General features: G+C 45.4%; 1 protein-coding gene across 1 annotated transcript; it reads right to left on the bottom strand.

Moving 5' to 3' along the window:
* Window positions 1–36,852: 36,852 nt before the first annotated feature.
* On the bottom strand, window positions 36,853–95,949 carry KIFC3 (kinesin family member C3). The gene is made up of 17 exons (XM_056855133.1): window positions 95,759–95,949; window positions 90,446–90,511; window positions 69,679–69,819; window positions 69,346–69,585; window positions 68,749–68,922; window positions 66,997–67,144; window positions 66,604–66,734; window positions 66,295–66,406; window positions 65,724–65,905; window positions 65,271–65,375; window positions 62,161–62,291; window positions 51,637–51,760; window positions 50,964–51,093; window positions 50,553–50,782; window positions 47,384–47,518; window positions 43,210–43,306; window positions 36,853–36,890 (listed from the first exon to the last, which is right to left on the bottom strand). Exons 1-17 carry the CDS (start codon window positions 95,885–95,887, stop codon window positions 36,853–36,855), a joined length of 2,313 nt encoding a protein of 770 aa, XP_056711111.1. The 5' UTR covers window positions 95,888–95,949.
* Window positions 95,950–104,513: the final 8,564 nt, after the last annotated feature.

The raw sequence follows: 104,513 nt of genomic DNA, 5'->3' as shown, positions 1-104,513 counted from the left end.
CAACCCATCTGCGAAACAGAGAGGCACATTTAGTCATGCCTGTTTAGCCTTAGGAGGGTGATTGGGGGAAGGTCTGAGCCCCTTGCAGGGTCTGGGTCTACCCACAAATTTCCGATCCTGCTGGTTACTCTGGAAGGAAGGGCAGAATTGGGACTGTTGCTGGAAGGCACCCTGATATCTGTAGGGGCGGGATGCCTCAATTTGCCTACCGAAGTAATGAGGCTTGTAAGCCGGGGCAGTAGGAGCAATACCCAGGGACTTAGCATTGGTCTTATTCTTTTTAAGATGATCCAGGAATGCATGGGTCTGATCGCTGAAAAGCGAGGTGCCCTCAAAGGGCAAGTCTTCGATGAGCGATTGGGTGTCATAAGGGAGAGCGGACTGCCTAAGCCATGCATGCCTCCGGAAGACTATGGAAGAGGCCATAGCCTTACTTGAGGTGTTGGCAACATGACGCGCAGCAGTTAGTTGCTGCCTGGTCAACGTCATGCCTTCCCCTTGAATTGCTTTGACCGAGGGTCGCTGGTCCTCGGACAGGATGCTGATCTGTGGGCTGACTCTATCCCACAGAGCATATTGGTACCTGGCCATGACAGCCATAAAGTTGGAAATTCAGAGGCCCATAGCGCTAGACGTGTAGACCTTCCTAGCTAAGGCGTCCAGCTTACGCCCTTCTCTATCCTGGGGTGAGGAGTGCAAACCAGACCTATATTTGCCCAGAAGGTATTCGACCACCATGGAATTGGGGGGAGGATGCTGTTAAAGAAATGCGCCGCCCTCATGGTGGATCTTATAAAGGTTCTCGACCCTTTTCGAGGACGAGGGGACCAATGCTGGCTTGGTCCAGTTAGAATTGACCACCTTCATAATGCTTTTGATCATGGGGAGGGCTACTGGGCCTGACTCTTGGGAATGGAGGATATCCATAATGGAATCGACTGGACCAGAATCATCAGAGCGGAAATCAATATTTAAGACCTTGGCCATACGTATTAGTTGTTCCGTGTACAGCTTTACATCCCCCCGGGGGGAGACAGCATGAGTATCCCCCACTGTCAGGACCGAGTCCTGAGAATGGAGTACTGTGGTTTGGCCAGGTGCTAATCTAAGGTCGCAACTGTTATGCTGTCTTGCTAATGTTTTGAGAGTTGTATGTGTTGTCTAACTTCTGTGGGAACTGACGGGTCACTCTAGCAACCAGAGGTGGCCTGACTTTGTAGCCTTTCTTCTAGATATATGATCCTCTGTAGACTGCACCCCCATTAGAGTCCTTCTAGTTTTCTGGCTTCTGCAACTTGTTGTATATTTCCAAATAAACCAGCTTTCTTAGGATTTCCTGCCTATGGAGTCAGTTTATGGGTTTGCCAACAAGCACAGAGCTTACATTAGGACTCTAATCTAAATTCACTTGTACTTCAGTGGTACCCTGGCAGGAGCCGGGGAAGGACCATCGGGGAACCTCCAGCGGGAGCTTCTGGAGGAAGCGCGCTGCACACATCAGGAGGCTCATCGGTTGGCGGGACTGGTGGTGGCGCAGTGGCTTGTGTTGTCCAGAGAGGTGTCTGTGGGGTTGTGGCAGGCTGCGCAACGTGCCCAGGAGGAGGCCCGGTGGCTCGTGGCTCTACGGGAGAAGGCCCGGTTAGCGCAGGAAGACGCTACTCTGCTGACCCAGTTGGTCGCCCGGACGGGGGATTTGGAGGTCCTGTTGGGTGGGACTAGTACGTGTGCCCAGCAGTCTGTACCTCAATCCCTGATGGCGGAGGGGGTCACGGTCAGTCCTGAGTCTTATGGATCTACCGCCGGCAACGGCTACGGTGGAGGACGTCCAACAGGTCCTGGAGAAGGAGTTTGGAACGGGACCTCCGGTGGCTGAGCTGATCCTGGCGCTTGTCTCTTGAGAAAGCTCTCAAGAGAATCCAAGATACGCTCAAATTGGAATGATTTATTTTACTCCAACCCAGTACTAATTAGTGGATTGGGATACAGGAATTCCTCTGCAGCATGAAGATAGCAGTTTGATGCCCATACTCTCCGAGGGAGTTTTTTTTAAGCCCTCCGGAGGTGCGGAGACTGTCCTGCTTGGCATTGAGAGAAGCATCACTGTGAGCATTTTCTTTGGCATCTGCCCAGGATCGCCACCACCTATTACCAACTTATCAACTGATTAATGAACAAATACCTCACTATCTGAAGTCTATATGAGTAACAAGAATATTTTCGCTTTTACTAGGAATAGAAGAGCAGCCTGGCTGTTAGAATAATTGGGAACCGCCCTCCCACCCCATCAAAAACTGACTGGCTGAGATAAGACATTGGATAAAGCAGTAAAGAAGTTATAAATTTGGGTAGACTAAACAATTGACTTTTTGATGGACATGACAAATACCAATTAGACTCTGTGACATTTGAGGGAAAGGGAGCACTAAAACCCTCCCTTCCCTTGATCACAATACCTTTCCGGGTTAGGAAGATCAGCCTGCCACTTACTCAAAATTGAAGTGCCTGTCGACTCTGCAGAAGGGAAGTGGAGAACTACGCATAACCAGAAACTCCCCTGATGCATCCAATGAAAGGATTATACTAAAACTACGATAAAGGGGAAGACGGTAGGTCTGTAGCTGCATCATATCTGGCTGACTTTCTGTTTACAGTGATTCTGCTTGATAAAAGTTATTAGTCTACCCATACTCTGGAGAAAATGGAAAAAATCCAAGATGTTTGCCCAGCAGTATGAGGCCTCTGCCAGATGGTATGAACAAATGTTAAAAAAACAGGAGCAGCTGGCAAAGCAGATAGAATGGATGGCTGTTACAATGAATGTTGATATCCAGTCACCTACCCAAAAAATAAATGAGGAAGACCTTCACGATTCTTGATGACAAGAAAGAAGAAATACAGAGGAAACACTCGGATGAAATGGGAAATTTCAATAAGCAAAGTGTGATAATCCTGCTACCAACAATGGATTTGACAGTGAAGGACTTGGATTTGTGTCTCTATAACCTGCCTGAGGAAATCTTTAATATACGCTTGGAGTACCAAATGAGCAAGACAATTGGAACTGACAAGACTCTTATTTGAATGTGGGATGGAACAAACTACAACCTGGATTTACTATGAAGACCATCAGTATGCAGAAGAGACTTCAATAATGACCTCCAAGGATGATTTTCGATGCCTATTGCTATTGGAGGCAAGAAGGAAACTCTGGAAATTCCGAGAGAAGAGACTAATATAAAAGAGGGGTCATTCTTGGTGCCATGATTAAAGGGAATGGGTTAAAGGGACTGGTTTAAATGGAAAGAGAATCATAATTAATATTGATTTATTAGAATATTAATGCTTAAAATAAAGAATGGGAAAATCTTGTTGGAAATTATATACTTCTTTTAATGAATGGAAAGGGGGTAAGGAGGCGTGGAGAACTTATTGTGAAAATTATTTTCTGATGGATCAACTTAAAGGATAAATTTTGATTTAATCCCATGTATGTATTTTGTATAATGGCTAACTAGGATATCATAAGATTTGTATTAGATAAAACAGGAAAAGGATAATTTTTTTATATAGATGGGGATTACGCTGTTGGCAAAAGTACTTACAATTTATTTTCAGATGGAAGAAAGTGAAGGGGGAGTCATTTTTATTTGTATTAGACATTCTATTAGACTTAATTTACATTTATTATTTTTTTAATACTCAGTAGTGATGTATGTATGAGGTATTAAATGAGAAAATAATAAAAATTCTTTAAAAAAGAGAAGGAGTTTGGAACGGAGTCCGCAGACCTGGCGCCTCAGGTCCTATCGCTGATGGCGAATTGTGAGGAGCTACGGTTGTTTTTGCATCAAGCAGCGGAGACACTGCTAATGGACGCGGCGGCGGCTTGAGCAGCCAAAGCGGCTCTAGCCAAAGCCACCCAGGAGGACGCTGCCCGGAAGGCAGAAGCAGCTCAGGTGGCAGCAACTGGAGCAACAGCCAAGGGAACTGTCCCCTTGCAAGGACCAGGGTCGGGGGGGGGACGAGTGGTCGTTTCCTTCGTTTTCCCCCTCGTTTCGTGCCTTCCTGAGAGAGACTGTTGTCAACAGAGGGATACTCTCCGCTACGATATCGCGCCAGACATCCAAGAATACCCACGCAGGGAAGACTCGGACGACAACAAGATCGAAGACTGGAATACCAATATTGGCGTTTCCCATGGGTGGCGGGCCGGTGGTGCGGGAGACGAGGTCTAACGTTTGCGGATTCAGAATCGGGACCTCAAAGAGCGAATAGCTCAACTGCAAGATCAAATGGATGTGTTGTGTCGCGAGTTTGGACAGTGGCAACGGTCTCGGCACCCTGTTATGGTGCCCGCTCAACCGACCCCAGGAGTGCCTGGAACCCCTCCATCAGCGCCACCAGGAGTACCGCCACCTGCGGTGCCACCACCACAGCTGCCAATGGTACCCCCACCACCTGTTCCACCAGTGGTGCCAAGACTCTCAATGTAAATGCAGTACGTCTGCCTCATCCTATCCAATTTGCCCAAATGGACGGCAGTAATATTCGGGGGGGCCCAGTTGATCGGTGCTCCGGCAGGGTGGCCATGGATTCCCCTCGGCGCCGAGCATGACAACGGCACCGAGAGGACAATCGGCTCCGTGACGTGGAGCGACCAAGGTGTTTTGACGGACGACAGGATCTAGTTCGACGATGGGAATTCGATCAACGACGGTGATCGACGATGGTGATCGGAAGACGGATGACAGGATGTATCTTGATGACGGGAACGCGATCTACGACAGGAATGGTCGGACAAGCGGGAGGACCTCAATCGGCGCCGAGAATGGGAATGGCGCCGAAAGTCTGCTCGTCCCCAAGTATGATCGACTCCGGGCAACACGCTTGGAACTGGAATGGGGCTTCGACATCGAGCGACGGGTCGATGCCGAAGGGCTGCGGGATTCCGGATTGTCGTAGTGGGACCCACGATCGACATGGAGATCAGGCTCAGCGCCGACACCTCCGGTGGTAGGTTTGGGAGGATTTGGCATAGCGACGCCGATCTCAGCCCTCGGCACGTCCTTATATAGTTGGTTAAGGAACTATGTGCGGAAATGTTGACCATCCTGGGATTCGCTCTGAACTATAGCAGAGGGATTAACCAGGGAATCTCGCAGAGGTTAGTCGTCAAAAGACAATCGGTGGAGTCGGCTGATGCAGGGAGACATCAACGACCATCGACAAAAGGCGTTGAGGACGATGCCGGTCGGTTCCGAGGGGACTTGGAAGAAGACCGACGCCGGGGTGCTCAGTGCCGAGGAGAGTTCAGCGCCGAGGCGACTTCGACTGATGACGACGTTCCAAAGTAGTCGGGGCAAGGAACTTTGAGGGCTGAATGGTAGACTTGGTCGGCACGGGTGACCGGAGGGAGGCTTTATTATGCTTGGACGTACCTCCAGCGTCCTACCGGGTGTCCTGACGAGAGATTTTCTTCGCGGGCTCCTTGGAAGACGATCCTTCAGGAACAGTTGGCTGCTTGGAGGTGCCTTCTCCGGCATCCGGACGAAGGGACTCCATACAGAGATGAGACTTTAAATGATCCATACAGGCCTTCAATGCTCTGAGAGTGAGTTTAGCACAAGTCTTACAAGTGGCAAAGGAGGCAATCCTTGTGGCACTCAGACTTCGACATCTTAGTGCCACAGGAACGACATTGTTTGAAAAGGGGAGCCTTCTTGGACTCCATAATGAAGAGAAGCTAAAGACACATTTTCTCTTTGTGGCAGCAGAAAGAGAACTGGAGGGGAAAGTGCTCCCTCCCCCTGGGTCATGTGACTGGGCAGGAAGGCTACATGCCCCGAGGGGAGGGGGAGCACTTTCATTCTCGGTTTTGCTAGAAGCTGACAAATCTTATCCGTGGCTGGCCTGCGCCTGCGAAGTCTCAATGTGGGACTGCATAGAAGCCATGCAGATGAACAATAAAGATTTGAAGGAAGTGCCAAGTATGGGAGAAAGCATAAACTTGCGGGTAAGTTCAGAAACAAAAACCTCAGGGCACACAAACCATGGATTCCAATGTCTGTACACTAATGTGCAGAGTATGTGAAACAAGCAGGAAAAACTTGAAGCCCTAATACAAGAAGGGGATTTTGACCTAATAGACATTACTGAAACTTGGTGGGATATCACTCACGATTGGAATATTAAGATTGAGGGGTACAACTTAATTAAAAGGGATAGACAGATAAGGAAGGGGGGGAAGAGTAGCATTATATGCCGAAGATATGTACTCTTGTGAAGAAGTGCATGAATCTGAGCAAGGAAGTTCAGTCGAGAATAAAAATAGAAGAAATAAAATAAAAATAAAAGAATACAATAAAAGATAATAAAAGAAAAGTAAAAATAAATAAAAATAAAATAAAAATAAAAATAAAAGAAGAAATAAAAAATTAAAAGTAAAATAAAAAAAGAAGAAATAAAAATAAAAGAAGAAATAATCGTGATATTATGGTGGGGATCTGCTATCGACCACCAAACCAGGCAAGAGGACTTGGATGAGACACTCCTAAACCAGATCACAAAGTTCTCGAAGAGACGGGACATGGTGATCATGGGAGATTTTAATTACCCGGATATCTGTTGGAAGTCCAACTCTGCTAAGAATGCAAGATCCAATAAATTCCTGACTTGTCTTGCTGTCAGCTCTAGTCCCATGATAATCCCATAAACAGACATCCACAGACAAGCAGTCCAAAGAGAGTTGATTTATTGGAAAATCCACAGGTTAACAGAAGCTAATACTGAAGGCGTAATCACAAACCATTCTATGAGAAGGAAAAATGGGAGGAGCCTAAAGAGGCCAGGGTGGCTCCATAATCAGCTTTTTAAAGAGTTGAGAAATAAAAAAGACTCATTTAGGAAGTGGAAGGAGGGCCTTATAACCAAAGAGGAATATAAACAAATAACTAGTGCTTGTAGGGAGAGTGTTAGGAAAGCTAAAGCTCAGTATGAGCTTAGGCTAGCGAGAGATGCTAAACACAACAAAAAAGGGTTCATTTCCTATGTACAAGATAAGCCCATTGTGGGGACCGGAAAGTGAAATTATAACAGATTAAGAGAGGACAGAACTCCTCAATTCCTAATTTCCCTCAGTCTTTTCTTATGAGGGAAGCAGTGCTCAACATGGCTTGAACAGAACACATGATGAGGGAAGGGATTTGCAGCCTAGGATTGGCATTGGGGTAGTGCACAAACACCTAGATTCCTTAAATGTAACAAAGTCCTCAGGGCCAGATGAATTGCATTCAAGGGTACTCAAAGAACTTGCAGATGTAATTTCTGAGCCTCTGTCCATTATTTTTGAGAAATCTTGGAGAACAGGTCAGGTGCTAGAAGATTGGAGGCGGGCAAATGTTGTCCCCATCTTCAAGAATGGGAAAAAGGAGGATCCGGGTAACTACCGACCCATCAGCTTGACTTGTATACCGGGAAATGTTTTTGAACAAATAATCAAACAGTCAGTCCTTGAGCATTTAGAAAGGACGGATCTGAGTACTAAGAGCCAGCACGGGTTTCTCAAGAACAAGTCATGCCAAACTAATCTTATTTCCTTTTTTGAGAAAGTTACTACCTTGCTGGATCAGGGGAATACTGTAGACATAGCTTATCTTGATTTTGGTAAGACTGTTGATAAGATTCCCCATAATATTCTTGTTGCCAAATTGGGAAAATGTGGTTTAGATCCTATTACTGTTAGGTGGATCTGTAACTGGTTGACAGATCGCACCCAAAGAGTGCTTGTTAATGGTTCCTCTTCCACTTGGAGAGGAGTGACTAGTGGAGTGCCTCAGGGATCTGTCATGAGCCCTGTGTTGTTCAACATCTTTATAAATGATTTGAATGAAGGAACAGAGGGGATCCTTATTAAATTTGCAGATGATACTAAATTGGGAGGGGCAGCAAATATGGTAGAAGACAAAGGCAGGATACAGGATGATCTTGACAAGCTGGAGAATTGGGCTAAAACCAATAAAATGCATTTCAACAGAGATAAATGTAAAGTTCTGCATTTAGGTAGGAAAAATCAAATGCATAATTACTGTCTTAACAGTCTTGGGGTCTTAGTAGACCAAACACTGAACAGAGTCAGCAGTGTGATGCGGTAGCTAAAACGGCAAGTGCAATCTTGGGCTGCATCAACAGAAGTATAGTGTCCTGATCACGCAAAGTGATGGTATCACTTTGCTCTGGTTAAACCTCATGTAGAGTATTGTGTTCATTTTGGGGCACCGCAATTTAAGAAAGATGTAGACAAGCTGGAACATGTCCAGAGGAGGACAACAAAGGTAATAAGGGGTCCGGAGACCAAGTCCTATGAGGACTTCTTTTTCCCTACATTATAATTGTTTGTAATTTGCATAAATATCAAACCTGTTCATAATATAAAAGCATAACTTTTGTTAATCTAATAAATGCTTTAAATACTTTACAATCTTTGACAATATTTATCCAGTCAATATTTTTAAGAACTAGTAAAAATGCCCAAGCCATACCACAACTTATATGAAACTTTCCCTTTCTGAAGTAAAATTTCTCTCCAGACATGTATCAAAGTTATCAGAGTAGGCTTGATGTATTAAAAACTCAAAAAATAAGCACACAAATGTGATTAGTGACCCCTTCTCCACAATAACTAAGGGCAGCTGCTCATCTTCCAAGCAGAAGGATTTTCTTCAAGGTGCCTCTGATTAAGTATGTTAGAAGTCTGAGGTTAGCACACACAAGAGAGAAGGCAAGCAGAATGCACTGGAACTGAAGAGCAGCCTTCACTCAGAATCAGCTGGCAACTCTACTGCAAACAAGAGAACCTGCAAATCTGCAAAATTGCTGTTGCATTATGCTCCAGAGAAATGCTCCAGTTTTATTTATTTAATTCAAGCCAAAATGGCTTACATCATTCTCACACACATGAACACATGAAGCTGCCTTATACTGAACCAGACCCTCCTGGGTCCATCAAAGTCAGTATTGCCTACTCAGACTGGCAGCGGCTCTCCAGGGTCTCAGGCAGAAAAGGGTCTTCCACATCACCTATTTGCCCGGTCCCTTTAAGTGGAGATGCTCCTGGGGATTGAACCTGGGAACTTCTGCATGCCAAGCAGAGGCTCTACCACTGAGCCACAGCCCTTCCCCCCTCCCCCCAGCTTCATGCCCTCACATTCTCCTCGCCTCCATTTTAAAAACCAGCCCTCCCCCGCTCTTCCTTCAAGGGATCCAGAGCAGTATGTTTGCCTTTTCCCGCCTCCATTTTATCCACACAACAACCCTGTGAAGTAGGCTGGCCTGAAAGAGAGTGATTAGTCTAAGGGGCAGGGGCAGACGGGGACTTGAACGTGCCCCCCCCCCCGGAATTTTAGCGGGGAGCTAAATATGGGGCTCTCCTGCTTCTTTTAACATTCCCCCCCACGCACCCCCAAGGTCTACTGTGTGGCGCGGCCAATGGGGGAGAATCAGGCAAGGGGTCCCGTGGCAGCTTAAAGAAGGACGTGTGTGTGGTCCCCAGCCCCCGGGGGGGGCCTTTCCACGGTCTCTCTGACGGGCTCGACTCCGCCGCCGCCGCCCAGGAGCAGGGAGGGAGGGAGGGAGAGAGCCCCCCCCCGCTCCACCGCCCCCCCCCGGGAATTATTACCCAGGGAGGAAACGCGGGACTCGCACGAGGGTTCGAGTCTCGTTTGAGCCGCCAACCCCCCCCCCCCACACACACACACACTGGGGCCCTCGCCCCCCCCCGCTTCACAGAGGCCGGACTATGAGACATCCCTTCCCTCCCCTCCCCCCCCCCCCGTAACGCTCCCCTGTCTGTCCGCCGACCGACCTCCCGAGCGGCGGTTCCGGAGGCCAGAAAGGCGGCTGGGCGGCGAGACCGTCCGGGCGGGGGCGGGGTCGTCGTCGCGGGGGCTCCACCCCCAGCAGGCCGCGAGGGACCCAGGCGGCCGTTACGCTGCCATGGCGACGGCCCCGCGCGCCCCGCCCCCTCCCCCTGGCAACGGCGTCGTCGTCGTCGTCATGTGCGCGCAAGAGGCGCGGCCAACATCCGGGCGCCTTCCCCCCCCCCACTCACCCCTGGGCCTCGGGCCTCCCCCTGGAGCCGGGAGGGGGGTTTGCTCGCCTCGGAGCCCCCCCCCCGCAGCCCGTCCGAACGGGGCCCGGTTCCAGGCAGCCGCCGGCGACATTTTCACCCCGCCTCAGATCAATGGGATTCGAACTCTAATTGAAGTGCCAAAGAAGGGGGGGGGTGTTGGAGCGCGGGAGAGGGGCTGGGGGGGGCGGTGGGCGCCCTAATAAGCGGCTTCGTGCCCTAATCGGAGCAGACTAGGTGGGCGTGAGACCCCTGGTAGGGCCCTGATGGGTGCGAGAGAGTGGGGACCGGGGCCCTTAACGATGCCCCTGCAAAGGGGGCACGAAGCGCCATAACTGTGGAATGAAGGCGAAGCAGAAGCAGAGTTGGGTCTTCATGTTGCCGCCTCTCTCTGCCGCTTCAGGGAGACTCAGACCGGCTCACAATCGCCTTCCCTCCCCCTCCCCACAACAGGCGCCCTGTGAGGTAGGTGGGGCTGAGAGAGCTCTTAGTAGAACTGTGACTTGCCCAAGGTCACCCACCTGGCTTCGTGGGCAGGAGTGGGGGAAACAAATCCAGTTCACCAGATCAGAGTCCACCACTCCAAACCGTGACCCCACGCTGGCACTCATTAAGGCCTGAGGCCACTCTTTTGGCACTTAGTAGGGACCGACCCCCCCCCCCCGATTTGGCACTTCAGCGCTCCTTATTTGGCACTTACGAGGGTCCAAACCCCATCTTTTGTACTTCATATGCCATTTGTGAGAGTCCCCAACCGAACTGTGCTAACTCCATAAAATCACTTGCTCAGACGTAGATGCAGAAACAAGGAGTTTATTGAAGGCTTTAGACAGTACAAGGCATACACGAGTTAAAGTTGCAAGTGAGCTAGCTATCAGAGTTACAGAATATATTTCCTACAGGGCATCAGGGTTCACACCTATGTTATGGGAAGCTACAAGATAGATTGGTACAATACAGACATCAAATGGTCCCAGAGGGATTGTTAGGGCTATCTGATCTCCAAGGCCGAATCTGGCCTGAGGGAGTGAATACAAAGCGCGGTAGGGGAGGCCTCCACAAGGGAGGCGGTATCTAGGTCTAACGGATGTGGCGCCTGAACCCAGGAAACGTCAGAAGGTGTGAACTGCTTTTACGAGTTCAAAGCAAGGAGGAGGGGGAGCGCCGGGACTCGCAGACAGAGAAGAAACAGAGCTACACAGACCCTCACATTCTGCCCCCCTTAAGGCCCCCCTCCCCCGAGGTCGGGTGGACGAGGCTTATCAGGGTAGGTACTGTGGAATTCCTGGACCAGGCGGGGGGCGGCCATGTGGGGAGCCACCACCCATTCATCATGAGCTGGGCCCAGATGTTTCCAATGAACCAGATAGAACACCTTCCCTTTCTTCAATTTGGAGTCTAAGACCTTGGAAACTTCCAAATGCGTCTCCCCGCCCACAACCGTAGGAATCTCAGGCTTAGGGGGAGAGTGGAACTGGGGTGCAGCCACGTATGGTTTGAGTAGGCTGATGTGAAATACGGGGTGTACGCCCCGAAGGGATTTGGGAAGTTCCAACTCCACAGTGACATCATTGATCACTCGAGATATGCGGAAAGGTCCTACATATCGATCGCTCAGTTTCCTGCAGGGTCGAAGTGAGCGCAAGTTTTTCGTGGAGAGATAAACCTTCCCCCCCACTTTGAGTTCCCACCCCGGGGACCGGTGTTTATCGGCCTGGTCCTTATATTTACGCTTGGCTCTTTCAAGGTTTTTCTGTAACCAGGGCCAGGTTGACCGCACCACTTGTACCCAATCCTGAACTCCCTGAACCTCCTCGAGTTCAGGGGTGATGGCGGTCGAACCGAACGGGCCAAAGTCCTTCCCATATACCACATGGAAGGGACTGAAACCTGTGGAGGAATGGGGGGCATTATTGTAGGCATACTTGGCAAAAAGTAACAGGTCCACCCAATCGTCCTGGTGGTAATTAAAATAACATCGGAGGTAACATTCGACCACCGCATTAACTCGTTCTGTCTGACCATCGGTTTGGGGGTGGTAGGCAGAAGAGAGCCCCTGTTCCCCAACCCCCATGAGTTTCAGGAAGGCTCTCCAGAACTTGGCAACGAATTGGACCCCCCTGTCGGAGAGGACCTTCCTGGGGACCGAGTGAAGTCTCAGGACGTGATTAACAATCAGTTTAGCCAATATTTGGGCCGAGGGGAGACCGGTACAGGGTACGAAATGAACCTGTTTGGAGAATAGGTCAGTGATTACCCACAGCACAGTTTTACCCTGACTGGGTGGCAGGTCGGTGATAAAATCCATAGCTATCACTTCCCAGGGCATGGTTGGCGTCTCCAAAGGTTTTAACAGTCCCGGAGGTTTCACCATCCGTTTCTTGGCCGTGGCGCAGACGGGGCAGCTGCGAACGTACAGTTCTACACCGGCTCTCATGCTGGGCCACCAAAATTGCCTTCTTACCAAATGTAAAGTTTTCACAAACCCAAAATGACCCGCAAGTTTGGCTCCATGGACCATCCCTAGTACCTCTTTGCGAAGAGAATCAGGAACGTAGAGTTTACCCCCCTGCACCCACCAAGAGTCCCGTTGTTCCATGCCCGCGGGGAGGGTTTGCTGCTCCGCTTCCCTGAGAGAAGCGTCCCGGAGTCGTTGCTGAAAAGCCTCCGGGACACCTCTGAGAAGGGGATTTTCCGGACGGCGGGCCTGGGACCGGGTGGTCACGGCAAGTCCTGGAACCTCCCCTCTTTGCTCGGGGGTGAACAGGGAGTCTACTGGGCGGTCAAAGTCGTTGCGGTACTGGGGGAGCCGGGACAGGGCATCCGCCAGGGCATTGTCTTTCCTGGGCACATGTTTCAGGACGAATCGGAACTTCGCAAAGAACTGAGCCCAACGAATTTGTTTTGCGTTCAGCTTTCTTGCTCCCTTCAGAGCCTCGAGGTTTTTGTGGTTGGTACATACTTCGAAAGGAGTCTCTGCCCCTTCTAAAAAATGCCTCCAGACGGTGAGGGCATGTTTAACGGCAGCCGCCTCTTTCTCCCAAATGGCCCAGTTTATCTCCGACTGGGAGAACTTTTTGGAGAAATAGGCGCACGGTTTCAAAACCCCATTCTCGTCCCGCTGCAAGAGAGCCCCCACGAACGGTCTGGTGCAGTCTGGGTGAGCGAGCACGGGTTCGGACGAAAAGAGCAGCTTAAGCGTCTCGAAAGCCTGCTGGCAGGCTGGGGACCATTGCAACCGGGCAGAGGGCAGAGTGGCGTTTGCCCCCTTCCCTTTGGTACGCAGAAGGGAAGTGAGGGGAAGAGCCACCTGCGCAAAGTTGGGGATAAAGTTTCGGTAGAAGTTGGCAAAACCCAAAAACTGCTGCAGCTGCCTACGAGTAGCGGGAGGTTCCCAGTCCCTTACGGCCCGCACCTTTTCAGGGTCCATTTCTAAGCCTTGATGGGAAATCACATAGTCCAAGAAGGTGATGGAGGGCTGATGGAATTCACATTTGGAGACCTTGGCAAACAATTTATGCTCTCGTAGCCGCTGGAGGACTTCGCGCACCAACCGCACATGCTCTTCCATGGTCTCCGAATAAATGAGGATATCGTCCAGGAACACCACCACCCCACGAAACAATAAGTCATGTAACACTTCATTGATTAATTGCATGAACACACTCGGAGCCCCCGAAAGTCCGAACGGCATCACCAAATATTCAAACATGCCAAAACAACTAGAAAAGGCAGTCTTGGATTCGTCCCCCTCCTTTATACGGATGCGGTGATATGCCTCCACCAAATCCAATTTGGTGAAGATCCGGCCTTCCTTCAATTGCGCTAGAAGGTCTGGAATGAGAGGGAGGGGGTAAGCGTTAGACTGAGTGACAGTATTCAGTCTACGAAAATCAATACACAGTCTCAAGTCTCCCGTCTTTTTCTTGACAAAGAAGGCGGGGGCCGAGTATGGAGCCTTGGACAGACGGATAAAACCCCTCGCTAGGTTAGTGTCCAGATATTCCCGCAGTACCGCCTTCTCATTGGGACTCATGGGATAGACTTTCCCTTTGGACAATTTACCATCCCCCACAATTTCAATAGCGCAATCAGTCTCTCGGTGGGGGGGCAGTTCATCACATTCCTGCACATCAAACACATCCGCGAACTGGGAATACTCGTTGGGCAACTGGGGCGGTGGGGTGTCGGATACGGGGGCCCCCACCAAGGCGGCTGCCGGGGCGCAGAGTAGTCAGTCTTTATCATGCAATTCACAGGGGTCCCTGGGGAAGGTGAGCGTCCGTTTCACCCAGTCTATGGAGGGATTGTGGCCCTGCAGCCAATTCATCCCTAGTACTACGGGGGCGACTATGGGGGCACTGGTAAAGTAAAGTCGTTCCCAATGCTCCCCCACAGCCATGACCACCGCGGCGGTGCGGTGTGTGACGGGCCCCTTCTTAAAGTCACTACCGTCCATCTGAGAGAAGCGGAGGGGGTCTGGGAGGCGTTTGCGTCTGACCCGCAATTTCTTGGCCGCTTCCTCGCTTATCAGGGTGCGAGCGCAGCCAGAGTCAACTAGAGCAGGGAATTCTAGCACGGGGCCCCCTTTGGGTAGTGAAAGATGGACCCTAATGTAAACATTGTCCTCTTGGGCGCTTACCATCAATGGAGCTCCTTGCACAACTTTCAGAGCGGTCTGCTGAGGAGCCCCCTTTACAGCAGACCGGCGGCGTTTTTTGCCGACATTTCCCAATCTTCTTCTTCGCTGGAGGAAGTAGACGTGGTATTTGTAATCCGTGACTCCGATGAGTCAAAGGCGTCATTTGTAATCCTTGGTCCCGTTGGACCAGTTGAGGACGAGGTCCCGGTTTGGGTGCGTGCGTGCAGGGCGGGAGGTGCACTCCGACGGCTGGTTGCGCCGCTCCGGCGGCGAGGTTGCCCTTCGGTCGGAGCCTTCTCCGGTTCGGCCATGGCCGGACGAGGCGGCACCGGGCGTCCGGAACGAGACGGGCATTGGGAGGCAAAGTGTCCCTTCCCCCCGCAGACGAGGCAGACTCCGCTCTCAAAGCGTTTGCGGCGCTCGGCCATCGAGGGGCCCCCTCCTCCCTGAGGTCGGGAGTCCCTCGTGCCGCTGGGTCTGTCCCCCCTGGGTTTGAGATCCCGCCCGGTGCGTTGTTTGGACAGGGTCAAGAGTTGTTTTCGATTTTCGATGTCAGCAGCGTGACGGACCCAACCTTCGACATCGGGGGGGTTACCTTGCATGAAGGCCCAGTGTTGCAACTCCGGGTTCAGTCCCTCCCTGAAGCACTGCACACGAGTAGCTTCGCTCCAATCCAAAATTCTGCTTGACAGTGACTGAAATTCACTCGCATACTGCGCCACTGATTTAGTCCCTTGGCGCAGCTGCATCAAGGTGGCTTTGGCTCGCTCTCCTAAGTTCGGGTCCTTGAAACGGTTTCTGAGGGCCACCATGAAGTCATCGAGACTTCGCAGGACTGGGGAGCGGAGTTCATATTGTAACACCATCCAAGCGGCCGCTTCACCCTGGAGAAGAGATGCCACATACTGAACCTGGGACTCTTCTGAGGTAAAGGTTCGGCCCTGTTCACGCATAAAAATGTCCACTTGCACCATAAAAAAGGTCAATTGGTCCCCCGACCCATCATACGTGATTTTCAAATCGCGGCGGGCCGGGGTGGCAGGAGGAGTGGGTGGCGCGGCCGGTGCTCCGTCCGGAGGGTCGCCGGTGGGGGTTTGTACCTTCAGTGCATCCAATGCGCTGGCCATCTCGAACATTATGTTTTGCATAGTGTCCATCCGATCAATCAAACCCTGGCGCTCCTCTTGCCACCGCTTTCGTTCCTCATCCATCTGGTGAAGTAGCAGGGCTTCCTTCCGAGCGGGGTCCTCCTCGAATCCCATACTGGGAACCGCCGTTCGCCGCGACCGCGACTCGGTCCGGGAGAGCGACCACCCTCTGGGAGAGTCCAGCCAGGAGTTAAAGGTGGTTTTGGGTTTCGTGCCCAATCCCGGGCCCAAATCGGGTCCGCTAGGAACCTTTCGCTTCGACTCACCCTCCGGGGGTTCGGGGTCGGGCTTTTTAGGTACCACATTATTCTTCGGCTCCTCTGGTGGTGTAGGTGTATCCCCCTCGTCTAGCATTGCTGTCCCGAGACGGTACAGGAGCAGAACGAAGAGGCAAGGACTTGCAACTTAATGTGAGAGTCCCCAACCGAACTGTGCTAACTCCATAAAATCACTTGCTCAGACGTAGATGCAGAAACAAGGAGTTTATTGAAGGCTTCAGACAGTACAAGGCATACACGAGTTAAAGTTGCAAGTGAGCTAGCTATCAGAGTTACAGAATATATTTCCTACAGGGCATCAGGGTTCACACCTATGTTATGGGAAGCTACAAGATAGATTGGTACAATACAGACATCAAACGGTCCCAGAGGGATTGTTAGGGCTATCTGATCTCCAAGGCCGAATCTGGCCTGAGGGAGTGAATACAAAGCGCGGTAGGGGAGGCCTCCACAAGGGAGGCGGTATCTAGGTCTAACGGATGTGGCGCCTGAACCCAGGAAACGTCAGAAGGTGTGAACTGCTTTTACGAGTTCAAAGCAAGGAGGAGGGGGAGCGCCGGGACTTGCAGACAGAGAAGAAACAGAGCTACACAGACCCTCACACCATTATTGCATGCTTACTACAGCCCTAACCCACTTGACACTCATTAGGGTCTGAACCCCCTCATATGGAACTTCAGTGCCCTAATTGAGATCTTATTAGGGTCCAAACCCCATCATTGTACTTTGAACCTCCTCATTTGACACTTATTAGGGTCCAAACCCCAATTTGCCACTAAACCCTTTTTTACACTTATTAGGAATTGAACCCCCTTATTTGTGCTTAAAACCTCTGCATTTGGCACTTATTAGGGTCTGACCTCCCTTATCTGACATTTATGGAGGTCCAAATACCTTTATTTGGCAAAATAGGGCCCAAACTCCCAGATTTGGCACTCCGGACAACCACAGTTGGCACCTACCAGTCTGAAGAGCCATATTTGGCACTTATTAGGGTCTGAACACTCTTATTTGGCACTTCCATCCCCTTATCTTAGGGTCCAAACCCCCTTATTTGGCATTATGACATCATTGCAATTTGGATGTTATGCCTCTGTTGATGCACCCCAAGATCGCATTGGCTTTTTTTGTCATTGCATCATACTGTCTGCTCATATGTAACTTACAATCCACCCGTACCCCAAGATCTTCTTCACACACATACTTCTAGCCAGAAGTGTACCCCCATCCAGTATGCATGTCTCTCATTTTTGTTACCCAGATGTAGAACACTGCATTTATCCTTGTTGAATTGCATCTTGTTCATACCTGCCCACTTTTCCAGAGTGTTCAGATCTCGTTGAATTCTGTGTCTTCTGGTGTGTTTACTGCTCCTCCCAATTTGGTGTCATCTGCAAACTTAATGAGTAGTTCCCATTTCACCCAACAGTGGGCCTATTGCATCTTCTATCTTGTGTTTGCTCCTCACGGATCTGAAGAAGCTTTTCTTGTTGTAGTGAATCTCCCTGGCCAGCCTCAGCTCACTGTGAGTTTTAGCCTCTCTGATGGTTGACCTTCAGTTCCTGTAGATACTCTCCTTTTAGAACACGGGTCGCAAAAGTGCGGCTCCCGAGCCTCATGCGGCTCTTTGAGCCCTTGAGTGCGGCTCTTTCCACGTGCGGGCGCGCAGGCACGGGCGGGGTGTGTCGGTCGGTCGACGGGAGATGTGGCGCAGGCGGGCCGCAGTTGCCAGGGCGACCCAAGGGAGGCATCTCCTCTTTCCACCCCCCTCAACCCCCTCCCCGCCCCATAGCGTGTCCTTAGTTGAAGGTTACCCGGCAATGAGCATGCTTGCCCTGGAGCTGCCGCCGCCCTCCTGAACCGGCCCGTCCAGCACGCTGACGCAGGCCGGCAGGGGGAAGAAGGCCCGGCCTCCCTCCTGCTGCTCATTGTTCCGCGTCGCCGGGCGAGACGCCGAGGCTACAACCCCCAGCTCGGCGGCCTCCTCCTCCGCCTGCACTCTCCACGTGCCCTTTGGTGGCTTTTGCAGGTAGGCTGGCCGGGGAGAGGCGAGGGAGGTCCGGCGTGCCTTGCAAGCTCCCTCCCTGAGCGGTGGCGTGGGCAACGCGCCCCTCTCCCCCTCCGAAGGCAGCTCTTGGCCTGCTTGCCCTCTCACCCGTGAGGAGGGAAACCCCCGGCAGGCTTCAACTTGGAACTGCGCGAGGCTGCCGGCAAGCCACGGAGGGGAACGGGGGGAAGGCCCAGGGCCCAGCGGGAAAGTGTTTTGTCCCCGGCCGGCCGCCTCTTTCAGCTTGCAGGCCCGGGTTTGAATGCGCCCCGCCAAACCCCACCGGAGCCTTCTGTCTGGCATGCAGGGAGCATTCAGGTGTGCAACTGCCCCCCTCGAAGGCCTGGGAGCTGCCTGAGGGGATCGAGGAGAAGGAAGGTGGCGAGGAGGAGCTGCTGCTGGAGCCTGGAGGCCCGGCCTCGTTGCTGCTGGACTCGCCGCCCCCGCTGTCATCCCCCGGGCTGGACTTGGTGCCGCTGCCACTGGCAGGGGCCTTCAAGAGGGCGGCAGGGAAGAGCGCCAACACAACACCTTCCCCCCCCACCGTGTGCACGTCAGCAGGGCTGAAGGCTTCGTGCCTCGCACGCACGCGGCTGGCTTCTTCCTCTTCCCCCCCTCTCGCCCCCCAACAGCTGACAGGTGGCAGGGAGGCCAGCAGCAACAAGGCGGGGCCTCCTCCTCCAGGCTCCAGCAGCAGCTCCTCCTCGCCGCCTTTCTCCCCCTCGTCCTCCTCAGGCGGCTCCCAAAAGTCCAGCTCCAGGCTGCCGCTGCCATCGTCCTCCTCCTCAGGCGCCTCTCCCCCGGCCGTTTTCACCCGCCTCCTCCTCCTCAGGGAGCTTGCGGAGGGCCAGGCGGCCCCTCAACAGCCGCACGTCTGCCAGATAAAGGCCTGCCATCCCCACCGTCCTCCCCCTCTCCTTTCTCCCCCCTCTTTCTTTCTTCCTTCCATCCTTTCTTCCCCAGTTCCTTCCTTCTCTTTCCTTTCCCAGTTCCTTCCTTTCTCTTTCTGTCCCTCCCCCACTCTTCCTTCCTTTCATCCTTCCTCCCTTTTATCCTTTCTTCCCCAGTTCCTTCCTTCTCTTTCCTTTCCAGTTCCTGCCTTCCTCTTTTTCTCTCTCTGTCCCTCCCCCACTCTTCCTTCCTTCCTTGCATCCTTTCTTCCCCAGTTCCTTCCTTCTCTTTCCTTTCTGTTCTTTTTCTTTCCTTTCTTTCTTTACCCCTCCCCCTTTCTTCCTTCCTTCCCCAGTTCCTTCATTCTTTTTCCTTTCCCAGTTCCTTCCTTCCTTTCTCCCTCCCACCTCCCTTCCTCTACTAGGGTTGCCAACCTCCAGGTGGTAGCACGAAGGCTCAATAAATAAACACCAATTGGTAAGTACATAAAATTATAATAAAGGCATTACGTCATGCAACAGACAAAATGTAAATCAAATGCTGAAATCACAAACTCAAAATACCATACAACATGTGGATAAGCAACTCCACGTTGCAATAGCAAGAAACCTCAAGCGGAAAACGTCCGTTCAAATATGAAATATACATGAAAAGTCCAAAAGTCAATGAATAAATCCAACTAAAGAGAACGCGTGGCTAGTCGTTGGTGAACGTTTAAGGCTTTCATCAGCTCTTGTTGAACAATATTTATACTCTTATCTGGCAACCATAGGCTTCCATATAATGAATAACAGCCCAGTTGTCCAAACGACCGTCAGCTGTAAAAAAGCATATATATCAACCAGAGAGCATTTGAATATAAAAACAAAGAAGAAAGAACAGCATGGACATGTCCATATTAAACAAAGAATACTAAGCATACCAAGAGAAAGCGTCTATCGGGAATTCCAAAGCGCGTGTATCCTCACGTAGGCGGTGAAACAATAGAGGGGTTGCGAGATTTTAACTCTAGCTCCCATCAGAACCTCGACTGAGGCTGAGTAGATTTAAAGGGGAAGGAGACGCTATCTTATACAAAACATGAGAGATCAAACTCATTGTTGAGACCATTAGGGGTTAGAGTTCGGAAAGAATAGATTAATCGGGATTCCTGTTGAAGCAAAATTTTCTGAGCATTCTGCACATGAAAAGGTTTAGGTTTAAAATGCCATAACACAAAAAAATAGAATATCCGTGTCAGAATGATGGAAATTGATGTAAGGGGTGCTGCCAATCTCTTTAACTTACATTATTTCGGCACAGTTACTCTTCCTCCGACAGAGATAGGATTTTAAAACTGCTTCCTAAAGCAAAGAATAAACCTCCTCCCAATTCTAAAGTTAAAGATTTTTCCATAGTCATGAACCTCTTCAAAAAAAGCCTACGCTCTGAAGCACATGCACATGCTTTGAATTTATCACAATATTTACAGTTGGATATCATCCCTAGGGGGTTATGTATTCAAAAAGCTCCTGCTTTACATCAAACTGACAAAGAATTTGGAGATAAATAGGTCGCTATCTTGAATAAGTGTTCCATTGACCTAATGACTCTCATACCTGAACATTCTCTTCTTGTTAGAGATGCGACACAGGAACAAGCTCTCAAAGCCCAAGAAGAATTTAAAGCAACAGTCACTGACGATGTGTTTACTGCACAGATAGAAACACTTGAGAAGGAGTTTGCCGCCTATGCTTCTAATATTGATAATTATAAAAATAGGAAAATCATCAGGGATCAAGAGGACTATGCTCAAGACAGGGTTTATTTTTGGTTGGGGCAAGGCACAAGACATCCTCGCAGGCAAGGTAGGGTTCCTCCTAACAATCGGTCTGACTCGTCTGCAGAGCACAATACTTCTAGCGCCTCCAGCCTGTGATCCTACGGCTCCTCCTACTCCTTAAGATCAGGACTCACAGATTTTCGCAAGGAAACCAGACCACGCTGTTGTCAGAAACCAAAAACTTGATTTTCAATTTATCATCCAGGACACTTACCCCTGAGGAGCACCAGGTACTTGAATTGGGTATCAGCTTTGTCCCCACTCCCCGCTATTCTAGATTTCAAAGCCGGGTTGATTTGTTTAAATTTTTTCGAACCTTAAAGTTAAAGGAGTATTTCCGGGACTCTTCATCATTCGTCAAGCCAGCAAATGTCTTCAAACCTAAATCCACCTTTATTCCCAAAAATTGCAGTCATTTTCTTGCCACCTTCCAATCTTTAGTCCTTTGGGACGTTCAGAAATTGGAGGATTGTAGAGCCAATCAGCAGACTCGTTCTAACATAACTCCTTCCCAGATGAACATACTTCGAAATTTGGCACAGGATACCACTCTGGTTTTTCGTCCCGCTGGTAAAGGGGGCAGTCTGGTTATCCAGGATCGAGCTATGATTTAAAAAATTGGAGACAACTCAATAATACTACTTACTACAAAAAATTGGCCATGAATCCTACCAAAAAAATCTATAACATCATTAAAACCACCATTTTTGAAGGGTCTGCATTGAATTATATAGATAAGAATACTGCTGACTTCCTACTGGTCCAATACCCACGTGTCCCTATATTCTATACTCTTCCTAAAATCCACAAATCCTTATCTCAAACTCCTGGAAGACCTATCATCAGCTTGGTTGGCTCTCTCTTGGAACCCATTTCCAGATATTTAGATTCTTTTCTACAAGTCTTTTCCAGGGATACTCCCTCATTCTTGTCAGATACCAGACATTTAATTTGAGACATTGAACAACTATCTATCCCTTCTGAGGCTATTTTGACCACATTTGACGTATCTGCACTATACACTAACATTCCCCTTGATGAGGTTCGTTTAGTTATTGAAGATTTGCTCTCTACACGCCCTGATCAGACCCCTCCCACTCATTTTTTGATTAGTCTTCTGGATATACTTTTTGAGAACAATTTCTTTCGCTATCAGGACACTTTCTTTTTACAAATCCGAGGAGTTTCCATGGGAGCTGCCTGCGCTCCTTCTATCGCTAACATATTCATGATTCACTTTGAGAAGACCTGCCTTTATTCTTCTGCCATGTTTTCTTCACTGACTCTTTGGTACAGACGTTACATTGATGACGTCTGTGCCATACTTGTTAATGCTGACTCGTTTCATAATTTTTCTTCTTGGCTCAATTCTTTGCATCCCTCCTTAACCTTTACAGGCTCTTTCAATACCCAAAAGATTGCATTCTTGGATGTGACTATCTTCCGTGCTTCGGATAACAGGCTGGCAGTCAAACCCTTTACTAAGCCAACCGACTCAGGATCTAATCTGCATTTTACATCATTTCATCCACTGCAGTTAAGGGCTAACTTACCTTTTAGCCAATTTCTTCGGCTTAAAAGAAATTCTACTAACGAACAGGATTTTGTTAAAGCCTCCTCAAGTCTAGCTTCTAATTTCCATAGAAGAGGATATCCAGACTACATTGTTCAACACTCATTCAATAGAACGCATTCCAGATCGAGGACTACTCTGCTTCAAAAGGAAACCTCTTCGTCTGTGGATCCTCATTCCACAAAACAGAGGATTGTAGCTTCCCTACAGTATTCACATTTGGCATACGACATCAGGAAGATTTTGGCTCGACACTGGCATCTTATACAGGACATCCCTGGTTGCAGTCAACTTCCTATTTTGGGCATGAGAAAAACAGTCTATCCGTGATATCCTTATTAAAACGGATCTTTTGCCCTCTACAGGTGATTTACAGGTCACGGGACATTACAAATGTGGGCACTGTTCCATGTGCCCTTACAGCCTTCCTATTAAAGATGTCCATTCTTCCTCTACTAATTTTTCCTACACTTTGAAACAATTTAGCAACTGTAGCACGGCCACGTCTGTTTACACTGTCCTCTGCCCGTGCCGTTTGATGTATATTGGGTGCTCTTCCCGCCCTGTGCGCCTCAGGATCGGGGAACACAGAACGCGCATTCGCACGGAATTTAGAAGCACCCCTTGTACAACATTACATCAATTTCCATCATTCTGACACAGATATTCTATTTTTTGTGTTATGGCATTTTAAACCTAAACCTTTTCATGTGCAGAATGCTCAGAAAATTTTGCTTCAACAGGAATCCCGATTAATCTATGCTTTCCGAACTCTAACCCCTAATGGTCTCAACAATGAGTTTGATCTCTCATGTTTTGTATAAGATAGCGTCTCCTTCCCCTTTAAATCTACTCAGCCTCAGTCGAGGTTCTGATGGGAGCTAGAGTTAAAATCTCGCAACCCCTCTATTGTTTCACCGCCTACGTGAGGATACACGTGCTTTGGAATTCCCAATAGACGCTTTCTCTTGGTATGCTTAGTATTCTTTGTTTAATATGGACATGTCCATGCTGTTCTTTCTTCTTTGTTTTTACATTCAAATGCTCTCTGGTTGATATATGTGCTTTTTTACAGCTGATGGTCGTTTGGACAACTGGGCTGTTATTCATTATATGGAAGCCTATGGTTGCCAGATAAGAGTATAAATATTGTTCAACGGAGCTGATGAAAGCCTTGAAACGTGCACCAACGACTAGCCACACGTTCTCTTTAGTTGGATTTATTCATTGACTTTTGGACTTTTCATGTATATTTCATATTTGAACGGACGTTTTCCGCTTGAGGTTTCTTGCTATTGCAACGTGGAGTTGCTTATCCACATGTTGTATGGTATTTTGAGTTTGTGATTTCAGCATTTGATTTACATTTTGTCTGTTGCATGACGTAATGCCTTTATTATAATTTTATGTACTTACCAATTGGTGTTTATTTATTGAGCCTTCGTGCTGCCAATCTCTTTAACTTACGTTATTTCGGCACAGGTGTTTCTTATTATTGTAACCTCCAGGTGGTGGCTGGAGACCTGGCAACCCTAGCATCTCCTCCCAGTGTACCTATAGTTTAATTAAGACTTAAAACTTTAATTAAAGTTTATTAAGTTAATAAACAGTGTACCTACCTATATAGTTTAAGTTCAAGAAATTTGGCTCTCAAAAGAAATCTCAATCATTGTACTGTTGATATTTAGCTCTTTTGACTAATGAGTTTGCCGACCCGTTTTAGAACAATGCTAATTCTGTGAACAATGCTGATTCTTTAGAGCAATGTTCATTCTGTGCCATTAGGCAGATACTGAGAGGGAGGCAGGAAGGGTTGACAGTGTTTGGTTCTCGTGGCCCTTTCTTACATGCCCAGGGTGATGCCGATGACCACTTTGGGGTCAGGAAGCAATTTTCCTCCAGGCCAGATTGGCCAGGGATTTTGCAGTTTTTGTTGCCATCTTCTGGGCATGCAGGTGTGGGGGGAGGCAGTTGTGAAATTCCTGCATTGTGCAGGGAGGTTGGACTAGATGGCCGCCTCCATTTCTTGAACATTTTTTTCTCCCATAGCTGTTCATCCACATTGGATTCTTGGATCTCCTACCATGTTTCCTTCTTGTTGGAATAGCAAGGGCTTGAGCTTGCAAGAGCTCTTGTTTTAGGAGAGCCCACCCTTCACTTGCTCCTTTCCCTTCCAGAAGTCTTGCCCATGGAATGATTCTCATCATGCCTCTGAGTTTATTAAAGTCTGCCCTACTAAAATCTAACAGACACGTATGGCTATGAAATTCCTTGGTCTTCCACAGCAAAAGGAATTCTAGGACATGGTAACTTTCCCCTCAGGTCCCTACCACCTTCACCCCATCTACCTGTGGTCAATATTAAGTAGAGTATAGCTGAGCCCCTCATAGCTTTCTTTCTCTGCCATTTGATGAAGGAAATTGTCGGCCAGGCAGGTCAGGAACTTGCATTACTGTGGACACTTTGCAGAGTTTGTCTCCCAGCAAACATCAGGCACCCATAACTTTGATTCTTTACAGGCAGTAGGACTCCTAGTGAAGACACAAGATAGAACAAGCTCTAGCATTCTGGGACTCCTGTTTGCATGAGGCTTCCTCTTGCCTATATGAAGGATTCTCCCTACTTTCAGAGGGTCCCTTATGCAGAGGCAACCCAGTGGACCTTAACCCAATGAAAGAAATAAGATCCCTCATGAAGACAGTCATTTCTTCTGCTGGCAAAGGCCCTCATGAAGACTAAGGCTGCCAATATTTCCAGCAGTGTATATATGTGTGTGAGAGAGGGGGTTCCTTGTATGGACATTTTGCTCTCACATTCCTGACGGGAGAGAGAATGTGGGGTTTATTGTTTTACTTTTCTCACCTCTTTTGGCCTCACCACCACCAATAAGAGAGTGGTCTTCTGCATTCTTCTCTATTACCTATTTGCGCTGCCATTTACCCTTAAAAGTAAAATGTCTTTTCCCCCTTGTTCTTGGGTAGCATGAAAAGTAACTCTGCTAGTTTATGCAGGACAGCCAGGCACTGAAACCAATATAGGACTACCAAATATGAAAATGCTCATTAAAAAACTGAATAATTTTTAATGATATGTTTAACTGGACATTTGTTGTGCAGGTACATCTCCTGGTTGTTTCCTTGAGTGTTAGCATAGCAAACAGAAGTGGAAATCCGTCTGCAAGTTCTCCCTTCTAATACCATTCAAATTGCCCATTTTCCTTTCATTGACTTTCTTCCCAAGTTGGCACTCACAGAGCCTTGCTGGTGTCACTTTGAAGTCTTCGTATCAAGCTTGTCCTTGGCTTGCTCTGTACCTTGAAAACACTGCCACACACACACACAGTTTTCTACTGAAGATGCCAGAATTAAGAACTAAGGAGCTGTACTCGGAAGACTTCACTGCTTTCTTCTGCCTCCATCTTCTCTACCCCCCACCAGATCACTGACTTCTCTATTCAGATAAATCTTCCTTGACTGTTCTTCAGTTTTCTCCCCTGCCTAGTAATTAACTTTTAATTGGATTTAATTTGTACCCCCTTTCCCAACAAAGCCAGGCATTATAACAAGATTTTTAAAAATATGTCATCTTGATCCAGGTGTGAACCCAAAGCCATGTTATAAGACACATGGAGTAAAAACAGAGTTTCACTTACCTGTAACTGTTGTTCATCTGATGGAACTTCTATGCAGTAACACATTGGGACTGCGCAGGCCAGCCACGGATAAGATTTGTTAGCTTCTAGCAAATTCTAAAGAGTGCTCCCCCTCCCCTTGGGGCATGCAATCTCCCCACCCCTCAGTTACATGTCCCAAGGGGGAGGGGGCACTCTTCCCTCCAGTTCTCCAACCGGCCGCCACGGAACCATAACTAGGACTAGCCTAACGGTCCCACAGTGGGGAAGGAGGGAGGGAATGTGTTACTGAATAGAAGTTCCATCAGGTGAACAACAGTTACAGGTAAGTGAAACTCTGTTTTTCATCTGAATGGCTTCTATGCAGTCCCACATTGGGAGAGTAGCGAGCTCACTTACCAGGACGGTGGGTGTGGGACAATCACCGGAATAAGGAGTGCAGCATGGCACGTCCCACAGCTGCCTCTCTCGCTGAATCCACATCCACAGCATAGTGTTTCATGAATGTTGAGGGAGTGGACCAGGTGGCAGCTCTGCAGATGTCCCGGAGATCTATCTTCGAGGAGAAGGCTGTGGAAGCCGCATATGCTGTAGTAGAATGCGCTTTAATCATGGGAGGACATTCTTGACAAGCAAGCTCATAAGATAGTTTGATGGTAGAGGTGATCCACCTTGAAAGAGTTTTAGGGGAGGCACGATGACCTACCCTATGTCCTCCAAAGCAAACAAACAGGTTGTCATCTTTGCGAAAAACATGAGATCTTTTGATGTAAAAGAGAAGGGCTCTTCTAACATCTAGGGAATGCAACGCTCTTTCCACCTCCGAGGAGCGATGGGGGAAGAAAACAGGGAGGACAATGTCCTGGGCAAGGTGGAAGGCTGGGACTACCTTGGGCAAAGAGGAAATCTGTGGTCTGAGTACTACTCTATCTGAATGAAACTTAGTGTATGGGGTGATTGAGATAATGCTGATAGGTTACTCACCCTTCTTGCTGGCGTGATTGCCACTAAAAAGGCAGCTTTAAAAGACAGCAATGACAAATGGCACGTAGCCATTGGTTCAAAAGGAGTCTTCATGAGCTGTGACAGAACTAAGGAGAGGCTCCACTGAGGGACAGGAGGAGTAACCGGGGGGTACAAGTTAGTGAGACCTTTCAAAAAAAAATTGGAAAGGGGATGGGAAAAAACTGAGGAGTCGATATTAGGGTGAAAAGCCAAAATTGCGGCTAAATATACTTTAATAGAAGAATTTGATAAACCACCATCCTTGAGAGACAACAACAACTCAAACCACCTTAAGGGGGCAGGAAATTGGTGAAACATCTCTGGCCTCAGCCCAAACTGAGAACCGACTCCATTTCATATCGTAAGAATGTCTAGTGGACTGTTTCAAGGCATGTGATAAAACCTTGGCTACTCTGTCGAACCACTGACCCTGGGTTGTACCCTCCAAGCTGCTAGTTGTAGGTCTGGAGGGGAGTGAGGGATCCTTCGGGAGAAGGATGTGGTTCCCTTGGGCAAGCGACATTAGCACTGCGAACCACGACCTCCTGGGCCAGAATGGAGCAATCACAATAGCAACTGTGTTGTCCACACTCAGTTTGGCTAGAGCTTTGTGAAGAAGAGGGAATGGTGGAAAGAGATAGAAGACAGCTCCTCTCCAAGTCATCTGAAAGGCATCCCCCAGAGAGCCCTGTCTGGTCCCTGCCCTTGAACAAAAATTGCAACACACAGCGTTGAGGTGAGTCGCAAATAGGTCTACTTGCGGATGGCCCCATAGACGAAAATCTGATGGAGGCAACTGTCTGATAAGGTGAGCTCGTGTGTCTGGTTGGGAATACGGCTCAGTGCATCCGCTAGAGTGTTGGTCACCCCTGCAATGTGAATTGTTACCAAGGTAGCCCGGTGAGCTATGGCCCATTCCCAGATCTCGCTGGCTTCCCTGGAGAGCAAAACGGACCCTGTGCCGCCCTGTTTGTTTACATAATACTGGGCAGTGGAGCTGTCTATAGCGATCTGGATGTGATGTCCGTCCAGGTGCCCTGTGAAGGAAGACAGAGCAAGACGGATAGCACGAAGCTCTAAGAGATTTATATGCAACTGGGACTCTGATTGCGACCACGTACCCCTTGATGCAATGTTATCACAATGGGCCCCCCACCCTGAGAGGGAGGCATCTGAGAAGAGGTGTCTGTCAGGGGAAGGACGTAGGAACGGGACTCCTGAAAAGAGATTGGTATCGTTTAACTACCACTGCAGGGAGGCAATGATGTACCTGGGGATAGACAAGTGTTTATACTGGGAGTCTACATTTGCTCTGAATGCCCTTATAAACCAATTCTGAATTGGTCTCATTTGGAGTCTTGCAAATTCAACCACAGCCGTGGTGGAGGCCATAAGGCCTAACAGTTGCTGAACATGATAGGCTGCTTGGAGACGTTTTTTTGTGAACCTGGTAACCATCTTTTGGATGGCACGACCCCTGTCAACTGGAAGGAAGGCCCTAGCCTGGATTACATCCAGGCGCGCCCCTATGAAGTTTTGAACTTGTGCCGGAATCAGTTTGGATTTTTTGAAATTAACCACAAGTAGTAAGGACTGTGAGGGCTAGGTCAACCTGTGTAGCCAGCTGGGACTGAGAAGTACCCACTAGCAGCCAGTCGTCTAGATAAGGGAATATCACACATCCCTTGAGTGCCAGATGAGCTATTACCACGGCAATGCACTTTGTGAAGGTTCTGGGGGCCGTGGACAGTCCGAAGGGCAATACATTGTATTGGTAGTATCTGCCCCCACATTCGAACCTCAAATACTGGCGACACTCTTGGTGAATAGCAATATGGAAGTAGGCATCGCGTAGGCCCAGTACTGCGAACCACATATGCCTATTCAAGAGCGGTAGGACTTCTGAAAGCGATAACATTCGGAATTTCCTAGTCCTAACATACGTGTTAAGGTCCTGAAGGTCTAAGATGGGGCGTTTGCCACCTCCCTTCTTGTCTATGAGAAAGAACCGGGAGTAAAACCCTTTTTTACACTCATCAGGTGGAACTTCTGAAATAGCCCCTTTGGAAAGGCCATCAATTTCTTGTAACAGGAGGGTAGGGGTCGGCGACCTAGAATGACCCAAAGGTCTATATGCAGGCAATTTAATGAACTCAATGAAGTAACCAATGTTTATTATCTTTAGCACCCAGGTGTCGGAAGTAATGGAAAACCACGCATGAAAGAATTGCGATAACCGGTCCTGGAAATCAATAGGCACATCTAGTCATGCCTGTTTGTTTTTTGAAAACTGCCCAAAGGATCCCCTAGGGCCGTATTGGCGAACCTATGGCACGCGTGCCACTTCCGGCACGCGTCGCCCTTTCCGCCGGCACGCCCGGCTCGCCGCGGCTCAGCTGTTCCTCACCCCTCCCTCTCAGCTTCCTCCAAGTCGCTGGCCTTTCCCGCTTTGCCCCGCCCACCTCCCGGGTGCCTCGTGGTTCCCAGCAGTCCGAGGCAGGAGCTGCCTGCCTGCCTGCTGCCCCCAGAGGCCCTCCCACGCCCGGCAGCAGCAGCTCGGCTGAACTTTCAACTGGGCGCTCACCGGCTATCTCTCCAACCCCGGCTTCTACTGCAGCTTCGTGGAGTGCTGCCCCGGCGAGCAGAACCGGCCCAACTGAACCGGTAGTGCTTCGAGGGAGGCCGGGTCCGCGGGGGGGGGGTGAGGGAGCCTCGGTGCCAGTTTGGGGCCAGGCCGGTGGAGGAAGCGGAGGCTGGGTGGCGGAGAACAGGGCGCCAGGACTGAGAAGAAGGAGCGGCGATGGGGCCGGTTCCATGGGCTGGTGCAACGGAACTGGGATTGGGCGGCCGGGGAGGACAGGGAGAATTGGGTAGCGGGGGGGGGGGAATCTGGGACAGCAGAACTGGGGCCATTGCAACGTTTGCGTTTGCTCGGCATGCAGAAGGCCCCAGGTTCAATGCCCAGCCTCTCCAGTTAAAGGGACCATGCTGGCTGCTTGGGGGCAGCGGATGGAGGAGCGGTGGGGGGAAGGAGGATGAAGTTGGCTCCCTACTCGTGAGTCGCCTGCCCCCGTGGAGCGTGCATGCGTCTCCCCGAGCCCTCCCACCAGGGCGTCCGCCCGCCGCGCACGTGAGAGCTGCCGGGTTGGTGGGCGAGTGGAGAGCAGCGGCTCAAGTTTCAGTAGTAAAGCTCAAATGGCTTGTGGGGGGGGGAATCAGCCTCCGTTTGCAGAGTCTGGATTTTTTTTGGGGAGGTGTCGTTTGCCAGTGGAGTTTGCAGGTGGGAGAGGGAAGGGTCTGCTTCAGCGGGAGGGGTTGGGGTGGGGAGCAGGCGTCGCTAGGGTGGGAGCTGCCCCCTGGGGCAGGGGGTCGGGTGAAGTGGTTGGATTTTGGTCCCCCTCCTTGCTATCCTGGAAATAGGGAGCTGATATCAGAGCAAGGGGGAGGGGTGGGTTCAGAAGGTACAGGGAGAATTGTATTGGAAGTAGCAAGAAGTGCAGGAGGTCCTGCGGGGGTTAGCCATGTTCTGGGCGTGGAGCAGGGGTCACTGGGGGTGGGGGGGCCTTACCATTTGTTACATTGGAGCTCCGTATTATAGTTATTGGCAACTTGCCTGGGGAGGGGCCGTGGTAGAGCATCTGCTTGGCATGCAGAAGGTCCCAGGTTCAATCCCAGCATCTCCGGCTAAAGGGACTAGGCAAGGAGATGAAAGACCCCTGCCTGAGACCCTGGAGAGCCGCTGCCAGTCTGAGTAGAGTAGACAATTCTGACTTGGATGGACCAAGGGTCTGGTTCAGTATAAGGCAGCTTCATGTGCTTTAAGCCTCTTATTTATGCAAATTCCCCAAGAAGGGAATATCAATGTTTTTAGTGTTAACTAATAAATGTTTGTTATTTTTAGAGATAGATTTGTATTGGGTGCTTCATTTTTTTTAAATGTGTTTTTTTAAGGCAAAAGATGTTAATAATGTATGTGTTGTTTTTTCTAAACTGAAACCTCAGTATTCAGATTAAATTGCCGCATTGGCACTCGGCGATAAATAAGTGGGTTTTGGGTTGCAGTTTGGGCACTCGGTCTCTAAAAGGTTCGCCATCACTGCCCTAGGGGCTTTTCGAACCCTGGGTCTGCTCTGAAATTTTCTCTTGTTTTGGGGAAAAGAAGGGCGGGGAAAGGAAGGGCGGAAAGAGGGCTGTGAAAATTGGCCCTGAAAGCGGTATGGGCGGGGTGTCTGGCTTGATTGCTTACCGAAGTACCGCCTTTTAAAGTCTGGCGGCTGAGGGGCTATTCCCAGGGACTTAGTGTTGGTCTTATTCTTTTTAAGGCGATCCAGAAACGTGTGCGTCTGGTCGCTAAAAAGGGAAGTCCCTTCAAATGGAAGGTCTTCAATGCACACCTTGGTGTCGTAAGGGAGCGCAGATTGACATAGCTACGCATGTCTACGAAGGAGTATAGAGGAAGCGATTACTTTGCTGGTAGTGTCAGCTACATGGCTTGCTGCCGTCAACTGCTGTTTTGCAAAGGACATACCCTCAATTTGAACAGCTAAGGCCGATGGACATTGACCCTCAGGTATCATGAGGATTGAAGAAGACATATGATCCCAGAGGCAGTATTGGTATCTTGCCATCATGGCAAGGAAGTTGGCGATGCGGATATTCACCCCACTGGAGGAATACATTTTCCTGGCTAGGATGTCTAGCTTACGCCCCTCCCTATCCTGAGGAGAGGAGTGTATACCCGACCTATACTTTCCTGGCAGGGCTTCTACAATAACTTAATTCGGGGAAGGGTGTTGGAAAAGGAATTCCCCTCCTTCCTTACGTATTTTATACATACTCTCCACTTTTTTGGAGGAAGAGGAAACCGAGGCGGGTCTAGCCCAGTTAGCATGAAGCACTTCCATTATACTTTTAACAATGGGAAAGGCTACAGGGCCTAACTCAGGATTGTGAAGGATATCCATTATGTCATCAATGGGACCTGAGTCCTCAGATTTATATTCAATTTTTAGGGCCTTAGCCATGTGGATTAGCTGTTCCGCATATAAACGAGTGTCCCCCATGGGAGAACCCGGTTTGGAGTCTCCCACAGTGTCCTCTGGCGAAAGGGCTGACGCACGAGACTCCTCATCCTCATCCTGAGAGTAGGACTCATCATACTCAGACGGATCAATGTCCCTTGTCACAGAAGAAGACAGTGCTTGCCTTAAGCGACTGGTGCGGACATGAACCTCAGGGTATCTCGATGGCGAGCGACGACGTAGGCGGGGGCTCCGTGACTGCGATTGGGAGTGAGTTCGCCGACGTCGGTGATCTGACGATGGGCCGGCGTGTACAGGAGTGGGGTATCGGCGTCGAGAAGCCTCTCGGCTTCGACGAGGGGGAGATGGGCTCCTGGAGGAGTGGTGGCGCCTCTGCCCCTCCCGGCTGGAATGGAGAGGACGATGGCTATCTCGGCTCCGGCTGCTGTCTCGGCTCTGGCTGCTTCGACTCTGATGGCTCGACCGTCTCCAATGGCTGTCTCGACTCCGACGACTCGATCGACTCCGACGGCTGTCTCAACTCAACGGCTCAACCGGCTCCGACGGCTCGACTGGCTCCGACAGCTGTCTCAACTTCGACGGCTCGATCGGCTTCGACGGCTCGATCGACTCCGATGGCTGAGCCGGCTCCGGCGACTATCTCGACTCCGACGGCTCGACCAGCTCCGGTGGCTCGATCGACTGCGACGGCTCGACCAGCTCTGGCGTCAGCTGTCTCAACTCCGACGTCTGTGTCGTCGAGGAGGTGATAGACTCTGACAAACCGAATTGTGCTGACCTGAAGTCGAGCGGCGCCGACCGTCCCCAGGCAATGATGGGGTTAGAGATCGACGGTGAGAGGACAACCGCGGTCGAGACCTCTGGCCGGGTTCCAAATGTCAAGAGCCTTTTGGAGACTCCACTTGCATCTGCTCTGCAGAACGCTGGGAGTTTTGCTGATTGCCCACTGGAACAACTGGTTGCTCGGTACCGGGCTGAGGGGTTGCAATATCTGCCCAAGGTTCTGACTCAGCAGGCCGTGGGGACTTTTAAAGCACCTGAGGGACGTCTGTGTAGAGATTCAGGAGGTGCTGTTTAAACCCGTCAGGGTCATCCTGACTACTGCTCGGCCGCACCGGCACAGTAACCAGGGAGCGATGAGGAGAGTCCTCTAAGGAAATGGGCTTCTTAGCCACTTTGACGAGTCTCGTCGCTGCGGATCGATGTCTAGAAGAGGTCGATGGTGATCAGTGTCGAGAAGATGCCACTGTGGATGGACGTTGAGGAGAGGCCAATTGTGATCGGTGTCGAGAAGACTTAGGAGATCTCTACGGCGAGTGATGCTGAGGCGACCTTGGGCTGGAATTTTGGCGCGAAGAACCCCGGCCGCGGCCATCTTGGGACGACGGGGCAAGAAGCTTCGCTGGGTGGCCATCTTGGGACGGTGGGGCAATAAACTTAGCAGGGCTAAGTATCGCCGAGGAAGGCTTTTTGGAGGGACCTCCCCGCTTGGATTTCTTCGACGGGGGACCCTGATCAGACTGAGTCTTACCCGCAGAAGTACTCGGTTCGGCTGATTGACCTCTTGGACGAAGAGATTCCTTGTAGAGATGAGACAGCAGACGAGTCGATCTCATCCTCAAGGCATTCTGAGTGAACTTAGAGCAGCTCTTACAGGTTGAGGGAATATGTCCCTCTCCCAAGCAAAGGAGACACTCAGAGTGAGTATCATTCTTTGCCATTTTAGAGCCGCAAGAGGTGCAGTTCTTGAATAATGGAATTTTCTTGGATTCCATGGCTAGAGCACTAGCTAACACGTTCTCTCTCCGTGGCGGCAGAAAGAGAACTGGAGGGAAGAGTGCCCCCTCCCCCTTGGGGCATGTGACCCAGGGGCGGGGAGATTGCATGCCCCAAGGGGAGGGGGAGCACTCTCCTAGATTGTGCTAGAAGCTAACAAATCTTATCCGTGGCTGGCCTGCGCCTGCGCAGTCCCAATGTGGGACTGCATAGAAGCCATTTAGATGAACTATATTTTACACAAAGCCACACAGAATAAAAGGTAAACATGTAAATTCAATATTGTTAAAATTTAAAAAAAATTGTTATATTGTTAATTAAGGTAATATTAATTGGATTTTTACCCCTTCCTTTTTTTCCTTCCAAAAGGCTTTTATATTTATTTTTATCTTGAACAATGTTTGTGTATATGCCGGGATGTGTATTGTAAAACTGTGTACATATGACCACTGAGGAAGGCCTCTAAAAGGCCAAAACGCATCTGGTCAGAGTTTGTTGCTAGCATCAACTGTGTATGTGTTTATAATATTTGTTACCATTCAATATTTGTGCTTTTTGGGAAGCCTGTATTTTAGGCCCTGTGTTTTTAAATACCACTGTGCACATTATATAATACAAGTATATTTATTTGTTGTCTTATACTATAAGCCACCTCATGTAGATGGAGCTGTCCTCAATAGGGGAAGTTGGTTCAAGATGGTGATCAGGTGACCAGAAGCAGCCAAGAACTCATAGGTACACAAAGGAATAGAGACAGGAGGGAGGGGGGAAGGGAGGGAGGCCAGCTGATCTACATAACCATTGCTGACCTCAACCCTGTTAATCAATCAATCTTTATTAAAAACAGTCGTAGACAAGCACTGCTCTTCACAATTTACCACTAAAACCCTTAGTATTAAGCTCTACCCACAAGTTTATACAAATAGTAAAAAATGTTGTTTACACTCTTTGCAAACTATATATACTACTCTTTAAGATTATTGACCTACCCATGTTCTCAGCAGCGTCTGATGGATTCTACAGGCTGCTGCACAAAACTTAGACGAAAACCCACAGGTTACAGTAGGAACGGCTATGAGCAACATTTTAGTGTACTCCTGACCTGTATGGCTGGAATGCTGACTAAGCCAGAGGGAAGAGCTGGGCATCTGGCAAGGGCGAATGCTCTCCTATATCTGAAGATCTCTAATTGGGAGAGGTAGGCGGCAGGAGCAGCTACATATCTGGATTGTTCTGCTGATAGAAAAGTCGGTGCCTTCTCTAGATCTTTTTGGCACTCCGTTTCCAATATCCTTTGTTTTATAGCTTGCCTCGCCTGATCATATCCCATTTCCAGTGCGGACTGAGGGGAAAAGCCCATTTCAGCCAACTTGCCTCTGACTGCCTTCAGCCACGTAGACTGGTAAGAGAATCAAGGGGGTTAGGCCTTGAGGTTTTTGGTTTAATTTGAGCCAGAGATAGACTGAAGCAAGGCATGCCCTGGCTTCCACTTTGATCTTGCCAGTAGCAGGGACAACCGTATGTTTATGTTTCAGCTTATGTTTCAGTCCTTCAATCTCATTTGCTAAGGCCAATGTCAGTGGCTAAATTAGCCACTAACTGACCTTTAGTAAGCCTGACAAATCAGAAGCAGTGCATTTAGAAACTTTCTGCCCCTATTGATGAGAGACCCCAGAGTGCAGCAAAGTGCTCTTTTGGTAACAGACATCAGTTCCACCACTTCACATGCTGCCCAGGAGCTTCAATATCTTATAGCTTTACTTTCCTTATAGACATAAGATCACCTCATACTTATTTCATGACTTTTAAATTTCTTATTTTACACAGGAATATTATTTACACTCTATATTTGACCATTTTCCACACGGGATTTTAGTTGTTTCCTCGCAGGCTCTCCTTTGGCCGGAAGCAAAAGGCGAGGGTGTGTGTGTCCATGAGTCCAGCATCTCCCCACCCCCCGGTCTGCTCCGGTGGGGCTCCTCCTTTCAGCAGCACTTCCTATGGATTCTGACAGGAAATCAACAGTGGGGACAGGACAGCAAGAACACTAGAGAAACCCATCAACACCTCTGTATTGTCCAGATCCCTTCCCCCAGAAGAGATCTACATGGGGATTCCTGACAGAGAAAAAAATCTAGAATCAAGCTGTGTGAAGCAAAGGGAGTCACTATGTGGGTGTAACTATGGGACAAGAGCAGAAAAAGGTACGACTGAAGGAAAGCAGGAACTTTCTAGACAAACGGGTACATCTGTGTACCATCTTGGTATCACGTTTATTCATTTAAAATCAAAGTCAAGCACAAAAAAGACATAGGCAGCATCCCTTTAAAATACATGTAGAAACTCAGGGGGAATCAATGATTTGGACAGCCTCCACCTCCCCCAAACGCCTCACCATCCAAGATTCCAGGAAAAGGCCAATTCCCCCGAGCCTTTCCTCCCCCCCCCCTTTGAACTGACTTGCATTCGCTCTCAGTGCTCTGTGCATCCCAAAATATCAGGATGTTGCACCCCCCCCTACAAACTTACTTTGTATAGCTCAAAAATCCTGGAGTATGTAGAAAGACCAGGTTCTGCAAGGGCTCAGATTTTGCTGCTTTTGTGATTGGCATGAACCACAAGTAGAGTGACCAAATTCAGTCTCATAAGTGCCTGACTATCTGCTCAAGGCCAGTTCTATCCAAGCCCGGGTCATCCACTGCTAGCAAAGATGGGGCATCTCAGAGAGGCATCACATTATTAGCGTGCCATGCCAAAATTTTGTGTTAACCACAGCAGTCGTCACCGTCCATCACAGTGCTACATTGGCCTTTGAAGTGGGTGATGAGCGGGGCGGGCCAGCCTCTCAGAAGGTATGCTTCAACTTTTCTCTGGTCAGTTTGTCTGTCGCACAGGTACCGGCTTCAGTTTCCCTAAAAAAGAGGGGGAAAGTGGGTGGAATGGGACACACACACACACACACACTGAATGCCCAGTGTGTATCCTCAGCACTTACTGAAAACAATGCCAGTTTGAAGTTCACGGCATGCGTCCCAGGCAACTTTCCTGTGTGCAGAATTTCAGACTCATAATCTAACTATACCAAGCAGCGCCAGCTGAGGACCCCTCCGGCTATTATCAGTTTGCCTTTTAAAAAAAGAGGTGAAGCACTTTAGGAGCTGCTGTGCTGAAAGGTGGCATCTGAATATATAAGCCTAGATGATGGTTTTTAAAAATGTGAAAATACTGAATAGCGTTCAGATATGTTATGTTCTGAAGTAAATGCAGACATTTAATATGAAGAAAAGTCCAGTAAGAATAATAATCTCGTTGTTCCAAGGGAGCCTCCTGCAGAGAAACCATTTCAGAACCCTGTGCAGAAGCGAGATGCAGGAGTGGAACAGCCCATCAGACAGCTGCGTGGGGCCTCTCTCGATGGGAATCTCCAGTTGAGAAAATCCTTTGGCAAGGAATTCTGTTTTAATTATGTACTCAAAGTAAATTTCACTGGGCGTTATATGAAAACACACATCTTTTGTGTAAGAATATTTCAGTCTGTTTATTCTCAAGTTAAGTTTCTGATTTTTTTGCAGCCCCCCACTGCAATTTTCCCTGCACATAAAATGGAGCAATGAATTTTAATTCAGCAGCGTCACATTAGAAACACTCTTCTGAAGGTGAACAATAATGTTCGAATCTTCCAGTGATCTCCCAGGACATACAGTGGATGATCGCCTCCAATCCCTAATTCCTTACAAAACACAACTGACTTTCTCAGGAAACTACAGTCTGTTTACAGCCTGCCAGAGGCGAAGCCTTTTAGCAACCATGGATGTTGAATCTCTATATACCCACATTTCCCACAAAGATGGGCCAACAGCCACCAATAATGTTATCCCAGTTAATACCACTGCAAACTCGGCTATCAAACTTTGCTTATTTGTCCTCACTGATAACTACTTTGAATTTGATAACAGTTTATATCTTCAGGCTAGTGGCACAGCTGTGGGCACTCAATTTTCAGAGCAATACCTCCTCAGCTCCTGTCCTCCACCTCAGATTTACTGATGATATTTTCAGCATCTGAACACATGGGAAGGAAGCTCTCAAGATATACTATTGGGACATTTTCACTCAAACGTCAACCATTCCATACAATAAGTACATTTTCTAAACACCACTGGGAACCAAGGCAGTGGACTCATTGGCTGCCAAACATACGCATGTGCTTCCGCCCACCATCTGGAACATATAAAGCAGTCTACAGTCAAGCAGTGGGTTATAATGACGTTTGTTCTGATCCCTAAGGCATGGGGCTCGACTGGTACCCAGAACCAACCTTTTGCAAGACAGACACCAAAGAAGCCACAACAAAATACCACTGTTTGTCACCTACAGCACACAACTTAAACAGCTTCAGCGCAGCCCTCTCTGGACACTTCTCTTTCACAGGCATATGAGTGGTGGGCCATTCCTTGCCTCCCAACTTAAAAGAGATCATCAACAATCATGTTGTGGGCAGCCATGTTTTATTAGCCTTTTTAGGCCTTAATAAATTTCCATTTTGAACAGTGATAGATTAGAAAAGATTCTTAAGTGTAAAGATGTGTCACTGATCAAGATAATACATACCACAGTATGAATAGGGAATACCCCATTACTATGTATGGGTGTGAAAGTTGGATAATGATGAAAGCAGACAGAAAGAAAGTGGATTTGTTTGAAATGTGGTGTTGGAGGAGAGTGTTACGGATACCAGGGACCACCAAAAAGTGGGTTCTAGATCAAATCAAACCTGAACTCTCCCTAGAAGCTAAAATAACCACACTGAGGCTGTCGTACTTTGGTCACATCATGAGAAAAAGACAATAATGCTAGGAAAGTTGAAGGCAGGAGAAAAAGAGGAAGACCCAACATGAGATGGATTGACTAGAAAGGAAGCCACGGCCCTCAGTTTGCAAAACCTGAGCAAGGCTGTTAACAATAGAACTTTTTGGAGGACATTGATTCACAGGGCCACGGTAAGTTGGAAGCGACTTGACAGCACTTACACACACACACACACAGCCTGCTGAACTTTGCCTACATTTCTGAAGAACAGATACCTGCACAGCAACAGTATCCATCTGAAATGTCTCCCCCTCCCCTCCCCTTTCCTCCCCTATTTTCTCCCTCCCTGGTCTCCTGATCACACCTCCCCTTTCCCTCTCCCTGTTGTTCCCATACTGTTCCCTTTCCCTGTCCATCTCCCCCCCCACCCCCACTGCATGACATCCACCAAATTTGATAAAATGACAGCCGCCATGAGACCATCTCTCCATGCAGGGAAATATTAATATGGCACCACTTATAATTACCATATAGTTATTCATAAAGTTATTAAATTCAGTGTTTTTAAGAAATGTTTTAAATTGTTCTGTATTATAATTATGATGTTAGCCACCCTGAGCCCGGCTTTGCTGGGGCAGGTCAGGGCATAAATAAAACTTCTGTTCTATAGTGTTTGAGATTGGGATGTGCACTCAAGAGACTCGACCTTGCTCTGCTGGAATAGTTTACACAAACCTTGCCAGGCGGCAAGCCAAACCACTGATGGGACGTTATGGAAACGTTTACTGACTGTTTTGCTTACAAAAAGGATGGATGAGACAGAGGGCCTGAAAATCATGCCATAGAGACTGCTTTGACTTTAAACCATTATTTAACCATTCTTACCTGCTATAATAAAATTTATAGAAAAGATTGGTTGCTCTGAGCCCATTTTTATTTTTCTGTTGGGAGAACTAGTTCTCCCCCTTTTCAGGTGGATAAAGACTGGCCTGTTTAGGTAACTGGACAACTAGCAGCAGAGACACAAATCCAAGAGCCAAACCCTGCAACAGACTTAGATGCCAACCATGTCCCCATATACCGTATATACTCGGGTATAAGCTGACCCAAGTATAAGCCGAGGTGCCTAATTTCACCCCAAAAATGGGGAAAAATTAGGCACCCGCGTATAAGCCGAGCGTGGGAAAGGAGGCCCTTCCCCCCCACCCGCAGGCTTACCTTACCGGGCCGCCGCCACCTGCCCGCGAGCCTTCCCTGCGGGCCAGGAGCGGCCCGCGGGGCCTCCCAACCTCCCAGCTGGGAGGCGCAGATCTGTTTAAAGACCCCCCCCCCCGCCCGGCTTCACGGGGCTTCCATGAAGCCGGGCAGGGGCGGGGAACAGATCTGCGCCTCCCACCTGCAGAGAAGGCGGGCGGGCGGGCAGGCGGCGGCGGCCCCCTCCCTGCGCCCAGGAGGCCCCGCGGGCCGTTCCTGGCCTGCAGAGAAGGCGCGCGGGCAGGTGGCGGTGGTAAGTTCCCCCCCCCTCCACCTACCAACCCGCGTATAAGCCGAGTTGGGTTTTCTCAGCCCTTTTTTTGGCCTGAAAAACTCGGCCTGAAAAACTCGGCGAGTATATACGGTACGCTCAGGGAACGTTGTTACAAGACCTTTTAATATCAGCTACACCACCTACTTGCACAACATTCAATTTAATTGTACACCATCATGTTCCAAAACTTCCTTTCTGCTGCCTACGTTGGACTGTGTCTGTCTCTGTGAGAAAATCCATGAACTCGAATTGGACATTAAAAAAACTCACAAGTGGAGGAACATTTTAACCCCCTTGGATAAACTATTAAAATCTGTATGTCACTGTTCTACAAAACAAAACAATTTTTTTCAAAAGAAATATAATGTGAAAATGCTGAATTTTACATTTTTTACATTTTAGGATTGTAACTTTGTTCCAATATGTTAATTTTCCTGTAGGTTATCTGCTTACCTATTCGAACCTCCAGCCCCCCCCCCCCCACCATCCAGTATGTGTTAACTGCTCATTCTGTTGATTAGGACTCATACCTTCCCTTTCTACATCAACCCCTCCATTACATTGAGATTTACACCTGAAAGGCTCACACCAAACATCGATTCCTCCCCCCAGTCTGCCCCATAAAATTTCCCTGTATAGTTTTCCACCCCAACTCCAGGACCAAGACAAGACATAATATTGATTTGCCTGTTGTTACTGGTTATACAGGTGGGTTTTGTGTTGTAAAAGCAACAACAAGGAGGCGGGAGGGGTGTGCGAATTTCTGTTCTCTTACGACTAAGAAAGTGGCCTCTTACAATTTTATTTCATGTCAATCAGGTCCCTATATTTCAGCATCTACAAATCAGAAGAGTTTATTTTGCAATCTGCAATAAGATCTATTAAGAGATCTGAAAATTTGAAAGCATATTATTGGACGATGGAAACATAACAATATACCTAACAGTATATCCCTCACAACAATATATCTAATTCTGAGCATGGTTAAACCTGTAGATACTTTAAGAAACAAGCGCTCTCTAATCCCACCTCTCTTTTGGGAGTTCACTGGGTGACTTTGGATGAGCCACACACTGTCAACCTAACTGACCTCACAGGGTTGGTGTGAGGATATAATGAAGGCAAGCAGAATGATGAAAACTGCTTTGGGTCCCCACTGTAGAGAAAGGAAGGATATAGATGAAATAATAAATAAAGCTGAAGATGGGTGGCAGATAAAAGGTAGCTTGGTTGGTGGGTGGGAAAGAGAAAAAGAAGCAAGGAAAGGTGAGGGTGTGGGGGTTGCCAGGAGGAGGGAAAGAAGAAATAGTGTGAGAAAGTGGATACACAGGAAAATGAGGTGTGTGTCCCGTCCCCCCGTCCCCAATTCCCTGCAGTTTCCTCACGGTACAATTGAGCCATAGTTTTCCCTGCTGGAGGCTGCCGGACGGAGGGGGGAAGCTATCTACAGAAGGAGGGAAATAAGGAAGCAGGAAATGGGGAGAGGCTATGGAGGCTGTCCCAGAGAGGAAACAGGAAATACTGGTGGAGGGGGAAATGAGATGCCCCTTGCAAGTCTTTGCAGGCCCCCTGCATGCCTATTATATTTTGCTAGATCTGCTTTATAAGTCAGAGAAGAGTTTCATTAAAAGGTGGCAAAAAGATTTAAATCACGAGACCACATCAAAATTGTGGCATTTCCTGTTTACTAAAAGTTCCATGTTTTCACTAAAATTGATTATTATTGACAACTAGCGTGGTTTAATGGTTAGAGTGGCAGACTAGGATCTGGGAGACCCAGGTTCAAATCTCCGCTCTCCCAAAGAATCTTGGGCCAGTCACATACTCTCAGTCGAATGAGGTAAACCTCTCTGGGTCCCCACTGGGGAGCACAGTGGGGTATAAATTAAGTAAATAAAAAAAAATTCTGAGAGAAAACATCATCATAATGGTTACAAGAGGAAGAGCTGGTTTTTATACCCTGCTTTTCTATACCATAAAGAGTCTCAAAGTGGCTCCCCACCCCCACAACAGACACCTTGTGAAGCAGGTGGGGCTGAGAGAATTCTGAGAGAACTGTGACTATCCCAAGGTCACCTAGCTGGCTTCCATGTGGAGGAGTGGGGAAACCAATCCTTGTTTTAGAGTCCTCCGTTCTTAACCACTACACCCCACCACACTTGTACTTTCCTCCAGTACATTAGCAATTTTTTTCTATAGTTGTGAAGGACTGGCTTTACAAGGCCCCGTTTCTTTGGGTCCCTCGGAGACTGGAAACCCTTGTAGCTGTCTCAAGTCTCCTCACTCTTGGGGGAGTACCAAAACTAAGCTGGGTGGTAGCCAGTGGCGTCCACCTGCCCAAAGAGGCTTCAGAAATGCACAGAACAGTTCAGAGTCTGGGAACTTCATCTGAACTCCAACATAACACACCGCCCCCACCATCTCCCTAATCCAGAAACTACATGCCGCATTTGTGGAGTTAAGCCCCAACAATAGATGAAACCAGGGGGAGGGGGAGGAAGCATTCACTGTTTGTTGCAACCATTTATATCCCACATTTATACCCACAGTGGCCTTCAAGGCATTTCATAACAAACATTGTCTGTGTCTCATTTAAATGTGAGGCACAGAGTTTTCCTGAATAACTTTGGCTCAGGTTCTTGTCTAAACTGTGTTCCAGCCTGGCCACATCTGAGGCCTGTAACTGATGTAGATATTACACTGGTATGCTGTGTGCATGTTGCTTCTTTGCACATGTTGCTACCTAATTTAAACAAGATGCTGAGTATGTGCAAAGCTTTACCAGCAACATGTTTAAACTGGACCTAAGCAACCTCTGCAAAATTTATAGTGCACTTAGGAACTGCAGATCTGGTACCAGCTAAAGAGAAAGATGAGAATTTTTCTACTCTTACCTAAAGTCTGGAGTCTTGACCGGAGTGAACTCGATCGCCCTGTCCACGGAGAAGACTGTGATCGAATGCAGGGTTGTGCTGAGACTGACGAATCTGTCTACGAAAAGAATACCCATAGGAAATAGGGACTAAGAAAAATAATTAGCTGTCATAGAAGAATTTGATGACAGGAAGAGGGCAATCCAAATCAGCACAGTCCAAGAAGCCAGACTCATAGTCACAGAATCATAGAGCTGGAAGGTGCCATAGAGGCCATCTAGTCCAACCCCCTGCTTAATGCAGGATCAGCCTAGACCATCCCTGACAAGTGTTCATCCAGCTGCTGCTTGAACAGTGACAGTGAAGGGGAGCACACCACCTCCCTGGGCAGCCCATTCCACTGTTGAACAACTCTCGCTGTAAAAAAACAAAAAACCCTAATGTCCAGCCAGTACCTTTCTGCCCGTATTTTATACCCATTTGTCATGAGCTGAGTGGCCTCAGAGCAGGGGAGCCTTATGGTTTCACAATTGTTCTTTGACTTTCCTTTAATTAGTGTGCAGCAAGTTTCCCTCCTGTTCTGTGCTCAGTTCCCTCCCTGATGTGGTTCCCTCCCTCCCACCTCTCTGGGTGGTGGAGGGCTCGGCATGTGAGCAGGGCCCTTCCCTTTCACAAGCTGCCTAACTGGCCCCTTGCTTGACTCCAGCCAGCCAGCTGCAGCTTCTGACCTGCCAGGCTCTCCCCTGCAGCCCCCGCGGCCATCTGGCCTCCCCAGCTGCCTGCTGCTCTGCTGGCTCAGCTGGCTGGGGGAGCCACTGGCTGTTTCTTCCTCCAGCTCGTTCCTTCTCTCGGCAGCTTCCCTTGGCATCTGTCTCCCTGCCTCCTGCCCTCCTCCTCCCCTTTCAGCCTCATCCTTAAAGTACCCAGCCGGCTGCCCTGACCTCGCCCACACTGGCGTCGAAGATCCAGACTGCCGGTCACACCATTATGACGAGTACCATTCTCTGCTGCCAACAGGAACAGCTCCTTGAGAACCAGCGTGGTGTAGTGGTTAAGAGCGGTGGTTTGGAGCGGTGGAGTCTGACCTGGAGAACCGGGTTTGATTCCCCACTCCTCCACATGAAGCCAGCTGGGTGACCTTGGGCTAGTCACAGTTCTCTTCGAGCTCTCTCAGCCCCACCTACCTCACAGGGTGTCTGTTGTGGGGAGGGGAAGGGAAGGTGATTGTAAGCCGGTTTGAGTCTCCCTTAAGTGGTAGACAAAGTCGGCATATAAAAACCAACTCTTCTTCTTCTTGCCCTCATCTAAGGGACAGCCTTTCAAATACTTAAAGAGAGCGATCGTGCCCCCCTCTTCAGTCTCCTTTTCTCCAAACATTCCTGGTTCCCTCAATCTTTCCTCAAAGGGCTTGGTTTCCAGGCCCCTGAAGAAGAAACATCCAAAAAGAGGCTGGTTGAAGCCTGTTATTACTGGATTTCTATGTTTTAAGAAAGAAACAGGCCTGTTCTGTTCGAAGTTTGCAGTAAAGCTCAAAAGTCCATTTCCTGGTGCAATAGGACGCAGCACATCACTTTCCCAGATAAGAGTGGGAGATCAGCATATAGATGTGTCACATCGGCCATTTCCCACAGAATCCTGTAAATCAGGGCGGGGATGAGAAGCAATACAGAATTTCCTCAGTGTGCCACAAATGTCCCTTTCATACAGGTTTCTTAAACCTGCTTAATGGATTATTTTTTTAAGTTTCAGACACTTTAAAATGCTAGCCTTCCCACAATTCATGAACACTTAATCCAGGTTTTCCAAAACTTGTTTTGTTCCTGGTTGTGCTTTAAGGTGATGAAACCTTAAAAAACCACTTGTTTTCAGAAGCCAAAGCCAGTTTTATCCTTGTGTGTGTGCGTGTGTGTGAAACTCAGAAGGGGTTAAAGAGCCCATATGAAAGGGACCCTGCTCCAACTGGCCACTGAGAAATTCCCTGGGGGGCAGCTGCCCTAGAGGGCCCATGGCAGAGGAGAAAGCTTCCCCTGTGTACTCACAGGCACCTCCAGAGCCTAAAGCTCTTCTCCTCCTCTCCCTCTCCCTGCACCAGCCCTCCATGGCCTCGGCCGACCAGCTGGCAGATGGGGCCATGCATGCAGAGATGCAGGCCCTGCAACAGGGAACTGAAAGAAGGCTTGGCTCAAATCCCCTGGCCCCTGGGGAGCCCGGAGATTAGGAGTAGCCAGTGTGGCATCATGCCAAAGGGACCCTGGCCTGCAACAGAATCTCAAAGTGAGACTTCACGGTTTATTATTTAATGTTTAAAATTTAAGCTCTTGGCACCAGAAGCCTAGGAAAAACTGGCAAGTCAAGGCCCCAGAGGGAGGGAGAGGGAGAGAGCGAGAGCAGGAGAGGCATGCAGGGAGGAGGAGAAGCTGGGTGGAGTGAAACCTTCTCTCCTCCCTTGCTGAGGCTTCAAGCCTGCTTTGGGCTGTTAAAGCTTCTTGCAGGGGCAGCAAGGTCTGAAGATAACTAACCTCCCAGGACCCATCCTGCCACCACTCTAGGTCGCTGGGGAAATCAAAAGGCCCAGGAAGGCAGTTTCTATACTTCCCCGCCCCCACCCGCAATGAGAAGCAGTGACAGCTTCCTTGCCACAGGGCAGCATCTACAAGACGTGCATCTAGTGATGTGGGGGGGGGAGCTGCTCTCTCAGCGCTGCAGTGGTGAACGGGCAGCTCCTTCGGCATGCACTGGCTCTATGGAAGAGACGTGCATGCTTCCTGCTGCTGTTTGCCCTTTCCTTGTCTCCTTTCTCCTCAGCCCTCTGACACACATTCAGTCAACGCACACAGAGAGGGGGGAGCGGCGAGGAGTGCTCTGGACCCCCCCGCCCACGACTGGGAACTGCAGCCATCACCACCTTCTGCTTCAGATGCTTTTTCCCAAGGGCTATTTTAGCTTCCCAGTCCTTCCTCTTTTTTCCCCCTTCTGTTTTCTGTAGTCCACCTTTTTTAGATTTCCCCCTCTGCTTATTCTGTGTGCACAGAATAAAACCCTTCAAGATGTAGGACTGGGAGAGGCTTTCAAGAGCCAGCCCACACCACCCTCACAGACTGAGGCAAAGGGAGGTGGGGATCTGGGCCTTTTCTCACAGACACAGGCACTGTGAAGGGGGTGAAGCTGCAGACCTGCAACAGCCCGTCTTAGGGGGAAAAAATTCTTCAAGGTGGTGGCAAGCAAACAACTAAGGCGTCTGTCTCTCTAGGGTCCCAGGCCAGCTAGGCGGTGGAACACCCCCCCCAGGGCTCTGAGAAACACAAGGGTCTGTTGAGCATGTCCACGACGCAGCCACCTAGAGGCTCTCAGGGCACCACCGGGGCCCATTCACAGAAGAGGCTGCAAGCAGCCTGCCAGCTGGGATGCAAGATGCGGGATCCGCGACAAATGCAGCTCCTGACTTTTCCAGCAAGGAAACTGCCGCTGATGAAGAAAGCGAGCCCCTGCAAAAGCGAGCACCGCTACACGCGTGGGACTGCCTCTCAGCAACTACCAAAGCCAAGGAATCAAAACACAGAGGCTTTCTTTCGACAAAGGGCACTGAGGAGGGGCAATCAGAAACGTGCCTTCTGTGCTGACCAGCCGGAGAGGGAGGGCGCCAGGCAAGACGCCACCAGAACCGGCTGGTTTTGCTCCATGCTGCTCACAGGGCTGGTGGCACTTATTTTTGTGGACCTTTCTGTTTTTGCATCACCCACTTAATGCATTTCGGTCTAGAGCAATGGTTCCCAACCATTTTTTGACCAGGGACCACTAGGACTTTTTTGTTTGGTGCAGGAACCCCAAGGTTCAAAATAAAAATTCTGACAATTTGAAAATAAACTTTAATCATAACTGTTAGTTAAACATTAAACTTAGAATAATATTTGAATATATATTTTTATAATAGAGAACTTTTAATTGAAAATATTAATTTATTATGGGTTTATAACTTTGTTTCGCAAACCTTAATTTAGTTCTCGCGGACCCCTGGGGGTCCACGGATTCCCTGGTTGGGAATCAGTGGTCTAGAGCGTACACTTTCTGTACAGGAAATAGTTCCAAAAATACTCCGGCATTGCCAAATGCGAAACCAGGGAAAGTCCAGAGGAGACCGACGGCACCGTGATGCAACACTGACCGAGGGGAGGGGCGAGGGCAAGAGGGTGGTTACCTCCAAGTGCTCCTGGCTGGACCAGGAGCCTGATTCTGTCCTCCGGAAACCAGGGCCCAGCTCTACAGAGCGGACACGCTCCGCAAACTTGAGGGAGCAGAGGGTCTCGCTGCTGTTCTTCTCAATAGGAGATACCTGAAAGATTGTGGGGAGGGGGAGACGTGCCAAAGTCATCATTCATTTATTTGAAGCATGCTGATGCCCCTTTCCCACCCAAGTTAGGGTGCCCAAGGTGGCAAATAGTCAAAACATTAAAGGTTTTTAGAATATACACACACCAACTAACAACAACAATTAAAAAATATGTAAAAGACAAGGAGGGTCAGTGAAAAAATGACAAACAAAACAGAAAGTGTTCAACTGCTCAAGGAGACAATGATAGAGATAGACATCTATCCCTGGGGAGAGAACTGCATAACTTTGGTGCCAAGACCAAGAAGGCCCTTTCTTACCTATCTAGACTCAGATGGTGGGAACATTTACAGCAAGGCCCCTGAAGATGACCATATTTGTGGGGGATTTGGGAACTGTAGGTGCTAGTCCTCTTGGCTGAGGAACTAATGGAGAATTTACCCTCTTGGGTTGAGGAATCTCTAATACGAAAATGAAATGAAGAAATGAACCATGCCTTAAAATCTTCATTGCTGTATAACTGCAACAAAGCAGATGAATAATATTTGGGCTGCATCTGATTCCTTTTAAATAGGATATTGTTTCTCTTACGCTAAGGTAAAAGGTATCTTGCAACAAAGTTAACAGGCTGCATGACACCAGTGTTGAGATGTCACAGAGAGAAATCACACCATCAACAATCACAAGGAATCATTTATAAATTACAACCCACAAGAAACTGAAGGGGAGGGGGCATCCCCTTCTCCCGACTTTTGCTTCCTGTTTCCTTCAACCATAGAATCAGAATCACAGAGTTGGAAGGGACCACGAGGGTCCCCCTGCACAATGCAGGAAATTCAAAACTACCTCCCCCACACACCCCCAGTGACCCCTACTCCATGCACAGAAGATGGCCAAGATGCCCTCCCTCTCATCATCTGCCTAAGGTCACAGAATCAGCAATGCTGATAGATGGCCATCTAACCTCTTCTTAAAAACCTCCAGGGAAGGAGAGCTTACCACCTCCCGAGGAAGCCTGTTCCACTGAGGAACCGCTCTAACTGTCAGAAAATTCTTCCTAATGTCTAGATGGAAACTCTTTTGGTTTAATTTCAACCCGTCGGTTCTAGTCCAACCTTCTGCGGCAACAGAAAACAGCTCGGCACCACATCCTCTATATGACAGCCCTTCAAGTACTTGAAGGTGGTTATCATATCACCTCTCAGTCTTCTCCTCTTCAGGCTAAACATACCAAGCTCCTTCAACCTTTCCTCGTAGGACTTGGTCTCCAGACCCCTCACCATCTTTGTTGCCCTTCTCTGGACACGTTCCAGCTTGTCTACATCTTTCTTAAATTGTGGTGCCCAAAACTGAACACTAGTTGAGTCTAACCAGTCTATACCATCACTTCACGTGATCTGGACACTATACTTCTGTTGATGCAGCCCAAGACTGCATTTGCCTTTTTAGCTACCGCATCACACTGCTGACTCATGTTCAGTGTTTGGTCTACTAAGACCCCAAGATCCTTTTTGCACACACAACTCCTCAGACGAGTCTCCCTCATCCTATAATCATGCATTTGATTTTTCCTACCTAAATGCAGAACTTTACATTTATCTCTGTTGAAGTGCATTTTATTGGTTTTAGCCCAATTCTCCAGCCTGTCAAGATCATCCTGTATCCTGGTTCTGTCTTCTACCATATTTTCTCCCCCTCCCAATTTAGTATCATCTGCAAATTTAATAAGGATCCCCTCTATCATACAAGTTATTTAATTTTCTTTTCTCTCTCTCTTCCTCCCTCTTCCCACCCTTTCTTCCAATCACTCTTGTCTTCTCCTCCTCCTCCCCTCACTTGCCCAGGCACCTGCCAGCTCACAGAGCCATTGCTTCCTCTAGCCTGTCTCAGGTAGTGGCGGCCATGGTGGCCGTAGCTCCTACTTCCCCCGGACCCGTCCCTCCCCCCACTGCAGACAGCCACCGCCAAGGCCACCACCACCGGGGCAGCCCTGACAAAGTAACACTCCCCTTTCAGCGAGGCTCTCTTTCAGCACCTGGAGTCGCTAGGCAACAGCCTGGGATTCTATGGGCGGGCACTTTTCAGTCCCCCATTGTACCTGACCATTCTCTTCCCTCCATCAACTTCCTCCCACAGGTGGTGAAGTCAGAGCATCCTTTGTGAGGCTGCCAATGGCCCCTCCAAGCTGAGGGGGAGCAGCAGCCCTCGCTCTCCCTTCTCCTGCTCACCTGCAGTGGTGTCACTGCTGCCTCTGCCTACCTGGCTCAGGTGATGGCCATTCCCATGCATGTGCAGACAGCATGCCTCTGTTTGGGGTGGTTAACACACACACCCATTTTTTTAAAAAAAAGTTTTTAAGATTTTCCTGCAAATCTCAAGAACAGTTCCCCCAAGGTTATTGAAAAAGTTCTTTTAATCTACATGGCCCAAACCCACAGTTTTAGCAGTTGTTGATTACAGTCCTAGACCAGCAGTATAAAACATACAACAAGAAAAATATTTACAGAAAACCATTGCATAAAAATATTTTAAAAAACAGACGTGTTTCCCTGAGTCTGCACTGAAACATAGCAGACTCCGGTGGCTGCCAGAGCATCCACGGATGGAGGCCACCTTCACTATGAGATCTACTGATTCAAATAGTGCAGATGGGGGAAGAGTGACGTCAGCTGCCACAGCTGGTTCCTGTGAGAGGCTCTTGGCGCAGCTGCAACAGGAACAGAAAGACTGAGAAGAGCACGACAACCCTTTGAGTACAAAACACGGAACTTCTGATGGCCCAAAAACGTGGCAAAGCACTTGCACTGCTTTCAGGAAAAGATGTGGCTTTCAGGGATTTCCCACAAGTTATTCAAGAACAGCCTCCAGATCGACCAGAGGGTAGCAGAGGAGTGGAGTGCTTCAGATCAAATACTTATTTGTGTGCACCCTCCCTCCAAAGAATGATGCACACAACAGCACCTCTCCGGGTTTTCGGGCCTATCGTTTGGTCCGGGGTCCCTGGCAAGAGCCCACCTTCCTCCAGCCCAGCACTCACGTGCACCATCATGAGCGTCTTGCTGTCACCGCAGAGAGAGTCCTGCAGGAGGTAGGTCAGTTTGGAGTTGCGAAACGGTACGTGGCCTTGGCGAGAACGCAGGGCGTGGATCACGTCTCCCAATGCCAGGAGCGACTTGTTGATGTACTGAGCCTCACGCAGCCTGCTTCCCGCTGCACCAGATTTCCCCACCCGCTCAGAACCTGCCAGGTCCACCAAATTCAGCTTTCCTAGAAGAGAACAAAAATATTACTGAGCACAGAGCGGCAAAGCCGTCCGTTGGAGCTACAATCCCTACAATTCATCTGAGAAGCTCTGGCGAGATCAAGCTGTCTTCTCATTGCCTTGTGGGTTAGTGGAGCAAAGACTCAAGGAATTTCCACCCATTTCCAGCCTATTTGGGAGACCAACCTGTGGTTTGTATTCCAGTGCTGCAGTTTACTCCTCTCACTGTGACAATCAGAAGGGCATGAGACCGGGAGCTGTGCTCATTCAGGTAGGTGCACTCAGTAGCTCGGTTGATGTGTCCAAATTCAAAGACCTGGGAGAAATCCAGAGAGCTGGTTTCATTCACCCCCTTGCCAAATGGAGCCAATTCTCTCCATGGGTTCCTTCTCAAACCTGTATCCCAAGCACTGGGCAACTGTTGGCAGATCACTTCCTTTGCAACCAGGCTCTCTTGGCACTGAATCATCAATGAAGGTTCTTAAAACCTATAATAAAAAGAAAACAACACCAACAACCGCCTCCCGCCCCCCCCAAGGAACAGGAACAAACAGTAGGTGTGCAATAAAATCTAATCTAAATTGCACAGTACAGAAAAGTCAGCTGTTAATACTATCATATACTGTACCCAATCACACATGGAACTCTTCATTTACCCTTTCTTCTGAGTAACATAAAGATTACTATTAGAAACCAATGCAGGCTAAAGCCATTCTGCCTAGTCTGCAAGGCCCCAAACCAAAATCCAAATAACAAAAATTCTGGCAGGACATGAGCTTTCGTGAGTCACAGCTCCCTTCTTCAGATACCAAATGGTGGGCCTTTCTTTGCAATCAATAGTGAACATCTCCTTTCTAACCTTATGAATATCTTCCAAGCAATGTACAGGGAACTCAGTCATGCCCGGCACATAGAGCTGTCCGCTGCCATCTGGGCATAGTTTGATGTCCAGCTTCTCCTGAGGCACCTTTCTGAGTAAGTCTCTGAAAGACAGAGGCAGGCAGGGCAATGAACGCTCTCCAGGGAAGCCGGCAAGACTTTGCTTTGTAAAAAGGCAGCCTTACCAACATACTTGCATGTATATCCGAGTCAGAGAGAGAGAGAGATGCAAGAAACTCAAACTTGGTCAATATTTTATAGACCAATGTTTCATTTTCTTGCATTGGGATCAAATAAAAAACAGACACATTAGACCCCTTGCTGCCAGAGGGAAGTATTTTCATCCTTCTTGTCTGACAAACCACAAGTGCTCAACTTCTGAGACAACAAACAACATTCAAGCGGCTGGGCAGCAGACAGAGAATGACTAACTGTAAGGGACGAAATAAAAAAGGAGACTCAGAGGGCAATTCTCTTGCCTCCGCCAAAAACTCTGAAAAGCCACAATGGAACCGTATTGCTGAAATCCAGAGGGCCCGCCAGGTTGGTCTACAGCAGCCCAAACAACAGATTAATGGATCCATTGTGGTGGACGCTCTCATGCATAAGCTTATGCCACAATACATTTATGTGTCCTTTATGAGTTACTTTATCTGGTTGAAGGTGCAGCTACCCACAGATGGAGTCAAGTTTGTATGTAAGGGTGGAGCCATGGCTCAATGGCATATCACCAGCTAGGCATGCAGAAGGTCCCAGGTTCAATCCCTGGCATCACCAACTAAAAGGATCAGTGGTAGGTGGTGTGAAAGACCTCTACCTGAAAGCCTGTAGAGCTGCTGACAGTCTGAGTAGACGATACTGACCATGATGGACCAATGATCTAATTCAGTATAAGGCAGCTTCATATGTTCATGGGTAAACAGCAACCATTGTGACCAACTATTGTGAGTGCTTCAGACTGTGTTGTAGCTCAGCTACTGAGGTTGATTTTAAACCTACAGCTTATTTCCAGAACTTCTGAAATGATTATACACTACCTTTTGATCATGCAGTCAGAGAAGGAGAGCTACTAGCACTCCTTGGGTCAGAGACAGATGCTAAAAACTACAAGTTTCTCATAGACTTGTTAAAGATTCGAATTGTTTCTGCTTTTTGTCCTTATGTTTAATATTTAAAATATTTGCCAGGGGTTTGATCAATTCTAGGCACAGAGTTCAGCCTAGGAAATAAAAACCAGAAGAGATGGTCGTCTTACAGATCCAAAGGAATGAAACTCAAAACCACAGCTGTTGAGAAATGAAACAAAGATCCTCTGTCTGACTGACCAAGATCTGGGAGAGAGGACCAGATCCAAGTGGAGCGTGGTGAAAGAGCTGAAGGAAAGGCTTCAGAGCACACTGAAGAAAAATCCTGGCTTCTAAAAATAGGCAAGGTGCTGGCGTGAGAAAGGAACGTCCCGTGCCAATGGAGAAAGTCTCCAAAAAAACAACGTAGACGGGTCACTGCCTCTAAACCATAAACAATCCACTCAAGTCCTCATAGGACAGCAGGGTTACAAGAGAGGTAGCAAAACAGCGGGCGCTGAATAGCTCACAAGTCATGGTGACAGCGCAGTCGGCAGGAGACAAGCCACGGAGCAGCAGAGTGATGAAAGCGGCACCGCCCACAACGGCAGTGGACCTGCGGGAGCAGCAAAGTAACAAAGGCAGCGACCGCAGCACAACAGTGAGACGGGAATCCAGTATTTCCTATTTCACTTCTTTCTTCAGTCGCATTTCACACTGAAAAGTCTTTTTGTGTTGATAATCCACATATATACTTCATACAAGACCATTTTAAGGAGATGTTGATTAACAATTCTCCTACAGCCTGCTGTCCTATGAGGACTTGAGTGGATTGTTTATGGTTTAGAGACAGTGTTTTTTGGAGACTTCCTCCATTAGCACAGGACGTTACTTATTAATTATATAATTCATTAGGGGAGTGTATGCATGCACTAAATCAAGATGGACGCTGTACTCCGAACTCTCCTTTGAACTAAAGAATTTATAGCTCAAAAAGAATGTAAAAAAGGGAGTCCTAGCATATACAGCGAGATAAGAGGAGAGAAAAACTAAGAGAAGCAGAGGAGATAAAGTTTGAAATTTCAACACCGGTAAGACTGCTTTATTTATAGCTCTCCTGGGGGAACGCCTTGTGGCCGAAAAAAGCCTACTCATTAACTCCCCTAATCAGCTTCTAAAGATGGCTAAGAATATTAAGGAATTATCAGAACAAATATCTGCTCTTCAAAACACAGTGATAGCATTTCAAAATAAAATGAGCGAAGAAATTAAGTCTATAAAAGACGAGGTCACTAAAGTGGGAAAAGAGTTGGTAGGGATTAAGCAAATAGCTACTTCCGCAAAAGAACTGGCAACAGAAAACGTGCAGAAGATTGATCATTTAAACCGACAAATTACTGAACTCTCCGACCGCAACAGAAGGGCTAATTTAATTTTGGCAGGGATTTCTGAAGAGGTTTCTGCCAAGAATTTAGAAGGGACTCTTAAGGAATGGCTTGCAGATAATGGAGTCAAGCTTCAACCAGACGAAATAGAACGAGCACACCGCTTGCAAGGAAGAGGGAGGGGTAGAGCCCCCCGTGATGTTATAATCAAATTCACAAGAGAAAAGCTTCAACAAGTATATAAAGAACTGAAAAAGAGGAAGGACCTGAGCTTCAGAGGAAGAAGAGTGTGGGTGAGACAAGACTTTTGCCAAGAAACTCTCAAGAAAAAGAATTTAATGCATCCCTATGCCCAAAAATTGCATGCAAATAATGTAAAATTTACATGGGGTTACCCATCTTCAATAATTATTTTCCAAGATGGAAAGAGGCTTATGGCATGAAATACCTCAGAAGCGATACAACTACTGAAACAGTTGGGAATAGATACAAAAGATATGGGAGTGCAAGAAATGGAAGATGAAGCAGAATCTGAAGAGGACACTGAGGAAGGAGGGTCAGGAAGAGCTGAAAAACGGCCTAGGACAGACCCACAAAGTGAAACTACCTAAAAGGGAAGTATACAAATGTTAATTGAGCTAATATATAATATGTAAGAGAGTTCAGGAGAGGGAGGGGATGCATGCACTCCAAGAACTGGAGAGAGGGGATGCCTTTTTATCCCAGTTGACTTCTCTTCCACAGGGTGGGAAGGGTAAGGGAAGGGGTGGGTTAGCAAACTATATAAAATACCCTCAGCCACGGTGCCTTAAGACTCATAGTAATAAGGAATATGGATAGGTTAATAAGATTACTTACACTGAATGTCAATGGTTTAACTTCGGATCTTAAGAGATATAGGATATCTAAACTCACAAGAGACCAAAAGACCGATGTAATATGCCTCCAAGAAACACATAAGAAAAAAAATGATAAGAAGCCGCTTTTAAAGGATACGGCCTGGGTGACATTAGCAGAAGCTAGAAGTGATTCTAAGGTAAAAGGAGTAGCAGTCTTGATTCACAGGAAATATAAAGTGGAGGAAGTGGAAAAAACAGTAGATAGAGATAGTAGATATTTATTAGTTAAATTTAAACTGGAAGGTAAGCGGTATACAATAGTAAATATTTACGCCCCGAACAAAGGACAAAAGAAGTTTTTATGTAGAATCTTTAAAAAAACCACACAATTTTCAGAAGGAGAAATCATTATAGCAGGAGATCTTAATATCGATATTACAAAAGATAAAACAATAAATTTGGGAAAATGGGGTCTGAAAGAGGCGCATGAATTTATGGGCTCACATCCCAACCCACTCACATATCTAGCAGACATAAAACAGCATCAAACATAAATTACATAATCCTAGGAAAGAGCAGCAATATGAACATAAAAGGAATTATGTACATAAGGAACATAAAAGGAATAACCACCCAATTTTGATATATGACCATGCCCCAATAAGTATTGAAATAGCAATAAACCAAGAACAAAAAAAAAAGTCACTGGAGGTACAATAATCTAATAATGGCTAAGGAAGAAGATAGACAATATATGAAAGAGCAGATAAAGCTGTATTTTGAGGAAAACAGAAGGTCGGTCGCTATGCTGCATAGACGGTGATAAGGGGATATTGCATAAAAAAAGAAAGAATTATAAAAAGAGAGTGGTACTCAAAAAGACAACTCAAAATCCAGGAATTGGAAAGGTTACAGAGTAAACAAACAGATATAACCCTAATGTACTGAGACAAATTATGGAACTTAAAAAACAGATAGAGATTTTAGATTTGGCAACAATATGGAAAAGGGATATTATGGTGAGGAATGAATTCCAAAGAAATAGCATAAACTCAGCAAAAAGACTGGCTAATTACCTGAAAAATAGAAAGGAAAAACAAAGGGTCAAAAGTATAAAAGTTAATAACCAAACATCACAAAACTCTAAAGTAATTAAGGAGGCGTTTGAGTCCTTTTACAAAAATTTATATAAGAGGGACAAGGTAGGTTTTGAAGAAGACATTAACTTAATATTGAAGGAGACCAAGAAAGTTAAATTGGAAGAGGATATCACATTGCAAGAGATAAGAGACGTAATTAAAGAACTAAAAAAAGGAAAATCACCAGGTCTAGATGGGTTTACAGGCGAATTCTACAAGGAAATGACAGAAATCCTAGCTCCAGAACTTCAGGCGGTGTTTAATGAAGTCTTGAAGGGCAAGAAAGCTCCAGACTTGTGGAGACAAACAGAAATAATAGTGATTTTAAAACTACAGAAAGACCCTGAAGAGGAAGGATCATATAGACCTATAAGCCTTCTCAACCAAGACTATAAGATATTCGCAAAAATATTAGCAAATAGACTAAAGAGGGTTATCCCAAATATAATAAAAGGACCAGCATGGATTTGTAAAAGACAGGAATATAGCACACCCTATTAGAAATATAATTAACGTCCTGCAACATGGCCCCCCCCCAAAAAAAAATGGGCCTCCTGAAACTGGATGTATTCAAAGCCTTTGACACTCTTTCCCAAGAATACCTGTGGCAGGTTATGCGCAAATACGGAATAGGAAGTAATTATTTAAATGCAATTCAGGAGATATATAGGGATGGAACAGCAGTAGTGAAGGTTAACAATGATCACTCGCAAGTTTTTCAGATTCAGAGAGGAGTTCGTCAAGGCTGTCCGCTTTCGCCGCTCTTATTTATCATAGCGATAGAACAACTGGCAGAAAGGATAAGAAATAGCGCAAGGATAGAAGGCTATAAGATCAAGGAAGAAGAAATGAAAATTAACTTATTTGCTGATGACATTATGGTTATTATGACAAACCCTAAAGAAGGAATAAAAGAAATAAAGATTATATTAGATGACTTTGAAAGCTGTTCAGGGTTAAGAGTCAATATGGCTAAATCAGAAATTATATATGTCAATGTGAACAGGATGAAAAAAAAGAGATAAATAAAATTACAAATATAGGATTGGGAGCTAAAAAGTTTAAATACTTAGATATAGTATTACAAAAGAATATTAATAAAATATCAGAGGTAAATTATAATAACATATGGAGAAAGATAGAGAAGGATATGAAAAGATGGAGAAATAAAACTTTAGGAATCCCCTCTAGAATTAGAAGTACTAAAATGTTCTGGGTGCCTAAGTTAACGTATTTATTTCAGACGATACCACTAGGAATTAGTACAAAAAAAATAGAACACTGGAATAGAATGATAAGAGGGTGGATATTCGATAGCAAAAACTGTAGAATTCAAAAAAGGTTGGTATATAGCCTTAGATCAGAATTGGGTTGGGGTGTCCCGGATTTGAATAGCTATTACGCCGCCTTTCAATTAAAGTCATTATTAGAAATAGGAGAAGAAAGTGACCAGAAATGGGTTAGATTTGAAAATAAGATTAACAGTGACATAGGAAGATTTGGCATTTTCTCAAAGGTCATAAGTAAAGATTTTAAATTAACCATAGGGCCCAGATGCACAGCACTAGAGGTATGGAATAAATGGCAACCTTTATGGCTAGGAAGGACTTCAAGATGGGCACCGCTAGAGACTATCCACACTGAAATGAGGGAATGTAAATGGTGGGAAACCCTAAGGTCAAAAGGATACTATAGACTGGGTGATATGTACAGAGGAGGAACCCTAAAACCTCTACAGGAGATAGTAGAAGAAAGTACAAAATAAATTACTTAAACAAGAACAGATTGATAAAATAAAAAATTTGCAACAACAATATGAAATTTTATTAACCGTGGATATAGAAAAAAAAATTGTATAACAGGCAAAGATTTTTCAAACATTCAAACAAACCAGGTAAAATGTTAGCATGGCAGCTTAAACGTAAAGAGAGGAGAACACCAATACTGAAGATAAGGAAGAATGGTAAAGTTTTACCAGATAAACAAAAAATTACAGAAACCTTTATAGATTATTATTCCAATCTTTATACACAAGGAGTAGTTTCAGAAAAAGAAATAGAAAGATATTTAACACAATTTGAATGGGACAAAATTTCACAGGAATATAAGGAATTGTTAGATGCTGAAATAACAATAGAGGAATTAAAATCAGTAATAAATAAAAGTAAATTAAATAAAGCACCAGGAGAAGATGGATTTACAGCTTTTTATTATAAAGTTTTTGTAGATCAACTTTCACCATACTTATTGAGAGTGATGAATAATTGTATACAGGGAGGATCTATTCCAAATAGCTGGAAACAAGCAAATATAGTTTTAATTCCTAAATTAAATTCTGATTCAATGGAAGTAAAAAATTACAGACCAATATCATTATTAAATAATGATTATAAACTGTTTGTAACGATCCTAGCAAATAGATTGAAGAAGGTATTAAGTATTCTTATACATGAAGATCAAGCAGGATTCCTACCAGGGAGGTTGATTAGCCAAAATGTTAGTGTTAGATCTTTTAGAATATGCAGAACTTGATACTACACCTTTTGCAATATTTTTAGATGCATAAAAAGCGTTTGACAATGTAAATTGGAAATTTATGAGAAAAGTGTTAGAATATATGGATTTTGGTGAAAAATTTCAAAGGGTTATTGGAAATATCTATACTTGTCAAACAGCTAGATTATTAATTAATGGGGAATTATCTTCACAATTTGAAACACAAAAGGGCACCAGGCAAGGTTGTCCTCTTTCAAGGTTGCCCTCTTTTATTATTATATTAGAAGTTTTGATGAGAAAAATTAGAAACAATGTAGAGATTGTAGGTTATAAAATAGGGAGAAATCATTATAAGGTTAAGGCATACGCGGATGATTTAGTTTGTTTTTTAACGGATCCTATTACTCAGATTGTTGAATGGAGTAAAATGATTGAGGTTTATGGAAAGCTGGCAGGTTTAAAAATAAATAAAAATAAAACCAAAATATTGGTTAAAAATATCACACCCTTGCAGCAGCAAGAATTAGCGGAAATCACGGGTTTTGTTATTGAGCATAAAGTAAAATATTTGGGAATATGGCTAACTTCTAATAATTTTAATTTATTTAAAAATAATTATGATAAAATATGGCAGCAAATAAATACAGATTTGAAAAATTGGGAAAAAATACCCTTATCGTTATGGGGTAGAATATCGGTAATCAAAATGATGGTATTACCCAATATGCTTTTTTTATTCCAAAATTTACCGATTATCAAGGGATTTAAAATTTTTAAAACTTGGAAAAAAGATATTTTAAAATTTTTGTGGGGAAAAGGAAAACACAGAATAGCATATAATAATTTGATTCAATTAAGAGATACAGGAGGATTAGGATTACCAGATTTGCAACAATATTATGAAGCTTCCTGTTTTCTCTGGTTAAAAACTTGGATTAAGTTAGAAAATTCTCGATTATTAGAGTTAGAAGGTTATAATCTTCGTTTTGGTTGGAATGCATACTTATGGTACGAGAAGGAAAAGGTAAATAGGGATTTTAAAATTCATATTATTAGAGATGGGTTATTCCAAATTTGGATAAAATATAAGAAGGTTTTAGAAAATAGGACTCCGGGTTGGATTAACCCAACAGAAGCTTATATGAGAAGGGGAATACAGTTAAATTTAGATATAGAGATGTATAGGAACATTATTGAGTGGAAAGAGAGTAAATGGGTTTTAAAAAGTAGGGAAGAATTAAATATAAAATATTGGTTTGTATATTATAGGTTACAAGATATTTTTAATAAAGATAATCAACTCGGATTTAATAAAAAATAAATCCGAGTTAGAAAAAATATTAGATAAAGGAAATAAGGGAATGATTGGTAGAATGTATAAATTATTGATTACAATTAATTTAGAGCAAGAAAGAATTAAACCAGTCATGATTAAATGAATGCAGGATATAGGATTTAATATAGATCTGGATAAATGGGAAAATTTATGGAAGAGGGAATTTAAATTTACAATAACCAATGAAATTAGAGAAAATTTATACAAAATGTTTTATAGATGGCATATAACCCCAATTATGGTATCTAAGATGAATAGTCAGGATAAAGGAATATGTTGGAAATGTGGGAAAGAAAGAGGAACTTATATGCATGTCTGGTGGACGTGTAAAAAAATTAAAAACTTTTGGAAAAAAATAGTAAAAGAAACAAACAATTTGATTAATGGCAAAGTGAAAAGGAAACCATCATTTTGTTTGCTAGGAATTCCACCAAACAATATCTATGACCGGGATAGGATTATTTGCCAATATAGTTTTGCTGCTGCAAGAACTGTGATAGCCAAAGTATGGAAACAAACAAATAAACCTTCAATTATAGACTGGAGAGAGAAAATATGGTTATATATGAGGATGGCCAGATTAACGGAATTTTTACATGGAAAGGATATGGAAGAATTTAAACAAACATGGTTTAAGGCCACCTCATATTGGGACAAGATGGCAAAAATGGATTTTATGATGTTATTTAGTGAGTTATAGAAAATAATTTTTTGAAATAAAATTAAATTTTAGACAATCGATACATAAAACTACCAGACACTTCTTCGGAAGTCTGGTGATGGGTCACTTTTTTTCTTCGGTGGGTGGGGGGGGGAAAGGGTATTATTGAATACTTAGATTGATGATGATTGTATTGAATATTGAATTGTATTGAATATGTTGTATCAATACCCTTCTTTAATTCTCTTTTTTCTTTTATTATTGTATTTTTATTTCTTTTATATTGTATGTTTTGTTAAAATTCAATAAAAATTATTTTAAAAAAAGGAGATAGTAGAAGAGATAGGCAAGCAACATTGGTTAAAAACAACAGGCCTTTACAGAAGGGTTAAAATGATTAATGAAAAAGGGGAAATATGGTCAGAGGAACCAATGGAAGAAATATATAAAGAAATGCAAAAATCAAAACAAGGATTGGAGGGAGAAATCTACAGGAAAATGATATCAAATAAAGATAAGACAATATCATATTTACAAAAAACTTGGAGTAAGGAAGGTCAGATATCAGAAAACATAGCAGATAAAATTATGAAAGGATTCGAGGAAATTAAAGTGATTAAATTTAATGAATTGGAACACAAATTTTTCACAAAATGGTACAAAACACCAGCGCAATTAGCGAATATGTTTCCAGGACTAAGCCCCATGTGCTGGCACTGTAGACAATCTAAGGGATGGTTCTCCCACATGTGGTGGGAATGCCCAGAGGTTAGGGACTTTTGGACACAAATACTAAAAATTATAAGGAGAATATGTAAAGTATCCTTAACCGTAGATTTTAAGCTAATGTTAATGAGTACAACAGGGAACTCGGGGGTAAACAAGAGGGACCAGGCCACATTCAAGGCTGTTATTAGCAAGCAAAGCAGTAATAGCTCTGGGTTGGAAGGATAAAAGTAAATGGACTATAGAAATCTGGCACAACTATCTGTTTGAATTTATACAGTCGGATATCGTCGAGTTGATGTGTCAGAAGACTTCATGGGAAGATAAGAACAGGGAAATCACAAGAAGATGAAAGACCTATTTAGAGTGGATATCAATGGAAGGAAGAAAAGACATTCGGTGGAAGATTCAGACTTTGTGCCCGTGGCTGGGGTTAAGAGACTAAAAATTATAAGGAGAAGGTGAGGGGTTAGGGAGGGGGATGGGTGGGATGGAAGGGAATGAGAAAAGAATACGTTATACAAACAATGTATGTAGAAAAAGAAATATATATTTGAAACTTGTATAAAAAGAAATAATAATAAAAAAGACATGCAAAAAAAATGTAATTAATTAATGTCACACCGTGACTAAACCTTGGGATATAACATAGGATTTTTAGCGGATTTTGACGTATATGGCGATATGCATTTGAAGTACGCTTGTGTCTTACGTCTAACTTTGGTTACAGTTGCTGTTTTTTGGTTTGAAATTCTCTGTTTTCAGCACAAGATATTCTTTGTTGCTACTGAAAACAAGACAAGCCCCTTCACCACCAAATTTGACAGACTCAACAGTCCATTGGAGTAACTCCATTACCTGAGAGCTTCATTGTATATCTCTGCCACACTGACTGTGATCTTATAGTCCCAGGCTGAAGCTTTCACCTGTACTTCCGAGAAGAGAAGCTGCAGAGCCCGCTGATTGATTCCCGGGTTCTCAGGAGTTCCCTAGTGAGGGAGATGACAAGTAGAGCACAGAGATGAACACATGCCACAAAGCTTAAGGCTCATGGGATGTGCTGATGCTGGGAAGAGGGAATTTCAGACTCATTATGCATTCATCAACACTCAGCTATCCACCAGCTATCCTGGGTCAGACCAAAGATCAGCCAACATTCTGCTTCTGGCAGGGACCAGCAGGACTCCCCCAAGGTGTCTGTAAGCAGGGCCTGAGGACCAGCGCCCTCCACTGCCATCTTTACCCAGCACCTGGTAAAAAGCACAGAGGATCTAAAGCTCCTTCCATTTCCTCATCAACATACAGAAGAGGAGGGTGGTGTCTAATCCTTTTTAAAAGTCATTTAAAAAGCTGGCGGTAGCTAATTCCATAATACAGTATTTCTTAACGTGTGTCTCTTACCCTTCCCCACCCCCAACCAATGAACTAAGGTCTCTCATACCTAGAGTTGCCAAGTGCCCGGTGGTGGCGAATAAACTACCGCCAATCCACCGGGCTGTCCGCCGACCAGCTGAGAGCCGGCGGGAACCCCGTGTATGTGCACACGTGTGACGCGGCTACGTCAATTTAGGGTTTACCCTGAAGCGATGTGGACACTCTAGCAAATTCAGCAGAAACTCTATGGTTTCCATAGAGTTTCAGCCAAGATTGAGAGAGCGTCCCCATCACTTCCAAGTAAACCGGAAGTGATGTAGGCGCGTTGGCGCGTGGCAGCATCGAGCCAGGCACATGCGTGCACCGCGAGCCCCAGAAAATCTCCCGTCGATTGACCGATGGGACCTGGTAAGCCTACTCATACCCAAAGTGAGAAACCTGGGCCCAGGCCAACAAGTTAGCCAATAATTAGCAGAAACAACAATTTTCTGACTTGCTAGAGTTTCTGGCTGCTTCCTGACCAGGGTGAGGAGGAGGAGGATGCCCTCTTTGAGAAGCCTTACAGAATATCCAGGCAACATTACCTTGTAGTTATGAGTGATTTCTATTTTCCTGATGTGTGCTGGGAGACATTATCAGTTGTCCAGTCATGCAACTTCCTGACCTCCATGGCCATTAATTTCCTTTTTCGAAAGCTATGAGGGGTTCGGCCATAGTCAACTTAATATTAACCAACAGGCTAGAATTGGTACATGAGGGTGAAGGTGGTGGGGACCCTAGGGGGAAGGGACCATGTCCTCCTAGAATTTCTTTTGCAGTGGGAGATGAAGGAAGTCCGTGGCTTCACCCCTGACTCTGCCCAGGGGAGTCTATATATGGGCTCTCCTCGCTCCTTGTTTTCTTCTTCCTCAACAAGCCTTCCCCCAGCTGACTATCAGGCTCGCTGCATCCCGGCTCTGTCTGCCACTCAGCTGTTTTGCGATGAGGGATGGAGCGGCAGGGGCCACCTCAGACAGTATTGCGGTGGAGGTTAGGTTTGTGGGGGCAGCCATGCCAGCACAGGCAGCAGCTCTGCCCATGCTAGGCAGTGTGGCATGTGCCCGCTCGCTCACCTCAACTGTGGGTAGATGGCTGTCAGTGGCCTTGGTGACTGGGGGGCCACATTTTCCCAGCGGTGCCTCCCTGTTGGCAGTGAGGATCTAAGAGGGCTGATTGGGGGCTGGCTATGCCAACAGTCCTGGTAAGTGGGTGGGGCGGCATTGGTCCCAGGACGGCACTTTGGCCAAGTGGCGTCCCAGGACACACATGAATAAAAGACCAATCAAAGATAAATGGAAAGTATATTATTCATATTGTCCACAAAAACTGATGAACAGAAAAGGAGCTTATTAATGTGATATGCTATTTAGAGATCTGAAAAATCTCCTTGGTATATGCAGAAAATATGTCAAATATTGGGGGAACTCAATTTTTAATATTGGGAATAATTATCAGAAATATAAAACAACAATTAATTTTAGTAGAAATATATATAATCCAATGATCAATATTATTTTAATTATAGTATAACTCTTTTAAATATATTGATGAATATAAATATAGTGGTTAATTAAAGAATATTATGATTTATGATAAAATATTAAGATAGTAATTAAGACTTTTTATTATCTTATTACATATTGTTTGAAACTGCCATTATATTTAACCTTATCTTTCTTTTTATTCTGTATAACTGTATTAGCTGTGCTAATTGTAAAGGAGATCATGATTTGATTCCTTCTTCCTTTGTAGTAATCTCAGTTTTAATATGTTCTAATATGTTTAATATGCCTGCCACAGATGCTGGCGAAACGTCAGGAAAGAAAATACCAAGACCACGGTTACACAGCCCGGATAACCTACAAGAACCAATTAATATGTTCTGTTCATGTTTTGTTTTTGTTCTTATAAAAATTTTAAAAAGTATTATACAAAGCAAGAAAACAACACTGCAAGAGCAGAATAATACATACAGCAAACAAATGCACACCACACAGTGGTAGATGCCACAGTCCTGTTCCCATTGTAACAAGTGCCTTCCTGAACCATTCCATTACAATATTGCCTTTATATAAAGGCCCTCGTGAACAATTCTGTTTTACATAGTTTGCAGAGTGACAGAAGCACGAGAACAGTAAGACGGTAAAGAATGATTGCCGGGGCATCATTCAATAAGATACTGACACTCTATCTGCACTTTGCCATTTTAGTTCTACATGCTGTATCTATCTTTTATAAAGGAATGGTCACATTTATTAACTTTTTATACCCACTACTTATGAAGACAACACATTGAAACATATTTGTTCTTTTATGATTTACAACAGGAATCTGTTCCACAGATTATAGACACATTACTGTTCACTTATTAAAGGATACTTATTGTATTTAGATGGTATTAGTATCTAGGAATAGACTTGCATTTATCTGTATTTTTGTTCCTCAGTCTTTTCTGGTTTGTCTTGGTCCCGTGATTCCTAACAAAAACATTTCAGTTGTGCTACAGGATCTGAAGACTGTCACAGCATGTAAAAGAAAAGTATTATGCTGCTCACCTCCATCGTGTAGGTCTTCCCTGCACCGGTCTGCCCATAGGCAAAAATACAAACGTTGTAACCGTCAATGCATGATGTAATCAGGGCTTGAACCTCCTGGAAGATCTTTTGAAAACAAAGCCTGTATAAGATACCAGCAAAGTGATTCCCTTCTCAGCCAAACTGGCTCTTCAAACATGTGTTAATGAGACTGTCAGTCCAATCCATCCCTCTCAGGCTTGACAAAGACCAGAATTTGTTTAAACCAATAGGACGAGACAGTAGGGTGACAAGTGGCTCTGGTGATCAGTCCTCTTTGCCTTCAGGTAAAGATGAAGCCTACCCCAGTAGAGATTCCTATCCAGTTTAAAAACACTGCGATTTCCTTCAAGCCACACTCACCCTTCTCAAACATAGCAGGAGATCTTGCAAACTGAACTGTTGCAAGCCCCAGAATACTGTGGAAATACTTACATCTTCCTGTGTTGCTTCTGGAGGGAAAACCTTGTCCAGTTCAAATGATACCAGCTTCCCTTTGTGCATGAGCCGCAAGACAGCATCATCGTCAGGATCAAAAGTCACTGCATTGGCAGCATCCAGACCGTCTCCATCCTCTTTAGTTATTGGCCTGACACGGCCAAACACTCGAATATTTCCTTCAAAAGGGAATTATGGAAGTTTATACATTTGAAAGCAATTGGGTTCCTGGCCCTCAACTCCTCTGCAAATACCATTTCAGCCAATAAGAACCCTCTTCCAGATGGTATGAGTCACTTCAGATCAAGCCCTTCTTTCTGTGAAGTGGCATGTGAACAAATTCAGCCTTTGTTAGAGAGCCAACAGCAAAACTATCTGAGCCAAGCCACATTTCCAGTCCCCCAGCTAGTTGAAGCTGGGTATTCAACTTCCTGACCACCAGGACTCAAAAGCCCTTCACCAAAGTCTTCACAATGCCACCAGTGTCATATGTATATGTTTATGACTTTGCTGTTAATGAGCAGTAAACAAATTCAGAATAATGCCACCTAAAAAAAGGGGCACAGACCTCTCAACCGCACAAGTTCATTGTGACATTTTTTCCGGAGCTGCAATTCCCTGCGGTATTTTCTTAGTAGCTCCTGGTTTGTGCTGTTCACCTCTTCAACGGCCTGCCCAACCTTCAAAAGAGAACAAAAGATTGGGGGGCAACACTGCTAATAGATACCAGGTATTGTACCCACCTTCACATCTGAATGGCTATCTTCCACTGAAGTACTAATTACTTACAAGGAGCCTAGCAATGGAAAGAGCAGGCTCAACCCCACCTAGAACACAATCCTTAAAGTGTGCAGATGGGTCTTGAGGTTTTTCTGACCTCTGCCTTGGCATCCCGGAAGGCTTCCTCAAGCAACACAGGGAATTCTCTGACTTGTTGCTTGAGGTTGTTGTAATCGTTAGTGAGAGTTCGAAGGGCTGGCTGGAGTGTAAGGAGATTTCTCTGTACTCCTACAAAGAAACATAAAGGAGCAATTATTGTTCCATGCTTAGAAAACTCCCTTTTTCATTACCACAGACAATTTCCCTTCTTTGAAAAAAGCCATAGCAGGGCAAACGGAGAAGGGACACTTCAAAGTATCTCTAACATAAAGGAGAGATTCCACAGGTGTAGTGAAATGCAAATGCAGCCAGCTGGGAGCGATGATTCCTCACGAAGGAGTCCCACCCCAGCTTCTACTCTGTCAGGTCCTCAGAGGCAATATTCACTCACCTGCCAGGTTCTCATGCACAGCTTTCATTTCCATTTGTGCTCGTGCAAATGCTGCTTCAACGGCTTTGTTCTTGTCCTCTTCCATGCTCTGCATTTCCTCCAGCATTTGCTCATGAGCTCGTTCAAGCTCAGACTCATTCATCATAACCTAGAAAATGGGCCACAATGAAATTCCTAGACTAAAGGAGCCAAACCTCTGTCTTCCCTTCCTTCCACAGTCTCCTCTACACTAATGGGAAGGGATTCAGTTCCGGGGATAGATTGCAGATGACCTCTAGGTATGCCAGGTCAGACATGCTTGAGGGAAATGCACCTAGCTACAGTGAGGGATGAGCTAGATTCACGTCCAGTGGAGACCAAGAAGATTTTGGGGGTATCAGCTTTTAAGAGTCAAACTCCCTTCCAAGGGAGCTTTGACCTTTGAACGCTTTTGCCCTCTGAAGATCTTGCTGGTCTCGAATGGGCTCCTGGACTCAAAGCTACAGCTCTTCTACTGCAGACCAACACAGCTATCCTCTGAAGTTACCTTCATTGAGTGATGAGTGTCACCTGCCCTGGCTGAGGAGAGAGTCCAGGGAAAATAAAGTAAGTTAAAGGGTAGAAATTGGGCATGACTGGAAACTAGAAGCTAGCACACCGGCTTTAATGGAAGCTTCTTGCAAATAATCAGGAGAAGAAATCCCCAATGCAACATTTTTAAAAAATGTACTTTAAGTCCCCTCTCCACACAACTAAAAATAGCTCTCTGCCCCTCCTCTAGTGCTGCTTTCTTATCCTTCCCTTTAAAGTGACTGCAGCAGCTTCTCCTCTCTCTTAAAAGGAAAGGAGGCACAGATGTGCACCTTTGCTCTGGATAGGGAAATGGCAGCACCGGCTTCTCCTCTTCCTCCTTCATGTGTGCATACCATGTGCGCTCTTGCTCTAGACAGGGAAGGAGCATGCTGCTCACTCTCCCTCCATCAAAGCTGCTGTTTGCCTCTTCCAAGGAAAGCACACAGGTAACTGTACATTTTCCCCCTGCAGCTAAAATGACAATTTGGGGTGGTGGTGGTGATTTGGGAATCCAACGAAAGGTCTCCCCACACATTCCCTGCAAACCTGCTCTGAAATATTGTCATTTTTGTACAGGCAGCCCTTTTGTGACTGGTAGCTCCCAAGGCTCTTGAAAAAATTAAGTGGCTCCCAAAAGCAAACATTTAAATAATTCTGACACATTAGTCACTTCTCCATGAGGCAACCCATTACAAGAAGGCAATCTAAAACAAAAGTGCAAATAATGGGGCAAATCATTTACAAATCGAGAATGGCAGCAACACCGAAACAGCAATTATTAAAAACAAACAGGAAACCAATTACAACCAAGAACACAGGGATGGGGGTGGGGGGGGGTTCAGAGCCTGAAGCATCATGGAGGGCAGTGTGGTGCAGCGGTCGAAGCGTCACAATAGGACCAGGGAGACCCAGGCTCGAATCCCAGCTCTGCCGTGAAAGCTTGCTGGGTGACCTCAGGCCAGTCACACAACCTCAGCCTAGCCTACCTCACAAGATGGCTGTGAGGATAAAATGGAGGAGAGTAGAATGATGTAAGCTGCTCAATTAGGGAGAGAGGTGGGTTACAGATAAATAAATAGGAGAGAGCAAGCATTTTAAAGTATCTGTACCTGCAACATTTATGAACCAAGCTGAGATGAGCTTCTTTACACCTATTCCCACCTCTTCTGCACTACCAGATCATAAGGCTTGGTGACGCACCTGTGCTCTGAGCTGGGCGGCTGACTTCTGAGAGTTCTGTAACTGCTGCTCCATCTCTTTGAGTACCTGCCTCTGCATCCCGACCTGCTCCTGCAAATACTGGTTCCGGGACTGGGCTTCAGAGAGAGCCTGTTTGCTCTCACAAGACTCCACTTGGACGGTCCTGATGATATACTGTGGGGCAAGAGGGACAAGAACACAGTGACAGAACCATGCAAAGAGATGATATTGGGAAATCTCTGTGGTCACAAACATCAAACCAGCTTACAAAAGTATCAGGATCTCTGTTTGAAGCTCTTCTCAAGGCTCTCAGAAGATGACTCAATTTACACCTTCTACGCAGCTTTAAGGGCTGTGCGACACGTGACGTGGGGCCACCAAGGCTGGCAGTCATATTCTTCTAAAAGTTCCCTGTTGAGCCCCCCCAACAGGAAAAATAACACCCCCCTGCAACCATTTTGGCTCAGGAAAATGGCTGGGGGGGGAGGTTGAAGCCCCAATCCCCACCGTTGTCACATGGCAGGTGGCATGTCTAGTTCAGACCTGAGAAAGCATCATCTACAGCTCCTTTGCAAACCATTCCAAGATCCATCTCACCTTGACCTGCTGAGGTTGGGCTCTGAGACTGGCGATTGTGTCCTGACTATTCCGCAGTCTCCGACAGAGCCTTTCCTCCTCATCTGCTTTCTCTGCTAGACAGTCCTTCAACCGCAGCTCAACCTCAGCCAGCCGGTTGGTTTTCTGCTCCACTTCCAGGTCCAGCTCAGACAAACGGCCTTTCAGTTTTTCTGTTTCTTGCTTCAGTTGGGCCAACTTTTCTTGCAATTTCTTGTTCTCCTGAGCAGCAAACATGGAGGGAGAAATGTCATAAACACAACTGCAACTGGGCCGCCTACGAGCAAACTCTGCCAGAAAGGAGGAGCTTCTTACCTGGCTGTGCTTGCAGTCAGCACATTTCACAGGCTGCTTCTTCAACTCCTGCAGCTTCGCCTCACACAACTTCTGCTCTTGTTTTAGGCACAAATTTTCTGCAGCCAGAAGATCCCGATGCTTCTCCAAATCTGTGCTACCCTGTGGAGGGTGCAGAAGGTGGGCAGGGGGTCGAGGGAACATGTGTGTCATGTGCAACTTTACTGTTACCCCATGTACTTTAAAAAATTTTTTTTATTGTTTTCTCATTTAATACATCTCATAAATCATTATTCAATTATGTAAATCTTATAAATGTATAACAAAATTGGAAATTAAAAAAATCTAATATAAGCAGAAGCGACTTCCCCTTCACTCTCTTCCGTCTAAAATTTAAATTGTATATACTTTTGCTAACATATAATCCCCATCTGTATATTTAAATTGTATTTATCTTATTTTATCAAATCCAGTTCATACAATATTTTAAGATAACTATAGTAAAAAATTAAACCAGGGATCAAACCAAAGAGTATCCTTTAAATTGACCTATCGAAAAATAATCTTCACAATAGATTCTCCACGCCTCCCATTCCCCCCAAAAGTGTACATTATCAGTCCCATTTATAAAAGCTGTAAGTTTAGCCATCTCCATCATTTCTAACATTTTACTTATCCATTCTTTTTTTTTTCTGGTATCTCGTCAGTCTTCCATTTAGCTGCATATATCAATCGTGCCGCTGTGGTGGCATATATCAAAAATGTTCTATGAATAAAAATTGAATCCGGCACCATACTAAGTAGCATCATTTCAGGCATTTTAGGTATATTCTGCTGTAAAATCACCCTTATTTAATTATATATCATTTCCCAAAATCTCTTAGCTTTTTCACAAGTCCACCAAGTATGATAAAAAGAACCAATTTCCTTATTACATTTCCAACAATTTGGTGACATTACGGGAGATGACATTGCTAGTTTCTTTGGTGTTAGATACCACTTATACATCATTTTATATATATTTTCTCTTAATAATTGCGATAATAATCTCAAGTCTCTTGTCCACAGTCTTTCCCATTTCTGCAACAGTATATCGTGTCCCAACATTTGTGCCCAACTAATCATAGTAGGTTTTATTCGATCTTGTTCACAATTAAGTTCAAGCAGAAGTTTGTACATCTTAGATATTAGATGATCATTTGTATCCAACAAAAGTTTCTGCAAGGTTGATTTAGTCTTTGAAAAACCTGTTTTTAAGTCTCGCAAATAGACCGAATTAACTTGGTGATACTGGAACCAAGATAGTAAGTCTTTAACTTCTTCATATTCTTTAAGTGAACATTTTGTACCATCCCATTTCAAAAGATGTTGATAAATTACAAATTGAGCAGGCCTTAGTGGACGCAAAGTTAGCATTTCTTGAGATGAAATCCATAGTGGAGTTTTTATTTCTAACAGATGTTTGTATCTAATCCATATTCTATAAAGGGAAGATTTAACCATATGTTGCTGAAATGATGCATGGGTTTTAATTTTATTATACCACAAATAACCATGCCAACCACTTCTATTATCGTAACCCTCAAGATCCAACAATTGTGTATTTTTTAAGTCCATCCAATCTCTCAGCCATACCAAAGCCGCCGCCTCAGCATAAAGTTTAAAATTAGGAAGTGCAAGTCCACCTCTCTCTTTAAGGTCTGTCAAATATTTATATGCAATTCTCGGTTTTTTACCTTGCCAAATATAGTTCAATATATCTTTCCTCCAGGTATCATAATACTTTACTTGGGATATGATAGGTAAATTTTGAAACAAAAATAGTAGCCTTGGGAGTATATTCATTTGTATCGTTGAGATGCGGCCTAGCAAAGATAAGTTCTTAGTATTCCAAACCATCATGTCTCTCTTTATTTCTTCCCACAGTTTAACATAGTTATTTGTAACCAAGTCCGCATTTTTTGTGGAAATCCAAATTCCCAAGTATTTCACTTTCTTCACATTCTGCCAACCTGTCATATCCATAACGTGTTGTTGTTCCAAACCAGTAACATTTTTAAAAATCATCTCTGTTTTCTCTTAATTTTGAATCCTGAAACTTTACTATAAGAGTCCAATATCTCTCAGCTTGTTTGCTGATTGGTTAGGGTCATCCAAAATCAATAACAAATCATCAGCCAATGCTCTCATTTTAAATTCCTGTTTACTTATTTTCAAACCACATACGTCCTCGGATTCACGAATCTTACAGCATAGGGGTTCTAAGACCAAAATAAAAAGCAAAGGGGAGAGAGGACAACCCTGTCTAGTCCCTTTTTGTATGATGCATTCTCCCGACATAGATTCATTCACCAATATTTTTGCTTGCTGTGAAGTATATATAGCATCTATACCTCTTCTAAATTTTTCCCCGAAGTTCATTGCTTCCAAAGTTTTTTTCATATAATCCCAAGAAACCATATCAAAAACCTTTTCTGCATCCAGGAAAACAAAAGCTGCTTTATGTTGAATATTATATTCATAATACTCCAAGGCATCCAAAAGTACCCTCACATTGTCCTTAATTTGTCTTCCTGGAACAAAACCTGCTTGATCCTCATGTATGAGGTCCGTAATAAATTTTTTAATTCTAGATGATAAAACTGAAGCGTACATTTTGTAATCCACATTTAACAGAGAAATAGGTCTATAATTACCGTATTTTTCGCTCCATAAGACGCACTTTTTCCCTCCTCAAAAGTGAGGGGAAATCTCTGTGCGTCTTATGGAGCGAATGTGGGGGAATGCGGCCCCCGGGGAGAAGGGCAAAGCTGCGGAGAGGCCCGGCTGTGGCAGCCCACGCAGAGCTGGCACGCCCAGGAGCCGGCTAGGAAGCCGCCAGCCAGCTGGGGGGGCGGGAGGGCCCCCCCCCAGCCACACAGCGCAGCGGCAACGGGGCCGGGCCACCCCGGGAGCCGGCCAATACTCAGCCAGCCAGCGGGGGGCGGGAGGCCTTTGTGAGCCGCCGAGGGCAGCGGGGCCAGGCTGCCCCGGGAGCCGGCCAAGACTCTCCTTCCGTCCCTCCCTCCCACTGAGAGCAGCGGGGCCGGGCCGCCCCAGGAGCCGGCCAAGAACCTCCCTCTGCGCTGCCAAGCGCAGCGGGGCCGGGCTGCCCCGAGAGATGGCCAAGACCCTCCCTCCCTCCCACTGAGAGCAGCGGGGCCGGGCCGCCCCGGGAGCTGGCTAAGACCCTCCCTCTGCGCTGCCGAGCGCAGCGGGGCCGGGAGGCCCTGGGAGCCGGCTAAGACCCTCCTTCCCTCCCTCCCTCCCTCCCTCCCAGCCACCAAGAGCAGCGGGGCTGGGTTGCCCCGGGAGCCGGCCAAGACCCTCCCTCTGCGCTGCCAAGCGCAGCGGGGCTGGGTTGCCCCGGAGCCATCCAAGACCCTCCCTCCCAGCCACCAAGAGCAATGGGGCTGGGTTGCCCCGGGAGTCGGCCAAGACCCTCCCTCTGCGCTGCCAAGTGCAGCGGGGCTGGGATGCCCTGGGAGCCGGACAAGACCTATTCATGGAAGGTTTTGCATTGGATTTGCCACTCTTTAGATGCACTTTTTCCCCATCCATATTCTCAAAACTCAACAATAAGCAGCCATGCAGAGTTTTGAGAATTCAGATGGGGAAAATGTGCATCTATAGAGTGACAAATCCAATGCAAAACCTTCCATGAATAAATGGCCCCAGCCACCAAGAGCAACGGGGCTGGGTTGCCCCGGGAGCCTGCCAAGACCCTCCCTCCTAGCCATCAAGAGCAGCGGGGCTGGGTTGCCCCGGGAGCCGGCCAAGATCCTCCCTCTGCGCTGCCAAGCGCAGCGGGGCTGGGATGCCCCGGGAGCCGGCCAAGACCCTCCCTCCCAGCCATCGAGAGCAGCGGGGCCGGGTTGCCTCAAGAGCCGGCCAAGATTCCGCCAGCCAGCTGGCAAAACCCAGCTGGGAGGGGGTGGGCGTGACAAGCAGGCGCCTCAGGGAGGCAAGCTGTGGAAAAAGGGCGGTTTGGGAGGAGCAGGAAGGAGGCGGTCGTTTCTCAATGCTCGCGCAGCGAGGGGCACGTGGTGGGGAAAGACGGTCCTGCAAGGAAAGCTTTCGCTGGGGAAGACGGTCGTGCAAGGAAAAGTCGCCTCCTTCCCCCCCCCCTTCGTGCAGGTAGAGCAGGTCGCCAGCGCCAACAACCTGAAACTTTGAAGGTTATATCCCTCCAACACTAGATATATGCTGCTCAAGATCAATTGATCAAGGAGCTTCTAAGGGATAAAAGGAAAGGAAAGGAAAGGAAACTTTGAAGGCATCACTGAAACTCTGGCAAGGATTTCATGGGGCGCTTGCAAAAGAAAAGGGGAAGAGAAATATTGGGGGGGAGGTTTTCCCCAGATTATTATTTCTGAATTTTGCCTGTATTATACACACAAAGGATGGTGGCTGGGGATGTCCCCCCCCCCCCATTTCTATTGCCCACATTTCTCCAGGCATTTCCTCTTGCTGCCCAGCTCAGTGGCAGCGGGCAATAGGAGCTAGGGGTTATTCTGTCCCCAGTGGGAAAATGGTAAGCCTACTACAAGGCCTTAAACAAACCATCTTCTGGGCATGGAGTAGGGGTCACTGGGGGTGTATGGGGGAGGTAGTTGAGAATTTCCTGCATTGTGCAAGGGGTTGGACTAGATGACCCTGGTGATCCCGTCCAACTCTGTGATTCTATGAAATCGCTGTTATCTTAGCCTGGACACCTCTGCCCCCCCCCCACATTCTCACCGCACCTTGCAGGGGTGTTGCACAAATGACAGCGAATGTACAGGAAGCACTTGAAACACTCCAGGTTTGTCAGGTGCTCTGGGGAATCCCTGGGGATTCTTACAAACTTATCTAGCATTCCTCAACGTTAAGGTCAGTTCCAATGGGAGAGACCTCCTGAAAGAGAGTTGGCTCATCCCATATGATCTGCTCCCACAACCTGCCATGGCAGGGAGGCTTTGGGCGCAGTTCTCAGCTAACTTGGAACAACTATGTGAGAATACTTCCCAGAATCTTTCACAATACTCCGTTCCATGGTAGACATGGACCATTTCTTCAGAGGATTCTGTAAGTGCCAAGCACTATGAATATTTTGAGATTTATTAGCCCGATTGCTAGTTTGAAACAGGCAGTAGACGAGGACAACCTCTGAGCTCTGAACCCGCTCTCTCTCTCTCCCTCCCATCAGGTCTTCCAACAGTTAGGATTTTGTCTGTGTTAGAAATTCTGAATTTTGAAATCTGGCATTTCATCTCTGTCAATCTGGAACAGCACCTAGAATTTCCATGCTGCTCATTCCTCAGGGGGGGGATTCTTCCCATGATGAGCAGGGCTGTCTGTTGTTCACGGAGAAAGCACACACTGCCTTTTAGCAAGAGGGGCTTCTTTGTTTTCTTCGTGCCACCAGAGTGTGTTTTCTGATTGAAAACCATGGTCAGCGGTCAGTGGTAAACATTGGAGATACCGGTACATTACTGACAGTTCCTTCATTACTGTATTTTCTTGCAGAAAACCTTCCCCATTCCACATACAAGGATGATAAAGCAGAAGGGATTAGCATATAAGATTCCTTTTAAACTAGAGGTAGTAAAATATGCTAAGGAGCATGGAAACAGAGCAGCAGAGAGACATTTTGGGCCACCTCCAACTGAAAAAATGATAAGAGAGTGGAGGAAACAGGAGGATAAGCTGCAAAAAGCAGATAAAAGTAAGCACACTCTTCGTGGAAATGCTGCAAAGTGGCCACAGTTAGACGTGGCCATGAAAGAATGGATCACACGTGACCGGAATAATGGCCTCTCAGTCTCTACAAAAATGATAATATATGAAGCCAAACGCATTGCTTTAGAGAAAGGCATTCATGATTTTACTGGATCACCATCGTGGTGCTACAGATTTATGAAGCGATGTGGCCTTGCTATGCGCACCAAAACCAGAATTGCGCAAAGAATGCCAAAAGAATATGAATCTAAGATTCTGTCTTTTCATAAATTTGTAATTGATGCTAGGAAGAAATATGGGTTTGAAATTGGCCAGATTGGGAATATGGATGAAGTCCCGCTAACCTTTGATGTGCCATCTAATAGGACTGTTGATCTGAAAGGTGCCAAAACTATCACAGTGAAAACCTCCGGACATGAGAAAACCCATTACACAGTTATGTTGTCTTGCTGTGCAGATGGCACCAAGTTGCCACCCATGCTAATTTTCAAAAGGAAAACATTTCCAAAAGAAGTGATTCCAAGAGGAGTTGTTGTACATGTTCATGAGAAAGGCTGGATGGACGAAAATGGAATGAGAGTATGGGTTGAAAAAGTGTGGTCCAAACGTCCTGGAGGGCTTCTGAAAAAACCTGCCTTATTAGTACTAGACCAGTTTAGGGCACATATTAGTGAAATTACAAAAAAGTGCTTTAGAGAAGTGAAGACTCATCTAGCTGTAATTCCAGGAGGTCTTACCAGCCAGTTGCAACCTCTCGATGTTTCCCTCAACAAACCATTTAAGGTCTTCATGTGAGAAGAGTGGAACAAATGGATGGCTGCTGGTAATCATGATCTGACACCTACTGGACGAATGAAGAGGCCCACTATAACTCAAGTTTGTGAATGGGTGAAAACATCATGGCACTCGGTGAAGGAGGAAATCGTTGCCCACTCATTCAAAAAATGTGGCATTAGCAATGCTTTGGACGGTCACGAAGATGATATCTTATTTGAAGATAGCGACGAAAGTGATGACAGTGATTGTGAGCAACTGAGCTTCCTAAATTCTGACTCTAGCGACGATGAGTTCTTGGGGTTCACAGAAGACTAGAAGAGTACTCGAACCTTAAAGTCTCTCTTCATTTGTTAATGACAGTGATGATGGTTCTTAATGCCACTGTTGGCTGTTGTTCACTTTATATGGTTGAAATATTATTCTAATAGCTTATTAAATAGTTTAGTACCCCATTTGTTTCAGAATATTTTTTTTCTTGTTTTCCTCCTCTAAAAACTAGGTGCGTCTTATGGTCAGGTGCGTCTTATGGAGCGAAAAATACGGTAGTTACTCATTCAGGATCTCTCCCCTGTTTATGTATCAAGGAGATAAAAGCATGAGTCCATGTTTCTGGTACTGATCCTGTTTCTATTATTGAGTTACAAAGTTCCAAAAATGGTTTCATCAGAGAAGGTTTAAAAGTGCGATAAAACATGGCAGTAATTCCATCAGGGCCTGGAGTTTTATCTGTTTTTTGATTTTTAAAAGCTTTATCTAATTCTTCTAAAAGAGATTGGCTCATCAAGTAGTTTCTGTTGGGCTATTGATAGTTTTTTAATATTTGTAGAATATAAGAATTTTTCCATCTTTTTTATCGATATTTCATCTTTCTGGTACAACCTGGCATAAAAAGATACAAACTCTTTTTGAATATCTGTTGTAGTATAAACAGGACCTTTAGCTGTTTGTAGCTTAGCAATAATCCGTTTTTGAAATTAGTCCCGAAGTTGAGTTGCCAGAAATTTACCTGGTTTATTTGCCTGTTTAAAAAATCTTTGTTTTGCATATTTCAAATTTTTATTCATTTCTTCTGAAACCACCATTTCAGTTGATGTTTGAGGGCCTTTATCTTTTCCTGTTTTTATCTCTTGAATCTTTTTGTAATTCCAAAACCAAATTTTGTTCAAGTTTTTGTAAATCCCAAAGTATAGTGTTAGTCAAAATATTGTCGAAGGCTTTCACGGTCAGAGTTCATTGGTTCTTGTGGGATATCCGGGCTGTGTAACCGTGGTCTTGGTATTTTCTTTCCTGACGTTTCGCCAGCAGCTGGCCTGCCACAGGAACGTCAGGAAAGAAAATACCAAGACCACGGTTACACAGCCCGGATAACCCACAAGAACCAATATAGTGTTAGTCGTCTGTAATTGTTGTTTTCTCCAAGTCGTATTCTTCTGAATCATAAATCCCCTTACCACCGCTTTGAAAGCATCCCATACTGTATTCAAGGTGGTTTTTCCATTCATATTAATTTCAAAGTCATCCTTAATCAAAGTAGATAATTCCTCTGACAGCTTTTGGTCTTTCAAAAGTTTATCATTTAACTTCCATCTAAATGCTTGGAGGTTATTCCATTCAAAAGAAACCAGGTTGTGATCAGAAAAAGTCCTTGGTATAATATGTGTTTTCCACAGTTGTGTAAAAACAGATTTACTAACCCAAATCATGTCAATCCTTGAATGTGAGTCGTGTCTTGCTGAGTAGAAAGTAAATTCTTTAGCTGTCGTATTCGTTGTTCGCCAAATGTCTTGTAAGTCCAACTCAGTCGTCATTTGAAAGAAGGTCTTTGGCAGAATTCCTTCCTTTTCCGTTTTGGCTTGGGTTTTCTTATCCAAAGATGGAGAAATAATTCCATTAAAGTCACCCATCAATAAAATCTGTTCCTGAGCATGTTGAAGCAAAATCTCATGTAAGTGTTCATAAAATTTAGCTTTCCCTTCATTGGGTGCATAAATTCCAACCACCAACGTTCTTTGACCCAATATTTTTGTCCGAATAATAATAGTACAGCCTTCTTCATCTTTGTATACCAATTCAGGAGTCAGACTAGGATGTGCATAGATAACTACTCCTTTAGTCTTTGTTTTAGATGATGCAATAAATGCTAGACCCAACGTTTTTCTATCCAAATATTTTCTATCCTTTTTAGAAATATGAGGTTCTTGTAGACAAATTAATGTATATTTTTGTTTTTGTAACTATTTGAAAATTCTTGCTCTTTTTATTTTTTCATTAAGTCCATTGACATTCCAAGAAATGACTTTAGCCATGATGATTCTTTAATGTGATATAAGAGTCTTATGATCTGGTTCCTCCTAATGCTCCTTTCAATGAAAGATCCTCTTGTTCTTCTTCTTCTTCCACTTCCATTTCAGTAGAGGGGACATACACAAAATCTCTTTTGTACTTCCTCATAAACTTCCCAACGTCTTGTAAGGTAGTAATAGTTGTCCTTATTCCCTTGTACATGAAGGTTAACCCTTGTGGTAGAACCCATCTGTAGTTTATTCCATGTTTCCTTAGTGATGCAGTAAAATCTTTAAAGATGCTTTTTTGCCATTAAATGTCTAGGAATATCTTTTAGCACTATCAAGGTGGTTTCTCCTACCTTCATTGGGTTGTCATAATGAAGTTTCATAATGGCATCCTTCATCTTAATATCATAAAAGGTAATCATAACATCTCTTGGTTTAGTTTTCCTCAATTTTGCTGATAGAGGAATCCTGTAAATTCTATTCACTGTGCAGTCCAATTCTTGTTCATTAATTTGAGTTAATTCTGCAAGGCTTCTTATCAATGTATCTCTAGAGTCACCAAGATCTTCATGGAGACTGCGTGCTCGTAAATTGGATTCTCTAGCTTTCATGTCCATCATAGTCAATTGGTCTTTCACTGTATCCTCCTGGACCCGGATTGCATCCATTTGTCTCTCATGGCTCTCCACCTTCTTCTTGACATCTTTCTGATCTTCCATAACTTTCTTTAATGATCCACCCAATGTCTTCACATCTGTAGTAATTGTGGTGATCTGGGTCTTCACCTCTTTCAGTTCTTCAGTTACACCATATATCTTCTGTGTTAAAGTTTGAACCAAGGAATTCATCATTGTAGTTAATTGCTCCATTTGCTTTGACAGCTGTTCATGCTGTTTGGCTGTAGTGTTTAACAAACAGTTCTTGGATTTTCTTCTCCATATTACCGTCTTGAGAGGAGTCCTTAGACTTAGATATTGCAGGTGATATTAGTGATCCTGATCTTGGACGAGACATTTACCATTGATCACTTTTTTTTTTGCGATTTTGGCAGGTTCATTAAAAGCAAATTTGTAGAGTGTGGGTAGATTAGTAGTTGTTGCTTAACATAATCGCAAATTTTTTTTTGCTTGAAATACTTTAAATCGGATAATATTTAAGCTTTACGTTTTCGAAAACCAACAAGTTTTTTCCGGACGCTCTACTTGACTGGACACCAGTTAACAACCCCACTGTAAGAATGAACAAACTGAACCCACAGAAGACAATTTGCTGAACAATCAGAAGACGTTGGACAAGCAGCCATCTTTTCCCTCTGACCCTGCTGGTTCCCCTGCACAACAGGCAGAAATTGTTTTCATTACTACAGATAATCCACTTTACAAATATCCTTATAAAGAGATTTGTTAGCAATCAGGTACACAATCAACGTTTTTAGGAATCACTAGGCAGATGGTTGAAAACCAAAGCACAGTGTGGCAGTTACAAAGAAAATTTTTCTTGAAATTACTGTGGCAGGGCTCCAGGCAGTTAGGTCAAGTTATGGGACAATCTCGAGGGTTAGACTGAGTTGGGGGGAAAGCATTTTTTGCTGATGCATTAACTAAGATGGTATTAAAGCATCCATAATGTATTTTTAACAGTAGTATCTAGAAAATGTACTCTTATGTAGAATGGTTAAAGGGCAGATTGATGGTGGGGTAAAAAATGCTGAAAGCTTGGTGAAATTTTTCAACACCTTCTTTCCCTTGTGTCTAAATGATGAAAATGTAATCAATAAATCTTGAATGCAAGAGAGGCGCTATTTTATTTATTTATGCTATTTATCATCCACCTTTCTCACTGGGATTCAAAGCAGACTACACAGAGTGAGTCAATACAATCAGCAGGATGGGACATTGAATAAACAATGAAGTAGGATCTGGGTTGTAGAACCAACCAGAAATCTAAAACACAAAATTCAAGCAAAGAATATGCAGTGATGGGAAAGGTGACAAATCAAGGGAATAAAAGACCCAGTGAAGAGTTTCAAAATACTTGGAAGCTTTATTATTCATAAGTTTCATAAAATGCTGTATGGTTGGATATAATTTTATTCTGCAGAAGTAAGCATTACATATTAATTTAAAATTAAGTTAGCACTAATGTTAAAATTAGTAGAATATGAAGTGAAGGCAAGTATTGTGTTGTTTGTGTGTGTTAAATGCCATCAAGTCGCTTCCGACTCATGGCGACCCTATGAATCAATGTCTTCCAAAATGTCCTATCTTTGACAGCCTTGCTCAGATCTTGCAAACTGAAGGCTGTGGCTTCCTTTATTGAATCCATCCATCTCTTGTTGGGTCTTCCTCTTTTCCTGCTGCCCTCAACTTTTCCTAGCATGATTGTCTTTTCCAGTGACTCTTGTCTTCTCATAATGTGACCAAAATACGATAGCCTCAGTTTAGTCATTTTAGCTTCTAGGGTCAGTTCAGATCTGATTTGATCTATAACCCACGGATTTGTTTTTTGGGCAGTCCACGGTATCCGTAACACTCTCCTCCAACACCACATTTCAAAGGAATCTACTTTCTTCCTATCAGCTTTCTTCAATGTCCAGCTTTTACACCCATACATAGTAATAGGGAATACGATGGCATGAATTAACTTAATCTTGGTGGCCAGTGAGACATCCTTACACTTAAGAATCTCTTGTAGCGCCTTCAAGGCTGCCCTTCCCAGTCTCAACCTCCTTCTGATTTCTTGGCTGCAGTCTCCCTTTTGGTTGACAATGGAGCCAAGGAATAGAAAGTCTTCAACAATTTCTATTTTCTCATTGTCAACCTTAGTTTGTGTAATTCTCCTGTAGTCGTTACTATTGTCTTCTTGATGTTCAGTATAGTCCTGCTTTGGCACTTCCTCTTTTAACTTTCAGCAGTAGTTGTTTCAAGTCTTCACTATTTTCTGCCAGTAATTATTGTGTTATTGTTAAAATAATAACAGTACATAGAATGAACAAGCAGGTAAAAACTAACGGCCCATTCCTGAGCCTTTCAGGGGCAGGGGACTGCCACAGTGCCTCAAAAGCTGTTTCCTGGCTGCTGAAAGGCGAAATAAAGCCTTTAAAAATGTTTTTAAAAGAAACGGGGGGGGGGAGCCCCATTGAAAACAGCGATGCTGAGCCAAGAAAAAAAAGCCTTCCTGAATAATTCAGTTTTGCATAGTTTGCGGAAAGCCAGGAGGAGAGGGGAAGCCTTCCTGGCCTCCTCAGGCAGGCCGTTCCACAAGGTGGGGGCCACAACAGAGAAGCCACTTGATTTTGCCCATTGATTTTGCCCTGCTCAGAGGAACAAAGCTGTCGTGGGGGAGCCGTGGGGGACACTCTCACACATATGAGGATCGAAGACCATGAAGGGCTTTGTATGTGATTATATCTCATGGTCCCCACTGTATCCTGCATTGGTCAGGGCCACACTTGGTATACTGTGTGCAGAAGTTGGGGCAGTAATTTAATTTTATAAAGTTCTAGAACTGGAGGAATCAGACAGCCTTCTCTCCTCCTATAAAATCTTAGAATACCAAAAACAGCTTTTTCGAGGTTATACTTGGCATACAGGTTGTCTACGAGCCTGACTGACGAGACATCGCCCCTAAATATTGAAAGCTAGATACCTGTTCTAATTATTTCTCATCCATTGTCCATTTATAATAATGCGGTCTTCTACCAAAAACCATGATCTTGGTTTTATCGTAATTAACATGAAGTAGATTTTTTTTTACAGTAGGAGCAGAACGGTCTCAACAGCCTTCTAAGGCCAACTTGGGTCTGGGAAATTAGCAGTGTGTCATCTGCATACAGCAAGATTGAAACAGATCTCCTGCCTACTTTGACTGGAAATAAATGAGGACCTGACAAGAATTCTACCATATTATTTATGTATAGATTAAAAAGCAATGGGGATAAAATGCAGCCTTGGTGGACCCCTTTTGTGGTTTTAACTGAGCTAGATAATTGGCCATAGCCACCTAGACTGCCCTTTAAACTGGTGTCCTTATAAAGGACTTTTATATGCACCAGCAACCTGTGATCTATAGTCATATTACTTAGTTTTCTCCATAAATTATATCTTGAGATGGAATTAAATGTGGCTGTAAGACTGATAAATGCCACATATAGTTGCGGTGAACCTGCCAACTTCTGGTTTTCAGCGTAATACTGTAGGACACTCAATAGGCTGTGCTCCATATCTGGAGTTTTTATTTTTCCTTGTTTTAGCTTTTATTTAGGGCTTGTTCTAATTGTTTCTCTTTATCACCCACTGCCATTTTTAAGGTTATTCAAGCTGTCATCTTTCTTTTCTAGTTATATTGGCTCTGTTTCCAGGTGTGAGACTGTAGATGCTCAAGGCTGTATTCTGCGTTCAGAGTTTTTAGTCTTATTTTACCTCGCTTCTACTTTTTCTCTCTTTCTTTTGATCCTGGTCCTATTTTATCTTATTCTTTAAAGGTTTTAAATCCTCTTAGCCACTGTTAGCCTCCATTAGGTAACAGTGATAGATTCGCATTGTTAGGATTTCTTTATTCCCTTTATTTTTAATACTTGTAATAGTATTAGTATATTGGGGTTTAACAGTGCATTCCTGAGCTGCTGGCAGCCGGGGATGGCGGGGAGGAGGTGCCACTGTGGCGCCTCTTAAGCTGTTCCACAGCTGCCAGCAGCTTAAAAAAAGCCCTTGAAAGGCTTTTTTCTCTTAAAAAGCAGCTATTTGCCCCATTGAGAAAAGCGAGGCTGCGTCTGCTAAAAAGCAGGCACAGCCTTGCTCTTCTCGCCGCTGGCGTACCTGGGGCGAAAGGGGACAGGAGGCTGCCTAACGGCAGCTCCTCCCCCCGGCCCACCCTGGGAACAACTCCAGGGACGCCGGGGCACCCCCCCTGGAACGCCAGCTCAGGCCTTTACGCCAGTGGGACCTGGGGCGGCACTGCCATGGCAGCGCCCAAAGACCAGCATCCGGGCCTCTCCACTGGTGTTGGGGCCACTAACGCCAGCATAAGTAGCCCAGATGCCGGGATGGGGCTCTAACGCTGGAACAGCCACTTCCTGGCCTCCTAAGGGTTTTCGCTAGGGCTGTCGATTTGGTTCGTCCGAACCGAACAAACAGCCAAATTTCCCCCGATTCGGGGGTTTTCAGTTCGGATGGAATCGAACTAAAAAAAAGGCAGGAAAAATACGCGCCGAATTCGGTGAGTTCCGGCAATTGCCAGATAAATTCGGCAGGTTCGGCATTCCCCGAACCTGCCTTTTCCCGCCTTTAAAGACCCCCCCACACCGGGTTTCAAGGGACTTTAAAGACCCACCGCCCCCCTTCCCGGGACTCCCGGGAAGCCGGGCGGGGAGGGGGGTTAAACTGCCGTCGCCGCGGTGCTCCGCCGGTCCCCCGCCCAACAGCTGAGCGTCGGGACCCAGGCAGCGGAGCAGTTTAAACTCCCCTACCGCCCAGCTTCCCGGGAAGCCAGGGGGGGTTAAACTGCTCTGCGCTGCCTGGGCAGGCAGCGCGGAGCAGTTTAAAGACCCCCCCCCGCCCAGTTTTCTGGGAAACCGGGCGCGGGGTCTTTAAACCAAATTTGTTCATGAATGCTGAATTTCCCGCCGAATTCGGCATTCCCGAACAGGGGGGTTTCAGAATTCGGCCGAACCGGACCCAAGTTGGGCCGGGTTCGGCCGAATCCAAACCGGCCCAAATTTTTTTTTCTTCAACAGCCCTAGTTTTCGCCTTCAAAGGTCAGGAATGCATTGTAAGAGTCACAGAGTTTTAGAGTATTTGGGCGCATTACAAAGGGTGGGCCAAATCGGCTTAGGAGCCAACATGACCCCATGCTGGTGTAAGTGTCCTTTTATCCTGTGATAACAGGTACTTACACTGGCACAGGGGGGCACTTCCGCCAATACCTGGGCACTGCGGAGCTGCAGTGGCCTCCCCCGTTAGCACAGCCTCCTGCTGGCATCCACTCAGCACAAGTCTCCGCGCTGGCGTCCCAGGAGGTGTTCTTGGGGTGTAGCTGCATTTAGGCAGCTTCTTAGCCCCTTTCACCCCGGGAACACCCTCTCCCCAAGGCAGGGTGCCCATGAAACCTTCTTAGAGAGCCAGCATGATGTAGTGGTTAAGAGCAGTGGTTTGGAGCGGTGGATTCTGATCTGGAGAACCGGGTTTGATTCCCCACTCCTCCACATGAGCAGCAGAGGCTAATTTGGTGAACTGGATTTGTTTCCTCATTCCTACACATGGAGCCAGCTGGGTGACCTTGGGCTAGTCACAGTTCTTAAGAGCTCTCTCAGCCCCACCTACCTCATAGGGTTTCTGTTGTGCGGTGGGGAAGGTGACTCTAAGCCGGTTTGATTCTGCCTTAAGTGGCAGAGAAAGTCAGCATATAAAAACCAACGATTCTTCATCTTAGGTGGCAGAACCCTGCTTTCCCCTATGGGGACTTATCAGCATTGTTTTTTACCCCTCCCACAACATTTCTTTCTCTCCGAAGGGGCCAGGAAGCATCTTAGGCGGCATCACGGCTGTGTAGCTCCCGGCCACCGTGGAAATGCCCACCCTAGAAATGCGCTGCAAGCACATTAGTAGTTTAGCGCATTTTAATCATAGTATAGTATTTAAATTATCTATATTTATATTTAACTTATTTATTCTTTATTATTTATTTAAAAACTTTTAACTATTTTAACTCTATGATTCAATGAATCTATTTGATCATCATTTAAAAATTAAATTTTAGTATATAATTAAAAATAGGGGGAAAGAGAGTATTGCTGACAACTCATTAGAATTAGTCCAATCTAAACACAGAAGAATTGATGAAATGTTCCATCCAAATTCCTTTGATGTTTTGGATCTGGATACGCCAGCTCCTGGAAACGACAGTATCCTTTCTCAAGGGACTGACCACGTCAATCCTCTTAAGCTCAGGAAATATGGATTTCGTTGCACAGACTCTTAGAATCCTAGCGTTGGAAGGGGCTATAGAGGCCATCTAGTCAAACCCCCTGCTTAATGCAGGATCAGCCTGGAGCATCCCTGACAAGTGCTTGTCCAGCCTCTGCTTGAAGACTGCCAGTGAGGGGGAGCTCACCACCTCCCGCAGGTAGCTGAGTCCACTGTCCAACAACTCTTATTGTAAAAAACGTCTTCCTAATATCCAACCGGTACCCTTCCGCCCGCAATTTAAACCCATTATTGTGAGTCCTATCCTCTGCTGCCATCAGGAACAGCTCCCTGCCCTCCTCTAAGTGACAGCCCTTCAAATACTTAAAAAGAGCAATCCTGTCCCCCCTCAACCTTCTCTTCTCCAGATTGAACATCTCCAAGTCCCTTGTTAATCAAACTCTTTTAATTGCCCAGTCTAGAGAATTTTTGAAAATCTCGTTGTGCTGCAGGACTCACTTTCCAAATTGAATTCCAAGGCTCGCATTTTAAATTCTCATCCCCCTGCAAACTATGAATTTCATAAAAAATCCTGCTAGGTTTGCCACTCCATTGGTTCTAAGATGATTTCCTTGATGTTGAATCCCTCTCAGGTGGTTCTGCCTGTCACTCCCTGGAAGGGGTTTCTACCCAAATGGAGTGATAGATGGTCTATTTTAAACCATTTTTATGAACGTATGGGTCGGACACTAATTACTATCGATCTGAAGACTTTCCTAATTCTTCTTATACTCGTACTAAGCTTTTGCTTATTTTTCTAAAATTCCATCTATGATATGTGCAAAAAGGAGAAATTTCAAGTCTCATATCTGGAAACAGGGGGTGTTTGACTGTCAAGTAAGTTAAGGATTTGACTGTTAAGTAAGTATGAAGGTCCTCTATTCTCAGCATTCTAATTCCCATGAAGGAAGTCAATCAGAAATTCATAAATCTAAATCCTTGATTAATCCAACTCACAAAACAGATTCTCTAGTTTCTTTAGGAAATTATTCTCTTGATGCAGAAACCCTTGAGTCAGGAATCTTTCTCAAAGTGAGAATGATCCTACAGTATGTCAGCCCAGCCAGATTTGTCAAAAACCAGTTAACAATTCCTAGCAGTGAACCCCCTCATGGGAAAGAACAACTGAAAATCTGAAAATCTTTAGGCCCGTTGCCTTTGTCTAATATTTCACCAATGGACGTTTCAACTCTAAACATTTTGTTCCATCAGACTCCTGTTATGTTGAGCCTTCCCACATTTCCACACCTGGTCAAGTTCCTAATTTTTTTAGAAGCTCAGGAATCAGACATAACCTATGTCTGCATTCTTGGAATACAGCCGGATGGGCTGGGAGACAATCTGATCCCTTGGTGCACCCCTTTCTGAATAATTTTGATATTATTTTGGCCCAAGAAATCTGGGCCCTTAAAATATTTCACTAAAAGGATATTCTTCTTACTCAATAGGTGCCAAAAAACAGGTTCTAAGGGCTGGCTTAGTGGGGGTTTGACTAGTTTGTTGAAAATACTCAACTGAAAGCTAGTCCACTGATTACGGATGATACCGTGGCTCAAGTAAGTTTACTTACAATACATTCCCTAAAACGAACAGTTATAAATGTTTATTTGCATCCTCAGCCCTCTGATTTAGAAACAGCTGCCCAATGGCAGAAATTATGTTTATAAACACAGTCGATTTGCCCAGATATTCTCTGGATAGTCTGTGGAGATATGAATGGTCATATAGGCAATTCCACTTAATATTTAATAAAATCTTTTTGCCATTGGGATCCCTCAATTACCAATGTAATACTTGGTCAAAGTAAAGCTAAAGATGATCAAGTTAATTTTGGCAGCCAGTGTTTGATAAATTTTGCTGTTCAGTTTGGTCTCATGGTTATTAAGGGGAACCAACATTTTGATAGCAAAGGAGATTTCACCTATATTTCAGATAGAGGATGCAGTATTATTGATTATATTTTAGTATCCTCTAATATTACAGACCTGATTTCTACATTTTTTCTTGGTTACCTTTATGATAGCGATCATGCACCCTTGCTTTTAGAATTAAGACTAGATAAATTTACGAGGAATACTAATCTGACCTCTAATAACACCTAATAACACCTTTCACAGAGCCAGGAAATGGTCCTTATTTATGGCCCAAAAGACTGACTCTACCTTGAAGTCCCCAATTCTTGGAGAAATTATCATATAGGGTCCTCCTGAAAAGATGATTCAGTCCTACGAACAACTTATATCCCTTTTGGTTCCTTTTTGCACAACCACAAAATCCAAGAAATCCAAATGTGTCCCTCCCTGGTTTAATGCCGTCTGCTGCAAGCTAAAGCATGCTAAAATATATTTATCTAAGTTCCAAAGATAGGAATTCCTACTGCAATACTTAACTTACAAAAAACAATACTCTCAATATGTTTGTAAAAGGAAAAAAAAACGTTCTCCATTTTAAATTGCCAAAAACTGTTGCATGCTTCACGATATCGTGATACTAAAACCTTTTGGCAAGTGATAAACACAAGCAATAAATCACTTACTAATGCGAACCCTCCACATATTTCAATTAAACCCTAGAAAAACTACACCACCCTTTTAAATGAAAAAGATCCATCTACACTTCCAGCCTTTGCTTTACCTCTGGATAATTTTTTCAAATAGTCCCCGGTTGAACTAGAGGAAATTTTTTTCCTTAATAAAAGGACTAAAGTCTGGTAAAGCTCCAGGCCCAGATTGGATGCCTCCAGAACTTTTAAAAACGTACTGTGAGTGGAGGGCTCCAATTTTACGTCTATTTACTGTGATAGACTCATCTGGTAAAATTCCTGGAAAATGGCAAGAAGTATTTGTTGTTCCAAGGTTCACCTCACTCTCCAGCCAACTATAGACTATAGCTTGTTATCAATACTGAGAAAGCTGTACACAGCCCATCTACAATTGAAACTTCGTAATTGGAGCTACAACTTGTCAATACCAGGTCTGGAACACGTATGCAAGATGTAATGTAGAAAGGTTCATCTACTTTACATCATGCATATGTGCTCTCCTTTCTTGCTGACAAATATACATCATATCCTAAGGGGAAATTGTTTACTGTTTTTATGGCTCTTAAAGCAGCCTTTGATAACATCTCCCACACAAGGCTTTGGAATAAACTGAATCAGTCGGGAATTCCTAAACAATTATTACATCTGATTGTTTCTTTACACACCTCCCAAACAATTATTACATCTGATTGTTTCTTTACACAGTAAGATGTCCCATAACTGGTCATTTCTCAAATCTGGTCCCAGTTACAAAAGGAGTTAGACAGGGATGTATCCTGGCGCCTGCGCTGCAGTCAAAAGAACACCAGGAGGCGTTGATTTGCTGCTTTTTCAGCTTGATGCCTTCATCAGGCAGCACTTTTACCAGAGTCCTGGCATCCTCAAATAGGAGGGCGACATATTGCCCCAACTGCTCCCACGGGAGCATCTGGTAGTAGTGATGCAGACTCACCGTGAAATGGGCAGCCTTTAAACATGGGCCCCCTGAAGAGTAGACTTGGCAGCCGAGGCCATCGAGTTTGTGGCCTTCCTTATCTAGAAGAGTTGTCCGGGATCCCGGTCTCTGTTTCGAAGGCAGGGCCTCAGCTACTACAGAATTTGCCTGGGGGTGTTGAGGGAGGTACTCGCAGCCCTCCTCACTAACTTTTCAGAGGCTGTCCAGCTTCTAAGTTGATCGGCCTTCCTACCTTGCTAGATCAAAAGATATAATATGCATCTGCTAATTGGCTATTTGCACTTATACTGCTTATCTCTTATTTAGTGGTAACCAGATATATAGAAATAACCACATGATTTTGATCAATCAAACTAAGAAGAAGATTGATATTTTTCTATAAATAAGCATTTTTGTGACAAGCAGATCAGATTTCTCTGGCTGGAAGTCTCAGATGAAGAAGAGATAAAGATTTCTTGGTGAGATTTTGGGTAACCTGGACTTTTTTGATAATCCCCGTGGCTGTCCAAGCTCTGCTCACGACCTGAGTTCGATCCCGACGGAAGTTGGTTTCAGGTAGCTGGCTCAAGGTTGACTCAGCCTTCCATCCTTCCGAGGTCGGTAAAATGAGGACCCGGCTTGCTGGGGGTAAAGGGAAGATGACTGGGGAAGGCACTGGCAAACCACCCCGTAAACAAAAGTCTGCCTAGAAAGCGTTGGGATGTGATGTCACCCCATGGGTCAGGAATGACCCGGTGCTTGCACAGGGGACCTTAACCTTTACCTTTTTTAAAAGCAGTAGGACAAAAGCTGAAACCTGATTTGTCTTGAAACTATCATTAGCCAAAGGTAAAGGTGTGCAAGCATTCCTGACCCATGGGGTGACCTCACATCATGACGTTTCCTAGGCAGACTATGTTTATGGGCTGGTTTGCCATGGCCTTCCCCAGTCGTCTACACTTAACCCTCAGCAAGCTGGGTTTCGTTAGCTATAATATGATTAATCAATGCTAGGAATGCTGATAATTGTAGCATTCATTTCAACAGTACTTATAGGGTTAATTATTTTTTCTTTAATTGTTTCTGTCTTGTTCAATAAAAAGACTCTTTTCTTTGCTCAATAAAAGATAAAAGTTTATGCAGGTGTTTTGTCTGGTTTGCTGGCTAATAGTTCAAAATAAAAGAACTCACCCCTTAATTTTGCATTAGCAAGAGTTAGAGGCAGAAATGTTTCTCTAACGTGATGAACCCTGGAGATCCCTGTGGCTAATCAGTGCTTTCGCAGGCAAAGCCCTGGAGCTGTCTGGTGCAGTGTGCGGGGGGAGAATCTCTCGCTACCACAGGGGTTGCTGGGAGTTCTGGTGTGCTCTCTATGCAGTGTGAGCCTTGCCGAGGGGTGTGTGTGTCACTTTTTCCAGTCTTCGGCAAGACCACAGGATGCCAAATACCACTGCCATGCTGACTTGGCTCAGCTCGTTACAGTGGGGCTGCCTATGAAGGCAAAGGAAAAAGTGCAACTCACCAACTCAGAATGAAGCCTCTTCATTTCCTCTGCTTGCTCCTTGAGGTTTTTTTTCAAACATTCTATCTGTCAAAACATAGATAGATTTAAGTAGACACTTTGAAAAGGTCTTCACTTGATACTAAAATTGGCAGTTACCTGAAAATGTGCTTCAGGATCCGACAGGGAATATTGTTTGTTTCCAAAAACCAATGAAGAGGAGTTGCTTTGCAAATATCTATCCAGCTCTAACAGAGCAAAAAGGCAAACACTGAAACTGTGTTTTTATTTTGTTAATTGTATTGCTATGTTGTTAGCCACCCTGATCTGGATGGTCCAGGCTAGCCTGATTTCGTCAGATCTCAGAAGCTAAGCAGGGTCAGCCCTGGTTAGTAATTGATTCAATTCAATTCAATCCAATAACCTTTAATAGGCATAGTACAAAAAACAGCTCATACAGATTTTTTAAAAGCAGTAAGACAAAAGCTGAAACCTGATTTGTTTTGAAACTATCATTAGCCAATGGTAAAGGTGTGCAAGCATTCCTGACCCATGAATGAGAATTCACACAAATCCCTGAACAAACCAGGGCCCCTACAGAGTATACAATACAATTAAGTTAATTCACAGTGGGTAGCCGTGTTAGTCTGTTTGCAGTAGTCAAAAAGGGCAAGAGTCCAGTAGCACCTTAAAGACTAACAAAAATATTTTCTGGTAGGGTATGAGCTTTCGTGAGCCACAGCTCACTTCTTCAGATACAGCTAGAATGTGAATCCATCGGTCTTTAAGTAGAGGAACAGTATGTAAATGTGAATAGCAGGCTTGATGGGATTAGGTGTGATATGCAGAAGAGTCTGTGATGTCCAGGGGAGAGATGGGTGTGGAGAAATCAGCATTGGTAATGGGCCATGAATGCAAGGTCTTTATTCAGCCCAGGTAAATGCATTGACTTTAGTTTGAATATCAACTGTAATTCAGCAGTTTCTCTTTCCAATCTCCCTTTAAAATTCCTTTGTAAGAGAACTGCTACTCTTAAATCTGCAACAGAATGTCCTGGAAGGTTGAAATGTTCACCCACTGGTTTTTGAATATTGTGGTTTCTGATGTCAGATTTATGTCCATTTAATCTTTGTCTAAGAGACTGACCTGTTTGTCCAATGTAGATTGTGGAAGGGCATTGCTGGCATGTGATGGCATAAATCACATTAGAAGATGAGCAGGAATATGAACCTGAGATAGTATGGCTGACATTGGTGGGTCCAGAGATGGTGTTCCTAGAATCTATAGGAGGGCAAAGTTGGCACCTTGGTTTGTTGCAGGCCTTGGTGCCAGAGTCCATGTTCTTGTTAAGTGTAAACTATATAAAATGTACCATATTTTGGGGTTAAAGAAAAGATTATAATAAAGGATTAAAATAATCTAACCATCCAGCCAGACTGCGATATAATAAAGGCCCTCACCCAGGCGACATTCCAACATAATATGCATAAGTGGGTCTGGAGATCCTGAACCACAGGGGGGCAGAGTCTCTCCTGATACGGAATGTGATTGAATCTACCTAGTAAGACCTTTGATGGAAAGGCATGCAGGTTAGTAACTGGATGGGATGGGCACCAAGGAAGGCCAGGGTCTCTATGCGGAGGAAGGCAATGGCCAAACTACCCCTGTCTGTCTCTTGCCTTGAATATCGTACACAGGGTTGCCATAAGTCGGCAGCGACTTAATGGCACTTTGCACACACATATTGTTAGCCGCCCCAAGACGCTTTGTGGGGGAGGGGCGGGATAAAAATCTAAAAAAATAAAAATAAAATGTGGGTCATTCAAGGCAAAGAGAGAACAGCACCTGCTGTCCCACAGTTAACTAGCAAGGCAACAAGCGGACAACAGGAGCTCGTGAGGATCCCAGTAATTACTCCTCAGTGAAGTCACTGCAAGTCAGCTTCAATGGAAGGATGCAGCATAGACAGCAAACAACAATCTTGGAGACATGCATGGCCATGCTCGGGACTAAAGGGACAGAAAGTTATTGTACCAAGTGTGGTTTGGATTCTATTACTGTTAGGTGGATTTCCTGCGTTGTGCAGGGGGTTGGACTAGATTGCCCTCGAGGTCCCTTCTAGCTCTATGTTTGTACGTTTCTATGTTACCACCTTTTTATGCCACCTCTAGCAACGTGAATTGTGGCTCACAGTATGAACTTTCATTGGAGAGGGGTTGTGGCTTAGTGGCAGAGCACATGTTTTGTATACCAGCTTCAATCCTTAGAATCTACAGTTACAGTATCTCAGGTTTGGAGAATGGCTCTCTTTTAAAAGAAGTATCCTGACCTATCAACCTCACCCAACTTTCAAACAATTGTTAGCTAGCACATATATGCTAGCTTTAGTCCTGGGGAACAGCTTGGCAGTCAAGCTAAGTATACACAGGCATGAGGTGTAGAGATGTGAAATTTAAAGAAATTACAGGGGGGAGTTTCTTACCACCCCCCCAATAAAACAAAAACTGAAAGTTCTGGGGAAAACTTAAGCATATGCAATGCTTATTTTGCTATCAAACCCAAAATAATTTGGGTGATTTAACAATATAAAATGAATAATCTATAACTTAATTAACATATAAAATTGTACTATTTGACATTTTTTTGCCATTTAAAAGTATAAATGTCTTAAAAATTGCAAGTATACCCAATACTTGAGAAATAATAGCAAATGGCTACACCCGATGCCACCATAGCACAGACGTTGTGATTTTTGCCATCTGACAGGTAGGAAAAAATGGAAATTTGAAGGTATAAAATAAACTCTGTAGTAAAAGAAAGTGTATTATTTCTCATATAGTTCTGACACAGTGGGATGGACTACTTGCATAGCTAGATACCAAGTTAAACTTTTGATTTAAGAAGCATTTTACTAATTCTTACAAAGGAAATTTCATAGGATTTTTTCCCAGAGTACTCCAAAATTTTCCAATTTTTCCACAAGAAGAATTGGAAAAACATCCTTGGAATAAAATGGAAAAATACCTTTTCCAAAAAATTTTCTGGGCTTTCATATTTGTACTGGGGGATGAAGGGTGAGAGAGTGCTTCACAAGCCCTTTATATTGAAGCCACCATATAAGCAACTGAACATCAGCATTAATCAAGTGCTGCTTCAATTGCAGATAATGCCCTGGGACAGGAAGGAGGAGGCGACCTGTATGCTCATTCACAGGATTATGGGTTTGTGAGACCCAGGCACTGATCTCAGCACACTGTCTTGGAAGCTGATTCTGTCCCTTGATTTTTCCCAGATATGTTGCTTATCTGGATTTCAGTAAAGCTTTTGACAGGGTTCCCCGTGATGTTCTGATGGCTAAACTAGAGGATTGTGGACTCTAGGATAGTTAGGTAAATAGGGAACTGGTTGGAGAACTGCACTCAAAGAGTAGCTGTCAATGGCATTTCATCTAAGTGGAGAGAAGTTCTGGGGCTCGGTTCTGGGCCCAGTACTTTTCAATATTTTTATGAATGATCTGGATGAGGGTGTGGAGGGTCTACTCATTAAATCTGCAGATGACACCAAATTGGGAGGGGGAGTGAACACACCAGAAAAGAGAGATAGAATTGAACGAGATCTGAACACACTGGAAAAGTGGGTGGATGTGAACAAGATGCAATTCAACAAAGGTAAGTGCCGAGTTCTACATCTGGTTAACAAAAATGAGGAACACACATACTGGATGGGGATGCACTTCTGGGTAGCAGTGTGTGCGAACAAGATCTTGGGGTATGGGTGGACTATAAGCTAAATATGAGCAGCCAGTGTGAAGCAGCGGCAAAAAGGCTAATGCAGTCTTGAGGTGTATCAACAGAGGCCTGACATCCAAACTGCAAGATGTCATAGTCCCGCATTGGTCAGACCACACCTGGATTATTGTGTGCAGTTCTGGAGGCCTCACTTCAAAAAGGATGTGGACAGAATGGAGCAGGTGCAGAGGGGAGTGACAAGGGTGACCAGGGGCCTGGAGACCAAGCCCTACGAGGAAAGGCTGAGGGAGCTGGGAATGTTTAGCCTGGAGAAGAGGAGGTTGAGCAGGGACATGACTGTACTCTTGAAGTATTTGAAAGTCTGTCACTTAGAAGAGGACAGGGAGCTGTTCCTATTGGCATCAGAGGATAGGACTCGCCATATTGGGTTTAAATTAAGTTCGGAAAGGTACCAGCTAGATATGAGGAAAAAATATTTTACAGTAAGAGTTGTTCAATAGTGGAATCATCTTCCGAGGGAGGTGGTGAGCTTCCCCTCACTGGCATTCAAGCAGAGGCTGGACAAACACTTGTCAGGGATGCTCTAGGCTGATCCTACATTAAGCAGGGGGTTAGACTAGATCAAAGCTTCTTAAACAGTGGGTCGTGACCCCATATGGGGTACCATAACTGAATGTGGGGGTTGCGAAAAATTTGGAAACGGTAAATGGTAAAATTATGATGTATACCAAAGAATTGTTTTAAAATAAATTTCTTTACGATTTATTATCAGTAAATGTTTGATTTGTATACCTATTTTATATACATATATACCCAGGGTCATGTAGAAATTTCTTGGGCAAAAAAGGGTCACAAGTGGAAAAAGTTTAAGAAGCCCTGGACTAGATGGCCTGTATGGCCCCTTTCAACTCTATGGTCCTATGACTAATAATTCAGAAAGCATCATACATCATAAAAAGGTCAAAAATTAAATGCAGGGGTAGGGGGAGAACAGCATCCACTAAGAGAACAATTTTAAACCACATCTTCCACTTCACAGTGAAGCACTCCACATCTACAGAATCAGACCTGAAGGCACAGGGAGGAAAACTATGATTGCCTTCCTCAGAATAGTGTGAAGAAGAGAACTCGTGTTTCTCGTACAGAAAGCAAAATGCTGCTGTATGGATTTTTTTACTATGTGGATACTAGGAGAGTCAACACAATATTTTTATTTATTAAAACCTTTACATTTAAATGTTGTTACCCTGCGTGCCAATTACATTTTGAATGAATAAATATGATTACCTCACTGTCAGCGGAAATGCCCCATTGTAATGGGTTGTGTAGAGTCTTCCTACAATTCTTAAGTAGCAGAAAGTGTGAAGATCTGAAAGCAGTAGGCCTTAAAAACACAGCGCCCTTGCCAAAGTCTCTCAGACACAAGGGGGTGGGGGCACCTGTTAGTATACTCTGACACCGTTTAAGCGGGGGCACTGGTTTTTGTATGACAAAACACAGAAATGGGGGAGGGGGGAGATGCAGGGATGCCACCCAGAGTGAGATTCTTATACCACAAACTGTTCTAGGAAAAACAGCAAAATACCTGATTTTGTAGGTGCATGGTCTGAGAATACTGGCTACTCTCTTGCACAAAAAGTTTCTCCTGCAGACACAGCAATTCTTGCTGCAGCTGCAACTTTTCTTCTTGCAGCTGGGCAAGAGACTCCACCATCTTCTGACCCACAGGAAGCTGATGTGTCCCTGGCAAACTGGACTGTTTCCTGCTGAAGAATCTCCCACCTGGGAAGAAAAACAACAACACCAGCACAATAAGTCCAAGCAGACCAGTCATCAGCCAGCCACACCTCTGAATGAGGCAACGGGGAGAGAAGCATGTGATGAAGCGGCAGCGCTAAGCCAGGACAAACAGGAAGAAAACTACACAGCAGGGTCCCTGAAGGGCTAAACACAAACAGGCGAGGCAAGATGGAAAGCATCGGCCAAGGGCCATTCCAGGAAGGTCCCCAGTCTTCTAGACTCCTTTGGGAGTTCTAGTGTGAAACTACCAGCTACAACTCCAGCCAAAACTCTGGGTAGAGCCACCTGCCAGCAAAATCCACATTAGACTGCTAGCCCCGAGCATGGGATACTATAATGCTGGAATCAAAGAAAAACCATGTTGCAGATCAGATGCTTACCCTGAACAGTTATTTTCTAAGCTTTGTGTACAAAAAACCTAAGATGACAATGCATGACAAAGCTCTATACCACAATAGCATGTACCAAACTTGTGATGTGACCTCCAGTAAGAAAATGCACATGCATAATAATAAATTATGACTTAACAATTTCCCTGTTTGTGGCAATTAACTTTAAAATGCACAACCGTGGAGCAAATTAAACTGCAGTCTGACAAATGTCTTCATATGTATCCCTTCACAGAGGAAAAATGTTACTTGCTGGAGCCTGTAGGAAGTACCAAGTTTGCTGTGTGGAGGAGAGAAGTCTAGACTGTTCTGCACAGCATAATTCACTCGTATGTGAAAATGGCGACTTCTGATCTAATAGGAGAGCAACAGCTTTCTAAGCAGAGCAACACAAGTGCAAATCTCAGAGATGGCAAAATAAGAAAGAAGACACATCTCAACCTGGGGCTCGTAACTCCCAGAGGGAATCTGGCTAGGGGGGTGCACAATGACAACCACACAAACACAGATGTTGATAAATACCACATGGCCTCTGTGCCCCAGGTGGAGGAGTTCTTCACCCACTGCATGCCTGTCACCACAAGGAAGAAGAACACAACACAGAAACGATGACATTCTGGTGACAACCTGAAATGAACAATATCCTCCCTCTAACCGCAGGTTTGTGAAGAAAGGTAGTTGAGACAGGAGAATAAAAAGGGATGAGCAGCAACAGAAAGCGAAGGGCTTCTGGCAAACAGCCAAACGGCCCTCCCCCCACCGGCTGCTTAGAGTAAGCGGTCATGGCCGGGGTGGCCCGGTGTCCAGGCTGCATAACGATGCGCTGCTGCAGAGGCAGATGACTTCCCAGCCATAATGCCTGGAGCCAAGTGGTGGCCAAAGTAGGCCGCCGACATTGCAGAGTGGGGATAGACCACCATCCACCATTGCTCTTGTCAGGCCCTGCCTCTCGGCCTTAGCCTAACACGACTCCTCACAGGCTCTTGCTCCGAGCAGGCCAGGGTTTGGCTCGGAGTCAAGGCCCTGGTCACATGCTCCTGGTTCTCATGCCTTTGTACAGTATCTGTATCCTGTGTTCTATGCTCAGTATGGTATGCCTATCCTGTTTACCACAATCACCCCAGCTGCATAGCCATGTTATGTCTATACCTACCCTGAGAAAGCTGATCATGGATTGTAGCTGCCTGTGAACTTTGCCTTATCCATCTTTGAAGTCTGCACTGCATTTTAACCATGTACCCTTGCCTTGATTCCTCATTGGTAGCCTTGTATGCCCAGGAGGCAGCCAGCTTCTTACTTTGTCTAACTTTTGCTCCTAATAAAGTCTAAACTGCTTCAGAGCCTTTGCCTGATGGTTTTTGCTTAAAGGATGCTAAGGACAAGTCTCTGAGTCTGACAGCTCTGTACTAAACTGGGACAGGAGCTACAAGATCTGGACTGCCCTCTGTTTGTACTGTAGGAAAAAAGGGCTGCATTGAAACCCCAGAAGGCCCCCAGCGCTCACCTCTGACTATTTGGGTGGTGACACCCACCCCTCTTAATGTTCTCCATGTGCATCCTTAAATTAGGAATAATGGTGTGTGCACATTATAATGACAGCTGGTCCTCCAGGAAGGGGGCCAGGGAAATCCTGTGCCTTTAGTAGCTGCATGACACACAGGAGAAGTTTTCTTCAGCTCTGACTTTCCATACTGAGAAAAGTTACATCTGTTAAAAGTTTCCCTTTTTATTTTCATTGAATTTTTTAATTTAACCTTTGTTGTAGTAAAACCATCATAATCTTCGCAACATCTCAACACACTTAAAGGAAAAACGAACATTGAACACAACACAAAACTCAATACTCCTCTTTCCCATCAGATATGAAGTCAAGAGTCCCTATGTGTTGAAGAGCTTTCACAAATCATAGATTTGTAGCAGTTAGAATAGCAAATTTTAGTTTTTGTAAACCACTCTTAATACCCTAATAGATCATAGGATCATAAAAACCTTCTGGGGCAACAGAAAACAACTCAGCACCATTCTTCAAATACTTGAAGATGGTTATCATATCACCTCTCAGTTGTCTCCTCTCCAGGCTAAACATACCCAGCTCCTTTAACCTTTCCTCATAGGACTTGGTCTCCAGACCCCTCACCATCTTCGTTGCCCTCCTCTGGACACGTTCTAGCTTGTCTACATCCTTCTTAAATTGTGGTGTCCAAGACTGAAGACAATACTGTAGGTGAGGTCTAACCAGAGCAAAGGAAAGCATTACCACCACTTACAAGTTACAAGTCCTAGTTACAAGTACAAGCCAGAGTTTGAGAGAAAGGTGGTACAAGCTGTTCTTTCACTGGTATGTAAATCCAAAAGACATTAGTATGATGAACAAGAATACCAATGGTCATTGTTGGAAATGCAAAGAGGAGGATGGTACCTTTTTTCATACCTGGTGGTCCTGTACAAAGTTAAATAATTTTTGGGTAGGAGTGCATCAGGAAATCCAAAAAATACTAAAAATTACCTCCCCTCTGGATCCTAAAACAATGCTGTTAGGAATCTTACCACCCGTAATAGATAAAAGCAGGGAAGAACTTTTCAGATATATGATAACTGCTGAAAAAGTGGCAATTGCCACCAAACGGAAACAGGAAAAATCACCAGGAACAGTAGACTGGCTAGACAAACTAGCAGAGTGCGGCAGTGGTGGCCAAGCTGACCAAGTTGGTGAACAAAAAACCTATGGAAAAGTTATGGGAAATTGTATTATGATCATGCGTTGAGTTGTATAATGTGTCTTAAAAGTTATAAATTGACAGATGTTAAATGGATTAAGAGTAGTTACTGAATAATATAAATTAGTTAGTTCTTATTTCCTTTTGAGGTGCTTTCTGCTAGTACAAACTGAAATCTTGAGATATATTCATGATATAGATACACCTAGACAAAAGTTTGTCATATGTTGGATTAGGAGTTTACAGGGCTGTTGAAAAAAAAAATTCGGTACAGTTTGGCCTCGGCAAAATTTGACCCTTTTAAATTCGGGCCGTGCTGAAGTCCGAACTGCCCTGCTTCGGATCCCCGAAATTCGGGCGAGATCTGGAGTTCGGGGAAAAATTCGGGGAAGCCCCCTGAAGGCCCGTGGGGAGCCCTTTAAACAGATCTGCGCCTCCCAGCTGGGAGGCGCAGATCTGTTTAAAGGGCCCCCCGCAAGCCTTCAGGGAAGCCCCCTGAAGGCTACGGGGGGGTGGGTTGGAACAGATCTATGCCTCCCGGCCGGGAGGCACAGATCTGTTTAAAGGGGCCCCCGCGCGCCTTCCCGGGAGGTTTAAAGACCCCCCGCCCCCTTCCCAGGACTCCCGGGAAGGCGGGCGGGGGGTTGTCAAGCCCCTCTGCGCTCTCTGCGCGGGGGGCCCTTTAAACAGATCTGCGCCTCCCAGCTGGGAGGCGCAGATCTGTTTAAAGGGGGGTGGAACAGATCTATGCCTCCCCGCCGGGAGGCGCAGACCTGTTTAAAGCCCCCCCCCGCGCCTTCATGGAAGCCCCGTGAAGGCGCGGGGGGGCGGCCGAATCTGCCAAATTTATTCGCCGAACCCCCAAAGTCAGCAAATTTGGCTCCCCCGTTTCCCGCCTTTTTTGAGTTTGGTTCATCCTGAACCGAAAAACAGCCGAATCGGGGGAAATTCGGCTGTTTTTCGGTTCGGGACGAACCAAATCAACAGCCCTAGGAGTTTTCTGTTTAGTTTTGTTATTTTCTGGTTGCATATAATGTTTGCATTATGTCGTGTGTGTGGATTGTGTATTCTGTACTGTGATTGGTGTTTTGCATGGTATTTTGAAAATAAAAACTGAATAAAAAAAAAACATATCCTGGCCCAAATGATAGCCTGAAAAATGTGCATAAATACAAAGGACCATTATTGACCCTGACCAAATGTACTTCGGCCCTTTGGCCTTCTTCAGTGGTCAAATAATATAGATATTAAACATAAAGAAATGCTCCAGATATTAAAACAATACATACATAAGCTCTAAAATAGACCCAGGTGAAATGCAATAGTAATAGTACTCTGACCAAAGGCAGAGGTATAAAACATAAGCCTCTTGCTTAGTAGGAAAGCCAGCATGGTGTAGCGGTTAAAAGCAGTGGTTTGGAGTGGTGGACTCTGATCTGGAGAACAGGGTTTGATTTCCCACTCCTCCACATGAGCGGCGGAGGCTAATCTGGTGAACTGGGTTGGTTTCCCCACTCCTCCACGTGAAGCCAGCTGGGTGACCTTGGGCTAGTCACAGCTCTTAGAGCTCTCTCAGCCCCACCTACCTGACGGTGTGTCACAGTCTCTGCCATATTACAGCACATAAATGGTATTTTGTTGTACATATGCAGAATTATTCACTATAAAACTAAAAGCTACACATACAAACAGCTATACAGTTATACAATTGAAGGTGTGTTTACTTCTAAAAAGAAGGAACTAAAGCCTTTGGTTTCATTAAGCTTATGTTTCTGAAATACACTGACAGATGGCAGGAGAAATGTTCCTTTAGCCTATATCAACAGTGAAGAGCTCTACCAGCAGTTTAGTGAAGAGCTTCATCACCTTTTTAATGAAGGAGCAAAAGCCCTCTTCATATCTTATCGGCTATAAACAGTCTTCTTGCTCGTCCAATGCCATAAACTGTTTTTCTACCCTTCTTAATGCCATAACATGTCTTTCCACCCTTTTAATGGCATTATAAGTCTTTCAACCCTTTCAATGCCATTATAGGTCTTTTCACCCTTCCAATGACATTATAGATTCTCCACCCTCCAAGCCACAAGGCTTGCCAATGCTAATTACTGCAATGTAAGCATATAATTGTTTTTTGGTTTAAACATGTAACCATATTACTATTGCTTCACAAATGAATGTAATGAATGTGTATTATGCTGGAGATGAGAATGGTGTTAAAATTGAGTATATAGAGTGCTCACAAAGCTATAAAACTGATTGTTTATAGTTTAGTAAACTGGACTAAAAGGAAAGGAAGTCCATATAAGGCAAGGGTGAAGGGTTTTCAGTCCTAGAAAAAGGATTCCTCAACCTAAGGAACAGGATTCCTCAACTTAATTGAGGAAGATTTCTCAGCTAGCTTTGCTCTGAGTCAGCATTATTAAGGGGTTTGAAACAGTATAAATATAGGCACAGTAAGACTAGAATTTCAGACCTCAATCAGAGTGTCTCAGAAGTATGGTTTTAATTAGTACTCTAGAACAGTGATGGCGAACCTTTTAGAGACCAAGTGCCCAAACAGCAACCCAAAACCCACTTATTTATCGCCGAGTGCCAATGCGCAACACGGCAACACGGCAAAGGTCTAGGCCAGTGATCAGCAAACTCATTAGTCAACAGAGCCAACAGTACAATGATTGAGATTTCTTTTGAGAGCCAAATTTCTTAAACTTAAACTATATAGGTAGGTACACTGAATAAAACTTGATATCATACTTAATAATGATCTTATTTATTGATAAAAATTAAATTGTAAGTGTCAGATAGGGCTTCTGACAGCTCCGTCCTTAACCAAGATGGTTTCCCCACAAACAAAATGGAGTTCTCCGTGCACTCCTCCCCCCCCCCCGGTTTTGCTCCGGCCAGAGATTTACAATTGCATTGGGACCCGCCCGTGTAAATCTTCGATCTGATATCGGGTCCGGCGCACAAAGCCGAGAGCTCGGCCATCTCCTCCACTGATTGTTCATGATGGTTTCTGTTTCAGTTTTACTTAAGTCGTTACCGGCAGGAAACGACTACATTGTCTCTTTGTTCCTGTAACCCTATTGTATCAGCCCTATAAATGTATCCCCACTCCCCCTGTCATGTATTCCAACCTTGTGCGTCTCTTACTGAAATCACTGACTTCTGAAATAAATCTTTGAATCGCTGCTCTGCCTGGATTGAAGGTCTACTGCCTGAAACGCTGTGAATTTGCTGAAGCCTGACAGTAAGTCCCTGCCATTTCCCCCTCCCCGTCCGGAGTCCTCGACTTGAGGCCTGGTCTACCACCATAAAAGCCTATTGATAGACCTGGCCTCCAGCTGAGTCCCATTGGGAGGCCAGGTCTACCCATTGGCTTTCTTGGCAGTAGACCTGGCCTCCGGAGGCCCATAGAAGCCAATTGGTAGACCTGGTCTCTGAAGGGGGACTTTTTCCCCTCCTCGGAGTCCAGGTCTACCGCCAAGAAAGCCAGTGGGTAGACATTGCCTCTGAGGAGGGAAAAAAGTAAATAAGGTATCCATAAAATTAAATCATGACAATGACTGACAAACATTGTACATTTTCCCCATCTGCATTCTCAAAACTTTGCAGGGGGGCTTATTGTTGAGTTGTGCATCTGAGTGGCAAATCCAAGGCAAAACCTCCCATTCACAAATGGCCAATAACCCTCCATGCAGAGTTTTGAGAAACTGGATGGGGAAAATGTGCATCTGAATGGCAAATCCAAAGCAAAACCTCCCATTCATAAATGGCCAATAACCCCCATGCAGAGTTTTGAGAATCTGGATGGGGAAAATGTGCATCTGAGTGGCAAATCCAAGGCAAAACCTCCCATTCACAAATGGCCAATAACCCTCTGTCCCGCGACGGCCGTTAGCCCTTCCGTCGCGGGCCCTCTACAACGCCGCACACTTACCGCACAGGGGGGCAACCCATGCCTGGAGGCTAGCTCGGGGGGCCGTCTTCCATCCCCGACGGAGGGAGCCGGGAGGGCAGCACGCGCGCCAACAAGCATCCCTTCGGTTTCGTCGCCGGCGACGGAGGACGGTGGCCGTGTGAGCGGCCTGGGGGCCGGGGGGAACCGAGGCCCGGCTGGTCCCTTGCCAATACGTCCCTTCTCTCCTACAGGAAGCCGGCATGAGAGAGGAGCACAGCGAGGGACCTCCCCACAAACGGCCGGGAGACAGGAGGACGAGCGAGGGGGAGGCGAAGACACGCGCCGCCAGCTTCTGAACAGCCCGCCGGCCAGCTGGGCGTCGGACGAGCGCCCCACTCGCTGTGCTCCTCTCTCGTGCCGGCCGCAGCTCAGCTGAGAGAGAGGGCAGAAAGGGCAGAAAGGGCTACGCGTGCCGGAAATGGCACGCGTGCCGTAGGTTCACCAACACGGTTCTAGAATGCGACTTAGATACTTTATGCTAAATCAGACTTATTTGACTATTATAATTTGAAGTTGGATTTTCAAATTGAATGGTATGTAAGACTTGTTTGCTTTATTGCATACATTGTAAAATACATTGTCACTGCATACATTGTAACAAAGTGTAAAGACTTTGTAACTTGCATTTACACATTTTTACAGTTAGTGTTTCAATAAAAAGACTTGCTTTTTAAGAGTAAGTAAAGTCGTTGAGTCCTGCTTAGTGAGTGACTGGCTGAATAAGATAACATGTCATATCACTTCTCAGGAAGTGGTCCTTTCTAAGAGCCTATCACTTCAACAGCACGACCCGCTTCAGGTGTCTGTTGTGGGGAGGGGAAGGGGAGGTGATTGTAAGCCAGTTTGATTCTCCCTTAAGTGGTAGGGAAAGTCGGCATATAAAAGCCAACTCTTCTTCTTCTATTCTGGTGCCCTGGCCAGGTATGCATATCCTTTGGGGGTGGTTCAATTGTGTACCTTCCTCTCCTGCTCAAAGAATGAAATGATGTCTGAAGCCAATACTCATGTAATAGTCAGGGTAAATAATGGTCCTTTGTATTTATGCACATTTGTGAGGCTATCATTTATTTGTGCCAGGATATGTGTTTTTATGTGTGTGTGTGTTTTTTGTTTTGTTTTTTAATAGGAGCCCCGTGGCGCAGAGTGGTAAAGCTGCAGTACTGCAGTCGAAGCTCTGCTCGCGACCTGAGTTCGATCCCAGCGGAAGTTGGTTTCAGGTAGCCGGATCAAGGTTGACTCAGCCTTCCATCCTTCCGAGGTCGGTAAAATGAGTACCCAGCTCACTGGGGGTAAAGGGAAGATGACTGGGGAAGGCACTGGCAAACCACCCCCGCAAAACAAAGTCTGCCTAGAAAACGTCGGGATGTGACGTCGCCCCATGGGTCAGGAATGACCCGGTGCTTGCACAGGGGACCTTTACCTTTATGTGTTTTTAAAGAATACTGTGTTGTATATATATATATAAAGGAATAT

The sequence above is a fragment of the Euleptes europaea genome, chromosome 9, assembly GCF_029931775.1.
Source record: "Euleptes europaea isolate rEulEur1 chromosome 9, rEulEur1.hap1, whole genome shotgun sequence".
Taxonomy (NCBI): domain Eukaryota; kingdom Metazoa; phylum Chordata; class Lepidosauria; order Squamata; family Sphaerodactylidae; genus Euleptes; species Euleptes europaea.
The sequence above is the reverse complement of the archived record's forward strand: the minus strand, read 5'-3'. Positions and strand labels throughout refer to the sequence as shown.

Excerpts from the sequence above, each read along its gene's own strand:
- KIFC3 (XM_056855133.1), bottom strand. The coding sequence starts at position 95,887 with ATGGTGGAGTCTCTTGCCCAGCTGCAAGAAGAAAAGTTGCAGCTGCAG. Across the intron at positions 65,376-65,723 it reads CAGAAGCAACACAGGAAGAT|ATCTTCCAGGAGGTTCAAGC; the intron begins GTAAGTATTTCC and ends TGTTTTCAAAAG. Across the intron at positions 36,891-43,209 it reads GTCAAGACTCCAGACTTTAG|GGAAACTGAAGCCGGTACCT; the intron begins GTAAGAGTAGAA and ends CCTCTTTTTTAG.